Below are 136899 nucleotides of genomic sequence, written 5' to 3' on the forward strand. Positions count from 1 at the left end.
TGTTTCTCCGTATTTATAACAGCCTTCTTAAGCTAGCACCCTCTCCATCTCTAGTAAGAGTTTGATCCATCTCTATAATCCTCCGATAATAGTCCATTCCTCATCTTCTTTGTAGCACGGTGCCCTTTACATGCATTGGTATTTCTCGATATTTCTCTTCCTCTCTTATACATTAGGTTTGATGCATAGACTTATAAATAAGGTCGATGCACTAGTCCTTATGTATATGGTTAAATGTAGAAGGGCTTGTGTATATTGCTTATACATAAGTCCTTCTGTATATATGATTAAATGCAAAAGGTCTTATGTATATGGTTAAATGCAGAAGGGCTTGTGTGTATTCATTATGTATATGGTTAAATGCACTACTTATGTATATGGTTAAATGCAGAAGGTCTTATGTATATTTCTTATAAGTCCCACATGTGTCTCATCCATTAGACCTTATGCATAGGTCTAATGCATTTATCCTTATGAATAGCCTTTAATATGAATTAGTTCATATATAGGTTTGAAGCATATCATCAACTCAAAACATTGAGAGTGGTGGATCGATAGTAGTTAAAAATTCAGTGATAGAAGACCATAAAGCATGGTAAATACACAAGATTTTGTTTTTAGCAAAAAATCATACTTTCAACAAATTCACCAAGTGTTAATCAACTTACATTTAATTGTAAAACAAATTATAGTCCCAAGCTTCTTTCTTTTAATGTGAGGAAGCGTATAGCAATTACATGCCTTCACTTTCAACTATAGGAGTGAGTAGATTCAAACCTTGCACCTCCCATTTGGGAGGCAAGGACACTACCGCTAGCATAAACCCCAAGAGGTAAGTATCCTCTAGAAGTATAGCATGATTATGATACACACACGCACGCACGCGCGCACACACACACACACACACACACACACCCATATACACATATATAGATATATATTTGTGAGTGTATTTATATATATGTATATATATATACATATATACATATAAATACACACACACACACACACACACACACACACACACACATATATATATATATGTATGTATGTATATAAATATATACATATATACATATGAATACATATGTATATATATGTATGTATGTATACATACATACATACATACATACATACATAAACACACACACAAACATGTACATGTTAATACACTTATATATTCTTGGCTTGTAGCTTAACAACAGCTTCATGTCACACACAAAACAAACATAAGCATACGAAATCATATTAAAATAACTTAAGATTCCACTTTAAAGATTTAAAAACAAAAAACATTACTTACAGAGTATACAGTCATGACTACTGCTCTAAAGGTGATTACCCCCTTGTGTTTATTGTAGGTCTCTTTGTTACTTGTACATATTAGGTTTGTCTCACGAGTTTCTTTTACATATTGATACCTTTAATGGAAGGCATGCACACATTATGGTCTAAAGTCCTCTTTTTGTTGAATTGGGCCTCCCATGGGATCCAAAAACTTGTGTTTACATAGTGAATGAAATATTTTTTCTTACCTAAATATTGGTGGTGTTAATCTATTACTACATCATGATATGTGATGTAGCAAAGAGACTTCATGTGGCTTAATACTCTAAAAAACTTTCTTTTAGATAAGTGAATGAAATAGTTTTTCTTACCAAAATGTTGGTGTATTAATCTATTACTACATCAAGATATGTGATGTAGCAAAGAGGCTTCATGTGGCTTAGTACTCTAATATTGCACTCATCCTCAGCCACCCCCTTTGTGATGGGATCAACATTATAGTAAAGGTAGGTAGGCTCAAGAGTCTAAAATATGAGGCATTTATTATGGATGTAATGGATGGATTAGGTGCACGAGAGGGTGTTAGGGTGTTATCATGTGATATCTCATGGTTGCCAATTATACGATAGAACATGTTATGGTTACGAACAGATTGGGGGAGTAGATTCATTGTAATAACCACCATTATGATGGATTAGATGCATGAGAGGGTATCATCATGTGTTATATCTCCTAGGTTTAGATCTTGCAATAGATTGAGGTTTTCAGAAAGATTAGGGAACTAGAGTCAATGTAGCCATCACCACAATGATTCCCACATGCATGTCCCCGCTTGCATGATGACAACCATCACCATGGTCATAGGAAGGAAGATCTTGGAGAGATCTTTGACATAGAAGTTTGAGATGAACAGTGTAAGCTACTGCTACTAAGAGTAGTAACCAAGGATCGATGTGCAAGGATTAATGCAATGATCCTCTTGAGAAAAAATGCATGTTATCCACCAATGAAAAGGATGGGCTTAGTGATGACAAAGCAATGAAAAATAGTTCATAAGTTATTTATATGAATCCTTAAGCTAGGTAACAGGCATAATTTATAAACATTATCAAGCATTGCCAATGGCATTTTGTATTATTTACGATTGTATATATTGTCTTTAAGAGGTCCTAAATTAAATATTATCATTATTGCCACATAGACAAGTTTAATCTTCATTTTCTTCTTATTTAAGAAATTGCTTGATTAATTTTTGCTCTTCAATTTTGTGTTTACGGTCATTGCCAAGTAGACAAGTTTAATCTTGATTTTGTGTTTACGGTCATTGCCAAGTAGACAAGTTTAATCTTGATTTTCTTCTTATTAAATAAATTACTTAATTAATTTTTGCTCTTTAATTTTGTGTTTACAAAGAAGAGTTATTACAAAAATGATTCAAGTGCCTTATCTCAAAGTAGAGATTTAAAGTCATCAAAGGTGAGAAGAGTCGAATGGGTAAAAGATAGATTGGGTAAGCTATTTTGTGAGCTTCAGGGGACCTGTAATCCTTAACGCAATTCAACAAACTTGGTCTCTCTAGGACTAATCTAAACATTTCAAAATTTAATTTAAGACCAAAAATTACAAACTTGCCATGTTATTTCATCATTAAACCAATGCAAATGAAGATTTCCTAGTGAAGTACGAGGTAAAAATAAGGCACTAGTAAAATAGTATAAGTATAGATGGGTTGGCAAATGTTTTTTATATATGAACCTAAAATTTTAGAAACTTGGGCAAATCTTTGTAATTTTCTATCTTATATGGTAGTATGTAGTGTACTTCTAGCCAATTTGTCTCTAGAACCTACTAAATACTAGAAAACTTTAGGCAAATTTTCCTTAAAAAGTTTCTGGTGAAATAACCTGACAATATCAAAAACCCCTCTAAAATAGCCCCTAATTTTTTCCTTGGTGAATCATGTACATTTATTTTCATAACATATTAAAAGTCATTCATTTATATATGCTTATATGCAATCAAGTGTTCATCGAAGGGTGAACTCAATGACCTTCTCAAAAAACCAAGGAAAGAAGTAATTGACAACATTTTATCTGGTCTAGGGGTGTGCAATGCTATGATGTGTTCACTTGAATGCATTGGGGGGCACACTCCATAACATTTCCTAGTTTTGTTAAAATCATAAGCATGTTACGGGTCACAAGAGAACTAGGCAGAGGTTACAAAATAAGAAAGTGGAAAAGCTTGGTCAAGGTACAAGGACAAAGAAGAAGGGCAAGGTTGCAACATCCAAGAAATAATAAAAGGCCTTAAATGTAACATTTATGAAGAGAGAAAGAGCATAAGGAGAAATACCTCCTCAAAGAGAAGAAAATGGTGGAGTGGAATAGAAAAGGATTTTACTTGTTGAAGGGGAAAAGAATGACATCTCTACTATCAAAGAGTTTCTCTAAACATCATATACACATGCTTCACATGAAATATATATTATGCTTGCCTCTTTTGCAAATTTATGATATTTAAGCCAACCCTAGCTTGGTTGTTCTTGATAGTAGGGAGCATGGCTATCTTGATTAGAACTCATTGAAATTTGTAAAGGGAATAAAATTTAAAAAGTATTGTTTAAAAGAAATTTTATAGAAGTGTGATGTTTTGCCACCATAAGGTTGGGATATTTAGATAAGGCTTTGCCACAATAGGCTAGGCTGCACTAAAGTATTAGTGTTACAATATAGATTTTTTTAACCTTTCAAGAAAGCGTTAAACATGAGTTAGGGTGAGAATGTGGTGTTAGAGATTATTCTTCCTAGACCTGAGAAAATTTTGATGATGCTTTAATTCAAGTGCAGCTTGCTAGGTTTACAATTTACATTTATCGACCTTCAATCAGTGCCCTAGTGCTGGGTGAATTTAGCCTATTTGAAGCACTTCCATAATCTCTATAGCCACCTCTGGTTGTATTAAAAGCACTTTGTCTCTCTAACTTAGTAGCTTATCAAAAACATTCATAGGTAAATGTATTATGGGAAGTTTTATCTACATTCATGCATTAATTGCTACATTGAGAAAGGTAAAGAGCATGAAGACTTCCTTACCTCTCTCGGCTCTATTATCTCATGTTCAAGTTCTTCTATCAACTCCTCTAAGGGGGGAGTCATTTCTCATTTTATTTTCCTTTGTTGGTTCTCTCCTTAAGTTGGAAGAGGTGACATTTTATGTAGTCCTGGTAGAGTCTTGGTAGTACATGCTTACAGAGTAGTGTAGGGGGTTAAGAAGAGAAGGGGGTTGGCCTAGAGAGTAGTGTAGGGGGGTTAAGAAGAGAACAGGATTGTCAAACAGAGTAGTGTAGGATTAGGTGAAGGGATAAAGGGTATAGGGTCTACGGACCTAAAACTTTTTTGTGTGCTTTGGACTAACATTTTAAGAAGGAGGATTGACTCTTAATACTAGGGGATCTAACGATTTGGTGTTTGATAGGAGAGAGATTCCTGAGGTGAGCTCATAGTTTCCAACACCAAAGGTTCTTTCTTTTCTCCATGGGCTATTTGTATTGGAAAGTACACAAGGATGGCTATGAGTGGTAGACTATGTTCATCTAGCCACAATTGAGTTCCTTATAAGCTTCATTGTTCTTCTAAAGATGGAATTGGGTAGCAGGTGAGGATAAAAGGCTAGGGATAAAGATATTCAAAGAGGTAGAAAGTGGAAGTTCTATACCATTGGGTCAATGGTACGATGTCTAGATAGCTATGGATGGATAGTTTGGGATTGCATGAGGTCGACAATATATAAGGTATTGGGTGGGCTGATTCTAGTTATCACTGAGTTGGTTGGCATGTTTTATCATAAATTCAAGAAATATATAATTTATTTCATGTTTTACACCTTCACTTTGTATGATTGTGGCCACACCATTATAATTGTGTTTCTTGTAGGATGGTTTTAAGACTAGCTAGCATCAAGACTTGAATATGATTCCAAATTGATCATTAGGATTATGGCCTTAACTTTGAATGATGGACCGCTAGCTATATCATATATCATTAGGATTATGGCCTTAACTTTGAATGATGGACTACTAGTAGCTATATCATATATCCTAGTCTAACCAACATAGTAAAAAGTTACAAATTGGAGTGGTAAGTTGATTTGCCATCAAGCTAGATAGCACGTTCACTCATGATATATAGTTGAATGGAAAAACATCCATGATTTCCAAATCTGATTACTAGGATTATGATTTCCAAAATGACCTTAAAACTTTGACTTGGATATCCAATTAGTTTATTGTCTATACAATCCTAGTCTATTGGACACAAGGCTAGTATTAATTATGTTCTGAATTGGATGGATTGAAGATTTGTGAATATCATGGCATGAAAATGATGCCAAATATAGATTATGCCCTTTACTTTAAATGAACCATTGAGTGACCCCATCAATATAAGCCTCCATGATGACACTCCAAACTTCTAACAGAGAGTAGTAGTAGTAGTTAATCAAAATCAAAATAGGAATCAAGCATCTAGGTTTATAGAAGAAAGGATGGCATGTGTTAGAAGAGGAGTAAGTGCATGTAGGGATTAATGTGAGTGTATAAATTAGGCTTGGAATGTGAAACTATAGAGTTCTATAGAGAGAGTAGTAATAGTTGATCCAGATCAAATAGTTTCACCCATTTGGAAGGAAATAGATGTTCTCACTGCTCAATTTGCAGGGAGTGCAGTTCATAGATCACATGTGACATGTGTAGGGATTCCTGTTTCTTTCTGTTTCTCATTAATATTCTACAAAAGAGATGACATACGACATCCAACAACATATTCATTATTTTTTGGTGTGTGTAGTGTTCACTCATTAGGAGTTGTCAATTATATGTTGCTTGACCAGACTTGAGAAGACAATCCACGGTATGCACAACTATATGTGTATGACACAAAACATGAGTTACATAATCATTTAGATGGTATGCTTGGGTTTGATCCTGAAGTGTTTCGGAAAGGTTGCAAGAATTGATGCATGAATGTAACCCATATGCTAATGTGTTTCGGTCTTTGGGGGGATTTCTATAAAGTAATCCACATGTAGAGTTAAGGAAGGTAATCTATGAGACAGTCACGGTATGCACAACTATATGTGTATGACACAAAACATGAGTTACATAATCATTTAGATGGTATGCTTGGGTTTGATCCTGAAGTGTTTCGGAAAGGTTGCAAGAATTGATGCATGAATGTAACCCATATGCTAATGTGTTTCAGTCTTTGGGGGGATTTCTATAAAGTAATCCACATGTAGAGTTAAGGAAGGTAATCTATGAGACATGTTGCCTAGGGTTGATCCCAAAGTGTTGGGAAGGTTGCAAGAACTGATGCTGAATGTAATCCATATGCCAATATGTTTCAATTTGTGAGGGAATTTCTGTAAAGTAATCCACATGTAGAGTTTAGGATGGTAATCTGTGACACATTGGATCATAGAGCTTCAGGAAGTTCATTATACTTTCATGTGGAAGAAAAAGCACAAGAGCCATTCTTGGTGGTGACATTCTGACATATAGGCATCATAAAGAACCGAAAAGAAGAGGATTTAAAGAAAAAGAGAAGAGGTTCATGTTTGATTTACCTGATTCATATCCCATGTATTTTGATGGAGACTATATAGGAGGGCAACATGATAGAGTAGAGGGGGGATTATAATCCTTGATCAAGGTGGAAGAAAAGTAGTGGAAGAAACACTTCATCATATAGGGATATGATCTAATAATGAGGCAAAATATGCAACTCTCAAGCCTCGCGTTCAGATTTTTGGAGTTGAGATACTACTCCCCAAAGCACACCCTCATGTATGTATTCTTTCAAGAACAATCTCTTGAGAGTGGGGTAGTGAGTGCGCTCTTCAACCCTTAAGGTTCGATACCAATCTCCGGCCTTCCCACTCAAGGTTAAGCCTAAGGCTTTACACTTATACAGCTCATTGTGCTCTTCCAAGGAATCACACACGTGTTCAAAGACTTCAATGTGCTTCCTAACATCCTCGTTACCAACTGAAGTTTTGAGTGAGCTTAGCCACTTGTACTGCCTTGCTTCTAGGTTCTCTCTCAGGCGTACCCCGCATGTTTTCCGCAATAGATCGTCCGATCGTCTGAGCAAACGCTGCGAGATCACCTAGGTGAGCAGGCATAGCTGGTGGAGGCACTTCTAGGATAGCTTGGCTGATAGGAGTTGGCGTTGGTCTGGGTATGTTGGCAAATGATGTAGGATATGATATGTGGCTAGGCCTAGCTCCTCTTGGATAAGGGTTGTGATAAGGCGGTCGTGGAGCATACGCCATTGGCATACTAAGAGGCGTAGGAGCTACATAAGCATGAGTAGCGATAGGTACATAGGGTCGATAGGCACTGGCATGCACTGTTGTAGGTACTGTTCCACTAAGTAGTGTTGAGATATCGAGCTCATCTAGTGAGGCGGTGGACACTTATGACCCGCTTGGGGGATAGGCCCCACACTTACACCACTGGCATGGTTGGTGAGATCTTGGGTGATATGCGGCCAGTGGGATGACAAGCTGTGTGACAACCATTCTAGAGACTGGCATAGTTATAACGCCAGCTCATTTAGTCGGGTTCACACTATAGAGAACCCGTGTATGTATTGGTTGAGTACCTTTCATATTATGAGTACTCTTATCTTGTATATGGTGTGTTGAGTGTTGAGTGAAGAAGAAGAAGATTTTCAGCCTCTCACCTTGTGTGTTCTCTATTAGGGTTTTGTGAGTGTGTGTGTGTGCTTGCAAGAGCTCAAGCTCTCTTCCTCCCTGCATCTTTTCATGGTATCAGAGCCTGGTTCGTGCTAAGGGCTGACCTGCAAGCAAGAGAACCACAGGAAGCGGTACGAGGGTAAGAGCTTCAACTACTCTTCCCTATTTGTGTTGGTGACTACACCCTTGTCGGGAGCTCTACGTGAGGCACCGGCAACGATCTCTGATTGAGGAGCTTTCTTCGCGGGAGTAAAGCTATTGGGCAACTATACAATCCTACAAACTAAAATTTTCGGACCGAAAACGCGTTTCGGGCGCGTCTGGACCTCCGTTTTTCAGAAAGCAGGCGATTTCGAGCACTGCGGGTAAGTCATCGATTCTGTGCAGAACTCTGTTTTAAGAACTGCATGAAGACAGATTGACTGTGCAGACACTGTGGGTGCTGCAAAGAGGTCTACAGTTGCCATTGGGTGTATGTATGCACATTGAAGTCACTGGTTGTGACATTTGAGAGTACTACAATACCGCTGTGCAGAAAATACAGCAGTTTGTGCAGAAAAACCAGAGTGCAGTTTCTGGTAAAATTGTGTGTTTGGCAAGATGTCAAATGATGAAATAACTCAGATTGTGGCTGAGAAGCTTGATAAGAATAACTTCCATGCTTGGAGGTTCAGGTTGACGAATTTCCTGATGGGAAAAGGCTATTGGGACTACATAGAAGGTGAGCATGAAGAGGCACCGGAGATACCGGATATAAATCCGACTGCTGCTGCAGATGTGAAAGAGTTTAAAGACTGGAACCAAGGAGCCAGGAAGGTTATGTATTGGCTCTCCATTAGTATACAGGACACCATGATTGGGCACATTCAGGATGCCAAGTCCCCCAAGGAGGCGTGGGACACCTTGGTAAAGCTTTATGAAACAAATACCAAGGCACGCAAGATACAGTTGAAGAATGAACTTCATACTGTGGAGAAAAAGAGCATGTCTGTGTGAATGACTATGCGTTGAAGATAAAGGGTATTGTGGAATCCCTTACATCTATTGGTGTGTTAGTAGATGATGATAATAAGGTGGAGGTCTGTCTACGTGGTCTCGGGCCACAATACAAGGCATTCAAGACGTCTATTCAAACTCGGGAAAACATTCCCAACTTTACAGATTTGGTGTCTATGCTGATTATCGAAGAGAAGAGCTTGGGTGAAGACCAACAGTCTTCACAAAGCAAAAACAGTTCAGAGCAACAGGCCTTCTACACGAGTTCAGGAAGAGGACGAGGTAGAGGAGGCCGTGGACGCGGTCAAGGAGGTGGCCGAACAGGTAATCAGAATTATGGCCAGCAGCAGCAGCAACAACAACAGTCCCAGAATCAACAACAACAACAACAACAACACACAGGTTCAAGAGGCAAATTCAGAGGCAGGGGGAGTCAAAGAGGCCGTGGAAATTGGCAAAGGCAATATAATGATGCACGTGAATGCTATTATTGTGGTAAGCCTGGACATGTGCAAGCGGAATGTTATAAGAAGCAGGCTGACATGCAAAATGGGAAAGTGCAGCAAAACAACTATGCATCCTCAAGCAGAAATAATGAGGATAATGAAAGGTTGTTTGTTATGCAGCATGTCGTGAATGCCATGTCTGAAAATGTTGATGCAGCACAAAAAGATAATGTATGGTATGTGGATTCAGGTGCTTCGAACCACATGACGAGTCATGGGGAGTGGTTCAAAGAGATGAAAAACCCGGAAAGACCAGGTTTTGTGGAAACAGGGGATGACACTGCTCATCCAATTGCCCATGTTGGAGATGTGCCATTGTCTATGTAGGATGGCAAAGTGAAGTACCTTGCAGATGTACTTCATGTACCGAATATAACAAAGAATCTGGTTTCAATTGGCCAGATGATTGAGCAGGGTTTGCAGGTTCGGTTTAACCCTGATGGATGTTATGTTGAAGATTTTAAAGACAAGTGCAGGCTGGTTGCAAAAGGCAATAGAGTGGGCAGAATGTTTACATTAAATGTAGACATGCCTGAAATGAGTGCTGCGATGTTTGCAAATGGTTTAGGAATTGTTGCAGACACAGACATTTGGCATAAAAGGATTGGACATGTAAATGTGCAGAGATTGAAGTCAATGCAGTCAAAAGGAATTGTGACAGGGCTGCCAAAATTTAAAGTGGAAGGTATGCAGAAAATATGTGAAGCATGCCAATTTGGGAAGCAAACAAAGCATGTGTTTCCACGTAACAGATATGTGAGCAGAAATGCACTAGATATTGTGCATTCAGATGTATGGGGTTCTACGAAGACCATATCTATGGGAGGCTGCAGGTATTATGTGACTTTCATTGATGACCACACAAGGAAAGTGTGGGTATATTTCATGAAGGAGAAGAGTGAGGTGTTCACTCACTTTCAGAATTTCAGAGTTTTGGTTGAAAAGCAAACAGGGAAATATGTAAAGTGCCTAAGGTCAGATGGAGGGGGAGAGTACTTCTCCAATGAGTTCTCTGAATTTTTGAAGAAGAATGGTATTCGGAGATAGTTTACATGCAGATACACTACGCAGCAAAATGGAGTTGCTGAGCGGAAAAACAGGCACATTGCGGAGATTGCGCGAGCACTGATGGAAGAGAAGAATATACCACATAGTTATTGGGCTGAGGCTGTTTCTACAGCAGTATACATCATGAACAGGACTCCAACTGCAGCCATACATGATGTAACTCCAGAGGAGAGGTTTACTGGCAGAAAACCAGATTTGTCTCATCTGAAAGTCTTTGGATGCATTGCATATGTGCATGTGCCAGATGAGCTGAGAACTAAGCTGGATCCAAAAGCTGAAAAATGTGTGTTTATTGGATACTCCCTTGAGCAAAAGGGATACAGGTGTTATAACCATGCTACACGTGAGTTGAGGGTAAGCAGGGATGTTGTCTTTGATGAGATGAGCAGCTAGTATGCTGCTGAAAAAGAAGCTGTTGGGGCTGATGTGAGTGGAAGTGTAATTGCACAGAATGCAGGACAGCAATCACAGTCTTTGAGTGGACCAGGAGAGTCCTCATCTAGTGGGTCTGTTGATAGACCATGCAGTGGCAGGCTGCCTCATAATACCAGTCCTGCAAATGTGATTAGTATATCACGTAAAGGAAAAGAGAAAGTGGTTGAGCCCCTTGGTATGCCTGACATTTCTGCAGGGCATTCTCATGTTGATGGAGAGTCTAGTGGAGAACCCGTGTATGTATTGGTTGAGTACCTTTCATATTATGAGTACTCTTATCTTGTATATGGTGTGTTGAGTGTTGAGTGAAGAAGAAGAAGATTTTCAGCCTCTCACCTTGTGTGTTCTCCATTAGGGTTTTGTGAGTGTGTGTGTGTGCTTGCAAGAGCTCAAGCTCTCTTCCTCCCTGCATCTTTTCAGGTAGCGGTGTCGTACTAACTACAGTGGTAACAGGTGCGCTTTCTGTCATGCTCATCATTAGGGTAGGCATTGTGGATTCCTTAATGGAAAGTTGAGCCAAGGTTGGAAAGCTAAAGTTACTGCTCGTGGGCTCAACCTGTATTGAGACTCCAGACAAAACAACATACGAAGGGTCTATGGGACTCACCGAGGGAGTCTCCAATTGTGATAGGGTTGGTTGTTTGGCCTTGCCCGTATCCAAAAATCTCATAGGGCCACTGGAAACTAAGTTCACTCCCCTATTTTGCCTCTCAAATTGGATAATTCTATGAATAACCTCACATATCATTTGTTGTTTCTCCTCTAGATTAGTGGAGCTAGATGTAGATCGTAGGACTTCTAACCAACCTACATGGTATGTGTAACCCGTGTATAGGTCAGTTAGAGTCTCTGTGTGTAGATCATATTCCCAATTTTCATTGAGAAATATCCCATCCAGACTTGGTGTGCCAAACGGTTCTCTTGAAGTGGACACAATGTCACTTCTTATGGATTGGCTTCTAGGCACCTCTACTTTAGGAAGAGCATCGGAATGTGGTAGCTCAGTAGGGCCCTCATTAAACGAAGTGGGTAGAATATCCACATGGACACTCTTTGGGAGGGTAGGGTCCACATGAGATGTGAATGGCGAATCCACTACCCCCCCTTCTTCATTTACTTCGCTTGTCGCATGTTGCGAGCGTGTAGCTCTACTAAAGGTCTCTATTAGACGACTAAACATGCTAGATCCGGGTTGTGAGGCCCAAACTGGCATGTTTTGTCTTGTCTCCTCAGGGTTCTTGGTAGGGTGCCCTTCCATGGCTTCTGAGTCAGAGGACGAGTCACTATCCTATTCGTGGATCTTGGGTTGCACTCCCTTGGGTTCCAGCCGAAGGCCAAGATGCTAATGTGGAGGGATGGTGTGAGCCTGCGTAGACTGAAATGCTTTCTAGTGGCTCAGACTCTAGCACCCGACCAGAGCGTAGATGCATGTGACGTGGTTACCCCACGTGCGTTGTTGGTAACTACCCTTGAAGCCCACACAAGTGGTTTCTTGGGTATTTCGCACCCCGTTTTTACTTGTTTTTAGATTGTTTTTAACTCATTTTTGATCCCTTACTTACGGTCGAACTTGGACTAGGGCGTGTGATAGCTCGAAACGAGCATATCTTTCGAAGGGTCCTAGCGTGCTTTACAGCACCGTGTTTGCCTATCCGGAGCTCTCGTGGTCCTCTCAAAACAGTCCGTTTCCCTATGGTGGGGGAAGGGTGAAGGCCTATTTGCTTGTGGAGGAAAGGGTGAAGGCTTTATCCCACATGCTCACTTCACTCCTTGGGGAGTGGGCTACATATAGGGCACAACTTCCCATAAGCTCTCACTTGAAAGAAAGCTATGGAGGCTCACTCTCCTATATATATGTATCAAAAGACCGAGACTGAGATCGGGGTCGGGATCAATTGGGGGTTTTTCTTTTCAAAAATTTATTTCTCCAAATAAAAAATCTTTCCTCTCCACACGTTTGGTCTTTTCTTTAAAAATAAAATTTAATTTTTTTAATTTTTTTTCTCGAAATTAATTTTTTCTTTTTTTTTTGAGATAAGTTTTCTAGGGTTTCTTTTTAGGGTTCAGCCTTGGCCGCGGTGCAGTTCGCACACAGCACAGGTTTGGGGATTCAGAAATCCCCCCTCACACGCAAAAAACCAAATAACAGAACGCACGCCCACACACGGAGCGAAAAAATAACAAAAGAAACAGAAATGCAGAAGACAAATTGCATAAACAGATTGCAAAACACGGAAATACCTCAACAACAAACACACAGTCGCTTTCCTACAGTGTTAATTAAGCTTCACGCAACAGCCCGAGCTGCAAACTGGAGCTTGGTGCAGGGCAACTCCCCGCCGGCAGCGGCGCCAAAAATGTACGCTTTTGTCGCACAGGTCGTAGCTGGGGTCTCGAACACCGTATGCGAGCCACGAATGACTGCAAGCATACAACCAGGAAAGCAAGCTCAAACAGAATGCAAAAGGTGTGTCACTCACCGCTCAACTGCCGCCTTGAAGGATTCCCGCGTCGCAGTGAAGAAGGAGCCGCCATCGCCGCTCTACCGCCTCTCCGCCGCCGTGCCGCTACACAGTGCTCGATCGCTCTCTCTCTCTCTCTCTCTCTCTCTCTCTCACACGCAGGAGAAGGAAACCAAGGAGATAAGGCAAGAGCACTCTTGTATTCACAACACATGAGAATGAGGGTTTTAGGGTTACATTTGTGTAAGATCCCTGTTCCCACCGAGCAACAGATTCGGGTACTAGCAGCGGAAGTAGCACTTCTCGCGCGGGACAGGGGTCCCACATTCGGCGCCTCGTCCATGGATATCCGGACAAGAGACTAACACGTCGGTTATTCCAAAACCGGACTCGAAAAAACTTCCCTTACCTGGAAAGCACGGGCGATTCCACCAGGATAACTTTTTACTCTAACGTAGTCAAGACCATTACTGATCAAGCTGATCCGATTGCACCTATAAAGATACTCGGTCAGATCAAGGAAGAAACTTACACTTGGATCATTGAGATCAACGATTTTTTCCCCATCAAGAGGCACAGCCGTTGATTCTTATCCATAGAACAATTACTATCCGGGATTTACTTTATCTATCGTAATAACAGAAATTGAGTCTCGATTTACGGATCTATCAGTCCAGCCTAACCCCATCCAGTCCCATGGGTTAGCCAACCGCCCAACCATTGTAGTGATGGGATCCAATTAAGAATTTGGTTAGGTTTTGTTCCTCCGGGTACCAAGGAAAAGAGTTCCAAGGCCCCCTCGCCGAAAGTTCATGCAAAATAAAACATTCACATCCACATCTTTACATCTACATCTACATGCACACATCCACATCTCCATGCATACATCCACATCCACATTCACACTCACATCCATACATCTACATCTACATGCATACATCTACATCTACATGCATACATCCACATCTCCATGCATACATCCACATCCACACTCACATTCACATCCATACATCTACGTCTACATGCATACATCCACCTCCACATTCACATCCACATCTATACATCTACATCTACATGCATACATCCACATCTCCATTCACATCCACATCTATACATCTACATCTACATGCATACATCCACATCTATACATCTACATCTACATCTACATGCATACATCCACATCTCCATTCACATCCACATCTATACATCTACATCTACATGCATACATCCACATCTCCAATCACATCCACATCTATACATCTACATCTACACGCATACATCCACATCTCCATTCACATCCACATCTATACATCTACATGCATACATCCACATCTCCGTTCACATCCACATCTATACATCTACATCTACATGCATACATCCATATCTCCATTCACATCCACATCTATACATCTACATCTACATGCATACATCCACATCTCCATTCACATCCACATCTATACATCTACATCTACATGCATACATCATCTACATGCATACATCCATATCTCCATTCATATCCACATCTATACATCTACATCTACATGCATGCATCCACATCTCCATGCATACATCCACATCCACATTCACACTCACATCCATACATCTACATCTACATGCAAACATCCACATCTCCATGCATAATAAAATTCTTTTAATTAATCTAGGATTATAGTTCCTAGAATATGGTAGGAAATCCTCTTTTCATGCTTTGAATGAAATTATTTTATGTGTATATTTTTATAAAATTTTGCCATAGCTCCGCTACTATAACTAATAAATCTCAATGATTTTAAAAGATAGGTTATCTTTAAGGGAATGATTAGAATGATCCCTAATTGGATCATTAACCCTTAATGGATTAAATCAAAAATAATCATAAACTAAAAGCATAGATTAAAAAAACTATTAATTTATTCTCAAGCATAGATTGATCTTGGATTAAGAAAAAGCTTTATGAAAAGCTTCATTTGGATTGAGAATGGGTCATGAGTATGACCATTTCTTAAGTGAGAGAGAAAAAAAGCTTTATGAAAAGCTTCATTTGGATTGAGAATGGGTCATGAGTATGACCATTTCTTAAGTGAGAGAGAGAAAAAACCATTAGAATTAAACATAAATGGAAATTTATGTAATTCTTTACTATCATTAATTAGTTAACTTCAATAGCATTTCAAAAACCATACCAATTAAGCTTCTCAAGCTTGAGAGGGGTTGAGAAGAGAGAATCATTGAGAAATTATAGAAAAGATCAAAATTCACTATACTTACCTTATAATTTGCTTGATTCTTTGTTCACAGTAGAGGCCCCCAACCAATCAATTGGTTTAGTATGTTGATGGAGCCACCAATGGGGATTGAAGAAAGAGAGAAGTGTCAAAAACTAGTGAATTATTAAAGAATTCACAGTTCTTGGCTTAGGTGGAGTAGAGTAACAATGCATAAGACACTATATTTTTTTCAACAAGGGGAGGCTTCTATTTATAGGAAAAATTGAGCTCCTAACCAAACAAACTGATTCTAGAATTTTCCAAGTTAGTTTGGTTGAATTTGGACTAGATTTGGACCTAGTTTGGTTACTTTTTTATTCGATTTGGTTCCATTTTGATTTGGTTTGGTTCAAGAGAGATGAGAGATAAAAATATCACATTATTTTTTACTTTAAAACTCATTCAAGCATGTGAAATATGCACCTCCTTTAAATAACTCCCCTTCCTTACATATGTGTCAAAATGGAATGATTATACCCAAAATATCTCATATTTTTAATATTGCTCATAGTTTTTTACTAATAAACCTTGTACATTTTCAACTCTTCATCTTATGTGAAATATGCACCTCCTTTAAAGAACTCCCCTTCCTTACATATGTGTCAAACTGGAATCATTATACCCAAAATATCTCATATTTTTAATATTGCTCATAGTTTTTTTACTAATAAACCTTGTACATTTTCAACTCTTCATCTTATGTGAGCATTTACTCATTTTTGGATACCCAAAATATCTCATATTTTTAATATTGCTCATAGTTTTTTACTAATAAACGTTGTACATTTTCAACTCTTCATCTTATGTGAGCATTTACTCATTTTTGGGTATCTTCTTTTACAAATTGGATTTATCTCCTCCCTACACATGGATTGATGCTATTGGCCCATAGGAACCTTAATTGGACCATAATCCAAAAATTTCTGAAAATCTAGATCCTTAGACTAAGGTCCTTTATACCCATTTCCAATTAATTCCAATTGCACATTGGAAAATTCTTTTTGAATTTCTGTTTCAGGGGAACTTTTTTTAATAAGATGAGTTATTTTTCTATCCAAAAATATTCATAATCTGAATATTCTCTCTCTAAAATAATTTTCTCTCTCTAGGCTAAAACAGTTAGAAACAAGGTCTTTATATTTCTGAAGAGGAATTGATTACAGGGGAAGATACTAGACATCAAAAAGGGGTTGGAGGAGGAATCTTACATTCTACCCCACTTAAAAATTGTGAGATATCCTCATCTCGTAAACTGGGATAATTTCGCAAGATGCACGAATATGAGACTTAGAGAAAAATTTTAATCAAGATTAACCACCAAGAAAATTCTTAAAGAGAGCAAGATTCAAAATAAGAACAAGATTTCAACTTTATTCATTCTCGGAACTTATACAGTAAAGATAGAAGAACTCTTTACACTTCCATAAGCCCGTCCATCATATGGTCACAAAAGCAGCACTCACAAGCTGCATAAGTATAGGGTAACTCATCTATGGGAATGATTCTGCTGGTTATTGCCGCACCTATCTCAGTGGTATGAGGTGATCTAACAAAAGGACCTCTGAGAGGCAAGCCAAAAACGGGGTAAAGGCATATCTTCTCATGAGGAAGAAAACACGCCAGTAAGAAGACCCGCTCAGAAAACCCAAGATGCCTTGATCTCATGACGCAGTAGTATCGGGGACCCAAACCTAAGGCTTCAATAACCATGGCCAAGCGGACATTGTTACGAAAGTGCTGCTGACCCCAGGGTGTTACCCTAGTTATGTTTTGATAGGTCCGCCATTTGGTCTGAGCTACAGAAGTTCCTAGGTGAGGAAAAAGTGAGCGCTCATACTGTTCTATAAAGTCTTTCTTCACAGACTCTCTTGCGTCTTGAAGGTGAGAAATCATCATGGATAAAACTAATTCCTGTTGTTGCCAAGCCATGAAGGAGATTAAGAAGAAGGGAGATCGATGGAAGTAAGATTACTGTGAGCGATAAGTAAAAGTTACGACTTATATAAAGGAAGGAGCTAGCGTAACTTAGAAGCCAACGGTAACTTGCCACTGAAGTTTTACCGTCTTTCCATGATTTGGGTTTGGCACATAATTCTATGAAATACATTAAGAACTTTGAGATGAGGGGATAAAAGAAGTTCGTAGGCTAAGTCACCTACTTTCATTGAATTCAGATATAAGGCTCACAATATCTGGGGGATAACTTCTTATACTCCCCAAGAGATAAAGAACTTCTTTTGGGCCGTACTCGAATGAAAACCAAAACCTTGGTATCCAAAACACCGATTCTCACTTCTGAACTCATTGTTCTAAATCCTTAAAACAGGTGGGACTCCTGAGAAGTATTCTAGGGAAAGGGTCTTCCTTTTTTAAACAGAATCTTTCTTTTATTTTAGAGAGGGAATAATTATAAGATCAAAAAGGGAGATTCTTACTCCTGTATACCTCGAAGGCTGGGGAGGAATCTTACATTCTACCCCACTTAAAAAAAATGCGAGATGTCCTCATCTCGCCAAGTAGAGGACAACTCTTTTTCTTAAGATCCAATTTATTCTAGGGTTCCTTATATTCTGGTCAACCCAACAGAATACGAGGATAATTATCCCTTAAATAGAACTCATCATTAAATAACAATTCATTCAAATCATATCATTCATATCTTTAACACGATAATGGTCCATTAGACCGAAAAATTCCCTTCTGAACATTCCTCTACGGGAATTTCAGTTAAGCTAGTTCTCAATTTGACATCCCTTAACTTAATCTACCGGTCAAGTATTAACAGTAGCAATCTGACAGCACAACCCACTAATCTCATAGTGATTTGCTGAATTCATTATCATCATTCTAGTTATGAATATCATCACAGGGACTCGTCCCATTCCTCATCATTGTGGTTTCATTATATTTCAACTAAATTTCAAAAATCATCATTTTTCAATCAGAATTTTCAATCAAAATCCAAATCAATTCATCAATTCTCAAACAGAATTAAAAATCATATCAACCACATTCGAAATCATCATCTGGATAGCATTAACGCTTATAATTTCAAGTCTTAGATTTACTCGTATATACTATCAGTAAAAAAGAGCTGCAGTTATACTCTCGGTATATACGGTAGTCACGGCCCTTGGAATTATAAGGTAAATACCATCATGTCTAGGCCTCAAGCAAGTCAGGGATTCTATATAATTGCGGTATTTCCATCTGAAGACCCAATCACCAAATTACGAATTTCAGTTTGAATATCAAATTGTATGAATTATATCACACAATTACAACCTTTTTGTGTTTCTTGATAAATTTTTGACATATTTGGTTTCTCAGTTGATCTTTATTAGCCAAATGCTCTGATACCAACTGTAAGATCCCTGTTCCCACCGAGCAACAGATTCGGGTACTAGCAGCGGAAGTAGCACTTCTCGCGCGGGACAGGGGTCCCACATTCAGGGCCTCGTCCACGGATATCCGAACAAGAGACTAACCCGTCGGTTTTTCCAAAACCGGACTCGAAAAAACTTCCCTTACCCGGAAAGCACGGGCGATTCCACCAGGATAACTTTTTACTCTAACGTAGTCAAGAACATTACTGATCAAGCTGATCCGATTGCACCTATAAAGATACTCCGTCAAATCAAGGAAGAAACTTGCACTTGGATCATTGAGATCAACGCTTTTTTCCCCATCAAGAGGCATAGCCGTTGATTCTTATCCATAGAACAATTACTATCCGAGATTTACTTTATCTATCGTAATAACAGAAATTGAGTCTTAATTTACGGATCCATCAGTCCAGCCTAACCCCATCCAGTCCCATGGGTTAGCCAACCGCTGTAGTGATGGGATCCAATTAAGAATTTGGTTAGGTTTTGTCCCGGGTACCAAGGAAAAGAGTTCCAAGGTCCCCTAGCCGGAAGTTCATGCAAAATAAAACTAGTCACACCACTCACACACCCAATATGAAATTGCCTTTTTCATAGATTCAACCAGTTTTAAAACAATCCTTTAATGAAACCATAGTATCACTGATCACAATCTTTCAATTTATCCGGTTGATTCAATTTCTCATCATTCCTTCATCAGAGTATCTATGGCATCATTGGCAACTAGAACGCTCACCACCTGTCCACTCTCAGGGGCCGTTTCAATAGTTCCTAGCCCATAATACTCGGCAATATAATCACTTATCAAGATGGACTCTCATTGAAGATCAGCAAGATCAACCAACAGATCCATATAAAGAGCCATGGACTCATCCATTGAAGACCAGCAAGGTCAATCAACCAGATCCATGCCCGGTTTCAGAAAACAACTCTTACTCCTTGTTCCAATATCTTCCTCGACGCACGCGTGGGTATCCTAGGCGACCCAGAGCCCGAGCACCGTATGGTCAGCACCCTCTAGGATCCTTCGCAGGTGACCTAGCGCTTCACTCATAGGCCGCTTCCTTGGCCCCTCATCCACCGTACCGGAAGCTCACCATTTTAATCGCACCGAGGCTGGTCAAGACCTCGGCCGCCGACCTTTGTAATGTGGGTTTTAAGCCAGGTGGGTGCAAGGTTGCAAAGATGTCCTACAAGAGAATCACAAGCACATGGGAGTCAATCTTATGTCCTAAAGTTGAAGGTACTATGTTTCATGATTTGAAGTGTCCGATGGGGAGCACTATCTGTGGTCCTCGAAACATACTAATTTGTCCTGCTGAATCTACATATGTTGGGGTCAGCTTGTCTCACGATGAAGATCTTTTAGGACATAGAATGTGTAACCACTCATGATGGAAAGATAAAGAAGAGGAAAGAGTTAATACACAAGGAAATGTTATGCAAGATATTGAATCAAATGTTCAGATGATCAGCTCGAAAAGTTTATCAAACATAATTTTGTGTACTGGTGGCAAGTTGATCAATGCAAAGAATGCTTATCCAATTTTCCTAAAGATGTAATATTTATTGTAGACTTTGCTGAGAATTACTCTTTCAAGGAGTAAATTGATATACAGTCAATGCACTGGTATTCAAGCTAAGTGTCCATATTTGTGCATATTACATACTTTTGCATTGCAGGTGACATCCACAAAAAGATACACTTTTATATCTCTGATGAGATAAGAAGCATGATACCCATTTTGTGCATCATTGTTTGATTCTACATTATAATAGGGTATTACCTTTTGGTATTCCCTGACAACATCATTGGGTTTGGTCTGATGGTGCTTCATCTCAATTCAAAGAAAAGAGGTCTTTCTACTTTGTTTCCAAGTACACTGTCATCACAATGTTGCAAATGACATGGAATTTCTTTGGCTCTAGTCATGGAAAGGAGAACATGACGGTGCAGGGGCTGTAGTGAAGAGAGCACTAACTCATGAACAACTCAAGCCTAATGGTGCTAATATCCAATGTGTAGCTGATGTCATAAATTTTTTTGCAAGAATTTCCACCAACTAAAGCCGAGTCCACATATGCATCACAAGCTCGGTACGTTAGTAGAGTCTTTTGGGAGATAAAGTTGGGTGATATAGAAAGAGATGAGGCATGGGGTGTTAAGGCTATAACAAACATAAGATTCCTACATTCAGTCTTTGCATACTCTCAGCACGATCCAATAGCATTGAGAGTGCATCAGTTATTATGTTATTGTAGGAATTATAAGGAATACTTATGGTTTATGGAGATCAAGTAGATGAAGGAGACTGTGATGTGCTTGAAGCTGTAAATTATAGAATAAAAGCCTTCATCAAAGCCATGTACAACCTCCTACATGCCAGGGTCTGCAGTTTTCATTAAATGGCCCCACCACCTATGGTAGTTGCATGAACAACAGGCTCAAGAGACCATGCCAGGGTCTGCAGTTTTCATTAAATGGCCCCACCACCTATGGTAGTTGCATGAACAACAGGCTCAAGAGACCATGCCCAAATTATTGAAACATTAATTAGGTCATACGTTCTTAACTTCATCTTCACAAAATGACTGCATCTGGTGAAAATTGTTCAAATTGATCTATTTGGATGATCGCAGTTAGATGATATTTTTTGACTCCTGTTCTCTATTGTTTGGCCCCCTTTTGTGGACTTAATCTTTGGCACACTAGATCAAGCCCTGCCCTTATTAATAACCTTGGAGCCTTGGGCTTGATCTCATGTAAGGGCTCAAGCAAAGAAGAAATATTTGCACTTGAGAAAGGATAGAATTCCCTTATTTACATTATCAAAAGCTATATATATACAAGAGGGATTCACCCCGTATATATGGAACCGCAGCTATGGTGGTAGGCTTCAATACAATAGTGGCCCATAGCATTAACATAATGTGAATGCAACTGAGACTAGAGGTGGGGATTTTAGGTGTATGGAAAAGAGTTAGCAATCCTCCTTGCCTAGATCTACTTTTGTCCTCAAAACCTGAGAAATATGAGTGCGTCAATCTAAGGTTCCTCACTTCATCTTCACAAAATGACTGCATCTTGTGAAAGTTCTTTGAATCGATGTGTTTAGATGATCACAGTGACTCCTATTCTCTATTGTTAGTGATGGCCCCCTTTTGTGGACTTAATCTTTGGCACACAAGATCAAGCCCTGCCCTTATTAATAGCCTTGGAGCCTTGGGCCTTGAGGGAGCATTCTTGGGTGGCTGAATCAATTCTTAGCCCATTTCTCCCTCGTCACTTTGGGACCCATACCAGCTATGCAAGTTAGGTATATTGGCTTTTGGGATCCATACCTATTTTGGTTAGTTTACTATGGCTTTTGGAGAGGCATGGGGTATAGTTATTAGTATTGTTGTTGGAACTTTTGGTACCCACACCTCTCAAAGTTTGTTCTTGGGCAATGGTGGTGAAGTGGAGGTAGCATGGATTAGTGATCCTTTGGCCATTTTTTGGTTCTTCCTCATTTTAGGCTTGGACTTCTCTGCCTTAGTTTTGGCTTTTGGTTTGTTGGTGTGTGGTAGAGTTTAGAAGGTTTGGGTTGTTTTGGTAAGCCTTGGAGTTTCTAGATGATCAAACTTACCAGCTCAATCATACCTACTTGTAATGAGAGTAAATTTTGGATCTCTGAAGAGATTTGTCCTGATTCTCCTTCACCAAGAAGGACACTCATACTTCTTTGCTTAAACTTGATAATTGTGGGAGCGTGCTCGTCTCAAAATTGGAGTCTATTTAGGGAAAAACCATAAATCTTCTTGCCATGATCAACTCGGGAGCAAGTTATACCATACTCTTGCATGAGACCCGAGTGAAACTAAATAGACCAAAGCTAGAATGGATAATAGCCCAAAACAAGTGTGTGCATGCAAAAACAATAGGGGCCTTGGGAGTTTAAAAGTTAATGTTTCCACCATAAATAACCCTTGGTCGTGTAAGGTTTTTATAATGCCTATAGGTGCCTTGGAAGAGGAGATGCTGCTTGGGCCGAGTTGGATTTCAGCTATGGAATGTGAAATGGATTAGGAGAAAAGGACAACATGCTTGTCATCCGGAGGATCCATATATATATTGCCATTGTGGAGTTTCCTAGACTCAAAGCAGCAATCTGCATTCTGAACAACCAAAGCCACCAAGGATGTTACTATGTCTCCCCACACCAAAAACACCACAATTGTCCTAAAGAAAGAAAGCGAGTGGGTTAGGCAAGGATAAGACACCCACCTTACATCAAACATTTAAAAGCTAGAAGCCTCATGTTCATAAATGTACTAGGAAGCCACAAGAACCTAAACAAAAGCCATAAGAACCTTCTCAACCTCTAATGTCACATAAGATGCTAATAAACCTAGGGTAAAATAGGTGAACTACACAATTCCCTACCCTAAGGGCATCATAGCAGACACACAAGAACACATGTCTAATCAAGACATGTTTACATAAGGACATGCTACTATAGATTCTATGGACTGGCTAAATAATGGATGGAGTAAGAGTTGATGTGTTCCACGGAAGAACTACAAGGGTTATATCAACAGACCTGATTCAACACTGATAATGGAGTAAGAGTTGTTGTGTTCCACAGAAGAACTACAAGGGTTATATCAACAGACTTGATTCAACACTGATAATGGAGTAAGAGTTGCTATGTTCCACGGAAGAACTACAAGGGTTATATCAACAGACCTCTTTCAGCACTGATTTAGTCAGAATTGATTTAGCATTGATTCAATCAAAAATTAATTCAGCACTGATTTAACATTGATTCAAAATTGATTCAGAACTGATTCAGAACTGATTCAGAATTGATTCAAAACTGATTCTGAATTGATTCTGAACTGATTCTGAAAAATCTCACTCCCATGAGAGTCCTCCCATTTGAGAAGACAATCGTCCTCGATTGTAACTATCAGTACACATGAATGATCAAACACATTAATCATTCCCACATGAGTGATCAAACACATTAATCATTCCCACATTGAGTGTGTGTGGCTCAGATGTCTTATAGCTAATTTGGGTGTTGGTCAATCATCTAGCACTACGATTTTCACTGACAGCCAGAGCACATTAACAGTTTGCGAAGGAACCTAGTGTTTCATTCTCGCACTAAGCACATTGAGGTACATTACCACTATGTTAGGGAAAGACTCTTTGCAGTAGAGATCAACTTAGTCTATGTGCCTACACATGACAACATAGCAAATTTATTCACAAAGGCTCTTCCTTATGAAAAGTTCAAAGCTTTTCCTAAAGCTTTGGGTGTACTACCTTTTTAGGATTGATTGGCCATACCTTGTGCATGTTCATCATCACTCTAGGGGGGATTTGTAGCATTATATGGTAGTGACATGTGTGAACACACTTAGGACCATCGGGGCACTTTTTCCCTCGCTAGGAGGTTTTTCCCCCGTGCGTATATACACCGTCTTATCTACTCATTTTCGGGTGTGTACTTATCTTTTGTATCTCTGGCACACATTTGTTTATTCTAATCTAGTGAGTTTGTGTGCTCTCAAGCTTCTCTATCTTGTGTGTGTGCATTGTTGCTATGGTAATTAGTTTATTATTGGGTGATCCAATAAGTGAAAAGAATATCTTGGGTGACCCAAGTGTGATTAATTTGGTTGTGGGTGAATCCAACCAACTGTGACATGTGTGACGCATGTAAGAAATATGTGAGTTTAATTGTGAGTGAATCCAATCAACTCTTTTGAATTAATTCTTGAGGATGACCCTAGTTGGTTGTGAGTGAATCCAACCAGTTATGAGTGAATCCAACCAGTTATTATGACAGGTGTGAAATGTGTGGTATACTTTGTGAATGCGTGTGACGTGTATGAAAACATTGTGAGAGAATCCAATGTACGAGTTTGATTATGAGTGAATCCGATCAACTCATGACACATGTGATGCGTGTAAAGGTTATGTGAGTTTGATTGTGAGTGAATCCGATCAACTCTAAGGCACGTGTGATGCGTGTGAGGACGTGGGAATGAATCCACTTAAATACATAATGACATTGTGAATACAATCAGAATTGATTCAGAATTGATTCATAACGGATTCAAAATTGATTCATATAACGAATTTAGAATTGATTCATAACTGATTTAGTCAGAATTGATTCAGAGTTGAACTGATTCAATCAGAATTGATTCAAAACTGATTCAGTCAGAATTGATTCAGAACTGAATTGATTCAGCATTGATTCAAAATTGATTCAGCACTGATTCAGCACACTGATTCAAAATTGATTCAGCACTGATTCAGCACACTGATTCGGAATTGATTCAGCACTGATTCGGAATTGATTCAGCACTGAATTGATTCAGTCAGAATTGATTCAGTCAGAACTGTCAGAATTGATTCAGCACTGCACTGATTCAGTCAGAATTGATTCAGCACTGATTAAGCACTCAGCGCACTGATTCAGCACTGATTCAGCACTGATTCAACACTGATTCAGCACTGATTCAGCACTGATTCAACACTGATTCAACACTAATTCAGAATTGATTCAACACTGATTCAGCACTAATTCAACACTGATTCAGCACTGATTCAGCACTGATTCAACACTGATTCAGCACTGATTCAGAATTGATTCAGCACTGATTCAGCACTGATTCAGCACTGATTATAATTGATTCAACACTGATTCAGTACTGATTCAACACTGATTCAGCACTGATTCAACACTGATTCAACACTGATTCAACACTGATTCAACACTGATTCAGCACTGAACTGATTCAGTCAGAATTGATTCAACACTGATTCAGCACTGATTTAGTCAAAATTGATTCAACACTGATTCAACACTGATTCAGTCAGAATTGATTCAACTCTGATTCAGTCAAAATTGATTCAGCAGTCAGAATTGATTCAGTTAGAATTGATTCAGCAGTCAGAATTGATTCAACACTGATTCAGTACTGATTCAGCACTGATTCAGGCACTGATTCAGTCAGAATTGATTCAGCACTGATTCAGTCAGAATTGATTCAACACTGATTCAGTCAGAATTGATTCAACACTGATTCAGTCAGAATTGATTCAGCACTGATTCAGTCAGAATTGATTCAGCACTAATTCAGTCAGAACTGATTCAGTCAGAATTGATTCCAATCAGAATTGATTCCAGTCAGAATTGATTCAGCACTGATTCAGTCAGAATTGATTCCAGTCAGAATTGATTCAGTCAGAATTGATTCCAGTCACAATTGATTCAGCACTGATTCAGTCAGAATTGATTCCAGTCAGAATTGATTCAATTCGGATTCAGTCAGAACTGATTCAGCACTGATTCAGCATTGATTCAGTCAGAATTGATTCAACACTGATTCAGCACTGATTCAGTCAGAATTGATTCAGCACTGATTCAGTCAGAACTGATTCAGCACTGATTCAATCAGAATTGATTCAGCACTGATTCAGTCAGAATTGATTTAGCACTGATTCAGTCTGAATTTTTTCAGAATTGATTCAGTCAGAATTGATTCAGCACTGATTCAGTCAGAATTGATTCAGCACTGATTCAGTAAGAATTGATTCAGCACTGATTCAGCAAAATTGATTCAGTCAGAACTAATTCAGCACTGATTCAGTCAGAATTGATTCAGCACTGATTCAGCACTGATTCAATCAGAATTGATTTAGTCAGAATTGATTCAGCACTGATTCAGTCAGAATTGATTCAGCACTGATTCAGCACTGATTCAGTCAGAATTGATTTAGTCAGAATTGATTCAGCACTGATTCAGCACAGATTCAATAAGAATTGATTCAGCACTGATTCAGTTAGAATCAATTCTGATTCGGTCAGAATTGATTCAGCACTGATTCAGTCAGAATTGATTCAGCACTGATTCAGTCAGAATTGATTCAGCACTTATTCAGCACTGATTCAATCAGAATTGATTCAGCACTGATTTAGTCAGAATTGATTCAATCAGAATTGATTCAGCACTGATTCAGCACTGATTCAGTCAGAATTGATTCAGTCAAAATTGATTTAGCACTGATTCAGCACTGATTCAGTCAGAACTGATTCAGCACTGATTCAGTCAGAATTGATTCAGCACTGATTCAGCCAGAATTGATTCAACACTGACTCAGTCAGAATCAGCACTGATTCAGAATTGATTCAGCACTGATTCAGTCAAAATTGATTCAGCACTGATTCAATTCTGATTCAGTCAGAATTGATTCAGCACTGATTCAGTCAGAATTGATTCAGCACTGAGTCAGCACTGATTCAGTGTGCACTGATTCAGTCAGAATTGATTCAGCACTGAGTCAGTACTGATTTAGTCAGAATTGATTCAGCACTGAGTCAGCACTGATTTAGCAGTGATTCAGTACTGATCCAGTCAGAATGGATTTAGCACTGATTCAGTGCTGATTCAGCACTGATTCAGTCAGAATTGATTCAGCACTGATTCAGTCAAAATTGATTCAGCACTCAGTCAGAATTGATTCATCACCGATTCAGTACTAATTCAGTCAGAATTGATTCAGCACTCAGTCAGAATTGATTCAGCACTGATTCAGTACTGATTTAGTCAGAATTGATTCAGCACTGATTCAGTCAGAATTGATTCAGCACTGATTCAGTCAGAATTGATTCAACACTGATTCAGTCAGAATTGATTCAGTACTGATTCAGTCAGAATTGATTCAACACTGATTCAGTCAAAATTGATTCAGCACTGATTCAGTCAGAATTGATTCAGCACTGATTCAGTCAGAATTAATTCAACACTGATTCAGTCAGAATTGATTCAGCACTGATTCAGTCAGAATTGCTTCAGCACTGATTCAACACTGATTCAGTCAGAATTGATTCAACACTGATTCAGTCAGAACTGATTCAGCACTGATTCGGTCAGAATTGATTCAGCACTGATTCGGTCAGAATTGATTCAGCACTGATTCAGCCAGAATTGATTCAGCACTGATTCAGTCAGAATTGATTCAACACTGATTCAGTCAGAATTGATTCAACTCTAATTCAGTCAGAATTGATTCAACATTGATTCAGTCAGAATTGATTCAACACTGATTCAACACTGATTTAACACTGATTCAACACTGAATTGATTCAACACTGATTCAAGAAGGCTGATTCAACACAGTCAGAATTGATTCAACACCGATTCAGTCAGAATTGATTCAACACTGATTCAGTCAGAATTGATTCAACACTGATTTAGTCAGAATTGATTCAACATTGATTCAGTCAGAATTGATTCAACACTGATTCAGTCAGAATTAATTCAACACTGATTCAATCAAAATTGATTCAACACTGATTCAACACTGATTCAGTCAGAATTGATTCAATACTGATTCAGTCAGAATTGATTCAACACTGATTCAGTCAGAATTGATTCAACACTGATTCAGTCAGAATTGATTCAACACTAATTCAACACACATTCAACAACTGATTCAACAACTGATTCAATTCTGATTCAACATTGATTCAACACTGATTCAACACAACTGATTCAGTCAAAATTGATTCAACACTGATTCATCAACTGATTCAGTCAAAAATTATTCAACACTGATTCAACAACTGATTCAACACTGATTCAACAACTGATTCAATTCTGATTCAGTCAGAATTGATTCAACACTGATTCAATTCTGATTCAGTCAGAATTGAATCAACACTGATTCAATTCTCATTCAACACTGATTCAACACTGATTCAACACTGATTCAGTCATAATTGATTCAACACTGATTCAACACTGATTCAGTCAGATTGATTCAACACTGATTCAATTTTGATTCAGTCAGAATTGATTCAACACTGATTCAGTTCTGATTCAGTCAGAATTGATTCAACACTGATTCAATTCTGATTCAGTTAGAATTGATTCAACACTGATTCAGTCAGAATTGATTCAACACTAATTCAATACTGATTCAACACTGATTCAACACTGATTCAGTCAGAATTGATTCAATACTGAATTGATTCAACACTGATTCAGTCAGAATTGATTCAACACTGATTCAACACTGATTCAGTCAGAATTGATTCAACACTGATTCAGTCAGAATTGATTCAACATTGATTCAGTCAGAATTGATTCAACACTGATTCAACACTGATTCTGTCAGAATTGATTCAACACTGATTCAATCAGAATTGATTCAACACTGATTCAGTCAGAATTGAATCAATTCTGATTCAGTCAGAATTGATTCATCAACACTGATTCAACACTGATTCAGTCAGATATGATTCAGCACTGTCAGAATTGATTCAACACTGATTCAACACTGATTCAGCACTGATTCAGTCAGAATTGATTCAACACTGATTCAGTCAGAATCGATTCAGCACTGATTCAGAATTTATTCAACATTGATTCAGTCAGAATTGATTCAACACAGTCAGAATTGATTCAACACTGATTCAGTCAGAATTGATTCAGCACTGATTCAGTCAGAATTGATTCAGCACTGATTCAATCAGAATTGATTCAACACTGATTCAGTCAGAATGATTCAGCACTGAGAATTGATTCAGCATTGATTCAGTCAGAATTGATTCAGCACTGATTCAGTCAGAATTGATTCAACACTGATTTAGTCAGAATTGATTCAGAACTGATTCAGTCAGAATTGATTCAGCACTGATTCAGTCAGAATTGATTCAACACTGATTCAGAATTGATTCAGCACTGAGAATTGATTCAGCACTGATTCAACACTGATTCAACAATTCTGATTCAGTCAGAATTGATTCAGCACTGAGAATTGATTCAACACTGATTCAACAACTGATTCAGTCAAAATTGATTCAACACTCATTCAACAACTGATTCAATTCTGATTCAACACTGATTCAACACTAATTCAACCCTGATTCACTGATTCAACACTGATTCAGTTAGAATTGATTCAACACTGATTCAATCAAAATTGATTCAACACTGATTCAATTCTGATTCAGTCAGAATTGTTTCAACACTGATTCAGTCAGAATTGATTCAACAATCAATTCAGTCAGAATTGATTCAACACTGATTCAGTCAGAATTGATTCAACATTGATTCAGTCAGAATTGATTCAGCACTGATTCAGTCAGAATCAATTCTGATTCAGTCAAAATTGATTCAACACTGATTCAGTCAGAATTGATTCAACACTGATTCAGTCAGAATTGATTCAACACTGATTCAGAATTGATTCAACACTGATTTGTCAGAATTGATTCAGCACTGATTCAGAATTGATTCAACACTGATTCAATTCTGATTCAGTCAGGATTGATTCAACACTAATTCAGAATTGATTCAGCACTGATTCAGTCAGCATTGATTCAGCACTGATTCAGTCAGATTCAGTCAGAATTGATTCAACACTGATTCAGAATTTATTTAGCACTGATTCAGTCAGAATTGATTCAGCACTGATTCAGTCAGAATTGATTCAGCACTGATTCAGCACTCAGAATTGATTCAGCACTGATTCACTCAGAATTGATTCAGTCAGAATTGATTCAGCACACTGATTTAGTCAGAATTGATTCAGCACTAATTCAGCACTGATTCAGTCATAATTGATTCAGTACTGATATTGATTCAGCACTGATTTAGTCAGAAAGCACTGATATTGATTCAGCACTGATTCAGTCAGAATTGATTCAGCACTGATTCAGTCAGAATTGATTTAGCACTGAGTCAGAATTGATTCAACACTCAGAATTGATTCAACACTGATTTAGTCAGAATTGATTTAGCACTTATTCAGTAAGAAGTCAGAATTGATTTAGCACTAATTCAGTGAAAATTGTGAATGAGTCAAATTTGATTCAACACTAATTCAGTCAAATTTGATTCAACACATTTTCAATCAAAATTGATTCAGCACTAAGTCAAAATTGATTCAGCACTAATTCAGTCAAAAGTCAAAATTAATTCAGCTGATCCAATCAAAATTGATTGAACATTGATGCAACATAAATTCAGTCAAAATTGATTTAGTATTGAATTAATTGATACTGCAACACTAGTTTTGCACCGATTCAGTTAGAATTCATTCAACACTAATTTGGTCACCACCACTGATTTAGAACTAATTGATACTCCAGCACTAGTTTTGCACTGATTCAGTTAGAATTCATTCAACACTAATTTAGTCACCGCCACTGATTCAATTAGAATTCATTCAACACTAATTTAGTCACCACCATTGATTCAGTTAGAATTCATTCAACACTAATTTAGTCACCACCACTGATTCAATTAGAACTAATTGAGCAATCAGTGTGCTGAATAAATTGTGACTGAATTTGAGCTGAATTAATTTTGACTAAATCAAAGATGAATCAATTTGAATTCAGAAATGATTTGATCAGAATTACTTAGGTTTAGCCAATGGAAGATCAAACCCCAGTGTAAATGTAATAAAGAACCTATAGAAGCAACTCTGGAGGACTAACATGCTAATTGACTTATAACACTACTAATAACTCTCTAGAAACCACTCCACTCATAATCCGGTACATGCCTAGATAATCTCTTTCTAACACTCCACATCAAAAGAGTCCACCACGCAGAACTATGACTCTGTAGTTTGCACAATCATGGTTCTCCATCACCCATGATTGTAGAATCACAGCCAACAAAAACACACCCACTCAAAATTGACCCTGCTACATTGCCATTCGAGGTGCCAATGGCCCTTTTTGAGGCTACTCTATCCCTATTCTCACCGTGATTTTGTATTATGCAAAATCACGCCCGTGATTTGCATGTCACCAATCACAGTCCATGTTGTGATTGCCACATCATCGTTCACACCTACATATTCACATCATCATGTCTCGCGAGACTGTCAAATCATGGTGAAACAAAACCATCAAAATCATGGGTAATTTCACACTGTATTTTGTACCGTGATTTTGTAGTCTGTAAAATCATGAGAGGACATGCCACATCATCACCAATCACGGAGGCATAGCTCCTCTACAAAACATCAATTAACAACTCCAAGGGTTGAAAAGATGTCCAAAGAACATTTCCCAAGATAAATCATCACAACAATTTTACCATGATTATATAGTTTGTGAAATCACGACTGTGTTGCCACATCACTAATCTCACGGTGCCATGTTACCACTCATGGCTGTAAAACCACGTCATGATTGCCACATCACTAATCACAATGACATGCCATATCTATAAAATGATATTGTTAACAATCTTGACTGGACAATCATAGGAAATGATCCGTCATCATGCACAGTTTAAGTTCCTAATCCTTGATTCTTCCCTGATGTTCTACTACACATAAAGGTGAAATCCATAAGGTGTTCAAAGTCTACAAAATCATGGCCACCATCTCCATGACTTTCATTCCAAAGAGTTTCCAAACATTCTCTAGTTCCCTGAGCCACCCTTGTACTAACACTAAAGCATAGCCTAACACAAAACTCTAACAACAAAGAACTTTAATAAGGGAAGGTGCTCTTGCCAGTCAGTCGATTGATAAGCTTTCTATTTTCAGTATCATGGCAGGTAAAGATGTGAAATTGGGACCCCTTGTATGTAGCCTCGGGGTCACCATATCCTTGGGGGGGAGATGACAAAACCCCAAAGAAGAAGACCAAGGGAAAAACAACTAAGCTTGTCCACCAAAAGGCTAGTTACCTTGGTCCGCTCATGGACCAATGCCATGACACAATGCTCAACCATACCGAGATAGTGGAGAACAATAAGGTGTACTTTCAATGCCACTCTCCTAGGTGTATGCAATTGGTTAATGATGCTGAAGTTAAGGAGAAGCTTGTCCAAATGGGGCTCGGGAGTTTGGCAGAGGTAGTCTAATGTAACATGAACACAAAGCTTTACACACCGAGTCCTTGGCCTCTTACCCAACAAAGATCCAAGAGAGGAACAATCTCACCAAAATGGATGGGTTGAAGAAAACAATAATGATTTTATAGAGAAGCTCATTTAAGAATCCTTGCACCTATCTTTTGGAACCAAGCCCACACCCTTTTCAAAAAAGCTAGATCTCTCAGAAATTTACCTAGCCAAACAAAGTTCATAGCAATGACATCAAATTCTTTGCTCTCTAGGATCCAGAGCTAGAGAAGGCATGCATGGTAGCATTTACGATTATTCAGGTAACGCCCTTAAATAGATAATACAATAGAGTCGACATGCATAAGGTGTACAGGCTGCACAAAGGACAGAGGGATGATTAGATAGGTTTACATGAAGAAGTATCCATTTTAACAAAAGAGACAGATGACCTAGACACTCAGAACACACAACTCATTGAACCCTACCAACAAAGAGAACTAGATGTGGCCAGAGCTTTATATAGTATGCAGGTGAAGAAAAGCTTTATTTGGTCTTGAGTAGGCTCCCAAAGGGTGGTATAAGAAGATAAACACATACTTGGTGTTTGCAAATAGCTTTTTGCAATAGTCGAACTAAGAGTACCCTCTATGTAAAGAGGAGTAAAGATTGCTATTTGGTCATTGTTTTATACGTTGATGACATGATATTCATAGGTCCTAATGAGGAGAATATTTTAACCTTCAAGATTGAATTACATGTGTCATTTGAGATGACAAACTTGGGCTCATTACATTATTATTTGGGTATACAACTTATGTACAATTATGATGATATTGTGGTGTTTAAGTCAAAGTACATACAAAGGTTGGGTCTTTAAGACTTTAAGCCTGTTGCTACACCAATACATACAGGTTCTAGGCTTACTCTCCAGGATATAGGTTGAACCATTTGATGCATCACTTTATTAGTAGGCTATTGGATGCCTCATCTATCTATATAATACAAGGTCAAACATTCAGTTTAGGATCTCCCAGTTAAGCATGTTTAAGCATTGTCCCTTTGTAAGCGTTGGTAGGCTTCTAAACAAGTATTCAGATACAAGGCACTCAATCCCTTGACTTATTGTATGCTTAGGAGGGTGATGTTGTTCACCTATATGCTGTCAGTGATTTCGATCAAGCTAGATGTTATGACACGAGAGTATCCACTAGTGGCTTTTGCTTTCACCAATAGTGGCTTTTGCTTTCACCTTGGTGACCCATGTATAATATCATGGCTCAGTAAGAAATTGTGTTGGAAAACAGTTCCCTATCTCCATCTTCATTGAACCCAATGTGTTAGCCAATTAGCCATTGTGAGGAACACGATGTTTCATGCTCGCACAAAGCAAATTGAGGTGCATTATCATTATGTCAGGTAGAGGGTCATTGTTGCAAGAGAGATTAGCCTAGCTTATATCTCTACACACAACAATTTGGCACATATGTTCACGAGGAAGGCTCTCTCACGACGCGAGAGAAGCTTTAAGCTTTTTACAAAGCTTTGAGCTTATTGCTATTTGGGGATTATCATCCACATGATTCCTATACATGTTAACATCATCACTGTATGGGAGATTTGTAGCCATTTATATGGTAGTGATGTGTGGATGTAGGAAGGCTAATAATGGGCTAAGGCACTTTTTCTCTCTTTAGGAGTTTTTTTCCCAAGCATATTTACACACTCTTAGGAGTGTGTGTAAGTGACCTTATCATGTCACTTCACTTGTACTTTACTCATTCTCATTAATATACTTTGAGTGTTATGCTTCCATCTATCTCTCCTTACTTGATGCATCTATATCTGTGTTGCTACATTGATCTCCACTCCAACAATTCATAAATGAGTTGTCTTTTTTATTATGTATTATCATGTTAATTATTATGTTAACATAAGAATGTAACAATTTTCTTATGGTGTTTGTAGATCATATGGAGGCAATCCATGTAATAAAAATGATCGTATTGATCACGACGATGAGCTAAACAAATCATCAAGGAAAGTTCTTCAAATCTTGGGAGATAAAGTCACCATGATTTATTTGGTGGTCCCAATGATTTGGAATGCATCAACTTGCTCCCTCAACATTGAAGGAGTGTCGCGAGTTATGTCCGAAGAAGTTTGCTTATGAAATTGGCAAGGAGACTACTCCTCTCAATTTTATAGACTGTCAACACGTTGGACTTGCTAAAGTATTACTTCCATGCTTCATCAAAGTGGATAAGTCAATGCCACTTCCAATGTATTTGGTACAGCAATAGGTGTTTTGTCACAATGTGCTCAAAAGAATGGTTAATTGGAAACAAGAAGCCAATTAATGCTAGCACAAGAAAAGGCCAAGCACAAGTACTTTAGCATCAACTTGCCTCCCTCAACATTGAAGGAGTGTCGCGAGTTATGTCCGAAGAAGTTCGCTTATGAAATCGGCAAGGAGACTACTCCTCTCAATTTTATGGACTGTCAACACATTGGACTTGCTAAAGTATTACTTCCATGCTTCATCAAAGTGGATAAGTAAATGCCACTTCCAATGTATTTGGTACAGCAATAAGTGTTTTGTCACAATGTGCTCAAAAGAAAGGTTAATTGGAAACAAGAAGCCAATTAATGCTAGCACAAGAAAAGGCCAAGCACAAGTACTTTAGCAGGATGTATGCGAAGATCATTCCTTTACAAGGAACGATACAAGATCATTAACCTCTTCCATCAATGCATTCTGATCGCAACTTGTACTCATCTTCATTGTCACTTTTGCTACTTTTTTCAAGAATGCATCATGGGTATGGTTGATTGGCTTTTTTACATTGTCTACATTTGCATCGTAATTAGTAAGAAAGAAGGTGTGGACCATTTGCTTTCCTTCTCAATCATGCTTTTATATGAAATTAGGACTCACCCCCCTAATAGAGGGTACGCTAAGAGGGAATGATGGGCTAGCAATGGAAGGAAGACCTCGATGGGTATGGAATGATGATGTAACAAGGGAAGGGAAGGGAAGGGATGCCTACAACTTGAAAAAAGTGTGTGTGTGTGTGTGTGTGTGTGTGTGTGAGAGAGAGAGAGAGAGAGAGAGAGAGAATATGAGCCTAGCAGTGGAAGGAAGACCTCGATGCATATAAAATGATGCTCTAACAAGGGAACGGAAGGAGACCTTGATGCGTAAAGAATGATGATCTAACAAGGGAAGTTAAGGGTGGCCTCGATGCCTACAGCTTGAAGAGAGAGAGAGAGAGAGAAAGAGAGAGTGATAGTGATAGTAATAGAGAGTGTGTGTGTGTGTGTGTGTGTGTACCACAGCCAAGGTCCCCCTATCAAACGATGTACCTAAAGGGATTTTACTGGCAAGGTTTCAAAGGAATCTTCTTTTTTTGTTTTTATTTTCCTTTATCATTTTTTTAAATAAAAATAATTAAATGGTAGTAAATGTGAGTTCATATATACAACGTGCCAGTACATGACTCGATGTTGGACTATGCCTTTGACCAAAAAAAACTCATGAGACCCTTAACAAGCAAGACTATGCTAATGGTTGGAAAGACCATTAGTTACAGTAAATGTTTTTGTTTTTGTTTGTTTTTTTAATAAAATAAATAATTAATTAAAGTGCAAAGTGAAGAAAGAAAATGACTATGCCCTCTACCCAACAAGGTAGATGGTGACTCTGACCCTTATATTTACATTTTATTGTGTGTACTCAACATTCAAATTTGGAGGAAATGATTGGCAAATACTTGCCAATGTAGTTGTCACCCGGCTCCAGAGAATATTTTATGTACTTAGCATTCAAGTTTACAGGAAATGATTAGCAGATACTTGCCAATGTAGTTGTCGTAGCTCTAGAGAATATTGTGTTATTTTGAATGCCTCTTAGGGGGGCCAGAATTATGTATCCACCATACTCTCAAAATCACACAACATATGCCTATGTAAAAATCTGAGAAAGCTACTTGATTGGAGTTAGGCCCATCATTAAGATCATAAAGTAACTCCTAACCTCCCCATCTTGTACCTTTGTGAGGCACATCTATAAGAGTGATTAATAACTATATAAATCTAATGGTAGCCACAAAAACTGGATCTCAAATCTATCTCCATGAATAATAGCAAACCTTCAAATGTTGGCGCATTTCTTGGATCATAGTGAAGGTAGAGGGTTTAAATTTTGGATAATTATAGATGAAATATGGATTCATGTCCCTCTTATCTGTAAATTCTTTCCTTTTCCATCTTCTAGGATATGGCATATAACATGGATCAACCCTTAAAGTGTAGGGCGAGTGGAAGTAAGCATATTGTTCTACTTACAAGTGCTGCTGCCTCCATTCAGATTGTTCACCCTCCCATCCTTGGTTCCTTTCACTATATCTGGGCAGTAAAGCATATCCACCTCTTCCTTCTATTGGATGTGTTATGGGATATAGTCACCCATAAATCTATAGTCTTCCACATATGCTTTTCTATGTATTCTTTCATATTGCCCACAGATGGATAAGCTAAGTATGGCCTCTTTCAATCATTTTAGCTGTGTACTCCAAGAGAGGGACCATAAGGACAAGTAGGGTCAAATGTGGTTACCTACATTAATGCTTAGAAAAATAAGTAAGGTTGTAACCATGGGTTCCCTTCTCTGATCACCTCTAAGTAATCCTTATCTAGAAGCAACTCAAAAATATCCTCTTACAAATAATTGTTCACAATACTATTAGTTGCCATGGGAATTTCCCTAAACACTTTGTGTCTTCTTTGTTCACCTGGTTGTCTCCCTACCATATATGCTTCTTCATCCCACCATTGGTCATTCTCAAAGCAAGTCATAATCTTGGTGTTGCTCTCCTCTTGGAACACAAGGCACAATTTATAAACCACTTGTATACTATGAAAGAGCAAGAGCTTCTAAGTGATTTGAATAAAAAAAGCAAGGATAGGTTAAGTATTGCAACCTCTGTTCATTTTCCTATAAGCTGCTTGCAAGATCCCAGAGGCTCTGATATTTATTTTGTAATTTATGGATTTCTTATATGTCCACTTTTCGATAATTGACCAGACTCCTACGACTGCATCTAAAAGCATATTCTTTAAATAGTTGTGTATGTTAAAGAGTAGTTTGACAAACCCCAAAGGATGGTGAAAGGGGGTATTCTTGCCTAGCAAGTGCTGGTAGACATTCCTCACTTCATATGCACCATATACTACTAACCACCAAACATTGTCTTCAATCCATGTTGAGTGGCTTCGATAATTGTATAAGAAGGAGCTAATAACACTAATGGTGATCACTCTCATTCCATACCTATGTTAGCATAATGTTCCAGGTCTAAGCTCTAAAATTGAGGATAAATGGATGCATAGGCAAGAGCAAATAATCTCTGACATCATGCAACCTGTAATCACCAAAGAATAATCCAAAACTAGAGTGTGCACAGCATAATGTGACAGATATGACATTAAGGTCTGTAAATTTTTGCATGTCAAGCCCTAAAAATTTAACTACACGGTGATTACTAACACATTGAAGCAACTTAGTACCATTTTAACTGATGTGTAAATGTTTCTGGGTGCCACTGGTGTTGACTAAAGAAAGTAACTATTTGATATCCCAGATATAACATTTTCAAAGTGTATTCGAAATTCAGTACCTCCTTAGTAGCCACTTCCTTCCTAATTTCTCGATGCTTCCTTTCTTGATTAAAGATATCCTGAGTGCCTTGCATATGTTGCTCCATGTTGGTGAAGAGAGTTTGTATTTCAGTTCCAACCTTTTCGGTTTGAATCTCAAAAATCTGAATTAGGGACACAATAGCTGCTATAGATTCTGCATCAATAGTGAGTGCTTCTTGGGATTCTTCTAGGCTAGCCTTCAATCTCTAGAACAACTGCTCCAGTTGGGATACTACCCATTAAGCATTATGTAACCATGTTTTTCTTTCATCTATTGTATTTCTTCTTGAGGTTTATCAGTTGCTTTTTAGTCAGTAGGCTTTTCTTGTGTCAGCTTAGTTGACTCTCAGGTGTGCTTCGGCCAAGAGAAGTTGAGAAGATAAATACGTTATAAGGACAGGTTAATTTATTCGGTTTCTTCTTCTTATCCTCATTCACATCTGGGGTTTTAAGCTTATCCTCATTCACATCTGGGGTTTTAAGCTTATCCTCGAACTAATCATAAATACCTTTTGCCAAAACTATTTCTTCCTCCTCCTTCAGTATGGGGAAGTTGAGGTGAACAAAATCAAATTCCCTTGAACCCTGTGCTTCTAGATTTTCTAAGTGGGTGCATAGTAGAAGGATGTGTGTGTGTGTGTGTATACATACATACATGTGTGTGTGTGTGTGTGTGTGTGTGTGTGTGTGTGTGTGGTCATCCAAGTTATGCTATTGGCTATATAATCTCTTGGACAAGGAGAATCAAATGATAGATTTTTTGGCAACCCTAAGGGTATTATATCTTCATCTTTTATGAATTTCTGAGAGTGTACATGTGTGTGTGTGTGTGTGTGTGGTCATCCAAGTTGTGCTATTGGCTATATAATCTCTCGGACAAGGAGAATCAAATGATAGATTTTTTGGCAACCCTAAGGGTATTATATCTTCATCTTTTATGAATTTCTGAGAGTGTATTAAGACTCTCACCCATGCTCTAAAGTTAAGCACTATAGGATGAATTGGATGCCTTTAGCATTTTCTATCTCTAGTTCATTTGTGAAAAATGGGCATTATTAATGTAGGTGCATTTTTTCTAGACATTATTTGGACCATCCATTCCATATCTTTATGTATAAGGGTAGGCTAAAAATCAATTCCTTTTTCAGTGAGGAATAGAAAAAGATTTGACGTGAAAAAGGATTAGGTTTATGTAGGGTTTCTAGGTGCAACTGCCAGTGTAACCAATTGACTTGCATGATTTGCAATAGTATCTAGCAACGTACCTTAGCCTTGTACTCCTAAGGGTGACTCTCCTTCGTGAAGTTTTGCTAGTCTTAGTTGAGAGGACTCCAACTCCTTGCTCTTTTCTTCTATTTTTGCTTTGAATATAAGGCATTTTTTCTGTGCTCTCTCTAGCTGTGAACAACTCCTTGCTCTTTTCTTCTACTTTTGCTTTGAATATAAGGCATTTTTTCTGTGCTCTCTCTAGTTGTGAAGAGAGTTCCATTTGCTTCTCAATACTTCTCAGTACTATAGGAAATAGGGTTGTGGGAATGTGCACACACACACACACACACACACACACAATGGAGAAGCTCAAGGGAGCACATAGTGAAATGGTAAATCGATAATGAATGTGTGCTGTGAATGTGTGCTGTACAAAGATGATAAGTATACCCTAAGATGGGTGTATACTAGCATGTGGGAAAAACCTCGTAAAGGAGAAAGTGCCCCTATTGGTCCTAGTGTGTTCACACACATCACTACCAAATATGCTACAAATCCCCTCTAGATTGATGATGTGAACATGGGGTGATCTGGCACTAGCAGTACAGAGATGTGCCAAGCTTGTTGGACTGTGATAGGGAGCCCAGACTAGTCCCCAAAGGGAAGTAATTTTAAAGCTTCACGAAAAGGTTCAAACTTATCTTAAGAGCCTTCGTGAACAAATCTATCAAGTTGTTCTATGTTGGCACATAAGCCAAGCTAATTTTCCTTGCAAAGTATATCCTCTCCTTAACATAATGATAGTGCACCTCAATGTGCTGGATTCCTGCCGTAGCACTCTGACTGTCAGTGAATATGGTAGTGGTTGAGGACTCGCCAATACCCAAATCAGGTGCTTGAGCTAAACATACTCAACTGGTATAGTTATAAACGTTGCCTTGTACTCAGCTTTACAGCTAGAAGTGGCCATAGTGGGTTGCTTCTTGTTACTGAGCCATGATATACATAAATCACCAAGGCGAAAGTAAAAACCACTCGTGGACACTCGTGTGTCATAACATCCAACCCAGTTTAAGTCTGTGCATGCATGAAACTGTGATTTATCCCCTTGGGATAAAATAACCCAAAGTGCTTAGTGCCTTTTTTTTAAAGTAACGGAACACCCATTTGATAGACTGTTAATGCTTTGTGTCTGGCCTATGCACAAATTTTCTCAATATTAAGACCACATATTGAATCTCAAGCTTGGTGTTACACAAAAAGATAAGGCATCTAATAGCTTCTTGATACAAGCTAACATTAAAAGAGTCATCTACATCTTCAAGACTTATACTGAATGTCAAGCTTGGTGTTACACAAAAGATAAGGCATCTAGCAGCTTCTTGATACAAGCCAGCATTAAAAGAGTCATCTACATCTTCAAGACTTATACTGAATGTCAAGCTTGGTGTTACATAAAAAGATAAGGTATCTAACAGCTTCTTAATACAAGCTAGCATTAAAAGAGTCATCTACATCTTCAAGACTTATACTGAATGTCAAGCATGGTGTTACACAAAAAGATAAGGCATCTAACAGCTTCCTGATACAAGCCAGCATTAAAAGAGTCATCTACATCTTCAAGACTTAGTTATAAACCCAGCTCCATAGGTGTAGCCATAAGTTTACAGTCTTCAAGATTGAACCTCTTCAACAATGCATCTATGTATTTTCTCTGCAGCATAGCAATGTCATCATTACGCTGTTAAAACTCAATGCCCAAATAATAGTGCAACGATCCAAGATATAACAGTTCAAAAGACTTCTCTAAATCAGCTATAAAACTTTTCGACTTAAGGTAGTGGTGCAGTTGCATTTTCTTTTTCAGATTTATGCTTGATTTCAAAATCAAACTCTTGCAACATCTGCATCCATCTCCTTTTTGATACATGTTGAGACCACTCTTCTATATAAATAACCATTTCAAACTTTTGTGATCTATTACCAAAGTAAATCTTTGTTCGAGAAGATAATGCCTCCATACTTTTAATGCATGAGTGACTGCTAAAATTGCTAAGTCATGAACTGCATAATTTTGCTAATGGAGCCTGAGCTTTCGTGACTCATAGGCTATTGGCCTTCCTTATTACATAATGATTCTGCCTACTATAAAGCCACGTGCATCAATGATCACCTTAAAAGGTTTTGTCAAACTCTAGTAATTTTAGTATGGAGTTGGTTACCAAGGAAAGTTTGAGTTCATCAAATGCATTTTGGCACATCAGTGTCTAGTTGAAGGGTGCATCCGTCAAAGAGGTGAAGTAGTCTTTGCATATCTTTGGATAAATATGTGATACTATCCTGTTAACCCAAGAAAACCTCGAACTTCTTTTATAGTCTTTGGTTCTAGCCAATCTATAACAACTCGTACTTTAGCAAGGTCAGCTAAGATAACATCATTCGACATAATAAACCCCCCCAAGTATTCTATGCGATTCAATGAAAAAGGTGCATTTAATCTTCTTAGCTCCTTAAAATGTCTAGAGCTACATTCTTAGAGTAAACCAAGATATCATCAAAGAATACGAGAATAAAATCATCCAAATGCTCTCTAAAGATCTTTTGCATTAGCCAATTGAAAGTTATAGGCGTGTTGGTCAACCTAAAAGGCATAAATGTGAACTCATGGTGTCCATATCTGGTATTAAATGACATCTTTCACATCAACCTTACTCCTTGATTCTGATTTGGTAATATCCAGAGCTTAAATCGATTTTGGTGAACATCTGACCTCCATGCAATCGATTCAAAAGTTCATTAATCTAGGTATCCAAGGGGGTACTTACTCTTATAATAGTGAATTGATTTAATCCTCTATAGTAAATACACAACCTTAGAGTTTCATCCTTCTTCCTTTGAACAAGATTTGGCACACCCCATGGAGATACATTAGGCTTGCTGAAATTATGTTCCATGGAGGAGGCTTGATGAAATTTTATTCAAAGAGTTACCTTCACTTCTCCTTAAGCTCAATTACTTCAGGTGTAGCCATTTTATAGGCCCTTCTTGCAACAATTGACTTAACTCCAGGTACAAGATCTATCTCATGATCCACTTCTCGAGTTGGGGGAATTTCAGTCAACTTCTTAGGAAATACATCCACATATTTACTCCGCCATTTAGGTTCAAACAAACTTGAGTCTTTCCCAATAGAGTTGAGCTTAATAAGATAGATTGCTTCTTTCTTCCAAAACCCTTTCATCATTCAGGATGGCTTTACTAGCTATAACTTTGGAGATCTGGTACCTTAGACCTTATTTAAATGAAGATTCAAAAAAGAGATGGTTCCTTTGTGGTAGTGAATATCCGCATGATTATGAGTACCCAATCCATTCAGAGAATCCCATCATAAACTCCTAAAGATAAGACTTTGAATTTGCATTCAATGGAGTTTTCATCTAGAGTAAATTCGAGATTGTTCATCTCATGGCATTATATATGAGTAAAAGTTTCCCACTAGCCAATTCAACTTGCATTGGTTTACCCTATCTCTAGTCTATCTCTAACTTTCGCAAGCAGGCAGGTGAAATGAAAGAATGAATGCTTCGAGAATTAACCAAAAGTTTAAACTTCTTATCTTGATAAATTATAGGTGCTTGAATGATGGAAAACTGCTATTTGGCGAGGTCTTTTGCCATACGCGCTGCTTCTGCTATAGAGTTTAGCTTAGCATTCTTAACCAGCTTATCTACAGGAGAGTCAAGTTTCCTGACAAATTTGTCAAGCAATATGGTATCATATGGATGGAGCAACTCGCTTTAGATTTTTTATGATGTGCATCAATATATTTTCCATCTTGGAATAGTTCTAAAAGTTCATTCATCTTATCCTCTTCAGATCCTGGCAAGCAATATCTTCAAAACCTATACATCTTCAAATCATCCCATTTTAGCTGATCTTGATTTAGATGGTTTGCCTCAACATGATTCTTCTAACTTGAATGAGCTAGACCAACGATCTTAAGACCTACCAAAGCCATCTTATTTGGTTCGTCTTATATTGGAAGATAACGCTAATAGCTTGATTTTTATGATCAATAATCTGCTAGCTAAGATATCATCTACGATTATTAAAATTAGGAGAGATAAGGATATGGGTCCCAAGGATAAAGAAACTAATAGACCTAAAAATTTGTTTGTAAGGTATTTAGGCACAAACGCATATATCTGGAGCCTATTAATTATCCCAAATCTGTAGCAAATCATGGCTACACAAATATTTTCTCTAAGCATGCGTGCGTGATGGTAGCAAGTATAATTAGTACTAAAGCACACCGGTGTTGTCTTTGTTCATGGCATGTCAAAGAGAAGAGCTCTTCAAAATGATGCATCAAAATAATCATCGTACATATTGATTTTGAGAAGGTAAAAGATATTCAAATGCAAATGCTATCATGTCATCTTCTTGGGATAATCCTAGTATATTGGCCATTCTCTTTTACTTAATTTAACAAGACAATTTGAAAGTAAGGTAGAAGATAGATTGAAGATGATTTTTGGTAACCAAAAAATCATTGTATATATATGTATTAATATTATTTATATACAATGCGGAGTTGGCTATAAACTTAATCTGCTCGTATAAAATCTGCATCTACAAGACTCTCTAACATCTTACTCCAAGCAAACAATCTCTACTTAATCTGCATCTGCATCTACAAGACTCTCTAACATCTTACTCCAAGCAAACAATCTCTACTCTTCTAGACTTCCATCATTTCAACATTTTAAGAGAGAGAGAGAGAGAGAGAGAGAGAGAGAGAGAGAGAGAGAGAGAGAGTGGTTCAACAATAGGAAATCGTTTTAATTGCTTCCTTCAATAGAACAAAAGAAAATGTTAAGCTTAATTGTACTCTTCAACTTGTAAATTGTTCTTTAATAATAATGTCAACACTAACTATACATTCTAAACAATGATGTCAAGGCTATGTAAACAATAATGAGAACCATTCAAGAGGTACACAACTTTACTAGATCATAGTTTTGCCAAAATATGTCTCATTAACAATCATAAAATTTTATGGAGATAATGTTGCTTTTAAGCAAAATGCTCTAGTTGCATAAAAACAAACCAACCAATAGCCACCACAAACAAGGATAACTCCAAAATAGTTTTTGTAACATCAACATATCATTCCTCATGGGGTCTTTTTCCACATGATCATTCTTAGTTATGTTTTTTCTTGTCGGATATTCTTACATACACAAATGGGACAACCTTTCAATTCTCAAAGCATTTTCTATTTCATGGGACATTAGATGCCCTATTGAAAACCAAAAAGTACATCAATGGTATTGCTAAAGACAAGAAAATGCTAGTAACACATGTCCTTTGTTGTTGAGAGGGTTAAACACTTCATGACAAAAAGTTCAAGGTTGATAACTTGAGAGCTATTGATAAGACGCCATTAATGTTGAAAATTGGTTTGGAAGCATCTAATCCCCAATTGTAGATAATCAAATGTTTTGAATGTTTTATCATTACTCATGCCTACAATATATCCTTGTACATTGGAGATGTGATGCATATCACTTATATCCATGATAGTTTATGATATACATTGATACATCAAAGATAATTCTTTGTGAACAATCTCCATAGCATAAAAAATGTGAACCTCTCTACCATTTAATAACATCTCCATTAACAAAAATAAGGCGATAATTTTGCACTTAATTTTTATGATTACAATGAATCAAGATAATTCCCTTCCACATTCCCAACTTATGCTTTCTTTTTATAAAGGCCCCATCTGATATTGATGACCTTTCTTTCCAATGTATTGAAGGGTCATGTAATATAAGCCTCAAAGATGTGAGATCAAATGCTACCTCAAGAATATGCTTTTGAAAGTAGGAAATACAAAGGTTTCCCAAGGCTCAAGGCCTCCTTAAAAAGCTTGAGGAAGCAACATGGTACCTCCACATTTGGCGTCTTCAACATGGTTCAATCACGAGATAGCTTCGGAGGGTGGAAAAGACTAAAGAAGCCAAACAACAAGTGAAAGTTGGAAGGATGCCTTGATGTAACGAGGAGCCGTTGGCATGTGGCCCTCAAATTCGAAGCCTTAGGAGCCCTTCTTGGGGCATTTTACCCTTCACTTAAGGGGATGAAAAATTATACCCTTCAAAAGAAAAGCTTAATTTTGGGAAAAATATACCCTTTTCTTGGGAGCGTGCATTGGTGCGTGCAGTGAGTGCAGCTGTCCGTCGTGTAGCCCCTAGGTATTGAGCTCGGGTCCTTATTGTGGAACCCGACGGTTCTACTAGTTGAGCTACACACGCGCCGACTAAAAATATACCCTTTTTAGACGAAGGCAAAGAAAAGTGGATAAAATTGTACTAATTTCAAATGGAGGCATGATTGGGCCTCGATCAAGCAACCATGTCCTAGGTTTTGTTTAATATATAAAACTAATTTTCTCAACAAAAGGAAAGAGGGCATTGGTCCATAACCCGGCAACTTTACAAAAGTACTAGAGTAGTGTCCCTCAGCACTGTTCGCATTGCGGCACTACCGCTCTATCAGCTCTGCTTTCTCTAACAACCTTAATCTTCCTGCAATGGCGAAGATTCCTTTGATCGCCCTCACCTGCTGATCCCTCTTAAGGATGGGCTGCGAATCTCATTTCCTCAGCAGAAGCGTTTTCTCTTCTCTGCTCTCCCTGCGAAGCAGAGGCGCGAACAGCAGGTTGTTGCCACCGCATATGGAGCACCTCTGCACTCTGCAGCAGCAGCAGCAGCTTCTCTGCCTGTATCGAAGAGTCGGCCACAGAGAGCTTACTGCTTTTTCCATGTCGCGCACTGCATCTTCTCCGCTGCTGCTTTTGGAGACGAAAAAGAACGCCGGCAGGTGCTACTTCCGTCCCAAAATGGACGCACAGCAGAAACCTAGGACAAACCCTTGGCCTGTATTCGATCAAAAACCCTTGGAAAACTCCAAAGCTAAACCTAACCCTAGCTCTAACTATGCGTTTGATCAGAGAAATATGGAAAACCATAGTCTTGATCAGGAAATGGTGGCAAACACTAATCTTGATCAGAAAGTGATGCCAAACCTTAAGCCTTTGATGCCCAATGGCATTTCTCTTCTGTATTCAAGCACAGCAGGGGAGAATCCTTCTTCTGCAGAGCAAAGAAATGAAGCATGGAGTAGCGTCCTCGTTGGCTCAGGGAAAAAAACGAAGCAGCCTCTACTGACTGTGGCTGTAGATATTGATGAAGGTTAGCAAAACATTTTGTGATAGGCAATGCTCAGTTTTGCATATATACATCATACATACACTTGCTCGCTCTCTCACACACACACTTGCTCAGTTTTGTGATAGGCAATGCTCAGTTTTGCATATGTACATACACACACACACACACATACATACGCTTGCTTGCTCTCTCTCTCTCTCTCTCTCTCTCTCACACACACACACACACACACACACACATGTATGTATGTATATGCATGTACACATAGGAGAAAGAAAGATGTCATTAACGTCTATGAGGAAGAAAGAAAGAAATATTGTATTAATGTCGCTCTCAGGCCAAAGAGAACTGGCCTATGAGAGAGAGAGAGAGAGAGAGATTTGAATCCTTGAAAGCATTTCAGCACCATGCCAGGTTCCAAAATTGGAGACATAAACTGCTGGCCATCTTTCCTAGATAGATGTATATAAACGCATACATATGCAAATGCATACATATGTATGTACACACACACACACACACACACACACACACACACACACGCGCGCGCGCGCGCGCATGCATGCATACATTGCTTTTTAGGTTGTCATAACTTGTCTCTTTTGTCTTGTATTTCAGTACTTGGCAGCTTCCTCATGGCTTTGAACACGTTCATAGCAGAGCAATATTTTCATGAGCATAACATCTCCGAGTTTCATGTCTATGATTTTATGAAGGTACATAAAGGGTCTAATATAAAGTCTTTGTTTGAGGTTCATCATCTACAGCCAGCCAGTAGGAATTAGAGCTTTGAATTTTGGCCAAAGAAGTGGCTAGTTTATGTGTCAAGTCATGGATTGTTAGAGAAGACAATGGAAAGAACAAGGTTTATGTTTGTGAGGGTATGGAACACTTTGTTTTTGCGGGCATTAAAGAGTGCTCTTACTTGTTGCAGGTTTGGCGATGCACTCGGACGGAAGGTGTGTTTTGGCTCTGCCATATGGATATGGGTTCTTGAGTGTTACCTGTAAAGGTGTTCTTGTATGAAGCAGGCTTTGATTTTTTCTTTTGGATAATGTAAGCTAGTTTTGCTACTGAGCTCAGTACAGTTGTAGTCATATAACTTAGCCTTTACATCTTAGGATCCTATCAATGGCACAATGGATGATACCGTGAAGCTCTATAGTTTTAAATGATGGGATACCGATGGCTTTTGTGTCTTTTTTTGACTTGAGTAAATCAAGAACCTTAGAGAGGGTCCCCTTCTTCTCTTTCTTTCTATGTGCATGGATGATGGATAACAAACATTGGTTTGCTCAATGGGGTGCTTGACACCTCCTAATTGATGCCTCAAAAGAGCCCCTTGTCAATGAAAAGTTTCTTGAGCAACAGCTGGTGTGGAAAGTAAGGGTGGCTCCAAATATTGTCAGTGTACACAGATTATTTCTACCCGTTGGTTTATTTTCTATGCAGATTAGGATATGAAACAAGGCCTTGACTTCGTGAGTGCCACTTGCATACGAGGCACGCTACATTCCTCTTGTGACACACTTGACTCAACAAGGGTCACTGGCTAGCTCACCATTGAACCATGGCCTTGAGCCTGAGGCTCGATTTGACTATCAACCAACTGCTTACACCACTAAGTTGGAACCCTGTTATTTGTCATGGTAGCGTTGAACCTCAGTATGGTAGGACTGTCAATTGATTGCTTACAACACTAAGTTGGTGTTGGAGAATGCACAAGCGGAAGCATAAACAAGACAAGAGAGAGAGTAGAGAGAGCTTGTGGACAAGATCACCTTTTATATTAGTTTGAAGCTTTATAATGGCAATTGGCCGGCAAGAGAATGTTGAACTTGTGCAAGGGATTGGATAAGATAGTGAAAATGGGGGAACTCCTTATATAGTGCATGAGGGAACTAGCTGACTGCCTCTAGGGACAAGCCGAAGTCGTCCACGACCCATAAATGAAGGAGAAAATACATAAAATGCTCAATAATAGGCATAGCCCAAATACAGTGAAGTCTGAGATGCATAAATTCTAACACCCCCTCTGCAACTCATAGCGTTTAAGAGTCGGAAGAAGATAAGCCGATGAAGATGCAACCATGGACCCTCGAGCACTGCGAATACTGGAATCACCTCAGAGAGAGCATCCTCTAGCCTGTTTTCTCGAAACAAAAATGCCACCACGAACAACAAGGAACTTTGCTTGGCCACAAATTCCCACACAAGAGTGTAGTGAACTCCAAAAATAGATGATGAGCTGTTGGACACACCACGCCCAGAATCCCCAACAGTGGACGGAAAACACATCACGACCCAAAAGCCTTGAACAATGAACTCGGAACAGATCCAATTTATAATCTCTGCTACACAAAATATAACCATGTCCTGCCAGATGTCTAATGCTTAGAACTCCGAATCACGGTCCCCATGCACCAGTAAGTGGAGCTGTAATCAACCCCCTCTCCCGCCACAAGCCGCCTCACCGTTGGAAGCACATGGGGGGGAACTGCATGTGTACTAGAGAAGTACACCATTTGGGTTCTCCTAAGCTGGAAGCGCCTTGGGAGCCCTAGAAGTGGTACTAGAATCTGTATCACTATCCTGTGTCATGTCTTTGCCTTTTCTCTGAGATGAAGCCTTGCCCTTGGTCTTGTCCTTCTTCTTGGACAAACAATCCTTGGACAGATGTCCTCTTTTCTCACAAGAGAAGCAGCGACTCCGACCTTTCTTCTGAACTGAGAAAAGTGCTTGGCTAGAACTGTTGATTGACACCTTTAACTTACCCTGTGAAATGAGAATGGAATCCTCCTCCAAAAGTAGGGAGCTAAGATCATCAAAATCCAACTGAGTGGATGTGACTTGGCACCGCAACGATCGAGAAATCACATCATAGTCAGGGGGAAGCTTGGTGAGGATAAGTGCAACCAGCTGAGCAAAGGACAAAGCAGCACCCTTAGCCAGTAAAACTGGTCATGGATAACCTTGGCCTTCATGAGGAACGGCTGCATGGAACTGCCTTCAGGGAATAACAAACCATAGAGCTACCCTTGCAAGGTAACTGCCCTCATCGACGAATCTCGAGCAAAGAGATTCTCCAATTTAGACCATACCCGATGAGCACTAGTGAGAGTTTGCACGGCCGGTGAGACCTCCTCTGTGATGGTCCGCACAAGCACTGAATGCACCTTCAAATCCCGATTCCCCCAGTCTTGTAATTCTGCAACAAATTCATCCTCCTGATCTTGAGTCCACCTCCTAGAGTTTTGAGGACACTCGGGCTTCCTTTTGGTGCCCTGAACAATATCCCACAAACCCTTGTGGATGAACGAGATCCACATCTGAAGCTTCCAATGGGCATAGTTGGGTCCTTTCAACTTGTTGTCCTTGTTCGTACAGGGGGGGAGCCATATCCACAGCAACAAGAAACAAACGTGAGAGAGAAGGAGGCTGGACAGCAGCAAAACAGTCCAAGAAGCCACCAAGAACCTCATACCGGAAGGGCAGGGACTCGTGGAAGAAGAAGGGGATGTACAACCACTTGTCTGGCCACTCCACATGCAAGAAACTCACCAACAACTGATGCCAGAGTAGAAAACACAGCCAAAACTCCAACGCTTGCCTCTGTAGAAGAAAACGCAGCCAAGAACCTGGCCGGCTTGCCTTTGTAGGAGAAAACGCAGCCAAGAAACTGGCCGGCAGCAAGAGAAGGGCTGGCTGGACGAGAAAACGCAGCAGATTAGGGCAAACGTGTTAGAAGTCATCTCCTGTCTATTTTTATACACCAGGGCCTTTGTTGTGGGTGTGCCCGCCCTTATTAGGTGTTTTCTCATTTTTCCCCACTCTCCCTATTTTTCTGTGGCATGGGAGGCAGTCTCGTAGTGGCAGGAGGACCTTGAACCTGGCCGACTACATTTGTGGAGACTTTGGAAGTGGCCGACTGCATTGCATGAGTCGTGGACTTCCCTTATGCTGGCCGACCCCCTTTGCTGCTGGCCGACTGTGGATTTTTCAGTCGTGGGGGTATTTTTGTGTCCTGTCGGCTGCCCTACAGCAGGCCGACTGCTGATGGGGGGCCATATAAAATGGCCCCCAGCCCCCTTGTCATTTTTGTATCATTCTCGAGATCTTCTTGTGTATATAGAGCAGAGTTACACTCCTCTATCTCTCTCTCTCTCTCTCTCTCTTATGCTGTGATTTTCTGCATTGTGTTTTGCTCGTGTTCCCAGATCTGGTCAACATCTCCGCTGCGTATTCTGACATGGTATCAGAGCCAAGGCTCTAGATAGTTCTTGGGATTTGTGTGAGCAAGAGGGGGACTGTTGTGTTGCTGATTGGTGGACTGTTCGGGACTGTTTGGGAAGAGGAGAAGCAAGAGGACGGCGGGGTGATTTGCTGGACAGCCACTTTGCAGGTGTTAGTTCTTCTTTGTTCCCATCCACCCACCCTTTTCAGAGTACATCCCCGCAATGGCAGATCTGTGTGAGATGGCCGAGAGGCATGTGAAGATCCCGACACTCCCCACGTTCCCGGTGGACCGTCAGTTGGACGGGAACAACTACGGCATATGGAAGGTTATGATGGAATCTGTTCTGGAGTCTTACGACCTTGCTGATTTTGTCGTTGTTGGGGTTCCACGGCCGGAAGTAGAGGAAGGGGAGTTACCATCGATCCGAAAGGACCGAGAGGCTCAGACACAGATGTGGGATCGTGTCAACGCCAGGGTCCATTTGTTTATCTTTCTCAAGTGCACACCACAGGTAATCAATCATGTAAAGCATATGACGTTGGCCAGAGGTATATGGCAGCATTTGGCTTCTCTTTACAACAGGGTATCACCCATGAAGAGGATTTCCTTGGAAGTACAGATGCAGGTTATGAGCCCTGCAAAGTCGTCGAGACGATGCGGGAGCATATTAACAAGCTGCAGGCTCTTGTGACATGTGAGAGCTTAAGACCGTAGTAATCACAACCTTAGTCTAACTAAACTGCACTTAATGATGTTCAAGAGAAAGACAGATATGTGTCAATGCAGTGCAGCTATATTATATGAATGAATGCGGTTACAATGAGATCCAGATGGATCTGTACTGCTGAATATATGCTGAAAATGCGGGATGAACTGCTGTCCACTCTTTCCCTTCTCCTGGGAGGGAAACGCTGAAGGGAGGCTTTGGAACAGATGCTGAATGCTAACCTGATGATGAAACGCAGATCTGTTGGGCTGAACTGGCTGCGTTTGCTGATTATGATGCTGCGGTGGCTGTAAATGCTGATGCGTTGGCTGGACTGCTGCTCCCAAAGCCTCCTGGAGAAGATGCGTTGGAGAACACACTGCTGAATGCTTCTATGATGCGCTGGGAATGCTGAATGCTGAGATGACAGGCTGAAAACGCATGATGATGAGGATGCGCTTCACTGATGAACCTGTATCACTGAATGAAGAGGCGCCTGAATATATAGGCCAACATGCTGCTGGTCGGCCAGCACTAATGCAGTCGGCCAGTACATGTCTCCCAATAATGCTAGTCGGCTGCCCCAAAATGCCTATTAAAATGCATAAAATACCTGAATAATGCCTGATAAATGCTGGTAAAATATCTGATGAATCTGATGATGCTAATGATGCCATAATGATGCCATGTCACTGTACACCCCTGTCCTGCCTCTGGAAACCTTTCACCTACCATCTCCGTCGTACCTGAAGCTCTGAACCTCCTGAGGCGATGTTGGAGCAAACTTCCGTCTTTTGTGGAAGAGAAACCCCTTGCTGCTGCCAGTCGAAGTCCAAAACTTATGTCCTCCTTTGATGATGGATGTCATTCTTCCCTGAGAGTTCATGGGCAACATGTATGCAAGACTGACTGCTAAAATGACTGCTAAGATGTCTGCTATGCAAGCCATGTGCAACCCTATATGCTGTGCAAGAATGCAGATGGATGGGTTACTGATGCAAACCTAAGGGAAAATCCCTAAGGGTGGCCTGCAAGATTTTGAGAACTGGGTTTAACTGTGTGGAAGCGATAAAAATGATGACTGACTAAATGACTGCTGGAATGAACATGCTCTAAGGCTGGTTACCCTGTAACGCTCTGATACCAATGTGACATGTGAGAGCTTAAGACCGTAGTAATCACAACCTTAGTCTAACTAAACTGCACTTAATGATGTTCAAGAGAAAGACAGATATGTGTCAATGCAGTGCAGCTATATTATATGAATGAATGCGGTTACAATGAGATCCAGATGGATCTGTACTGCTGAATATGCTGAATATATGCTGAAAATGCGGGATGAACTGCTGTCCACTCTTTCCCTTGTCTCCTGGGAGGGAAACGCTGAAGGGAGGCTTTGGAACAGATGCTGAATGCTAACCTGATGATGAAACGCAGATCTGTTGGGCTGAACTGGCTGCGTTTGCTGATTATGATACTGCGGTGGCTGTAAATGCTGATGCGTTGGCTGGACTGCTGCTCCCAAAGCCTCTTGGAGAAGATGCGTTGGAGAACACACTGCTGAATGCTTCTATGATGCGCTGGGAATGCTGAATGCTGAGATGACAGGCTGAAAACGCATGATGATGAGGATGCGCTTCACTGATGAACCTGTATCACTGAATGAAGAGGCGCCTGAATATATAGGCCAACATGCTGCTGGTCGGCCAGCACTAATGCAGTCGGCCAGTACATGTCTCCCAATAATGCTAGTCGGCTGCCCCAAAATGCCTATTAAAATGCATAAAATACCTGAATAATGCCTGATAAATGCTGGTAAAATATCTGATGAATCTGATGATGCTAATGATGCCATGTCAGTGTACACCTAACTGGTGTGCACGTGACAGCTCTTTAGCAGGAAGTTCTTCAGGCTGGGAAGGAGATATCGTTAGAGGACATGGCCATAACGTTGCTGTCACACTTGCCCTCTCAGTACTCAGCATTTTACTTGTCTTTGATTACCACTGGCAAGCTCAGCACCATCACGTGGGAGGAGCTTGTGCCCATGGCCTTGGACCAGGAGGAACGATTCACGAACCCTCCTCAGGATGGAGGTTTGGAGGCCTTAACTGGCCAACGGTTGAAAGGCTGTAACACGGGCAAAGGGAAGGCTTCGTCGGAGAAGTCTTTTGAGAAGAAGTCCGTTACTGACCGCGAGAAACTAAAGGCAGAGAGGACCTGTAATGATTGTGGCGAGAAAGGCGACTATTGGGGGTAGTGTCCCAAGCGGAAGACCGAGAAGGGTGAAGATTCCTCAGCAGCAATCATGAAGACTCTGGCTTTTGTGCACCTGGAGGTGGTGGACACCGATGTTTCATTTTCTTCAGGCAGGGAGGAGATTGGAGGACTCTCCGCAACGGATACTCGGGAGTGGATTCTAGACAGTGGTGCTTCCAGGCACATGACTCCTTCCCGTTCCGGTTTACAGGATCTCTGTAGGCTTTCTGGTCACATTCTTACTGGGGATACATCCACTATCCCAGTTCACAGTGAGGGCAGGATGGAGATAGTTCCCGATGGCAAAGGGGGGAAGCATTCCTCCCAGGTGTTGTACGTTCCATCACTTGGTTTTCATCTGTTGTCAGTGCATCAGGTTTGCAAGACTGGCGTACGGGTGGAGTTTGATGAGCATTTTGTTGCTCTCCGGGACAAAGCAACAGGCCAGGTGGTTTGGGAAGGCGGAGTGGAGAATGGAGTTTACAAGCTTTCAGCACTCTCTCTCCCAGAGGGTGACCAGTCACCACAAGGCCACTGGCTAATAAATCAAGTCTCATGAGTCACCACTCACTCATCATCATCCAAGCTTGAAGATGAGGATGATGAGTAGTCTCTATTTGTGAGGAGATTCCCATCAAAATCATATAGCAGCTCCCTCGCTCCACCACATCACTTGGTACATCAGTACTCGGTATCTCCTCAACAATGGTAGAGAATCATGGTCTCTCCTCTGGAAGAGTCTGCATCTAGTGCTCTAGGGCACCTCTACCAATTGCTCTGGCAGCTCTCCCTCTTGAATGTGTACCACGAGTATACACCCTCGTGCCAAGGACAACTCTATTGAGCTGAAGAAGTGAGGAAAGTGGTCGTGAGCATAGTGGTTGAGTACTTTAGGTACGATGCGGTGTGATACGTGTACGGACTAAAATAATTAAAAAATGGGTCAAATAAGTGTTGTACATTGAACCTCATATTTGGTACGAAGACCTTATCTGCACAAGGTACGGTATGTATGGAGTGGTACGGAAAGTACTGAAGGTACACATCAGATGAGTTCGGGTATGGAATGCAACTATGGTCATGAGAGCTTGAGACTGAGCTCAAGTGACTCGTCTATCAATGCCCTCAAGCTCTCTGTGAAGCTGTATGTATATCTCCTCCTGCTCATCACGTACTATGTCGCTCTCCTTGGTATGCTGTTGTTTGCGAGCTCAAGCTCCTCACTACATACCATGTATTCACTATTAGTTATTAGTGACTAGTCACTTTAAACTTTTTAAAGTACGGGTACGGAAAGCATGGTACCGGTACGGACCACGGTACGTATTGAAAGTACTGAATGGATGAGTATGAGTACGGAATGCAACTATGCAAGGGTCATACTTCAGCATTCAGCAATTGGACAACAATTTGCAGCTGTGGGATAGGAGTTTGCAACACATGGAGCAGCCAGTTTAGTCATAAGCATGCATAGAAGTTAACTCCCAACATTCAAGTGTCTAGATCTACTTGAGGTCTGAACAATCATTGTATATATACATCATGTTTCGGTAATATGCAGGAGGAGTAGGTTAGGTAAAGTATATCTTTCTTCTACTTCTCCTTGTCATCATTGCGCATGTGATTAGTGTTAATCTCTATAGCTTCGTGTTATTCATCATTGATTTTGCTTTTGCATAGTATTCATGTTACATGAACCTCTTGACAATTTTGATGAAAAACAATTAAAATGGGAGGCAAAAAATGGAGATTTTCAAAAGCGTTCTTATATTCGGCCCCTTAACCCTAGTGTGCATCATTTGTGAAGGAAAGTTCCTCTTTTTGATCCAAAATCACGGACTTGGTATACTGGTGGAAGATTTTGAATGCTCTCATGTCAAGGTCTTTGTGAGCACCTGCTCATATGCAGTCTAACGACTTGTTTGTTTTGCAGCCGATCTCCGAGTCCATGCTTTTTTCAAGTCCAAGCATTTTGATAAAGGCATTCTTCCTATTCCTGGAGCTTATCAATCATTGCTACAAATAGCATCATATTGTCAGCTATATGTTGTTACGTAAGTCTTATACTTTGGTGCCAAGCTTCTAAGGGCTGTTATTTTGTGAGGTTCTTCTGAGTGCTTTTTCTCACCAAAACATTATCTTGCAGTTCCCGGCAGAATATCATAAAAGAAGAAACACTTGCCTGGATTGAGAGACATTACTCTGGAATATTTAGGGAGGTGCATTTTGGCAACCATTTTGCTCTTGAGGGTGAAGCTCGAACAAAATCTGAGATCTGCAGGTAATTTGATTTATCATATCTAGATCTTGTTTTCTGTCTGTTGTACTTAATTCTTCTCCTTTTCAAATGTTTCCGTGACATCTTTTGGTTTTCATGAGGGCATGTTTTTATCAGAAAAGCTTGAGGTTTTGGGGGCCTAAGCTTACCTTTAGTTGATGGCTATGGACAATTGATGTGTCAGGGGGTTGAGCTGCCCACACAACATCTTCAAGTTTTGAGGATTCACACGTCCACTCACTCACATAAGCCCCATCACAACTGGTTCTTGGACCTCCTTTTGCAGGGTCAAATGGTTATAACATGGCTCGGTGGAGTGATCATACTTGTGAAAGAAGTGAAACCTAAGAATCACATATTGGGTTCTCTAAGGCAAAGGGAGGGGAAGCTGAGGTGGCCTCCTAAGACCTACAATGTTTTCAATGACGCTTTTGAATTCTATTTGCAAAAGGCTACTTTGTTGGAGCGCTGCCTAGCTTTTCAATGGGACATATGCTTATCGCAAGTGAGGTTTACCTAGTGCTGGTCACAGTTTGGTATGTCTCTTAAATCACTTGATGTGGACCTTTTCCCATGTGTGCACAGAGAGCAGCCAGCATTAGGGTAGCTTGTAGGGATAATAGAGAGTCTTAAACATGGAGTAGCCAACATGGTGGAGGCTAGTTTGTAGCAATAGAGCCTGCTCAAAATGAAGAGAGAGGGCTCCAATTTATAGATTTGGGCTCTCGTGAGCTAGAATGGCAAGTAAAAGCTATAATGACAAATGTAAAGCTGAGGTGACAAGTGTGAGGCCACTTGTCTCACTTTGATCCACTGTCGTGCCACATGTTCCAATTTAAGAGATCGTTTCAACCCATAAACTTCATCTCTAAAAATATCTCAACTTGTAGATACTCAGTCAAAGGTGCTTCAACAAGTCCTCCCATTTGCTTCGTTTTTGCGGACGTAATGATGCGAACAGAATTTCCATTAGGGATTGTCCAAAAATAGTAGCCCTCCTAGATTTTAGGAGTGTGATCCTTTTTATTCCACCTTATTAGAAATGTATGTGAATACCATGTAGAATTTCTGTTAGGGGTTGTCCAAAAATAGTAACCCTCCTAGATTTTAGGAGTGTGATCTTTTCTATTCCACCTTATTAGAAATGTATGTAAGCACCTTAATCATGGAGTAGCCAACATGGTGGAGGCTAGTTTGTAGCAATAGAGCGTGCTCAAATGAAGAGGGAGAGCTCCAATTTTTAGATTTGGGTCTCTCATGAGCTAGAATGGCAAGTAAAAGCTTTAGTGATAAGTGTAGAGCTGAGGTGACTAGTGTGAGACCTCTTGTCTCACTCTGGTCCACTGTCATGCCACGTCCCAATTTAAGAGATGGTTCTGACCCATAAACTTAATCTCTAAAGAATATCTCAACTTTTAGAGATTCTGTCGAAGGTGCTTCAGCAAGTCCCTACATTTGCTTCGCTTTTACGGACGTAACGACGCAAACAGAGTTTCCTTTAGGGTTTGTTCAAAAATAGTAACCCTCCTAGACTTAAAGGGTGTGGTCTTTTGTATTTCACCTTATTAGAAATGTATGTTTGCACCATGTAGAATCATGTTTCAATACTAGATCTCTTTCAAATCCTTCCAGTTGACACTTTAGCTCCAATGCCCATTTCTGTGTCCAAGAAACCATCTCAAGTGCCTAGACCAAGCTTCAGGTGCTAGATCTTTTGTATTGGATAATCCCTCATTTCCAAAGCTTGTACTTTCCAAAAATACAGACATCTTGGAGTCTACCAAATTCCTTTCATGCTGGGAAATGTCGAAGCTGGTGACATGCACTGACGAGATCAAGAGCTCGCTTCATATCTTCATGTGGAGGGAGTTGCGTAGGAGGTGGTCTCCTAAGATATACATGTCAAATGCTTTTGAAATCATATCAACTTTTGCAAAAATCTTCTTTGCTGGAGCGTCTGCGGGATCATGCCAAGTCCACTCTCTCGGGTCCCATTGTAGCCATGTGAGAGGTCGGCACTCCCAAATCCATAGTCGCCATAATCTCTCCCTGGCCACCTTGGTCGGTGTTGGATCTATGGGCCATTCCCGTGCGCCCGAAAACCAATCACCCTCACCCTCTACAAGGTGCAGCCTCTAAGATCCTCCAAGGGGTGCTCTAATCTCTCTAGTTTGCCATGGGATCCAATAGAGAAAGGGAGCAAACCACTGTCCTCATCAGCTCCATGGACCGCCACAAGAATATCGTGTCTGGTAAACATGCCTAGCTACAACCGGCTGCCGGGGGGGGGGATGGAATAGGAGTTAGCCACTCCCGAGGAATAGCTGAGTCTATGTTGATGTTGAGCATGTCTCTACCCCGCATCCCTATCAGGCCTCTCTCCTGCTCCTCCTGAGGTAACTGCCTGTGTGCAATCCAATCTCCGAGAGACTTGGCTAGTCCCATGCTCAAGGCGCCCCAGGATATATGTGATCGGGCCTCTAGCATGTGGCCACTGGATAAATAGATCAGGGGGTTCCAACTCTGAGGCAACTGGAACACACTGTCTGAGGGTTGGCCTGAGATGATCCCAAGCACGAAGTAGATTGGCTACAAATCTGTCCTCAAAGGCTGGGCTAAAACCACGGGCTTGTATCTCTGGGAAGATCCATCTAGTACTCTACGGCCACGGGCCCCCAAGGCTCGGAGTGCGGGCTGAAATCCGAGCCAAGAGGAAGTCCTTCTAGGGCTCACCATCGGGTAGGAGTTCTCTAACAATCAACTTGCCCCCCAGCAAGGCACGGCTCTGTATAGCGGGATTGATGAGGCCAAGCCCCCCTTTGCTACGTAACTCAATGATCACTCTCCATGCCACCTTGGACCTGGGTGGTCGCCTATCACTTCTGGCCCACAAGAAGTTCCAGATCAAACGTTGTACCTGGCCAATACATGCCTGAGAAAAGGCCCAACACGAAGTGATGTACCACATGGTGGTTCGCCACCACCACTCTACCTGCTAAGGATAGCCTCGCCGAGCTCTAGCATAGAAGCTTCTTTCGAATACTCAGAAGAAGTGGAGTGAGCTGTTGCTTGGGGGAGAGGTAACGAACTGGAGTGCCCCTCGGGATCCACTGGAAGACCTCAACTGGTCGCCAAGTCGGGGCGGGTGCTAACCCCACCCAAAAACGACACGACTTGTGCCAGTTGATCTACGCTCCTGATGCACAACAGAAAATCTCGATCGCCTCCACGAATCTTTGGAGATTCCCAACATCTCCTGCAAGGTAGGCTGCTCTGTCGTCTGCAAACTCTGAATCCAGCAACAACTCTTGCGTGCGGAGGGGAAGGCGCAATCCCTGAAGTCCGGTCTCCTGGGCGGGGAGAACTACTCATGGCCTCGGCAGCAAATAGAAAGAGGTATGGTGCTAGAGGACATCCCTGTCGAACCGAGCGGGAAGGGAGAATCAGTCGCCTCAGACTCCCTGAATGAGAACCTTTTTTTTTTTTTCTTTTTTTTCCGGAAAAAAGATCCTTCTATTAGTTAATGAGAAAACGCCATATGGCTACAAAGCTCACCTCGCAAGGAGGGATAAAACACAATGAACACCTGAGCTCCCCCCCGTGGCTGGCCGCTCTCTGGGGGGGGGCTACCTAGTAATACATGAAGGAGGTGAGAAAAGCCAAACTGGCGGCCGATAGTGCCAAATGACATCCTCGTCCCTCGCGGTGAGGAAAGGGCCAGGCTGCCAAGTGCGGAGGAAAGCCTTGCGGCGCCCTCTCATGCGATCCGAGTCTCCCTGGAGTTTCCCCCAGTGTCCTCTCAAGGTGTGGATGATGTCCACCCAGAGGGCCTGTATGACCTCCGCCGGTGGAGTCGTCTGGTGGTCAATGGCCTCCCTGCATCGGGCTCTCCATATGTGCCAGGCCGTCATGCTGCTGATCAACTCCCATCTCTGCCCGACCCCCTCCTGAGAGGCTGCCGAGGAGAAGTCTGGCGTCGGAACCACCGCCATCGCCCTGTCAGAGACCTGGATGGTCACACTACCAGGAGCGTCCTCATATCCAAGTGCAGGGCCGCTATCCGTGGCCCAAGCTACCGCACCCCATGTCACCAACATCTCCCCTGGAGAACCTGCAAAAACCATCCTGAGAGCGCGCTGCCAGACCTGCTGTGCCTGTGGGCAATCCCATAAGCAGTGCCGCTGTGACTCCTGTGCATGATCGCACCGAGGGCAGGACGCTGGGTGTCTACCAAAAGCAAGCCAAGCCCCCACAGCCAATCCTCTATGCGCTGTGAGCCAGAGAAAAAGTGTCACCTTCCGGGGACGGAAGCTGGCCCAAAGGCGCTGCCAGAAGTCCCTAAGAAAGGCAGGGGAGAGCCCCTGTCGCCGCCAATGCTCGGCCGCTGCCGGGGTGCTCTCTATCCTGTGTCTCTGAATCCGCCGCCCCAGCCTCGCTGTGTACTGAAAAAAGGGAATGGCAGGGCTGGTAGGGGCCGAGTAGGGATCTCGCCAAAACCACTCCCCTGGGTCCCACTGAAGGCGAACAAGAGGCTTGCTGTCCCAAGCCCAGAGTCTCCAAGAACAATCCTCCCCTATCGAGGCCGGTGAGGGGTCTACATACCACTGTCTCTGATGAAAGCCGACCACCCGAACCCTCTGAAGGATACAACCCTGGAACCCATCCAAATCTAGTCGTGACCTCTGAAGCTGGCCACCCTCTCCCACCTCGAAAGTGAGTGGGGCGACTCTCTCCGCTGTGCCGCAGACCGCTAGGAGGATCTCATGCCGAGTAAAGACACCCATCCACTGTGGAGGTGAAGGGTCCTGTACTGGGGTCCTCCACTCCCGGGGGATGGCCGCCTCAATATCCTGTCTCATCAACTCTCTGCCCCTCATCCCACTGAGTCTCCTCTCCTGAGCCTCTGGAGGCAGCTGCTGAAAACATATCCAGTCGTCTAGGGACTGGGCTGGGCCGGAGCTCAACGGGCCCCACGACACGTGAGACCGCGAGCCAACCATATGGCCACTGGGGAGACGAATCAAGGGGTTCCAGATCAATGGCTGCCTCAGGCGCTCCTCATCGGTGCCCGGGGGAGTCTGGAAGAGTGCCGGCCTCAGATGCGCCCAGGCCCTCAGAAGGCTGGCTGCAAAACGCTCCTCGAAGCCAAGGCCCACTCCTCTGGAGCGCTGCTCCGTAAAGATCCACCTGATGCTGGGGTTCCAGGGGCCGCTAAGAGACGGAGTGCGGCTGAGCATCCTGGAAACAAGAAGCTCCTTCCACGGCTCAACACCTGGCAGGAGACCACGAACTACCAGCTTGCCAAGCAAAGCTCGGCTTTGGCAAATAGGATCTACAATGCCCAGGCCGCCTCTCTCCCTCGGCTGAGTGATCACAGCCCATGCCACCTTTGCCCTAGCGGGTCGCCCATCGCCTCCGGACCAAAGAAAGTTCCTGATGAGCCTCTGCACCTGGCCAATGCACGCCCGAGAGAAGGCCCAGCAGGAAGTGATGTACCACATGGTAGCGAGCAGAACCTGGTTGGCCACCACTACGCGGCCAGCCAGAGATAAACGAGCAGTACTCCAATACAGAAGCTTCTTCCGAATGCTCAGAAGAAGGGGGGCTATCTGTTGCTCCGGAGAAATATCAATGCCCACATAGCAGCCCAAATAACGCACTGTAGTGCCGGGGGGCAGCCACTGAAAACCATCAACTGGCCTCCAAGTCGGGGGGGGCATAGAACTGACCCACAGCCCACACGACTTGTGCTAGTTGATCAAAGCGCCCGAGGCTCTGCAAAACCTGTCCATGGCTGAGGCGAAGCGGCGGAGGTTCTCCTCACCTCCCTGAAGATAGACAGCAGTGTCATCCGCAAACTCCGAGTCTAGGAGCTCCTCCGAGGTGCGGATGGGAAGCTGGAGGCCCCTCAAACCTGTATCCTGTGCCGTCAAGAAGGTGCTCATGGCCTCCGCCACAAAAAGAAAAAGAAAGGGCGCCAAGGGGCACCCCTGCCGCACCGAGCGCGAAAGCTGGAACCTCTCTCCGCACACACCCTGTATCAGCACCTGGCTATGAGCCGAAGTGTAGAGTGCAGATACCCCACGGATCCACTGAGGGGGGAAGCCCATCCTCTCCATAGTGCCTTCCAAGAAGGCCCAGTCCACCCGATCATATGCCTTCTCGAAGTCGAGAAGGAGCACCGCCAAATCCTCCTGCCGAAATCTAGCCAAGGCCGTAGCCTCCCAGAAAGAGAAAATGTTATCCAGAATGCTCCGATCCTGGATGAAGCCTGTCTGTGTGGAGTGGATGATGTCCGGAAGGTGAGGCTGAAGCCGCCTGCTGATCGCCTTAGCTAGGACCTTGTAGGCCGTGCCTAGCAAGGTGATCGGTCTCCACTGTCTAATCTCCAGTCTGTCTCCGCCCTCTTTGGGGATCAAGTGAATCAACCCCTCTGCAATGCTATCCGGCATGACTCCCGTCTCCATAATCTCCTGGAATGCCAATCTGAAGCCCCTATGAAGGAGGCCCCAGTACCTCTGGAAGAAAGCCACTGAAAGACCGTCCTCTCCTGGGCATTTGCCCCGCGGTAATGCCTGAAGAGCCTCCTCCAGCTCCGTATCCGAGAAGGGGGAGAGAAGGGAGTGCTGTAGATGGGCCGGCACAACCGGTCTCGTGAAGCTCCAGACTGCCTCCCTAGCCTCTCTCACCCTGTCGTCTGCCGGCTCAGCAGAGAGAAGAACCCTGTAAAAATCTGTGGCTATCGCCCGCACCCTGGGGGGATCCACCACAACCTGGCCATCAGCCTGACGAAGCCGCCTGAGACCCTCTCGTCTGAAGCGAGGCCCAGTCGCCTCAAAGAAATCCCGAGTCACTCTATCTCCAGCCTGAGTCCAAAAAGAAGACCGAGCATGGAATCGGAACTCCACCCGCCTCTCCTCGATGGATCTGATCTCAGTGCGAGCTGTCTCCATCTGCTCAGAGATCCAAGGACTCAGAGGATCTCTCTCCTGGAGTCTCTGGAGGGACGCTAAACTCCTCCGTAGGCTCCTCTCCTGCTCCCTGAAGGCCTCCAGACGGTCCAAGGCAGCCAGTCTGAGCATCCGACTAATCTCCTGCAAGCCACTGGCAAGATCACTGGCTGCCGAGCCTCTCCTGAACTGTAGCTCCTGCCAGACCTGCTCAACTTTGAGTGCGATCTCAGGCTCCTCTATGAGACAATCAGGAATCCGGACGCTCTGGCCCCGCTCTCATCTCGAAGGGTCCTCAATCTGGAGAAGCACTGGGAAGTGGTCTGAAAAGGAGGAGCCAGCAAGTATGCCCACAGTGCCGCCTCTATCACAGGCCCACTCATCAATGTAGAATCTGTCGATGCGGGAAAGGTTAACGCCTGTGGCTCGTCTATCCGAGCGCGAGAAAGATAGACTCCCCTGCAACCTGCCAAACTCCGGGAGAGTCCACGGATCCTGGCCTCTCACCTGTAGCACTAGCTCCTCCCAGGCAGCTAGCTCTGGCCCATGAATGGTCTCCTGGCTGCCCCCCATCCTATCCTCTGCGTCCTCCAGCATGTTGCAATCCCCTCCTAGGCACCAGTGGTCTGCCAAGGGGAGGGACTGCGTGATGGTGCTCCAGAACTCGGCTCTCCCGGACGCCCCGTTAGGGGCGTAGAAGTTGAGGAAGCCAATGCGGTCTTCCCCAACCCGAAGGATGACCCACTGCGCTCGACCCTGAACCAGAGTGCCAGAGTCCACAACCTCAGAAAGAAGCTGCTCGCTGACTGAGATGCATACTCCGCCCTGGTTCCCCTGGGGGCCATATGCCGGGGACCAAAAAGTGTGACTCCTGCCTGGCAAGATCTTCCCGCAGATGCGGGTACGCCCGGCAGAAAGGTGGTGCTCCTGGATGAAAAGAATATCTATGGGTCCTCCAACGAGAGCCCTCTGGATCTCCTGACGAAGTCTGCCCCGACCAATGTGGCAGCGATGTCCACCGAGACCCTGGATGTTCCATGAGAGGATCCTCATGGATGAGCTGAGGCAAGTGAAGAAGCCGCCACTGGCTCACCCCTCTCAGCCGGCCCGGATGATCTGCCCTCCACTCTAGGAGTCTTGGGCGCCGGCTTGGAGGGAGAATAATCACTGTCTGTCCGGGTGCGGAGTCTCTCCAGAAAGAGGGTGACCTGTGTCTGAGTCCAGCCCCACTCCGCCTTCGCCCTATCCAGAGCATAGGCGTGAGACCAATCCTCTGCATATAAGTACCTAAAGGAAGGCTGCACCCTCGGGGCGGCATGGAGGAGAATCAGTAGCACCGCCTCAATTGATGTGTGGACCGGATCCACCCGCCAATCTCCTATACCAAACAGGCTCATGCGGGCTGAGTGAAGTCGGGTCTGCAGTAGATCCGTGAGCCCCAGGTCGCTGAAGTGGTGAGAAAACTCCAGTATCTGGTCACGCAGAACTTCCTCTACAGAGCTGCAATCCCAGGCTGTGTCTGGGGCAACGCTGAGAGGAAAGGAGAAGGCCACCATGCTGCTCACCACTGAAGGAGAACGCGAGGGATGGCACACCACGCAAACTCGCAGGGGCGCGACCAGAGTCTCGAATGGGCCAGCATCCAGCTGGAGGCACCTGAAAAAACTGTAATCCACTGGTAGCCCCATCACTCGCGGGGGCCCCCCAGGGGAGGCTGGGGCGAACTCTGTGGCGGGTGAAGCGAGGATCGCCATCTCCACCGGCCCGGAGTGGCGGTGAAACAGCCGCTGGACTGAACTCTGGCCTACCCAGCTGCGCTGCCCCGGGGTAGTGGGTGGTCTGGCGAAGTATCCTGGAGAGGCTGAAGGAGGGATGGGGGCGCGCGGCGAGGAGGGGGGAGAGCGAGGGGAGGATGGAAAGGCATCTGCCAGAGGATAGGAGTCAGGGGGGGCCGCCGGGGGGGGGAGGGGGGGAGGAGGGAAGAGTGCTCTCCGGGTGGGGGGGAGGGGAGCCGGGGGTCGCAGAGTGCGGCCGGGGATCCTCAGGGAACTGCTCCAAGGAGGGGGCGGGGCCCCCCGCGGGGGGAGGCGGGAGTGGGGTCTCCACGTGGGAGACTCCTCCATCGGCCTCAGCAACGGGCACTGAGACTGAATCCTCGTCCATCGGGGTGGGACCTACCGGCCGCCTATCCCTGACTGGAGCATAGATGCGGGTAGGTGCCTGTGGGCCAGCCGGAGTCGCCCGTCCACCATCCTGTCCGCCAGCCTGCGCTGCCTGCTGGCGTCTGCGACGGTCCCTGCGAGCCGGGCGTTTCCGCCGGCGAACCTCCTGCCAGCCTCCAGCCTCCTGAGTCTGTGCGGCGTCCTCCGCCGGAGCCTGCTCGTCCGATGGTGGCGCCTGCTGTGACGAGCCAGAGATGTCCGGTCTCGGAGGTGGATGGCCACCTCTCGGGTCTCCCGCAGGGGGTCCAGAGGCAGCAAAGCGTGAAGGATTAGCCCCCTTGCGGGGACAGGAGCGTGCGAGATGGCCCATCTCCCGACATATGAAGCACTGACCGGGGAGGCCCGAATACTCCACGCGCTGAATCAGATGTCCTCCAGAAAGACAAGGGAGGAGGATCGTCTTCGGGAGGGACTCCGGTGACGAAACAACAACACGAATGGCCGGGAGTCCTGCTGCCCGAGCAACCACTGAAGCCGCGGTCTGTGGCACCTCCACCACCTGCCCGAAAGCCTTGCCTATGGCCGGCAGGAGGGGCAAGTACTCCCTTCGGAGACCTGGAAAGCAGACGGTGATGGGGAATCCAGTCGCGCCTGCCAGTGGATCAGACGATGGGTCGAAACCGTGTGTCCATCGCGCCAAGAACACCCGAGAGGAGCGTAGGGCAATGGGGCTCCGAGCCAGCACCCTCTGAGCTGCTGGTGGGGACTCGAACTCCACCTGGTAGTAGCCGCGGCCTAAAAAATCCACGCTGACGATTCTGGCAGTCTCGCCGATGAGGCTACCCTGAAGTAGGTCGCGTAACTCTCTCCGCATTGGGCGGCTACCCACCACCTTGCAAACCAAGGAGGAGGCCTCCAAAGAAGAAACGGAGGACGCGAGAAGCTGCTGCTCTGCATCTGAGAAGTCTAGTCGAAGACCTGTATCGGTCGGGGCTGACGGAGAGGCTGCCATGGAGGAGTCCTAGGGGAAAAAGACCAGGTACTGGCTGAATCGACGAGACGAACCCAAGAAAGACCACGCCACTCCGCTGAAGACGCCGAAAAAAACAAAAAAGGGGGGGGGGATGGGGGGGGCTGAGGCAGGGAGAAAGGGAGAGGCAGGGACGGGGGGCGGAGAAGCCGACGACGCAAGGAGGGGGGGGAAAGGAGGTGGAAAAAGGCGGGCGGGGGGGGAGGGAGAGAGGCGGAGGAAGAAAGATGGCGAGGGGGGGGCTGCGCAGAGAAGGCGAGAAAAGGGGGGGGAAGTGGAGGGCGGCGCGGAAGAGGAAGGCCGGGGGCGGAAGGGTCTGGCTCAGGCGGGGGGCAGAGGGGGGCAGGCGGGATGAAGGCGGAGGGGAGGAAGGGCTGCGGGGACAGGCGGGTGAAGGAGGAGGGGGAGGAGGCGGCGGCGACTGCGAAGGGGGAGGCGCAGGGGGCAGTGGGCTCGCCAACGGGGAAGCTGTCGCTTACTCCCTGAATGAGAACCTGGCTATGGGATGCTGAATAAAGTCGTGAGATTCCACGAATCCATTCCATGGGGAATCCCATCTGGCTCATAGTGCCCTCCAAAAAGCTCCAATACACCCTGTCATAAGCTTTCTCAAAGTCTAGGAGTAGCACAATGAGGTCATGTTGCTGCATCCTGGCCGAAGCTGTCACCTCCCAAAAGGTAAAGATGTTGTCCAAAATGCTCTGATGGTGAACAAAACCAGTTTGAGTGTTGTGGATCAAGTCTGGGAGAGAAGGCTAAGGTCACCTGCTGATGGCCTTGGCCAAAATCTTATAGGCTGTCCCTAGAAGAGTGATGGGTTTCCATTACCGGATCTCCAATCTGTCACCACCCTTCTTGGGAATCAAATGAATCAAGCCCTCTGTGAGCCTCTCTGGCATGGCACCTGTGAGCATGATCTCATTGAAGGCAGTGCGAAGGCCACCTTCCATAAGGTCCCAATGGCGAATAAAGAAAGAGACAGGAAGTCCATGTGTCCCCAAGCATTTGCCCCTAGGTAATGCCTTCACTGCCTCCGCTAGCTCCTCTGAAGTGAAAGGGGTCAATAAGAAAGACCAGAGGGAGGGAGGAACCACCTCTCTCGTGTGCCTCGAGAGACTCTCGCACGCGGCCATCTCTGGGGGGATAAAGGGGCACCAACGAGAAGAGAACGGAAGAAATCCGTAGCGATGGCTCTCACATGAGAGGGTCAGAAACAATAGCTCCATCCTAGCCGCGCAACCTGGGAATACCGCCTCCTTGTACTAGGTACATAATGAAGCACGTGTTGCTTATCTATGCAAGCAATTAGAGTCAAAGTATATGAATGAGGGAGACTCCATGAACAATATCCTTACAAAAAAAAAGTATTTTAAGTAGTTGGCCAATGTTGATGAAGTATATCTTGACAGTTCATTGGTGCCTTCTGTCTTGAATGTGTTGTCGCCGGTCGGAATCTTATCAAAGTTTTGCTTCTACCTTCAGACTCATGATGGAAGGCAATCCAAATGTGACGTTTGAGGAGTTGGTTTCTGTGCTCTTGCAAGAAGAGCAATCCAGGCAAAACAGATACGTCATGTGTATAGGAGATCAAGCGTTTGCTGCTAGTCAACAAAGAGGCAAAGGTAAAGCTTGTGTGTAGAGTAGTTATAATCCAAAATCAGAGTCATTGGGAAAGCATAGAGATAAGGAAGGCGATAAGCCAAAGGAAAAGGGCAATGCAACTATTGCAGGAAACCTGGTCACTACATTAATGAGTGTAGGAAGCAGCTAGAGAAGGAGAAAAAGAAAAACTGAGGTACGGCTATAGTAGCTGATGTGTCAGCATCTAATGCAAAAAATAAAGAATCTACAAACTACGCACATGATGATTAATCTTTCATTGTGTAATGCACTTTTGACCCTTCGCATAAGGATGTATTCATGGCTATTATAGATGTACATATTTGGTATTTTGACAATGGTGCTAATAAGCACATTACTTCTCATCACAGTTTTTATTCTCATCACTTGAATCTGCTCCATAGGAAAACACTATTACATGTGTAAATAACTCCTCATATCATGTAAAAGGAGTTGGTAAAATTGTTCTCACCACTGTTGCAAATGGTGAAATAGTCACGCTCTCAGATGTATTATATGTACCAAGGATCAAGAAGAACTTGTTATCTTTCTCTGCCATTACTAAGGATGGCTTAGTGGTTTAGTTTGAGGATGACAGATGTATTGTTCATGATTGCAGTGACGGCAAGACAATTGTTGCTTCTCGTACTTTATCTCATGGCCTTTATAGGCTAGATGCATATAAAAGACAAAGGCATGCTACATGTACAGTTTCGGCCACAAAAGCAATGGGTGATGTTAAGCTATGGCATGCATGCTTTGGTCACTTGTATTTTGGTAGTTTATTGCGTTTGCATAAACAGGACATGGTGTCTGGGCTACCACATCTTGAAGTCCCTATCCAACATGTTTGTGTGCTACGGTCTCCTCAAACCTATCTGTCCCTTCCGTCGGAAGACCCCGAAAGAAACTATAATCCACAGGCTTCCCCAAGATCCTAGGGGGCCCACCTGGAGACTCAGGTGGGAGAGCCCTCATCGGTGAGGCCGCAGTGGTCATCTCCACTGGCTGAGAGAAGTGATGAATCAGGCGACGAACGGAGCTCGCCGTTTGTCTCCTCTCTGGATCAGGGGCTACAGGGGGTCGACCGGAATGCTCTAGAGGCCCCGTAGGGGGGGGGGTGGTGGCACCGAAGAAGAGGAAGGGGCAGATGGAGCGTGCGGGTAGAGTCGGAGGCGGGGGTGGGGGAGGAAGAAGAGGAAAAGGAGGTGAGGGGGAGCGGGAAGGCAAAGAGGCTGGAAAGGGACACTGCTGAGAGGCATCCATCGGAGAGGAAGGCTGTTGGGGAAGGCTCGACAGAGCGAGGGCGGGGTCAACCGGCCCCACTGGGCACTGAGGACCGGAAGAGGAGTGGCGACGAGGAATCGGCCACCAAATGGGGGGGGCAAAGGGGCCCTCTCCGTGATTGGAGGGGGTCCACCGTCTTGCAGGCGGATGGTGTGATAAGTGCTCGTAACGATTCTCTGACATAACCGAATCCTCATGTGTGGTGCCAGCCCGGCACGCATAGCAGTGACGCTCAGCTGTGAAGCTTGGCCGACGACCCGGGTACCTTTCGCCACTCTCCGGCTAATGGGTCATCCATGGTCGGTACCTGGTGCTCCTCGGCCTGGGAACTTGCTCCTCCCTCACCCCTTGGTGCGGATCTGAGCTAGAAGTAGGAGGGGGAACCACCAGGGGCGGTCTCCTAGACTGACGCCGAGGGCAAGCTCTGGCTAGATGACCCATCTGCTTGTAAATGAAACATTGGCCTAGAAGGCCGGAATACTCCACTCTCTGCATAATGGGGTCACCTCGAGGACTGTGAATAGATATCATGTGAGGCACTGAATCCGATGAGGCAACACTGATGCGGAGAGATGGAATCCCGGCTGCTCGTGCGAGGGCCGAGGCAGCGATTGGGGGGGGGGTTCCATTTCTCTCGATGGCACCACCAATCACCAGGAGAAGAGGAAGGTATTCTCTTGTCCTCGAATAACCTGAAGACAACATACAACTTTATAACAAATTCCATCCCTAACATGTCAATGCGGTACACCCCATCAAACAGGTGGAAAGTCCATTACTTGATGAGTAACTTGAGTAACTTATGATGTCACTCTTTTTCTTACTCCCCCAAATTGGGAATGAACATGTCCTCTTGTAGAGGTCCTACTTCCAAAACCAAACAAGAAAGTATAACATCCTATGTGGAGTTATATCTACCACAAGGTGATCTTGAATCTTGGTTACACAACCTAGTCTTAGGCACTTAGTCCTAGGCGTTGAAGTTCCAAACTTCTCATCTCTCTCATGTACAATTTCGATGCTGCCTCATGCATCACTATGCATCATTATCGCTTGGCCATCACGAGAGAGTATGTGAGGAATCACCCTACGGGTAACATGTAATACTTAGACAACTAAGAAAGTTCTTTATCTTGTTGTCACTCACAGATTAGCACTGCCCCTCATAGTTACCATATGCTAACTATGCCCAAGCATAGATTATTCTAGATCAGAAACCCGCAAAGCCCCGGGAAATCTTACATGAGAATACACTCTGGCGTCCCATACCCACTAGAGTATCAAGAATCTTAAAGATAAATATAACTTGGACATGTTGTTTGACCTAGCATGGCAGGCTTCATGATTAGACATGAGTTCTTATCCCGGAGGAACCTTGAATGGACATGCTTCCATCCCTAAGCGGGGAAGTATGATTGGACATGCTTCCATCCTTAAGTGGGGAAGTATGATTGGCCATGGACATACTTCCATCCCTAAGTAGGGAAGTGTGATTAGACATGCTTCATAAGCATGATGGACTATGCACTCTCACCTTTATGGGGGAGAGTATAGATGCACACAAAGTGTATTGAACAGATGGTATTCACCTTAGGCACATGCACATTAAGTTGCTTGATAAACTTGCATCAAATATTGTTTTGGAAATGCGTGAACATGTAGGCATTCATTCTTAAGCATCAAATGTCTACATGTTACTGGTTGTTGATCTAGCTACTTGTATTTTGCTATTCTTATCATCTAACAACTTTCAATTTCAACAAATTTCAAAGATATATTAACTTTTAGGATCGAAATCTGATTTAAGGGTTTTCCCTTCATCTTTTGGAAAAACGGAGGTCAAAATTAGAATCAAAACGGTCAAAAACCCCCAACGCAACGCAACAAAATAGTTTTTTTTTTAACTGATGACATGGTGACGAATCTGCTCGCCCATGCGAGCTCAGCAACTTTTCCTTCGGGCGGCTGAACATGCAAACCCATTTTAGAAGTTTAGTTACCAGCATCTCTTTCTATTTCTTGAAGGGGAAAAGTTACTTGTGAAGAGCCACAACTTTCTATTTTTAAGTGAGAGAGAGGGTCACCATCTCTTTCTATTTAAAAAAAGAGGATTAGACCATCTCTTTCTATTTTGAGGAGGGAGCTATTAAGAAAGTTTCTCATGCACACTCATTAATTAGAGTTGTGACCATCTCTTTCTATTTTTAAGAGGTAGATGCACTTTTTCTATTTTCAAGAGGGAGATGCACTTTTAGACCATCTCTTTCTATTTTTGAAAAGGGGAGAAAGAACTTCACTATAAAAGAAGGCTAGCTATCCTCATTATGCATAAGTGAGAGAAGAGGTAAGAAGAAAGAACTTCATTTATGTACATGTAAGAAGAAAGAACTTCATAATCATTTTGCGAAAGGGAGAAACAACAATAAGAGCTTGAGAGCAAGAAGACAAGGAGACTAAAGCTACTCTATCAAGTGTGCAGATTCTTTTGTAGAGAGAAGACCATCACTTCGTGGCAGAGGTGCTGCCCAAGTGTATGCGAAAAAGTGTTTCAAAGCCCTTGAAGAAAAGGTAGCTGATTTCTTCTTCAAAGGACTACACTCTTGGTACATCCAAAACACGAGAAGACAACCGGTTGTGTGACGCATTGGTAGGGCATTGGGGTGACACACAGACGGGTGAGTTTCTCCAACTCGTGTGTGTATGGTAAGCCATCACGTACAAATTAGGAGATTCCAAAGCGTTTGTTTTCAGTCTTGTTTAATGGTGATACCATGCTGAATTCAATCAACCAATACACTTTGTAAAAATTCTAGAAGAATAATCTGTATTTGTGAGGTCCCTATTCCCACCGCGCAACGAATTCAGGGGTTCTAGCAACGGAAGTAGCACTTCTTGCTCGGGGCAGGGTCTCACACTCGGAGCCTCGCCCACGGATATCCGGACAAGAGACTAATCCATCGGTTCTTCCAAAACCGATCCCGGAAAAACTTCCCTTGCCCGTAACGTAGTCAAAAGCCTTAACTAACTGAACTGATCTGACCGAACCCGTAAGTCCCAAGTCAGATCAGGAAAAAGATTGCACTTGGATCATAGAGACCAACGTTTTTTTCCTCATTGAGAGGCACAGCCGTTGATTCTTTTCCATAGAACAATTTTTGTCCCGGATTTACTTCATCTATCGTACCATAACAAAATTGAGTCTCAATTTAAGGATCCATCAGTCCAACCTAACCCCATCGAGTCCCATGGGTTAGCCAACCGCCCAACCACTGTAGTGATGGGATCCAATTAAGAATTTGGTTAGGTTTTGTCCCGGGTACCAGGGAAAAGAGTTCCCAGGCCCCCTAGCCGGATATTCATTCAAACTTAAAACTAGTCACACCACTTATACACCCAATATGAAATTCCCTTTTTCTCAGCATCAGTTATCTTTAAAACAATCATTTAATGAAACCATTGTGTCATTGATCACAATCCTCAAAATCTCCGATTGAATCCTTATTTCCAATCATTCCTTCGTCGGTGTACCTATGGCATCATTGGCAACCAAAACGCTCACCACCTGTTCACTCAAGGACCTTTTCGATAGTTCCTAGCTCATAGTAACCGGCAATATATTCACATATCAAAATGGAATCTCCGTTGAAGATCAGCAAGATCAACCAACGGATCCATATAAAAGAGCCATGGACTCATCCGTTGAGGACCAGCTAGGTCAACCAACCAGATCCATGCCCGAATTCAGAAAACAACTCTTACTCCTTGTTCCAATATCTTCCCCGACGTACATGTATTATCTTCGGCAACCCAGAGCCCGAGCACCGTATGGTCAGCACCCTCTAGGATCCTTCGCAGGTTACCTAGCGCTTCACTCATAGGCTGCTTCCTTGGTCCCTCATCCACTGTACCGGAAGCTCACCATTTAAATCAAACCGAGACTGGTCAAGACCTCGGCCGACCTTGCTACGCGAGACATCCTCCGTTGACTCTCTGTCAGCAGTTGCAACTTTAACAGATAGGTCTTCCAGGACCTCATTCACAAGACGGTCAAAATGCTTCCCCAACATTCTTGACATAAAACAGTCATTTAAAAACAGATTTCACATACAAATACAGTTCCAACAATATTTCCATCTTTTCTCATCACTCCACATCCTTTCACATTAGTCCCCATCTTTTCTCATCTTCCCACAAATTTTTTTTCTTCATCAATCCCTATCACATCACATCAATTCACATCCAATCGCATCATCCACACATCAATCCACATCATCCATACATCCATCCACATCATCCACACCAATCCACATCATCATCCATATATCAATCCACATTATCCACACATCCATCCACATCTTCCATACGTCCATCCACATCAATCCACATTACCCACACATCAATCCACATCATCCATTCACGTCAATCCACATTACCCACATATCAATCCACATCATCCATACATCCATCCACATCAATCCACATTATCCACTTATCCATCCACATCAATCCACATTACCCACACATCCATCCACTTCTTCCATACATCCATCCACATCAATCCATACGTCGATCCACATCATCCATACATCCATCCACATCAATCCACATTACCCACACATCAATCCACATCATCATCTAATCACATCTTTTTCTATCTCATCACTTATTTCCTCATTTATCCTCATCAGATCACATCTACTTGCATCTACCCATGCATCTCATCACTTCACATACATTAACATCTATCTAGTTTACATCGCATCTTATCACATCCATTTCACATCACATCTCATTCATTCACATCTCGATTCACATGCTAACACATTCATTCACGTCTCTTATCATTCATTCACATCCTGATTCACATGTTATCACATTCATTCACATCCTATATCATTCATTTACATCCTGATTCACATGACATCATATCTCATCTATTCATTCACATTTATCTGATTCGCATCACATATCATCATATCTATTTACCTTTTATTCTCATCACTTCTATTCTCATCACATCCATCCATCCATTCTTTCCCATCTATCTGATTCGCATTACATCTCATCACATCTATTCACCTCACATTCTCATCACTCCTATTCTCACATCTATTCACCTCACATTCTCATCACTGCTATTCTCATCGCATCCATCCATCCATTCATTCCCATCTATTTAATGAGCATCACATATCATCACATCTAGCTATCTTTCATTCTCATCACTTCTATTCTCATCACATCCATCCATTCATTTCCATCCATCCATTCATTTCCATCTATATAATTCGCATCACATATCATCACATCTATTTACCTCTCATTCTCATCACTTCTATTCTCATCACATCCATCCATCCATTCATTTTCATCTATCTGATTCGCATCTCATCTCATCACATCTATTTATCTCTCATTCTCATCACTTCTATTCTCATCACATCCATCCATCCATTCATTCCCATCTATTTGATTCGCATCCTATCTCATCACATCTATTACCTCTCATTCTCATCACTTCTATTCTCATCACATCTATCCATCCATTCATTCCTATCTATCTGATTCGCATCACATATCATCACATCTATTTATCTTTCATTCTTATCAATTCTATTCTCATCATATCCATCCTCTATTCATTCTCGTCTATCTGATTCATATCACATCTTATCACATCTATTTATAGAATGTAAGAGAATTCTTATTTTTGATATAAAGATTCTTTACGCATCTATTTATACATAAGAACAACTTCAGTGGGAAATAACACTTTCATAAAAATCCGTTTATGCATCTACTTATGCATAAATTCAATTTTAAGAAGAATAACACTTTCGAAATAAAAATAACTCTTTTATGCATCTTTTTATGCATAAATTCAATTTTAATGAGAATAACTCTTTTGAAATAAAAATAAATTTCTTTATGCATCTTTCTATGCATAAAATCAAAATTTGATGAAAGTAACGCTTTTATAATTTAAAAAATTCTTTTATGCATAAATTCAATTTTAAGGAGAATAACACTTTCGAAATAAAAATAAATCTTTTATGCATCTTTCTATGCATAAATTTAATTTTTAATGAGAATAACTCTTTTGAAATAAAAATAAATTTTTTTATGCATCTTTCTATGCATAAAATCAAAATTTGATGAAAGTAAAGTTTTTATAATAAAAAAATTCTTTTATGCATAAATTCAATTTTAATGAAAGTAACACTTTATAATAAGAAAATTCTTTTATGCATCTATTTATGCATAAAAATTAATTTTGATGAAAGTAACACTTTTATAATCAAAATATTTTCAATATGCATCCTTCTATGCATAGAAATTAATTCTAATGAAAATAACACTTTTATTATAAAAATATTTCTAATATGCATTTTTCTATGCATAGAATAAAAATAACACTTTTAGAATACACAAGCGGTGGGGATTACTCTTTTTGAATAATAAAAGATAAAACTTATTTCACAAAATTTAAGAAAATTTTGCCATAACCTCCTTTGTATGGCTGATCATTTTTTATTTTTTTTTTAATTCTCAGGTTACTTAGAAATTATCCCAAATGGTTTAAAGCATTCTAAACTAATCAAATTTCACTTTTTAAAGAGAAACAATATGAAAAGTTTAATTCTAACAATTTGATTACACATCTAGGATAAAGAAAGGTTGAATTCAAGAATAAAGAGAGAGAGAAAGTCTTTCCAACAAGGCATAGCACTATTTTTCATTTTAAAGAAAAAAAAATTAGAAAATCATTAGAATAAAGAAAAAGTAGGATTTTTAGCTTACATGAATTTTTGTGAGCTTTCCTTTGGCTTGATGGTTTGAGGGATCTACTCTTGTTTGCAACAAGAGTGGCTATCAATTCTTTTGAAGAGAAAATGGTAAAAAACTAATGAATTATCAATAAATTCACTGTTTTTGGCTCTGGGGAGGAGTAGAGTAACAGTGCATAAAACACTATTAACCATTTACAAAGGGGGAGGCTTCATTTATAGGAAAAAGTAAGCCTCTAACCAAGCAAACTGATTCTAGAATTTTCAAAATCAGTTTAGTCAATTTTTTAATCATTTTTAGGTCAGTTTAGCTTACTTTTTGGATCTAGTTGAAGCAGGAGAGAGAAGAGATGAAAATATCTCATTATTTGTGAATTTAAAACTCAACCACACATGTGAAATAGGCGCCTCCTTCATGAGAGAAATTCCCCCACACTGAGGTGTCAAAAATATATCATTTCTTCTAAATATCTCTTCTTTTTTAACTAATAACCTTGTCCTTAGTCAACTCTTCATCTTATGTGAGTATTTACTCATTTTTAGGAGGATTTTCTTTTATTCTTCAATTTATCTCCTCTCTACATTTGGATTAATCTAATTGGTCCATAGGAACCTTAATTCAAAAATTTCAGAAAATCTGGACCCTTAGGCTAAGGTCCTTTTTACCTGTTTTAATTTATTCCAATTGCACATTGCAAATTTCTTTTTGAATATCTGTTTCAGGGGAAACCATTTTAGACACTAGGAGGATTTTTATATCCAAAAATATCTCAATTTTGAATTACGTCCCTCTAGATATTTTCTCTCTCTAGGCCAAAATAGGGTAAAACAGGATCTTTCTTTTATTTTAGAGAGGGGAATAATTATAAGATTAGAAGGGGAGGTTTTTACACCTGCACACCTCAAAAGCCGGAGGGAGGAATCTTACAGTATTCCTGTGAAGGGACTTGGCAGTTCCGAGTCTATGCTGTGTTGGCTTTCTTTCTTGCATTCTTCTATCTCTCTCTCTCTCAAGTGATTGCTGAAAATCCTGAGTGGTTTGCTCCAAAATTCAGTAGTGATTAAAGTTGGCTAAGTGTGATTAGCAGTGAATAGTTTGTTACGCAATTGCAGCGAGTTTCACCATGCAGCAAGAATATGATTCCATTTTGAAGAATGGCATTGGGGATTTAGTTGATTTGCCTTTCGACAAGAAATCTATTGGTACGACATGGGTTTGTAAGATCAAGAGAAAGTCTAATGGTAGCATTGATTGCTACAAAGCCAGACTTGTAGCAAAGGGCTATGCACAACAAAAAGACATAGATTATGATAAAACCTTTGCATCCATGTCATGTATGACTACCGTCAGATGCATCATTGCTATGGCAGTACATCATGGTTGGAATATGCATTTGGACATTAAGATTGCCTTCTTGAATGGTTTTTGCACGAGGAGGTTTATGTTTCTTGGCCTTGTGGTTTTGTTCAAGGGTTAGGAACACAAAGTGTGCAGGTTATGAAAAGCGTTGTATGGCCTTAAGCAGGCTCCCAAAGCATGCTATGAGAAGATACATGCATACTTGGTCTCTCATGGGTGTTCTAACAGTCCAATAGAGAGCACCCTCTACATCAGGAAGGGAAAAGAGGATTTGTTGGTCATCGTTTTATACATTGATGACATGCTACTCAGTGGCCCTGATGTTGAGAAGATTTCAGCCTTTAAGGTTGAATTGCAAGCTTCTTTTGAGATGTCGGGTTTGGGCCCATTGCATTTTATTTGGGCATTCAGTTCTTACAGCGTGATGATGAGATAGTCATGATGCAATCAAAGTACATACATAGATTGCTTAAAAGGTTTAAGAGGATTGTAAGCCTGTCTCTACATCAGTTGAGACAAGTGCTAGGCTCAGCATTCATGATTTTTGAGAGCCTTTTGATCAGACACTGTATCAGCAAGCTGTTAGATGCTTGATCTACCTATGCAACATGCAGCCAGACATTCAGTATGATGTGTCGTAGTTGAGTAGATTTATGCATTGCCCGGTACCAAGCAGGCATTTGTAGGCTGTCAAGCAATTTTGCCGCTACTTACAGGGCTTCAGTTCCTTGGGTTGTTCTATCGGGGGAGGAGAGGGTCACATATGCATGTATTCGGGGGCATGATGTTATGAGACCACAAAGTCCTAACGGATTTTGTTTCTTTCTTGGTGATTTATGCATATTATGGCATAGCAAGAAACAACGGACAATGGCCACATCTAGCTGTGAAGCTGAGTACTAGGCAGTATTTACAACTACCATTGAGTGTGTATGGCTCAGATGCCTTTTGGTAGATCTTAGTGTTGGACAGTAGTTCTCCACTCCTATCTATAGTGACTCTCAAAGTGCATTAGCAATTGCGAGGAACCCAATGTTTCATGCTCGCACGAAGCACATTGAGGTGCATTATCATGTTGTTAGGGAGATGCTTGGTTTATGTCTACACACATGACAATGTGGCAGATTTATTCACAACGGCTCTTCCTCGTGAAAAGCTTGAAGCTTTCCACAAAGCTTTAAGCTTATTTCCTTTTGAGGATTGATGAGCCATATCGTTGTACATGTTCACATCATCACTCCAAGGGGGGTTTGTAGACATCTATGTCATGGTGGGTAGTGGGCTATGAACACTCTAAGACTAGCCAGGGCACTTTTTACCTCACTAGGAGTTTTTTTTCTCGAGCATGGGAACACCCTCTATCTCTTATTACTGGGTGTACTTATTATCCTTTGTACTTTCTTTGTGTAAAACATTTATCATTATTGAGTGGTACGTTTCTCTTCTCCCAAGAGCTTCACGACTATATCTGTTGCACCCTACACGTCCCTTATGTGCAGGCTGCTAACCCTAAACCTAACAGAATCCATCCTTTTTTTCTATTTTCAAAAGAAGAATTGCTAGTACAAGCTTGTGGGTGATCCATGACCACGGAGTTGCCCAATATAATATGCAAATGAAAATATATGTATACAAAAAAATCCAACTCAATAATTGTGACTGGTGTAGAATCTTCCAAATCTCTTCTTCAAGAGAATGTATGTAGCTTTCTCCTTGCCCTTGGTGCTGAACAAGGGTAAAAGCTTGTGTCCTAGCTTTCCATATGAGTGGACAGCCTAAAGTATCTTGAACCATAAACCACCCTATGAATGGATCTTTAGGAGAGGGTAGAGAATTCTGGGCAGCCTTACAACACCTTGACCAGCTAAAGATACCTCAAGAGAGAGCCTCCTTGACGTCATTGTCCAAGGTTCCCATGGAGGATTCAACACTTCGATGGGGACCACAAGACATCTTCTCTTGCCTCAGAAAAGTCCAGCTCTTTAGCAACCTCCAAACAGCTGGGCAGTAGGAGGTAGGCCTGAAGATGCCAAGGCATAAAGCATTTAGGGTTGTAGGGTAGCAGGTTCAATTTCAAGGCGTCAGGTACAAAAATGTTACAATTGGGTAAGTTCTGGTACATCCGATACATCAGGGTTTATAGTAGGTATAAGGGAAAAACAACTATCGTTTGCAATAGATTTGTGCTAAACAACTTCAGAACTACACTGAATATCACCAGACTGAAGGGAGATTAGAGTTAGGGTTTCATGTGGGAGACATACACAGAGAAGAAGGGAGAGTGAGAGAGAGAGACATATGTGGGGATAAGTCAACTCATCGTATGTGAGTGTGTGACTCCCCTATCACACATGTATATTTGCTCTAGTACACATAGTGCACTTAGTACATTAAAAGTACTAAGTGTACTATGTACTATAAAACACATGGGCTAGTACACACTATAAGGGTGGGCATAATGCCTTTACTCCAACAACCTCCCACTTAAAGGCAAAGTGCCCTTAAATGAAGGAAAAGAAAAATCAGCATGTACATGATAATATACAAGGCCATATCAAGGCTGAAACTGGCCTCATCCAATGCCCATCAAGTGTCTGCAATGAGCAAACCGCTCTGGAGGCAAACTCTTTGTTAACAGATCAGCCGGGCTGTCATCTGTATGAATCTTAACAAGTTGAATTTGCTTCTTCTCTATCACCTCTCTGATGAAGTGATACTTCACATCCACATGCTTCGTCTTTGCATGAAAGACAGGGTTCTTTGCCAACTGGATGGCACTCTGACTGTCACAATGCAACAATGGAATATCCCCTGTATAACCCAAATCAACCACTAACCGAGATAGCCATAATGCCTCCTTGCAAGCCTCTGTGGCTGCAATATACTCGGCCTCTGTAGTAGATAAGGAAGTGCACTTCTGCATCCTGGATATCCATGACACAGCACCTCCTGTGAATGTAAACACATAACCGGTAGTAGACTTCCGGTTATCTGGATGACCGGCATAATCCGAATCCGTGTAACCATGCACTAATGCATCCTGTTTGCCAAAGCATATGCACATATCCTGTGTGCCCTTTAGGTATCTCATGACACCTTTCACTGCTTCCCAATGCTTCTTGCCAGGTTTGGCCATGTATCTAGAAACCACTCCCACTGCAAATGCAATGTCCGGCCTGGTAGCAACCATGGCATACATAAGACTGCCACAAGCTGAAGCATACGGAATCTTGGCCATATCAGCCCTGTCACTATCCGACTGTGGGCTGTCCATAGCATTGAGTTTCACATATGGAGGCAAAGGAGTACTAGTCTTCTTCCCCCCGTCCATATTGAACCTCTGCAAAAATTTGCCAATGTATTCCTTCTGAGACAAATACAACGCATGCTGATTTCTGTCCCGAAGTATCCGCATACCCAAAATGTGATTTGCATCACCCAAATCCTTCATATCAAAGGTCTGATGCAGCCTCTTCTTCAAGGCATCCATCTCTTTACGAGATTTCCCGGCAATCAACATATCATCAACATACAAGATGAGGATCAATAGACTGCCATCCAAAGCTTTCTTGGTGTATAAGCAGTGATCTATGTCACTTCTCCTGAAATCCTGGGATTTCATGAATGTATCAAATTTATGATACCATTCCCTTGGTGCCTTTTTGAGCCCATAAAGACTCTTTTTCAGCTTGCATACAAGCTTCTCCTTTCCATTTACTGCATAACCCTCTGGCTGTTGCATATATATCTCCTCATGGAGATCACCGTGAAGAAAAGCAGTCTTCACATCCATCTGCATCAAATCGAGATCATCATGAGCAACCAAAGCTAATACAGCTCTAAGTGTGGTCATTTTGACCACTAGAGAGAAGATCTCATCAAAGTCCACACCATATTCTTGCTTGAAGCCCTTAGCCACTAACCTGGCTTTGTATCTTGGCTTTGCATCAGGAAACTTTGAGCCTGTAAACCCACTTGCATGGCAAAACCTTCTTGCCTTTAGGCAAATGCACCAACTTCCGTGTTCCATTTTTGTGCAGAGAATCCATCTCTGACTTCATAGCACGCTCCCAAAGAGCCTTGTCTGCCCTCTGTAAAGCCTCCTTATAACAAGAGGGCTCCCCACAGTCAGTGAGCATCAAGTAGTCAACCCTTGGAACAAACCTGTCAGGGATTCTGGAGGGTCTTGTGGACCTCCGTACCCAATGACCATCATTTGCAGGTTGCTGTCCAGCCTGCATATCACCTATTGGTGGCTCCTGTTCCATGCCATAAGGTTGAAAAATTATGCCCGGTATCTCCTCTAACTGTGGTATATCCATAGGGATATCTTCTGCCATCTCTGGCTGTCAATTTGGACCATTTTCAGCACCATTTAAGGGCTGGTTTTGCTGCTGTAATGGCTGATTTACAGCCCTTGGTTGTTGTCCATGATGTCCATCATCATCAAAGATGATTCTGCCAGGCTCCTGTTGCCTTGCAGGCTCCTTATACATGCATGTTTCATCAAAAATGACATCATTGCTGCGTATAATCTTTCTATTCACTGGATCCCAAAGTCTGTACCCCATTTCACCTCTGTCACCATATCCTAGGAATATGCATTTGTGAGACTTAGGATCAAGTTTGGTGCGTATTTCCCTGCGTATGTGCACGTACGTAACACAACCAAACACTCTCAAGTGCTTGTAGGACGGAGGCTTCGCTGTCTATACTTCCTCTGGCACTTTCCCACCAAGCCTCGTGTTAGGTGACCTGTTTATAAGATGAACGACTGTCATAACAGCTTCAGCCCAAAAACCATGAGGTAACGCAGCATGTGACAACATAGAACGGACCTTCTCCTGAATGGTCCTGTTCATCCTCTCTGCTGTCCCGTTTTGTGGAGAATCATAAGGAGTAGAGAGCTCCCTCTTGATGCCTTTAGCATCACAAAAGTCCTGAAACTGTTTGGACATATACTCTCCACCGTTGTCGGAACTCAAAGCCTTCAGTGTTTTGCCAGTTTGATTCTCAACATAAGCAACAAACTTCTCAAACACTGAGAACGTATCACTCTTCAAACGAAGAGGATAAACCCACACCTTGCGTGTGGCATCATCAATAAAAGACACAAAATATTTTGCCCCTCCCAAAGAAAGCTGAGGCATCTCACATACATCTGTATGCACAAGCTCTAACTGAGCATCTTTCTGTCCAAGAGCTTTCTTGTGAGGGCACTGGAGTTGCCTGCCATATATACAATGCTCACAAAACTGAAAACTTGAGAACTTTAGAGAAGGCAAGTAACCAAAACGAGACAATTGCTCCATTCCTTTGACACTCATGTGTCCCAACCGGCTATGCCACAGAAATTTCCGGCAGCTCGGTTGCATTTACATTAGCATGGTGACAAACACCAGCATGCATGAAGTAAAGAGTGTCCACCTTAGCCTCTGGCAACAACCAGTGAGCCCTTACTAATCTTCCACTTTCCACGACCAAATGTGGTAACATAATCAGCATCATCAAGCTGTCCAGTAGAAAGCAGGTTCTTCTTGATCTCAGGCACATGCCTGACATCATGGAGCATAAGCTGTGAGCCATCTGAAAACACAAGCCTCACATCACCTTTGCCAAGAATCTTACATGCATGGTTGTCACCCAAATAAACTACTCCTTCATTGCCAGCCGTATACCTGACAAACAAGTCTCTGCAACCTGTGACATGAAAGGAGGCACCTGAATCAATGATCCATGAGTGCATACCATGACCATCTCCTGCAAGAAGTGAATGGGCATCAAGTGAAGACGTGAATAGGACTTCATCCTCACTGTCACCTGCATGTGACACATTGACTTCTTCAATCTTGACTCCACTTTTGCCCTTTGGCTTTGCATCTTTGGCTTCATCTTTGTCTTTGTCTTTTCCTTTGCCCTTTTCCTTTTGATCATTCTTCCATTTGTAGCATTGCTTTTTAATATGTCCCTTCTTGCCACAATAATGACATTCCAAGTCCTTTTTGGAGCGGGACTTGCTCCTTCCCCGTTCTTGGCTTTTACCCCTTTGCTGGGATCTCCCACGTGCATTCATTGCATTGGACTTTCCAACAGAGTTGTTTTTCCTGTTCTTCTCCTCTTGAAGAAGAGCACCCTCCACATCTGCATATGACAGCATAGCATTTGAATTGCTAGTGGCTGTCCTGAATGTGTCCCAACTCTCTGGCAAAGTGCATAAAAGAAAGGTGGCTTTGAACTCATCGTCCATTGCCAACTTTTGATTGATGACCTGGCTGACAACACCATTAAACTCATTTAGATGGGCTGTCATAGACGCCCCTTCCTTCATTTGAAGACCTATGAGTTTCTTCAACCAATACACTTTGCTTGAGGCACTTTGCTGCGCATACAAGTCCTGCAATCTTTGCCACATTCCCCAAGCTGTCTTCTCTTCACGTATGCTGAAAAGTATAGTGTCTGACACAGACAAGATGATAGTGGATCTTGCTAGCTCATCCATATCTTCCCATTCTTCAGCAGTAAGAGAAGCGGGCATTACACCTCTTTCTTTGATAGGCTTGTGTTGCTTCTTCTAGAGCAACACATTATAGCACTGGGTTTGCCAAATGTCATAGTTATGTGAGCCTTCAAGCTTCTTGATGTGAAGCAATGAAGAGCTCTCACCTGTGGTTGCCATAGCAATATGCAACCTTTGTCAATGCCTGACTCCCTGCAAGATGTGCAAACACTGCACCAAAAACACACAAAGTGCTCACAGTTGTTCTCCCAAAGTTTATCTCCCACTGCGGAAGCACGAATGCAACTCTACTCCCACTGTATGTGATAAAATCACCAAAATCTGGTTGCTGCAGATTTAGGACAGCACCTTAGATGTGCTCTGTTCTCCTTCCAAAGTACTGTACAACAGTACCAAGTGGTCACCAATGATGTACCAAACCTGTACCGGCAAGTACAGCAACTGAAAATGAGCGTTTTCCTCACTCAAATCAGTGTACAGCCATGCCAAAACTTGTACAAAGTTGTACCAAATCTGTACCAACAAGTACAGTAGCAATAAATGCTCTCCTGGCTATCCAAATGAGTGAAAATCAGACCTTGACAGTCCCTACCACTGCATACAACAGTCCCGGACTGAAATTGAGCAAAAGCCCCTTGACTGCAAGTGGATTTTTGAGGGTTCAAAGCATAAAAGTCTTCCCTGCTGCTTTGCCAAGCTCAACAAGCATAAAATCTTGAAAAGCCCCTTGATTCAAGATCAATTTCTGATCATACATGGTACATTAACGCACATGAAGGGATCCAGAGTCTTCACAATGCTTCCCCTTGGCCACATATACATCCAATACATAAAAGCCCCTTGATTTACAGACACATTGAGTGCTTGACAGGCATCAACACATTACCCAAAGCATCAAATGCCAATGCCTGCATGCAAATCAACCCAATTGGCACAAAAGCCCTTTGATTTGCACTCCAATTTCCTGTAATTTTGCCCAAATGTGAGATTGCTCACATCATACAGCATGTATGAATGCCCAATGGCACAATTACATCAAAAGCCCCAAATTTTGACATCCAATTTCCTGCAAATTGATCGGAATGTGACCAATGTCACCTAATTGTTGCCAATTTTGCTCAAAAATTGAGCAGTTTGGACCTGTACCTGCTCAATTGATGATTGTACCTGCTCAATTGCAAATCCCAAAAAAAATGAAGCAAGTACCTCTGAAATCAGCTGATTTCTGTTGCAGAAAGGGGGGGGGGGCGTCGAATTTGCTGCTGCTGCAGAAAAACTGTGCAGATGGAGGGCTCTTCAGGCGCGCTACAGAAGTCTGACTCGACTTAGGTCAGCAACAAAGGGTTCAGGAACAAAGCGGGGATGACACGCATAGCTCTACAGGTTGAAGACGGTGATTACAAACGGTTAGAGTCAGATTGCAGGAAGGTGCGCATGCCTACGGGCGAGAGCTTATCTCTCAAGCGCAGGTTGAGGCAGAGATGGAGGCGTTGTGTGAGTTTTTGCCGATGACGACGAGATGCGTAGATGTAGGCGAAGTCATTGTACTTCGCGTGCCAGGAGCCCGCGTAAGGCGAGTTGCGCTATCAAGGTCGGTGACGATGGAACGAAGCCTCTCCCGCACGGCACCCGACTTCTCCAGCTGTGCGCGAAAACTCCTCAAGGCGGTCCTCAAGCTCCTCACGCTATCCCAGCTCGCTCACAGACTCTTCTCACGGTTGTTGACGCTGCGACTACTGCTCACGGCTGATGGTCGACGGAAGCGGTTGGCTGCACACTTGCGCCGCCATTACATAGTCACTGCCCAACGCACACACAGACTGCGCCCAGCACACGCCTGCCCTACACGTTGACTCCTTGCGCTTCTTCTCTAGGCTCTGCCAAAAAACTACAACTCCTTCCTTACACACACGTGACCTTCTCTGGACTGCAACGACCTGCTGTCTCAACGACCTGCTGTCTCAACGACCTGCTCTGATACCAGTTGAAGGGAGATTAGAGTTAGGGTTTCATGTGGGAGACATACACAGAGAAGAAGGGAGAGTGAGAGAGAGAGACATATGTGGGGATAAGTCAACTCATCGTATGTGAGTGTGTGACTCCCCTATCACACATGTATATTTGCTCTAGTACACATAGTGCACTTAGTACATTAAAAGTACTAAGTGTACTATGTACTATAAAACACATAGGCTAGTACACACTATAAGGGTGGGCATAATGCCTTTACCCCAACACAGACCCACCATGTTCCGTACATTTCCGCATTGCTATTCGGACATGTTTCTATGATCCGACAGCCACTTGTCTTTGTGCTTAATCTGCCCAACCATTTTCTTTTTAACTGTGCAAAAGTTGTTATGGCACATGGTGGGCCATCCCACATTAATGGGGGGCTCTTGGTAAATACCCAAAGTGAAGAATTCACCTCTTCATAAAAACACGGGTTGCCCAGGTTGTGAAATGTCCACACGTAATTAATGATGATTAATGCTAAACAACAAAGATTAATGCTGATCACATGGGCAATGATGGCATAGAAGTAGAGAAAAGGAGAAGAGAAGACTCTTTACCTAATCTACTCCTATTGTATATTACTAAATGAATGAGTAATTACAACAATTGGCATAGATCCAAATCATGAGCCCTAAATGATATGCATGAACTAATGCTATGCATAAACTTATTGCCCTCCTCTGTCGTCAATGGAAAATGTTGATATGGACGTGTACTCTATTGATCCAAATGTGGCTGCATGCCCTTGGTTTTTTTTTAATATGGAAACAAGATCCTTCTATTAGTTAACAAAAAACAGCCTCAAAGGCTAGATACAAACTCACCTCCATGCACGGAGGGAGGATCAAAGAACAAAAAAGGGGGGAGGATGCTCTTCTCCTCCGTCTGGCCACTCTCTGAGGAGAAGGCTATCTCATACAAGGGGTGGGGGAGGGAATAACCACACAAGTGATCTCCCCGTTCCCATTGCCGTCCCATGTCACTCTATAGTCACAGGGAATGGCCATTCTCAATCTTTTCCGTCCCCGTTCCGCGTCCCCATTTCACGTCCCATGTGACTATGGTTTCTACCCCCAATCCCTATCAGGCCTCTCTCCTGAGCCATTAGAGGAAGCTGTCTGAATGCAAGCAAATCTCCAAGGGACCTAGTAGGCCCGTGCTCAAAGCTCCCAAGGATACGTGAGGCCGAGCCCCTAGCATGTGACCACTAGGTAAATGGATCAAGGGGTTCCAAATCAAGGGCTATCGAAGACACTCCTCGGAGGCAGACTGTTGAAGCGTCGGCTTGAGGTGGTCCCAAGCTCGTAATAGGTTGGCTGCAAATCTGTCCTCAAAAGCTGGGCTGAAGCCACGGGTCCACATCTCCATGAAGTGTATGAGTAGATATCCTAGCCAGGAGGAAATCCTTCCATGGCTCGCGGCCTAGAAGAAGTCCTCTAACAATCAGCTTGCCCAACATGGCACAATTCTGAATGACAGAGTCGATGATGCCCAGGCCCCCTCTGTGGCGTGGCTATATGATTGCTCTCTAGGCCACCTTGGCCTAGGCAAGCCTCACGTCGCTGCCAACCCACAGAAAGTTGCGGATCAAATGTTGAACTTGATTGATGCAGGCCCAAGAGAAGGCCTAGCAAGAAGTAATATACCACATGGTGGGAAGAAGAACCTAGTTCGCCACCACCACTTGGCTGGCTAAGAAAAGCCTCGCTAAACTCCAGTATAGAAGCTTCTTCCAAATGCTCAGAAGAGGGACTAATTGCTGCTCTGGGGAGATATCGATACCCACTTGGCATCCAAGATAACGGACTAGAGTGCCCATCGGGATCAACTGGAAAGCCTCAACTCGACGCCAAGTCAAGGTAGGCGGAGAGCCAACCCAAAATCCACACGACTTGTGCCAGTTGATCTGCGCTCCAATGTGCGACAGAAGATCTCTATCGCCTCTACAAATCTCAGAAGATTCCCATCACCTAATAAGTATGCTGTTGTGTCATCTTCGAACTCTGAGTCTAGCAACTCCTCCTGTGCACGGATGTGCAGACGCAATCCCTGGAGCCCAGTCGCCTAAGCCGAGAGAAAATTGCTTATGGCCCCGTTGACAAATAGAAAGAGATAGGGTGCAAGAGGGAAGCCCTGGCGGCCCAAATGAGAAAGGGGAAATCTGTCACCTCTGACTCCATGAATGAGAATCTAACTATGAGAGACTGAGTAAAGTCCAGAAACACCACGGATCTACTCCTTCGGAAAATCCATCTGGCACATCGTGTCATCCAGAATGCCCTAATCAACTCTATCATAGGCTTTCTCGAAATCGAAAAGGAGCACAATGAGATCTTGCTGCCGCATCCTGGCCAAAGCTATCGCCTCCCAGAAAGTGAAGATGTTGTCCAAAATGCTCCAATCCTGAACAAAACCTGTTTGAGTATCATGAACCAAGTCAGTGAGGAAGGGCTGAAATCTCCGGCTGATGGCCTTGGCCGAAATCTTGTAGGCGGTCCTGAGGAGTGTGATGGGTCTCCACTGCTGAATCTCCAATATGTCACCATTGTCATTAGGAATCAAGTGTATCAGACCCTCTGAAGCCTCTCTGGCATGGCACCCGTGGATATAGTCTCGTTGAAGGCTGCTCTAAGACCACCTTCCATGAGATCCCAATGACCAAGAAAAAAGGAGATGGAAACCCGTCCGCTCCTGGGCATTTTCCCCTAGGAAGAGCCGATAAGGCCTCCGCCAGCTCCTTGGCTGTGAAGGGAGTCAATAGGAAAGTTCGGAGAGCAAGGGAAACCGCCTCTCTCGTGTGCCGCCTAACCCGCTCTCGCGCATCCACCACTTGTGAGGATAAGGGTCACCCGTGAGAAGGGATATGAAAAAATCAGTGGCTATGGCTCTCACATGGGGGGGGTGGGGGGTCAGAAGTGATAGATCCATCCTAGCCTCGCAACCTGCGGATACCATCCCTCCGCCTATGGGGGCATGTAATCTCAAAGAAATCCCTAGTGACTCTTTCTCCGGCCTGGGTCTAGAACATGGTCACCATGAAAAACTCGTTTCGCATTTTGGCGTTGAAACGTTTCATGCGCATCATTGAAACCATTTCGTTTCATGCGGAACAAAAAATTGTGATTTTTTCTATGCTTTAACCTCTCTCTATATTTTTAAGTCTTTCACTTCCCTTCTTTTCTGTTTGTCTCTTTTGTTCTCTTCTCTTTTTTATGTTTTAACCATCCTCCTTTCTTCAATGGTGACATTATGGCAATATCTTCTCAATTTTTATGCATATGATCGTTTCGATCTATTGTTTCATTGTGCACCTATTCACAATTGAAACGTTTCATTCCAAAATTGATCGTTTCGACAGTGAAATGTTTCAGCAATGAAACATTTCATGGTGACCATGGTCCAGAAGGAAGCTCTGGCATGGTATCTATACTCCACCCTCCGCTTCTCTATGGATCTAAGCTTTGTACAAGAGGCAGCAAGTGACCCTCAATCCATAGGCTATCTGGGGAGCTTTCTTGAAGTCGTTGAAGAGAAGCAAGGCCTCGGCGAATGCTCCTCTTTTGCTCACAAAATCTAGCCAATCTGCTCTATGTTGCCTCTTGCAATGAACTCCTAATCTCACCAAGGCTTGCATCCACGGTGTTTGGGGCAAATCCTGAGAGAAAATCCAGCCCCTCCCATATCTGCTCTAGCTTGCTGCATATCTCACAGAGTCCTATATGAGGTTGTCAAGGATTTGAGTGCTCAAGTGTATGTCCTGCCTCCAAGGATGTGGCATGTGAGGGAATTGACCGTCGTAAACACAACCTTAGGCTAACTAAATTGCACTTAATGATGCTCAAGAAATAGATAGATAGTGTCAATGCAATGCAATGCAGCTATATTAGATGAATGGGTTACAATGAGATCTAAATAGATCTATGATGCTGTTCTAGATGGAGATCCTTCTCGGGATGCGAAGAATGGGCTGAATGTTGATGCTGAGGACTATTCCTTGCTCCAATGCTGAGGTCCACCCTTCGATGCTGGCTTCCCTCTATGTAGGAGGTAGGACTGATGAACTATATGCTGAATATGCTGCCTATGATGCTAAATATGCTGATATGCTTGATGAACTGCTGTCCCACTGACTTTCCCTTGTCTCTTGGGAAGGAAACGCTGAAGGGATGGCTTGGAACTGATGTGATGCTGAACTGATGCTGAAACGCAGATGCTCTACTTGTTGCCTGGGAAGGAAACGCTGAGGAGATGGATGCTCAATGCGTTTGCTGAACTGATGGACTGAACTGGATGATGATGTGCTGAACTGAACTGGATGATCTATGCGCTGAACTGAGATGAGAGGCTGTATGCTGAAAACGCTGATATCTGATGGACTGAATGGATGCGCCTCTATTTATATGTGTGACTAATGCTGGTTGGCCAGCCTTGCTGCAGTCGGCCAGCTCCTGGATGCTCACGACTGGCCATAAATGCCATAAATGCTTGTCGGCTGGTCATAAAATGATGTCGGCTGGTGCAAACGTGCTGTCGGTTGATGCTAACAGCCCCGACCTGATGCACATGAATGCCTTATATGCTCATGATGACTAAAGTGCTGATGTATGTGGTGAAACGCCCCCATGCTTATGCTGATATATGCCTGACTAATACTTAGATGTCTTGATTAATGCTTGATGATGCCATGCCACTTGTACACCTGATGGGTGTGCACGTGACATTCCCCTCTGCTAAACTGTTGCTAGGTGGTATACGTGGCAACCTTTCGACTCCTCTGGTGATCCTTCTCCACTGAACCACTGTCCCCTTTTGACTTCTTCTGTCGGGATTGATGTGGACTGTAGGAGTGGAATCCTTTGAGCCAAAGACTTGTCTACTGTGGGAACTGAATGGCAAAATGCTGCTAAAACTGCTTGGAAATACCTGAGTTACCCCTGACTTGTCTGTGGAATCCTTTCACCTACCATCTCCGTGGTTCCTGAAACTCTGAACCTCCTGAGGCGATGTTGGAGCCAACTTCCGTCTTCTTCTGTGGAAGAGAACCCCCTACTGCTGCCAGTTGAAGCCCAAAACTTATGTACTCCTTTGATGATGGATGTCATTCTTCCCCAGAGAATTCATGGGCAAACATGTATGCCTTGCAGATGCAAGACTGACTGCTAAGATGACTGCTATGCAACGGTTACTAATGCATACCTAAGGGAAAATCCCTAAGGGTGGCCTGCAAGATTTTGAGAACTGGGTTTATCTGTGAGGAAGCGATTAACATAATGTCTGACTGAATAACTGATGGAATGAAAATGATCTAAGGCTGGTTACCCTGTAACGCTCTGATACCAATGTGGCATGTGAGGGAATTGACCGGGTCCACCCTTCGATGCCAGCTTCCCTCTATGTAGGAGGTAGGACTCATGGACTATATGCTGAATATGCTGCCTATGATGCTGAATATGCTGATATGCTGGATGAACTACTGTCCCACTGACTTTCCCTTGTCTCTTGGGAAGGAAACGCTGAAGGGATGGCTTGGAACTGATGTGATGCTGAACTGATGCTGAAACGCAGATGCTCTCCTTGTTGCCAGGAAGGAAACACTGAGGAGATGGATGCTCAATGCGTTTGCTGAACTGATGGACTGAACTGGATGATGATGCGCTGAACTGAACTGGATGATCTATGCGCTGAACTGAGATGAGAGGCTGTATGCCGAAAACACTGATATCTGATGGACTGAATGGATGCGCCTCTATTTATATGTGTGACTGATGCTGGTCGGCCAGCCTTGCTGCAGCCGGCCAGCTCCTGGATGCTCACGACTGGCCATAAATGCCATAAATGCTTGTCGGCTGGTCATAAAATGCTTGTCGGCTGGTGCAAATGTGCTGTCGGCTGATGCTAACAGCCCCGACCTAATGCACATGAATGCCTTATATGCTCATGATGACTAAAGTGCTGATGTTGGTGCTGAAACACCCCCATGCTTATGCTAATATATGCCTGACTAATACTTAGATGTCCTGATTAATGCTTGATGATGCCATGCCACTTGTACACCTGATGGGTGTGCACGTGACAAAGGATCCTAGGGACAAAATAACTAAGAGCCAGGATCAGCACCTCTCAAGCAGGGTACTTTGAGCCAGAAACTATAGCCATGCCTCCACCGAGTCTATCCTCTGCTGACTACCCACACACCCAAAGTCGGCCTGTGGAAGGGATTGGTGAACTGTACTCCAGAAGGTGATTGTGCCTGCTCCGGCATTCGGAGCATATACATTTAGAAAGCCCACACAATCTTCGCCAATCCTGATGGTCACCCATTGAGCCCAACCAATGTCAATGATGCCTCAGCCAATTACTGCTGGGCAAGAGCTTCTCGCTGACAGAAATACAAACTCCCCCCTGTGTCCCAGAGGAGCCAAAAGAGGGAGACCAGAAAGTGTGACTCCTACTTGGTAGAATCTTCTTGCAAACAGTGGATGCGATGGTGCTCCCGGAGCAAGAGAATATCAATGGCCCCCAACTGCTGCTCTGTTGAGGTAAGCCTGTGATTTTGGCTCTAGCACCATTGCGCTTAGAGAGTTGAGTATCTTGCTTTGTAGGTTGCCGACAAGAGGGCTCATGGGAAGAAGCGGTGTTGGCATCGACAATATTGATTGTATCTTGTATTCACTGCATTTTTGGTTTTGGGAAGCTTGGTGTTCCGGTTCGGGATTTGCCTTGGACACCCCAGCAAGCTTGAACAAATACTTCCTTTTGGTAAAGAATTAGCTTAAGGGGGCTTGGCCAATCTTCGTCCCCCAATGTTTTGTTGACGGTCTTGGTATATTTGTGTAGGTAAGCACTGTTAGAAGTCATCTCCTGTCTATTTGTATACACCAAGGCCTCTGATGTGGGTGTGCCCGCCCGTATATCATTTTTTTCCACACTCCCCGTATTTTTTCCCATTTTTTCCTAGTGGTTGGAGGGCTGCCAGGTGATGCCAGGAGCATCCTATTGCTGGCCGACTTGATCTACTTCAGTCGTGGGCTGTAGGAGTGCTGGCCGACTTGCTCTGCTCAGGCGTGGGCATCTGTAGCTGGTCGACTGCTATTTTCAGCAGTCGTGGGCATTTTTCACAGTCGTGGGCACCTTCTGGAGCTGGCCGACTGCTCACATAGAGATGTATATATTGCCCCTCAGCCCCCACCACTTTCTCATTCAGTTTTTCGGGATCTTGTGTATAGAGAAGAGTTTACACACCTATCTCTCTGTGTTTCTTATGCTGATTATTTTCTGCAGTCTACTTGCTCTTGTCTACCCAAGTTTGGTTGTCATTTCCGCTGCATATTCTGACGTGGTATCAGAGCCCTAGGCTCTAGGAGATCTTGGGCGTTTTTCTGAGCAAGAGGGGGAGCAACAGGTTGCTGATCGGTGGACTATTTCGGGCTGAACGGGAAGTGAAGGTGCAAGAGGAAGGCGGGCAAAGGGGCTGGACAGCCACTTGCATATTTTCTGATTTTCAGATTTTTTCCCACCGACCCACCCTTTCAGGTTACTCTCCGAGATGGCAGATTTACTCGAGATGGCTGAGAAGCACGTGAAGATTCCGACTCTCCCCACGTTCCCAGTGGATCAGCAGTTGGACGGGTCCAATCATGGCATCTGGAAGGTCATGATGGAGTCAGTTTTGGAGTCATATGATCTTGCTGATTTTATTATCATAGGGGTGCCACGGCCGGAAGCTAAGGAAGGGGAGTTATTATCGACAAGGAAGGACCGCGAGGCACAGGCACACATGTGGGACCGTGTCAACGCCAGGGTCCGGTCGTTTATATTCCTCAATTGCACACCACAGGTGATTAACCATGTGAAGCACATGACGCTGGCGAGAGGCATATGGGAGCACTTGGCTTCTTTGTACAACAGGGTGTCACCCATGAAGCGGATATCCTTGGAAGTGCAGATGCGGGTTATGAACCCTGCAAAGTCTTCGACGATGCGGGAACACATTAACAAGCTGCAGGCCCTTCAGCAGGAAGTCCTTCAAGCTGGGAAAGAGATATCATCCGAAGATATGGCCATCACGTTACTTTCCCACTTGCCTGGTCAGTATTCTGCTTTCTATTCCTCGTTGATCACTAGTGGCAGGCTCAGCACCATTACTTGGGAGGAGCTTGTGCCAATGGTCTTGGACCAGGAGGAACGTTTCACGAACCCTCCTCACGGCGGAGGTTCGGAGGCCTTAACTGGCCAACGGTCGAAAGGCCGTAATACCAACAAGGGCAAAGGGAAGGCTTCACCGGAGAAGTCTTCCGAGAAGAAGCCTGATCCAGAACGAGAGAAGCTGAAGGCTGAAAGATCGTGTAATGATTGTGGCGAGAAAGGCCACTACTGGAGGAAGTGCCCTAAGCGGACAGGGAAGAGTGCTGAGTCCTCAGCCTCAGCTGCGAAGACTCCGGCATTTGTGCACTTGGAGATGGTGGACTCCGATGCTTCATCATCTTCGAGCGAGGAGGCAGTTGGCTTCACTGCAAAGGATACCCGGGAATGGATTCTCGACAGTGGTGCTTCCAGGCACATGACTCCATCCCGTGACTTCTTCCTGGATCTGAAACGGCTGTCAGGTCGTATCTTTATTGGCGATAACTCCACTATTCCGATACATAGTGAGGGCCGGATGGAGATTATTCCCGACGGCAAGGGGGGCAAGCATGCTTCCCGTGTTCTTTATGTCCCTGCTCTGGGCTTTCATCTTTTGTCAGTGCATGAGGTATGCAAGATTGGCTTTCGGGTGGAATTTGAGGAGCATTCAGTTGCTCTGAGGGACCGTGAGACAGGCAAAGTTGTTTGGGAAGGCGGTGTGGAGAATGGCATCTACAAGCTCTCTGCACTCTCCTCACTGACAGGCTCTCAGGTCGGAGATTTGTGGCACTTTCGTTTTGGCCACTTAAATGTGGATGCTTTGCGGCGCGCCTTCCGGGACCAGATGGTGGTTGGCTTGCCAGATGTTGGTAGTAGGCAAGGACGCTGCAGTTCTTGCATACGTGTAAGCAGCACAGGGAATCCTTTCCGAAGCAGGCTTCCAGGCGGGCTTCGAAACCATTGGAGTTGATTCACACTGACTTGTGTGGACCACAACAGATACCATCCTTGGGAGGATCTCTCTACTTCATGCTGCTTGTTGATGATTGTACCAGATTCACGTGGGTCTACTTTCTTTCACAAAAGGACCAGGCTTTTGCTCGGTTCAAGGATTGGCACGTGATGGTGGAAAAAGAGTCTGGATTTCAGGTCAAGACTCTCAGGGCTGACAAAGGAGGTGAATTCTCCTCGACTGTATTTTTTCGGTTTTGTGCAGATCATGGCATCAAGAGAGAATTGGCCAATACCGGATCGCCTTCGGAGAATGGAGTTGTTGAACGTAAGAACAGGACTGTGGTGGAGATGGCGAGGACCATGCTGGAGCATCGTGATCTTCCTCGTCCACTTTGGGGTGAGGCTGCGGCAACAGCTGTCCATACCATTAACCGCTCTCCGACGACTTCTGTATCCCATATGACTCCATTTGAGGCATATTTTGGCAGGAAACCCAATGTCTCGCACTTCCATGTTTTTGGGAGTGACGCGTATGTACATATTCCGAAGAAGCAGAGGGGGAAGCTTGACTCCAAGTCCTGCAAGCTGGTATTTGTGGGGTATAACTCTATTTCCAAGGGATACAGGTTGTATAATCCAGAGAGGAACGAGATTGTTGTCAGCCGGGATGTGGTCTTTGACGAGCATGTTCCAGCATCCACTGTCGAGGAGCCGCCACTTCTTGGAGATCCAGAGGAGTCTGATGATGATTCCCAGTCTACCACTCCAGTTGATCCACCTCAGTCATCACAAGAGGTTGAGCCCGCAGCTGGAGTTGAGCCCCCGCGATCACAGGAGGCTCCACGATCTGTTCGAGTACCTAGGTGGTTGTTGGACACCCTTCGGGAGTCGGGTGTCACGGAGCTACCCTCCGAGTGGACCACAGAGGACGGCCCTCGAAGATCACATCGAGTCCGAGATAAAAGCAACACGGTGGAGCTTCTTCAGGTGAACTATGCTCTTATGTCTCGTATCATGCGGGATAAAGAGCCCACTTCCGTAAAGGAAGCCCTTTCACAGGATACTTGGAGGGAAGCCATGCAGGTGGAACTTGATGCCATCGAGAAGAACAACACTTGGGAGTTGGTTCCGCGGCCGTCGAAGCGGTTAGTCATTGGTGTCAAATGGGTCTTTAAGACCAAGTACGCGGCTGATGGGTCGATGGACAAACACAAAGCCAGGCTCGTGGCTAAGGGTTATGCTCAGCGGCCAGGCATCGACTACGAGGATACCTTTGCACCGACAGCGCGGATGACCACAATTCGGACCGTTCTTGCCCTTGCTTCTTCTCAGAGGTGGCCCGTGTACCAAATGGATGTAAAATCGGCGTTCCTTAATGGTGACCTGCAGGAGGAGGTGTACGTTGAGCAGCCTCCAGGCTTTATTGTTCCAGGATCGAAAGGGATGGTTTACAGGTTACGTAAGGCCTTGTATGGTCTTAAGCAGGCTCCCAGGGCTTGGAATCAGAAGATTGATTCCTTCTTTATTCGGACTGGATTTCAGAGATCGGTTGCAGATCCGAACCTGTATCTCTTTCAGGAACGCGGCATGGTCACACTCATCATCCTTTATGTGGATGATCTCATTCTCACCGGCGGTCATGTGGAGCACATTGGAGTGACGAAGGCTGCCTTGTCAAAGGAGTTTGAGATGACCGACTTAGGCTTACTCCACTTCTTTTTGGGATTGGAGATCTGGCAGACCCAGAGGGGGTTTTTCATCTCTCAGCAGCGGTATGTTCATGAGTTGCTTGAGGCCTTTGGGATGGAGAACTGCAAGCCTATTACTTCGCCGATGGACCCGAACACAAAGTTAACCGTTACAGATCCTTGTGAGCCAGTTGATGCCTCGCAGTACCGGAAGTTGGTTGGTTCATTGATCTGGTTGCTGAACACCAGATTGGACTTGAGCTTCTCCGTGGGGCTGTTGAGCTCTTTTATGCAGACGCCATTGAAGACTCATTGGGACGCAGGATTGCGGATCTTGCGGTTCTGCAGAGTACGAAGGATCTGGGACTCTTTTACACAGGAGGGAATGGAGTCAAGCTCCAAGGTTGGAGTGACTCAGATTGGGGAGGAGATCCAGACACGAGGAGGTCTACTTCAGGATACACTTTTACCCTCGGCTCAGGAGCAGTTTCTTGGAGCAGCAAGAAGCAGCCAACTATTGCCCTTTCTTCGACAGAGGCAGAGTATCGGGCTGCTTGTGGTGCTGTTTGTGAGGTTGTATGGCTGCGGAGGCTGCTAGGCGAGATGGGGTTTCCACAGAGGGAGCCCACAGTCATCCAGTGTGATAACCAGAGTTGTATAGCTATTGCTCGGAACCCAGTTTTCCATGCCCGGACCAAGCATATAGAGATATAGTATCACTTTGTACGTGAGAAGATCTTGGCGGGTGACATCTTGCTACTTTATTGTTCGACGGAGGACAATGCGGCGGACCTCTTCACGAAGTCTCTACCTCAGGCTACGCTCAGGCGGCACTCCAGCTCCCTGGGATTGGTTACACAGCCAGGAGCTGAGAGGGGGTGTTAGAAGTCATCTCCTGTCTATTTGTATACACCAGGGCCTCTGATGTGGGTGTGCCCGCCCGTATATCATTTTTTTCCACACTCCCCGTATTTTTTCCCTATTTTTTCCTATTTTTTCCTAGTGGTTGGAGGGCTGCCAGGTGATACCAAGAGCATCCTATTGCTGGCCGACTTGATCTACTTCAGTCGTGGGCTGTAGGAGTGCTGGCCGACTTGCTCTGCTCAGGCGTGGGCATCTGTAGCTGGCCGACTGCTATTTTCAGCAGTCGTGGGCATTTTTCACAGTCGTGGGCACCTTCTGGAGCTGGCCGACTGCTCACATAGAGATGTATATATTGCCCCTCAGCCCCCACCACTTTCTCATTCAGTTTTTCGGGATCTTGTGTATAGAGAAGAGTTTACACACCTATCTCTCTGTGTTTCTTGTGCTGATTATTTTCTGCAGTCTACTTGCTCTTGTCTAACCAAGTTTGGTTGTCATTTCCGCTGCATATTTTGACAAGCACTCCAAGATCCACGCTCTCTGGTTACAGATCTGAACTTCGTAGTGAGATCACAATCCACACAAACAACAAACAGACTTTTCTCGAGTGTGGAGGACGGCTTTGGAGCAACTTTCTCCTTTACAAGGTTACCCTTTTTCTATGGTTACAACGGTTGCAGAGTCTTAAGTAGCCTCCATGGGTAGAGTTGTGACATGGTGAGGGGGAGTCTGAATGGCAATGCCTTTGGGATTGCCTGACAATACAATGGGTCTTGCATAAGGTACTGCGTCTTTTCATACAGGACCACTAAAGCATCTATTTCATGAATTGGGAAGCCCATGAACTTTGCCTTGCTCTTTACTACGAGGGGAATGGCACCGTCATGGCGCTTCATGTTGACCTTCGTATCAGGTCATAGAGGCAGAAGGTAGGCAAGTTCTTTGTCACGTGCATCAAACCTCAGATGCATGTGCCACGACTGCTAATATTATCCATAAGCTACACCATGTGATAAGGGTACAAGGTCCCTGAGTGATGGTGAGCTTATAAATTGCATACAGATAAGAGTAGCATGCACTCTCAGGAATTGAGAGTAGCGCTTTGGAACCAACGAACCTAGGGGGTGCTACAGGCCCTTACTGTGGATTTACCCTCCATGCTTTCACAGGTCCCTCCCAAAGTGATCAGCCATGTAGGTGGCCCCCCTCTTGTCAATATTTTGGCTCAGGAGGATGTTATCAGTTTGATCTCTTGCTTTGCTTCTTTACTAATCATAGGGTCTTGTTTCCAGGAAAAAAGAAAGAGTTTTACAGGCCAGAGAGGCCAAGGCTGCCAAGATTGTTTGTCATCAGAAAGGAGGACTAAGCACCATGCCACCTCTTGGGTATTCTCTTGGTTCTTTTCTACAACCTGGACTCACTAAGATGCAGGGATGCCATGCATGATGTACCTACTGCAAAAGTACATGCTTTTAATCCATCTTGGCCCCCACATAAGAGGTCTATAAAGTACACCCATCCATCTCGAAAGTGCATTGGCTGTGGTTTAGATCCTTGTGAAAGGTTCACCCTAAAGTGCAAACTGTTTCCACCCTTGTTCAGATACAGCTGCACCTCATTTGGCATCCTTTTGTTCTTGTTTGTAACAAATGTCATGCCACTTTTGACCAATTCTGGTTGGCCTCCAAACATCCATTTTAAAATCCCATACTTGGTGCAAAACCATGTCTCTACAAGATTAGAAGTGCCTCGATTGGAGAAGGAAGAGATGATTGTAGTTGCTCTTCCTCAAAATCCTTGATTGGAAACTACTATTTCCATGTACAGGCATGATAGAATTGCTAGCATCTATCAACCACATGTTGGGCTGAGAATGCTTGTCCTCCCTGTTGGCACAGCATACTCGCACAGGACTAGGCAAGATTAGAGAGCGTTATTCTCTAATGTGAGCCAGGACTGCTATAGACCATACCTTGCGAATCAGCAGGCTCTAAACTGAGCCAGGACTGCCAAACTATATCTCGTGGCTCACACTAGAGCAGCATCTCGCTCTGAGGGATTGCAGTGACTTTCAGCCTTATGCGTTTCTTGAGAAATCAAATACTCCACAAAGTGTACACTTTGTGTTATGTGCATACTCAACATTGAACTCATGAGAATGCTGTATATCACCATTTAGCTTGGCTAGGGTTCGTTGGCCTCGGTTGCTGGCTGCTTAATTTGCTCATCTTGGCCCCTTGTCGGCTACCTATCTGGCTGCTGGCACCTAGGTCTAGTAGCCGGTCCTTCAGCTGGAGGTTCCATAAGGTGACCACCTTTGCCATTTAACCTTCCGTAGTCTTCACCTATTCTTGTGGCCTCTGTGGAGAGCTCAATTTGGCCTCCTCACATGCCTAGATCTTTTGGTTTGGAACAAGAAGGCTTCACTTGTTGCATGGGTGCGCGCACGTGTGCCCACGCTCACACAGCAAAGAATTGTGTTTTAATGGCATTTGCACTGGATGGTTTGTCTGTCTATTGATGTATGCATGATCTGTAGTCTTTTATGTTAATGTTTTTGTTTTACAGGCAGGTACAGAAAACAAGTCAATTCATGTGCTATGATTTTTCATGACAGGGGTCTTGGGGCACAAGTTTTGATAGACGATAACCCAGCGTATGCCATGGATTGTGCAAAAAATGGCATAGAGGTCCTTTTATTTGATTTTAATAATAGCTACCCATGGAGCAAAACCCAGGAGGGTCCTGAGCATCCATTGATTACGAGAGTTGACAACTGGGAGAAGGTCGAACAGATACTGCGCTTTAGGTCAAGGGATGTGCAGAGCTAGTGCACTCTTAGAAGAGAAAAAAAATTTCACTCATGCACCCTCGCGCAGCTCATAGCATCAACAAAGTAAATGCATAGGATTGATACATTAATGTTAAACTAGTCAAACGATAATGGAAAGTGTTCTCTCGTGGTCATGAAAGACCATCAAGATACGTCTAGTACCTTACATGGGCAAAAGCCTTTCTTTGTCCAAAAGAATTTTTGAACATAACATGGCCAATGCCCTGAATCATTCAATAGTGTTATTGAACATTATTTATTAATAAATTTTGGTGGGAAGTACCTTAATTGAGCAAGGGATGTCTCCATGTGTAATAAATGGTACGTTTTCATTCACTCAAGAGGAAGCAGCCATCTCTATCCATTATCACATTTGATGATCAAGTGACACAAAAACATTGGAGTTAATTACAGATATCCCCATCTGTGATAGGTGAAGGAACATGTTTTCACATAATGGACTTCATCTTCCTTACAGAAGAATATTGAAATTTTGTTATGCTCACGGATTACTTTGCACTCTTTAACAGGTGCTGTCATTGTTTATTCCTAGTTACTCTCCCTTTGTTTCATACATGCTTATCTTTTCATAGGGGCTTTAGAGACGACCCTTCTACCCATCAAATATTGGGATCTTGACTGCCGTTAGAGAGCTTGGGCAATCTCTATCCAAGTCTCTATCCATCTGTCAGATGGGGGATCTGTAGAGATGCTAAGCTTGTAACTTTCTTATTATCACTTAGTAGACTCCCGTTTTGTGAAGGTGATTTCTCCTTCTTGTGGTGATTTCTCCTTCTTGTCTTGTTATTCGAACAATATTTCCAAGAACTTTGCATATATTTAAGATGCTTATGCCCAACACTACCAAGTCACAAATATGTGTTTAATCAGCTGTGAGTGCTACATTTTTCTTGTGGTTTTGCACAAGCACTTACTGAAAAGGTTAATAAGAAAGTGTGTTAAGGTGCAATTTTCACAAATGCCATATCATTGAAGGCTCGCATCGGGAATCAGGGTGCTGGTCTAAAAAATCTTGTTCAAGTATTTCTTTGCGAAAGAATGAAGTCCCCTTCAATATTATTATTTGAGACATGAAAAGATGTAGGTACATACTATCTTGTTTGCATCATGTTGAAGCTTGTCCAGAGTGTTGTATTGCAACCCTGCACAAGTTCAAGGCAGAAAAATGTATGCACTACAAATTATGGCTAGTTTAGGAGGTGGAATTGATCCCGGTGATTCTTGTGAGCTTGACCTTTTGTTAAATAGACACTGTTGCTCCTTCCTATATATGTCAAGTGACACTGAAGGGGAAAGAAGAAGATTGGCCAAGAGAAGCATGAGAATTTTCATCCCGCATTGCGTTATTATCTTATATGCAAAAAGACACACACATTTTTCTTCTGTCAAACATTGTCTGGTATATTCCCATTTTGTCAAAGGGTGGATTAATACTTCCCCAGTTTTATAGATTTTCTTATCTTTGAACGAGTAACAAGTTGACACCTACATGTAAATGTGTTCCTGCTGCAAAGTACAGGTGAATAGAGCATCGCAAATTCAGAGGTTTTTTCAAACATAGGCTAACCTTTATGACATTTTCAGCTGTCCAATATTTCAATATACTTTTTCAACAAACTAAAAGAAAAACAAAACACTTGCACATAATACAAAGACTCCCGTAAATTAAATATTCAATTGACCAAGTAATTTGACAAATGAAAACTGCTCTAAAGCAAGAGCAGAGGTAAGAGAGCAATTAAGGAACAACTACTCTAGTATGCCTTTGCATTGAACTTGAAAATAGGGGGATGCCTAGGACACCAAAATGTTTTCTTGTGGTAAGCCATGAGCCCACCCACTCCACATTTGTGCAAAAACTAGAGCCAGCCAAGAGCTCAAAAGGCCATTAAAAAAGTGGTATTTTCAAAGAAATTAATATAAGTAGGCTCCTTTATCAACAGTTTTCAAAGTATCTATTTTTACTTGTGCAACCCTAAAAATGGCTAAAATGGGCCTTCACCAGCATAGTAAGAATAGTTCAATTGCCTCTTGGGCTTTAGCTTGTGTCATGAATTACAGTACCCTCTCGGGTTCGAACCAACACTTGTGGCATGTATTACAGTACCCTCTCGGGTTCGAACCAACACTTGTGGCATGTATTACAGTACCATCTGTAGCATCCAAAAAAGAACAGTTCAATTACAAGACAAATTGCATTAGCTAGAATACTTCAATTACAAGACAAATTCTACTAGCTAGAATGTAGATATAAATGTTAAGGTCATCAATAAAAAACCACACCACATCCTAATATCAAACCTTGAAGGCTTTACTCTTATGGGAGGTGGTGGTGACAAGTATGATATCATGATGCAGGCAGGGTTGCTTTTAGAAAAATTGGCCCTAAAACACTTGAAATTTTCTAAATGGTAATCAAAAAATACACTAAAAAAGACTGAAAACGGTTGGTATATTCAGGAGTCCCCAACGTGTTAAGGCCTAGGTGTGAATAAGCCTGAAAGTCTAAGGCTGGTTTACACCAATGCATGATATATGAGCAGTAAACTTTCCTTCTTCTTTGTAGTTAGCATATGCAATTAATATGGTCACCTATTTGATTATCTTCTTCTCCCTTCTCTCATTGTTGTGAGAAATGTAGCAAAGAACGTGAAGAAACATGTGGCAAGGTTTGCAAAACAGGCACAGCACAGGCATGTGCAGGGGTTGTCACTGGCTCTCACACCTCGGCCATGGTGCATGCAGGCAATGATGGAGTTACAGACACACTGTTGTCCAACTCCTTCATCTTGTTATCAAACTCATGAGCTTCAGCAAGCAGGTTGAGCTGCACCCAATCAATATATATTGGCTTGTCCATAGCCCCCAAAGCCTTCAACTAATGTACCTCTTGATCATGATACTACACAAGCTAATTATTAGGGCTTTTCTTTTTGTTCATTCCATTTTTATATGTGCATCCATGGGGGAAGATAGAGAGTATGAAATGTGGATGTGTTTCATGTGAGTCTTTTGTTTGATATATGCATGACAACTGTGTATTTTCTATATACATATCTTTTACTTTCAAACCTTGTTTAAGTTGCCATGTAAATGCATGTGACTACTAGGCCTACCAAGGATGGATTTCACAAGTGTTAAAGATGGTAATTGAATGTACTAACCTAATGACAAAAATGTGGCTCATCAAATGGATGTGGTCTCAACAAATATAGTTAAGCATTCATAATGAAAATTTTAAGCATATGAAGAGTTGTGAGCATAGAAAAGCAAGCTCAACATGTTCATGTATTGAATATGTGCACATAGGTGAGCTTGTACATGAAGCGCATATAGTCAAGCTCTTTATGCGAAGGCAAACTAGTGTCAAAAAGAGGTTAGAGTATAAGCAAAAGGAGCTGATGACAATAGAGGTAAAAGTGTAGGCAAAAGGTAGACTACTGTCAAAAAGAGGTTAGATTATAAGCAAAAGGAGCTGATGACAATAAACTTATGCTTTAATATTTTGGATGACCAAGAGAAAAAATCATATTTCAACCAATAAGAACCCATCACATCCAATCCCTAGGAGGACCCTTGTAAAGATACAATAGGTGTGGAAACTACACCAACTTGCACCTTTTCATATACATGTCCCACAAACATGCCAAATAAGAGATTCCTTGTTAAAAAAACATATACATGTCCCACAAACATGCCAAATAAGAGATTCCTCAAGGTTGCTTCCATTGCACAACTTTCATATAACCTCACTACTCCTCAATTCACAACATTTTGTTAATGGAAGGTTCTCTTTGATTAATTAAGAACGTTCAAAAAGTATTTAACTTTGTACATCTTTATGTCTTCATAAAGTGGCTATATGTAGGATAAGGTGGACTCAAAAGGAGTGTGAAGGACATTGCTAGTGATAGTACAACTAGGGTGCCCTCGAATTTAAGCACTACAAGCAATTCTTCCATAATAGGCGCTTCAATGGCTTACATTTTCAATATGGGAGCACTAAACCCATACCAACTATTCCTACATATAGCCAAATTGTGCAAGTACATAAGGATTGCTATTCCACATCTCCACACTGTTGTTGTTGCTCTTAATTGACACTTTTGAACACTTTTAAGGGTAGAAGTGAACCCTTGTGGGGATTGGGGAGGTGGGTTCTATGTGCTCAAATATGGTATATCATGCCAACTTCAAGGAGCCTTTTATTGGGGATGGACAAAGAGAAAGAGACCTTTCGACAGATGCGGTGGAGGGTGTCGTAGAGCACATTCACCACCAACTTCTTCACAAAGCGGGAATCGGGTGACGCACGAACGTCGGCTTTGCCGAAGAGGTAGGCAACGCCGGCTTGTCTCGACTCTCGGAGGACGGCGATCTCGGTTTCACACACGGCGCAAGGGTGGGCGGCGGGCGCGGTGGTTGCGACGAGAGGAGGCCCATTTTCTCTAGTGGGAAACTCCATGGAGTGCACTCTTATGTGAGTGTGGTGGCCCCGGGGGCCCTCTCCCGAGGAATATTCTTTGAGATCCGCTTGTGTGGAATACACCGTGAGGTTCATGTGTGTGGAATATTCCCTCAGGGAGGCCATCTTCTGGAGCATTCCTTCTGCATCAATCTCGCTCTTCCCATTCACAACAATTTCAAGCTCAGTTTCCTCACCAAGCTCTGTGTTCACATGGCCATCTCCGGCCCTTGCCTCTCTGACACTACCAGAATCTGCTTCCCTCCTGATGAACTCCTCCAAGCTTTCCATTAAAGCTTCCTCAAACTTCTCACACCCAGCCTGGTCTCTCCCCACTCCCTCCATATAACCATACCTAGCCACACACCTGTACATCATCTGCCCCTTCTCCCCAACTCTCCTCACGAGGAACCTCTCCTCTTCTGGCACTCTAGTGACAGGCAAGCTCTTCACTGTCACAAACACCACCACAGCATGCATGGCAGGCAAGTTCTCCATAAAATGAGAGTAGATGGGGGGCACCCCTTGCACAAGCTGGGTGTAAAGGAGCCCAATTCCAGGGACTCTAGCTAGCTGCAGCTCTCTGCCTTTTCTCATCACTTCTTCTGGTGAGATTTTGTGGAGGGCCTCGAATTCATACTTTTTCACACTCACATAGTGCCATACATACATGATGAGGAGGAGGATTGCTGCAAATGCCACTGGTATGTACCCCCCTTGGTCGAACTTGTAGAGATTTGATGAGAAGTAGAGGAGCTCTATGGCCATGAAGAGTGTGCAGAATGCCACCACCTTGTATATTGCTGTCTGCCATATCATTAGCATGATCAGGGTCACCAATGTTGTTGTCACCAGCATCACTGCCACCACAGCTATCCCTGCAAACCCAAAAAGCTCATTAAACCCTCTAGATTAAGCTTAACTAGCTTGCATTAGCCAAAATCTTCTTCCTAGCTACTGCTTAATTGAGGACCCAAGTAGCTTAACTAGACCGCATTACCAATATAAACTCCCAATTGTTTCTTGATTTAATCCCCCATGAAGAATTACCATAATATTGCATTACTAGGCTCCCATAGAAAGCTTAATTACAGTAAGCGCGCCCAATGAGTAAGCTTAACTGGATAAGCCTCCCAGGCTTTCAGTTAAAGACCCAGTGAGGATTTAGCATAGGATTGCATCACCTAATCTCTCTAATGTAGCTTAATTGAGGGCCCAATGAAGAAATAGCATAACTTTGCCTTGAAAGAGCTCCTAAATAGAGGTTAATTGAGGACCCAATTGAAAAATGAGGTTGAGGTTGCCTTAATTAAGCTTTCAAATGTAGCTTAATTGGGGACGCAAGTAGCAGTTAGTCTCTAATTTGTGAATTGATTGCACACCAATTACACTCTAGTATCCTCAAACTTAGGTTACCCAAAGGCTTACTAGATCTAGCTGATGTACTAGGCAGCTCTATTAAATTAAGCACATAGATGCCAAACATCTACATCTAGGTTAGCAGAGGTATCAAATAACTTATCAGGTTAAGCACATCTTTGTAAAGTTACCATAAGGCTAATCACACCTTTTAAATTAAAAGGATTTTAAGGGAGTAATTATGTTACCATAAGCATTGCCAATCAATGTGGTGGTTTTGAAGCCCCCTGTGATGATGACACATAGGACCATAAGGATCCAGTTCACCTCCGGGATGTACACTTGTCCTGCAATTTTCGACGATGTGTGCACGATCTTGACCCTTGGGAAGCATCCAAGGGCCTGGGATTGCTCGACAATCGAGAAAGTGGCCGAGATCATGGCCTGGCTTGCTACAATGGCAGCCAATACTGCCACCACAAACATGGGCCAAAACACAGGTGAGGGTATGGACTTGTAGAATGACTGGGATACATCTTGTGGGAATTTCATGAGGTATGCCCCTTGTCCTATGTATGCAGACAATAGACATGGATACACCACTGTGGTGAAGGCTATCTGTATGGAGGCCACTGAGAAATGCCCCAAGTCAGCAAACATCGCCTCCGTGCCTGCAACGGTGGAGTCAACACAAGGTTAGAAGAGCAACATAGATTTATAATTCCATGTATGCTATGGCATAGCATGATAGAGTTGATGCAGACCTGTTATGCAAAGCACTATCCCACCAAGGGATATCCACCCTTGCTTCTTGTTTCTCTTGAAGTATTTATAGATGTAGTAAGGTGAGAATGCACGGAAAACCGAAGGCTCATGCTTGATGATGTTGAAGATGCCAATGCCTCCTATGAACAAGAACCATATGAGAACACATGGGGCAAAGAGGAACCCGACTTTGTCGGTCCCGAAGCGTTGCAAGCAGAAGAGCACCACAAGGATGGCTATGGAGATGAGGACCACGACATCTGAAACACGCCAAAACTAGTTAGGATCTTGATTAACATTCCAGAAAACCTAAAAATCTTGCATTGCTGGCATATGTTATGATGATCAAGACATAATGAAGAGCACTTACTCGTATCCAAGCTAGGGAATTTCCCTTGGATTCCATCCACAGCAGAGAGGACTGCCAAGGTAGCAAAACATGCAGTATGAGATAGATTTTTTTTGAATTGGGTCTACTTCTACTTTTGCAGTAATTCTTAAATTAGTACTCCACTCGTAGTAAGGGGACCTTGAAAAATATCTTAGATATTACCAATTCAAATTGTAAACCCAATTTATGCAGAATGGATTTTATGTTTCATTAGCACATAAATTGGGTTTATATTAAATTATGTGTAGTAGCGCGCGCATGCACGCACACACACGCACATTTTTTTATTATTAATGATATATTACCAGTGGGAAACCTCAGTGTGAGGTGAAAACCCACGAAGAAATATGCATTGTACAATGGCGAGTCCCAAAAGGACCCGTACTACAGTTCCTCAGAAAAACACACACACACACACATGCATACATACATATGCATATACATATACATGTACATATGCATATATGTATGCACATACACATAAGCATGCACACACGATAGGTTAGTTTGCTTGTAATGAAATTTCTTCACGTCATGTTTTCATACATACATACACACACACATACATATGTAATGAAATTTCTTCACATCATATTTTCATACATACATACATACATACATACATATATATGTATGTGTAACAGCAGGCTTAGCTTAGACATTGTTTTTTGGGGACTTACCAGAGATTGCAGGAGTGAGAACACCATCTCCAATGACTGCACACGTGCCAAGCAGTGTCATGATTAGCAAAATTTTCTTGGCAGCTTTGCTTCCTTCCAGGAGCTCCTGTATTTTGGAGGCCCTTTCCAGCCTTGTGGCATTGCTTTGGAACTTATAACCAGGCAACGCCTCATCTTCAAGCTGCTGATTAGGGAGCTGGCTAACCCTTGCATGCCTGCAAATGAGAGAGTATAGTGCAAACGTACCACCTGCAAAAGTATAATAATCACATTTAAGCATCTTAATTAAGTTTCTTAATTAAGCATCATCATATCTAGCTTTGTTCTCAGGGTTTTCATCAATTTGGAGGCTCTTCATTGATCATTTTCATATCATTAATCACAATTTCAGCATCGGATTAATAGCCTTTCAATGAACATGAATATAATGAGGTTTTTAGCTAGCTTTATATAATTAAGGGCTGAGGCTCCAAATTAATGATAATTCTCATATCATTAATCAAGATTTGAGCTGAATTAATGGTGGTCTTCAAGAAATAAGTTTGCAAATCCAGTGATTACAATAAGCTGGTTTCCTAGTTATTGGAGGGGGTTTAAACAACATTAACAGAAGGGTCAGGGGTGGATGATGATGATTAGTTACCATTGCCATTGTCATTAGCTTGGAGGACAATGAAGACATATTTGAGGAGAGGTATGAGGGTGAGGGTGTAGATGATGAGGGAGAGGGCGCCAAGGACATCGTCGGGAGACGGGTCGCCGCTTGTGAAAGTGCTGCTGTAGACATAGAGGGGTGAAGTGCCCACATCCCCATAGATCACACCAATGCTCTGGAAAGCTAGCCTCAATATCACTGATGTGGTATACACCTACACATGCCATGATAATTATGCATCATCATATTTAGCCACCCAATTGGATATAATGAAGATTAATGTGTGTGTGTGTGTGTGTGTGTGTGTGTGTGTGTGTGAGAGAGAGAGAGAGAGAGAGAGAGAGAGAGAGAGAGAGAGAGAGAGAGAGAGAGAGAGATCTCACACACAGACACACAGCTGTGTGTGTGTGTGTGTGTGAGAAAGAGAGAGAGAGAGAGAGAGAGAGAGAGAGAGATCTCACACACACACACACACACACACAGAGTTTTGGTACAATTAAGACAATTTCACTCTAAATCTCAGATTAACATATCAATCAAAGAAACCTCACTAACAATTCCTTAATGACTAGCTCACAGAACTGCCGCTAATCATAGCAGCCAGCTAACTCATTACACTAATTCTAAACAATAAACTAACGAGCAACGAAACAATGAGGTCTGTAAGGGCGATTATGATAATTACAGCGGCGGATCCATGCTTAGAGGTGGTGCTACGAAGGCGATTTGATTCGGCGTCAAGCGAATCCATGCGGTCGAGGTAGCGCTTCTTCTTCAAGATGGGATCATTATGAGTATGGGCGTCCATGGTGGTGCTAATTAATCACTGCTAATCACGTATTAATCTCTGAGTATTAGAGGCAAGTAGCTTGCCATGCGCGCGCGCGCACAAGCATTTATAAGTTCGAAGGTCGGTGCACTGTTTCATTTTTAAAAAACACGTTTTTTTTAGATTAATTTTTGTTAGCATAGGATCTATTGTTTCATGGAAATAATTAGCATTAGCATATAGTTACAAGGCCCATTTATGTGGAAAGCACTCTATGGCCCCTTCCTATTTCAAAAGCTGCCTTCCAATTTCAAAAGCTTCCTTCCTTTGTGTCCCTTCCCTACTCTAAAGTTCCCTTTCTTTTCCTTAATGCTTGTTTGCTTTATATATATATATATATATATATATATATATATATAAGCAAACGAGAGAGAGAGAGAGAGAGAGAGAGAGGGGGGTATTAATGTCCGTAGAATACAACACACGGGCATATACGACCAACGGTGGGACTTGAACTCAGGTGGAGAGAGAGAGAATGTCAACAGTGCTTATGCGTACTATGCGCTCTCTCTCTCTCTCTCTCTCTCTCTCTCTCTCTCTCTATGTGTGTGTGTGTGTGTGTGTGTGTGTGTGTGTATGTGTGTGTGTGTGTGTGTGTAAGCAAACAAGAGAGTGTGTGTGTGTGTGTGTGTGCATGTCAACAGTGCCTACGCATTTTTCTCCCCTTTCTTTCCACTGTTGAAAATAACCCCAAAGCTTATTATCAAACGAATCTTGACAATTTATGGTTGATAACCTTGTTTATACCCCACTCCCCCAAGATTTTTAAGCCATTAACTTAACTTTCTCTCTCGGGTCGATGGGCATGATAACCTCTCACTCTCCTATCATGCACAACACCTCCTACATCAAAATTCAAGGCACTCACATCAAAATTCAAGGCACTAAATTCAACTCACTTGCCTGTACTCTTCTCTCTTTTTGACAATAGTCCACCTTCACACGATGACTTTGACTACGCATGCTTCATGTACAAGCTCATCCACATGCATATTCAATCCCACGTACATGTAGACTTTGCTTTTCTATGCTCACAACCTTCACTATGAACGACTAATTCCAATCCATGTACCATACATATTGATCACATACATCTATTTGAGCCACATTTTTGGCATGGGGTAGCTACATACCTTTACCTTTTTGACCACGTGAACACCTTGAGTCACATGCATTCACAAGGCATTCCAACTTAGTTTTGAAAAGTGATATGTAGGCAAATAGAATTGTAAACAATGTTATACATATACCAACAATAAAAAGACTTAATTGAAATGTCCACTTCTTATATTTTCTTCCACACATGCAATGACGTTGCATAAAGTCTTTATGATGAAGCTCGGTATGCCACTTTTGCAACTTCCACACTTGTCTCGCTCAATTGCCATTTTTTTAATTTAGCACCTGTAAAAGAGTCTTTCTTTTTTTTAAAAAATTTGAATGATCATGACAAACACTCCATGACAAACACTCCATGACAAAATTGAATGATTATAACAACACTCCATATAAAATTATGGAATAATTTGTAATGGAAGAAAATGTCCTAGCCTCTTCATATTTATGAAATCAAATTCTAGTGAAGCCCTTAGCATAGCATGTGTTGATTCTTTGCCTTTCGTTTATAAAATTAATATTAAAGCGCTAACATTTTATAAAGATTTATAGTTTTAAATATCTACACATGTTGGAAATTACTCATTGTTAATGTTTTCTGTACACCTAAAGTTTCTCATGTGTGAACATAACCTAAAGTTTCTCATGTGTGCATATCACAGGTCAGTACTTGCTTTAATAAGGTTTAACATAGAAAATTATTTCTATGCATTAGACACTAGATTTGAAAATTGATGAGTTTTCATCATTTTATATTTCAGATATGAAAAATGATTCACCACTTATCATAAGTGCTTCACTATTTATCAAAACGTGCTATTCTAAGAGCATGGCATGAAGTGCCCATTGGCCCAATGTTCTTGGAAATCTTGAAAAGAAAGACAATATTATTTTTGCTTCCATACTTTAGCTTTGATGTTTACCTTGTAGGTTTACTCTTTTCACTATTTTCCACCTTTAGAAATTCTCAAACTCTCCACACAGATCGTGATGTTATACTATCCCTTACGGTGGAATTATGCTACCCCTTTCACATTTGCAAATTCTCAAACTCTCCACACACTTCTTGCAAAAAACATACATCATATAAGAGTAAAAGAAGACATTTAGAATAATTTTGAAAGTGTCACAAATTTAAATGGTTCAAAAATGTGGTTATCAATTCTTCAAATGCTATTGTAAGCATTACATTGCACTACAAAATTATAAAATTTTATCTCTTGTGTATGTGTGTGCACGCACGCACGCATGTGGGTGGCTAATCAATCCCCAAATGGCAATAAGCCCAAATCTTGTGAAAAGCTTCAAACTTCTACATTCTCACAAGGAAGTTTAACCAAGATTTGAGCAAAACCAAAACGTAAACACTATACATCTATCAAGAAAAAGACTTACATGAAATGTCCATGTCTTATTTTCTCTCCACATACACACATACAAAAATGACATTACATAACCTTTTTATGAAACTTTAGTTATGCCATCTTCCAAAACAAATTTGATGATGCAAAAGCGTCAATTTGTTCAATTTGAAATTAAACATCTTTGGAATCAAATCTCCCATACGTGAGAAACCCTTACATTCACACTTATTAAAATAATGTCTTTAAGTTCCACGCTTGCCTCACTCAATTGCCTTTTTTTCCATTTACCCCATAAATGATTGACTTTTTTAAACAAAGTGTTTAATGATCATGGCGAAAGCTCTATAAAGGTGTGAAATATTTGGTAAAGAAAAAAATGTAAGTTTGATATTTTTTAGTATTGATATTTTATTAACTATTTACATAACCTAAAGTTTTGTGTGTGTGAACATGATTGTAGGCTGATCATGAATTTAATTTAATAAGATGTAACATAGAAAATCACCTTATGTATAAGTAACATAGCACGATAGTTAATGGAGGGGGGTTTTTTTAATTGAGGGACTTACATGATGGTGTGTATAAGGGGGTTAGCCAAATAGTTGTTTAATGTAATTCATGTATGTAAATTCACATCTAGGAGGGTCTAAAATTCAAAATAAAAAAATGTATACATACAAGAGGGGTAAAAAAATATATCTTAAAAAATGCAAAATAGGGATATTTTAATATACACATGGTTATATGGCTTTTCTTATATTGCAAATGTGGAGAAGTACTTCGGCGCTTATCACAAGTGCTTCACAACAAATTGCAAGTGTGTTATTTTTAGAGCATGACACTACTAATCACAAGTACGTTATTGTTAGAGCATGAAATGAAGTGCACCTAATGTTCTTGGAAATCTTGACAATATAAGACAATATTATTTTTTTGTCCATACACTAGCCTTGATGTGTTTCCCTTGTAGTTCTACTCTTTTACTTGGAAATGTTCTTGGAAATCTTGAAAAGACAAGAGAATATTATTTTTGTGTCCCTACACTGGACATCTTACAAAAATGGACATGTTATATAAGGAAAAGTAAGTATCCTCCTTAATTGTACAAAAATACAAGAAGCGGCCTACAATATATTGGGAAAATTTTCAATTTTGAAATGGTTCAAAACTTTGATTCTCAATTCTTCAAGCATCCCATTCTGTTACATTGCACAAAGAAATGAATAGAATCAAATTATATCTACATATTGATTTTTCATGTGTATGTGTATGTGTATGTGCATGTGCATGTGCATTCACACACATGCACAAGCATGTGTGCATGTGTGTGTGTGTGTGTGTGCGTGCGTGTATGTGTTCATGTACACACACGCACGCACACACTGTGTGTGTGTGCGCGCGCGCGCATGCATGTGCACGTAGTAAAACATTTGCCTTGCAAAGCATCATCTTTATACAACAAGACTCAAGCCACCATAAGTATGAACATCAAATCAAGGGTAAAATATCAACAAACACTAAAACCATGATGGGTAGAGCATCACTTGACGTGATGCTCTAGCCCATCACTTGACGTGATGCTCTAGCCCATCACTTCAAGTGATTGTCTTGCCTTTGAAACTTTCCTTCTAGGTGTTTCTTGGAGTGTCACCTACTACCATTTGTCACTAAGCATCACATCTATACTAACACTCACTAATATGACTATACATAGCAAAATATTCCTTCCAAGATTATGCCACTTCAAAGTTTACTTAGCAATACTAATGTGATTATTGGAAAAACATATACGAATGGTTCACTAAGAGACACTTTTAATAAATTTTTATGGTATTAGTTGTATAAGGAGCTCCTCTATTTCGTATGCTCTCTCTCTCTCTCTCTCTCTCTCTCTCTCTCTCTATATATATATATATATATATATATATATATATATATATATATATATATATATATATATATATATATATATATATATATATATATATATATATTGAAACTATAGGCATTGAGGTCACCCTTCCCTTCCCTTGTTAGATCATCATTCTATACGCATCGAGGTCTCCCTCCCTTCCCTTGTTAGATCATCATTTTGTATGCATTGAGGTCTTCCTTCCATTGCTAGCTCATACTCTCTCTCTCTCTCTCTCTACACACACACACACACACACACACACACACACACACAATTTTCAAGTTGTAGGCATCAAGGTCTCCCTTCCCTTTCCTTGTTAGATCGTCATTCCATACCCATCAAGGTCTTCTTTACATTGCTAGCCCATCGTTCCCTCTTAGCATAGCCTCTAGTAGGGGGGCTAGTCCTAGTTTCATATAAAATCATGATTGAGAAGAAAATCAAATAGTTCACACCCTCTGCCCTTCTAATTATGATGCAAATGTAAACAATGTAAAAAATCCAATCAACCATACCCATGAAGCATTCTTGAAAAAAGTACCAAGTGACGATGAAGATGAGTATGAGTTGCAGTCATAATGCAATGATGGAAGAGGTTGATGATGTTGTACCATTCCTTGTAGAGGAATGATCTTTGCATATGTCCTGCTAAAGCACGAACTTATGCTTAGCCTTTTCTTGTGCTAGAATTGATTGTCTTATCGTTCCAATCAACCTTTCTTTTGAGCACATCGTGATAAAACACCTATTGTTATACCAAATACATTGAAAGTTACTTATTATTTGGCATCGACTTCTCCACTTTGATGAAGCATTGAAGCAACACTTTAGCAAGTCCAACATGTTGACAGTCCATAAATTTGAGAGGAGTAGTCTCCTTGCTAGTTTCATAAACAAACTTCTTTGGACATAACCCGCAACACTCCTTCAATGTCGAGGGAGGCAAGTCGATGCATTCCGAATCATTGATTGAGATCACCAAATAAATCGTGGTGGTGACTTCCCAAGATTTGAAGAACTTTTCTCGACAATTCGCTTAGCTCATCGTCATGATCAATACGATCATTTTTACTACATGGATTGGCCTCCATATGATCTACAGATGCCATAAGCAAATTGTTACGTTAGTTAATAGAATAAGACACAATAATAAAGACAAATCATTTATGAATTGTTGGAGTGGAGATCGATGTAGCAACACAGACATAGATGCATCATGCAAGGAGAGATAGATGGAGCACACAACGCTCAAAGAAGATTGATGAGAATGAGTAAAGTACAAGTGACGTGACATGTAAGGTCACTTACACACACACTCCTAAGAGTGCATAAATATGCTTGGAGGAAAAACCTCCTAAAGAGAGAAAAAGTGCCATGGCCCATTATTAGCCTACATCCACACATCACTACCATGGCCCCTTGTAGTGATGATGTGAACATGTACAAGGATCATGTGGTTGATTAATCCCCAAATAGTAATAAGCCCAAAGCTTTGTAAAAAGCTTCAAACTTCTCTCGTGGGAGAGCCTTCGTAAACATATCTGCCATATTGTCGTGTGTAGAGATATCAGCTAGGCTAATCTCTCCTACAACAATTACCCTCTCCCTGATATAATGATAATGCCCCTCAATCTACTTTGTGCGAGCATGAAACATTGGGTTCCCTGCAATGGCTAATTGGCTAACACATTTGGTTCAATGAACATGAAGGTAGGGGACTGCTTTCCAACACACTTTCTTACTGAGCCATGATATTATACATGAATCACCAAGGTGAAAGCAAAAGCCACTAGTGGACACTCATGTGTCATAACATTCAACCCGATCAAAATCACTAATAGCATATAGGTGAACAACATCACCCCCCTTAGCATACAATAAGTCAAGCGACTGAGTGCCTTTGTGAGTATCTGAATACTTGTTTGGAAGCCTGCCCCAATGCTTACTTCCACGACTGTGCTTAAGCCTGTTTAACTGGGAGATCCTAAATTGAATGTTTGGCCTCATATTACATAGATAGATGAGGCATCCAATAGCATGATGATAAAGTAATGCATCAAATGCTCCTCTTTACATAGAGGGTACTCTCAGTTGGACTGTTTGGCCTTGTATTACATAGATATGAGGCATCTAATAGCATACTGATAAAGTTATGCATCAAATACTCCTCTTTACATAGAGGGCACTCTTAGTTATGCCATTCTATGGGAGCTTTCTCAAGCCTATATAAAGCTTTTCTTCACCTGCATTCTATATAAGGCTCTAGCCACATCCAGTTCTCTTTATTGGTAGGGTTCAGTGAGTTGCATGTTCTAAGTGGTTAGGTCATCTCTCTCTTTTGTTATGATGATTACTTCTACCTGTAAACCTGCTTGCGATGGTATGGGCATCCAACACGTTGCTTCCCACCATGTCACTTCTTCGAGCGAAGTTTTACCATAATATCTAAAAGCCAAGAATTATCTTATTGTTGTTAACTATTTGCTACTGCGACGGTCCCGACCGGGATTGCTGGTGGTGAAACTAATGTGGAGTTGGAAAGTCCATCGAGGAAAGGCTTGATGCAATATCGATTAGTTATTCGGAGAACTGAGATCCATTGGGACACACATAGAGGAAGCTGTATGATCTAAAAGATCACTACAATTTGAGGAGCTTCTCCCAGTCCCAACCTGGAGTGAGACTCCATTAAGGTGTGAGATCGCCTGTTGTGTTGAGATAGCTTTGAAGCAAGTTGTACATTTTCAGATTATAAGCCCTACAGAGATTCTTTGATATCTTTGACTTGGATTTCGTAATTTTCACAACTTATTTCATAGATTTCCTTCACTTGTGCCACCTAGACTTCTAAAGATGCCATCTTTGCACCTTCCTGCAACTTCTTTTCCTTCTCTTCCAGTGTTTTTTGAAGGGTGCAATCTTCTCATTAGTGAGCTTGTCCTTTTCTTCTAGTAGTTTAGTGTGTGCCTTGGCTTGCAAATCTTCTACTTCGAGCCTGTGTTGTTCAGTGAGGCCTTCCACCTAGATTTGCAACTGTGTATGGTGGTCTCTTTCATGCATCACCTCCTACTTATGATACTCCAACTACTCGAGGAGTTCTTGTACTTATATTTTGAGAGCTTGGTTGGTGTCTTCCAACTCCTTATGCTTAATTTCAGCATCCCTAGGAGCCTGATCCAGTTGTGCCTTTGCTTGATCATTCACCTTTTCTAAGCTACGAGCATATTTCTTAAGAATTTTATTGGTGGCATAGGCTTGCATGTGGAAATTCCTCTCCATCATTTGAGTGGATAAATGTTGGGTTCATAGACATAGACCTCCATCTCATAATCTTGCCTTTCTCCCTGTTTTGCAAGTACTCTTCCACCCTATCGTACGTTGATTGAAGACTGAAGGAGACCATTTTTGAGCTCATGCACAAAAATCCTAGATGTTTTCCCCATTTCTTGTAGTAGCTGGAGGAGAAGTTTAAATGAATCTTCTTCCTTTTTCTCTCCCTTCCCGCTTTGGCCACTTTGTTGCTAGCTCCACCTCATCACCAGAGCTCACTTGAATGCCCTCAGTCCACTCGTGATTCCTAGAGAAAGAAGGTCCGGTTGCTACTCTGGTTCGAACTTGGGCAATCAATTCTTCTGATTCAAAAGGGTCATCTGAAACACAAGGAGGTGCCACTTAGCCATGTTCTTGGGGCAGAAGTAGGCTTTCCTTTTGGCTTTAGATGGTGCTCACCAAGTTCCATCATTGGCATGCTTGGGAGAGTGGTGGCATGTTCATGGACTTCCATGGTTGCAGGTTCTTAGGGAGATAGAGAAGGTGGTGATGGGATTCATGGGACCTTGTCTGCTGTACTTTCTTACCCTTCCATATGAGTTGGTGTTGGGGAGATAGAGAAGGCAGTGATGGGCTTGCTAGGACCTCATCTTTTGTACTTTCTTACCCTTTCGTATGAGTTGGCGTTGGGGAGATAGACAAGGCAATGATGGGCTTCCTTGGACCTCTCCTTTTGTACTTTCTTTCCCTTGTGTGTATTAGTTAGTGTTGAGGATATTAGAGAAACAAAGATAGGTCACCGAGGGTGGTCTTTACTCTTTTCTTATTTGCCTATTCTGTTGGTGGGGAGCTCAATCCGAGTTTTTCCCATCAAATCCTTTGTTTTTGCTAATACCATTGACTTCTCTTCTAGACCTTTCTACAATGTTGCTTTATCCAGGGGAAGCTCTTTGGGCTCTTGGAGTGGCTCTCTAGCAAGGGAATTCTGATTACATGGCTAAGCACCTATGTGAGGATCTATGGGTTGATCACCTTGTTACCATGCTTATTGAGGTAATGTGTGAAGTCCCTATGTCACATAGTGGCCCAATCATCCCTCTCTCATTTGTGCAGCATGTACATCTTATGCATGTCCACCCTATTGTATTATCTATTCGAGGGCTTTACTTGAATAATCATAAATGCTAACCTGCATGCCTTCTCTAACTTTGGATCCTAAAGAGCAGAGAATTCGGTGTTGTTATTAACTTTGTCTTGTTGGGCAATTTTCTTAGAGATCCAGTTTTTTTTGGAAGGGAATGGACTCGGTTCCAAAAGATAGGTGTAGGGCTTCTTGAATGAGCTTCTCTATAATCAATATTGTTTTCTTTGACCCGTCCATTCTGGTGAGACTGTTCCTCTCTTGGATCCTTGTTGGTAAGAGGCCAAGAACTCGGTGCAGAAATTTGTGTTCATTTTGCATTAGACTGCCTCTGCCAAAATCATGAGCCCCATTTGGACAAGCTTCTCCTTAACTTCAACATCATTCACCAATTGCATACACCCAGGAGAGTGGTACTGAAATTACACCTTATTGTTCTCCACTGTCTCGATATGGTTGAGTATTATGTCATGGCATTGGTCCATGAGCGGCGGACCAAGGTAACTAGCCTTTTGGTGGACAAGCTTGGTGTTGAACGGATTTTTTTCTGAGAAAAATATCCTTCTATTAGTTTTACTGAAAAACAACCACAAAGGGCTAAATTTAGTTGAATGGATTATGCTTGCCTTTGTAAACTATATTCAAATTTGTAGAGTTTTTTAAGTGAAACTGGAACCAAGTTAAAGGGAATTTGTATCTTTCATATCAAGTTTAAATTGGAGTACTCTTATGACTTTCAATCATGTGTCACATTTGAAAGCTTATGTGGGGCTAGAAGTATTTATTTGTGAGGAATTGTCTCCCTTGGATGAAGAAGGATTGGTTGAATACCTTCTGAAGAATATTTTGGGCAAAAGAGATAGGGTTCTTCGTAATCAAATTTTTGTGGAATACCTTGTGATCCAAGTTTTCAAATTCATGGTCAATCTCAAAATAATAAAGTTAGAACTAACTTAAAGTTTTTTTGTAATTAATCAACTACTTCCAAGAGATAAATCATTCCATCAACACGTGAAGTTGGCTAACAAATTGGGAACATTTGGTGATCCATGGCGTGCATGAAAATGCCTCAATGTGGTGGAAAGATAATGGTAGTGAGATATTCAAGTTATAACATATTGCTACACATGTTTTATATGTAGCTTCATCCTTTGGTAGTTTGCGAAAAAAATTGGTCTGCCTATGACTTCATCCACACAAAATGATTCAATAGATTAAAACCATCAAGAGCTATGGATTTGGTCTACATCTTTTGTAATATGAGAATGTTGTACATGCCTCCTCATACAATTGTTACTCGTGCTACTACTGCTACTGCCAATATGTCTCCTCTCGGTGACTCATGAGAAAATCTAGGAGATGAGAGAGGAAGAGAACATGAGGATGAATGGGAAGTAACATCAAACAACTCAGATATGGAAGAAGTGGTTAACATGGTGCCAATTTTAGTTAAAAGAGTAAAAGAGGTGTCATGCTACATCATTTCCTGACCAAGATGATGCTTTGGTACTAATTTTAGTTGAAGAGTAAAAGATGTGTCATGCTATATCATTTTGTTACCACAATGACTCTTTATATAATTGGTGTAACAACCAAAATGTAATAAAGTAATGACCAAAATATATTAAAGAATAAAATCATGTACATTTGTGTCATATAGATATCACCAAAATATCCATAAAATAATGATTTACATTCGATTCTACCATTTTTGGGCCTTTTGAGCTCATTTTTGATGTCAAAAGTGCCAAATTCTACACCCAAAAAAGTGTTAAATCTAATGATGGAAATTTGGAACTCCTTGAGACCTCCTTTTAAAAGTGTGCGTCTTCTTTCTTTTACATGTTTATAGACATGGAGATAATACATTGAGACAATACAATGGATCTACAAAATAGATCATTGATGAGCGTCATGGAGATATCGTTTGAAGTGCATGTTGGCTTGAAAGCAAAGAAGCATATGATGTTGTCGATGCTAGAGTTTCTCTATACATTAGTATCGTAGAGTAGTCTACCCCATCATTGGTAGTGTAGATTAGGCTACCCCATATTTCTCCATGTGTAACTCATGCTTTCTAATGCTTTATTTAAGGAATTTGTTGTAAATCTTGGATGTAAAAAGTACATAAAAATGTTAAAAAAAGATCGCATATCCAAGTCACCAAAAAAAAAATCCCCCAATGGTCTAGAGTTCAAAACACTAATGTTTAAAAAATCTAACACACAGAAGCTTGCAAAAAAATATTATCCTGGCAATGCCCAACAATAGTCATATCTACTTTATACAACAATTATTTATGGAAGAAGTGATGCAATGTCCAGTGGATTGGAATAACAAGCCAAATAATAGTAGCATTAGGGAAGGTTGACCTTCGGACAAGGCTACAGAATAGAGGACAAATGCTATAGTGAAGTGAACATGACTAATTGTGCTAACTCCTGTAGCACATCAGAATCTAGTTTCTTCTGCATCTCAAGGGATTAATCTGATGTCAATGCCGAAGGAGCAACGCAAACCTTAGTAGGACAGGAGGCCATAATTGTATGTTAGAGATTCAAGTTCGAGAGCTTCGTGAAAGAAATACTCAATTACAAACTCTCATAGACAAACACAAAGCCAAATTAGAAGATTTTCTAGATACTCCATTTGGTATTAATGATATGTAGCGAAAGTTGAGAATATTATTGGAAGTTCTCAACAATAATGAAATTATTGAAGTCTCGTATCATCATTTTGTGAATATTCTCATCACATATAATGTCGATGTTCTAACAATATTTCTCTGGTCGATGTTCAGGAAAGGGGATGCTGCCAACCCTTGGACCATGAACATTAGCCGAAGGAAGATGGTCAGAAAACATAGGTGTGTTCACAATCAGTTCTACCATTTTTGGGCTGGCAAAACCCCCCTTTCCTGAACATTAACCAGAGAAAGATTGTCAAAACATGGTCTAGGGGCTGGAAGCACCTCCCTTCCGTGAATGTTACCCGAAGAAAGATGGTCACAATATAGACATGTTTACAGCCAATTCTACCATTTTTAGGCCTTCTGAGGTCATTTTTGGTGTCAAAAGTGCCAAATTATACAACCAAAAAAAGTTTTGAATCTAATGTAGGTATTTAAGCCCCTTAGAGACCCCTTTTCTCTTAATATTGGTTGGCATTGAGGTATTGAGTATATGGAAGCATGGATGTTCCAAATTCCCCCAATGCTCAAAAAAGCTATCTAATGTAGGTATTTAAGCCCCTTAGAGACCCCTTTTCTCTTAATATTGGTTGGCATTGAGGTATTGAGTATATGGAAGCATGGATGTTCCAAATTCCCCCAATGCTCAAAAAAGCTCATAATAAAAGGCTCGTAGAAAGGAATTAGATGTTGATCAAACTATGAGTTAGCACCCATATATATTGAAGTGAAATATGTTAGACATGTGGATTGGATCTTTATCCTCATTGTATGATCGTTATATATTGTATCTCCTCAAATACTATAAGTTATATTGGATAGGCAAATATATTGTATTCCCTTAAATAATGTAGGTTATGTGTGTAAACATCTTGAGTGATAGGAAAATATATTGTTGATATGGTGTTGATCTTGATGCTATAAACTTGGTGTGATGGTCTTGAAAATTGGGAAAAAAAACTCAAAAATTGGAAGAAAGCTTGCATGTAGAAGCTCACAAAAAAATCACACTCGCATTGCCGCATATTATTCGATGAATATTTGATAGATGACCTTATTTTGCAAATCTGATAATTTCAATGGAGCAGTTTCCTTTGCTCTACGAGATACCCTAAACAAAACCTCCCGACAAATTTGTTAGGGATAACTTCATGCACTCAATTATGCTTAGTGGCAGGCCTTGCATATGGTCTCTATTATCCATTCTATAGAAATCTGTAGGATCTTGAAGGAAAAATCTTTTATTCTCTTCCCTTAGAATTCTTTGACTTTCACTATGATTAAGCTCTTTAGGGTTTATGGGAGCTGGTTGGGGTGGTAGAGGGTTGTGAATCATGTCTTCAGGGATTATTTGAGGTGATTGGTCTAGTAGAGGGTTGTGAAGCATGTCTTCAAGGATTATTTGAGGTGATTGATCTAGTAGAGGGTCTTCATTGAGGTATGTAATCGGATTACCTTTCTCCATAGTGACTACACAATGTACAAGTGAAAATGAAGTAAAATATTATGTTAATACTCACATTCAACAAAAAATGACAAAGACCAAATGTTTATAAACACGTTATTAAGTTTTTGATGTCACTTTAACAAAGTCTATAACTTAACATCAAACATTTAATGAAATCACTTAAGATTAATCCATCACTTAACGTAAATAATCAACCAATAAAAAATCACTTATGCCGTAAATCAACTAATTAAAATCACTTATGCGAATTTAAATGGTTGATATATAATTGAAAGTGCTTGCACATAATTTGTAAAGTGAGATATACATTTTACATAGCCATTAATACCACAAAAAGTTTTCTATATCACAATCCAAATGATTGTACAATGCCTACACCAAATTTTCTTGCCCCACTCAACATATTTATAAATTCATATGCATGAGACCTGTGCTTAGGAGATTTTCACATTCCTTTATAACATTATTTTTTTGACATTATATACAACTAGGTATTGTTTGTTGTTGAGCTTATAGTTATAAGAGAGATGGAGCCACCCAAAGATATAAATTTTGATCATCCTATCGGTCCTCCCCTGGTTTGATTTGCTAAGCTTGGGAAAGTGTGAGGATGTCTTTGCCCTAGTTCTTCGACCCCACTCACCAAGTCCCATATACACTACATCTGACTTCATTGAGAAATAGATAAACATATTTCTCAAGTGTAGATCATTGTGAAGAAGGTCTCTACTATGCATGCAGTCCACTAGTGTTTGAGGAGTAAGATCAATGATTATGCTAAAAACATGTCGTTCACAGCAGTTCCTACTTCGACAAGGATATCAATCATACTTTTTGAAACATAATTTTTTTCATCCTGACCATAAAAGCCATGTCCACCTCTATAGATTGCCACCATTCCAAAAAAATTAAGATAATAATTAGCTCGTTCTCATCTCCATATAAGCATAGAGGACTCACAATTCCATGTCACAACTCCATGATGAATGATATGGACTCAACTTGCCTCCATGGTTACTTTTGTTTCTAATGTGAGTGGGGCTTAACGGGCTTTGAAGGCTTTTGCTACATAGACCTCACCTTTGAAATTTGGATTGTGGACCTTGACCTTGCAAGCATAGGCAATTTAAGGAATCCTCCCCTTATCTTTCCTCTACCAAAAATTAAAATTGATCTCTTCATTAATTCTTAGAAGTGGAGATCCTACCATCCAGAGCTGTGAGTTGGCAAGTGATTGTGGGCAAAGGAACCCTCCCCTAATCTTTTCTCTACCAAAAATTAAAATTGATCTCTTTGTTAATTCTTCAAATTGGAGATCCTGCCATTTAGAGTTGTGAGTTGGGGAGTGATTGTGGCACTTTTGTGCCCAACATACAAAGGATCTCTGTATAGATAACTCTTGATGTTAGTAGAGCTAGCTTTCGTTGGGCAAACCTTGGCCACTTTTCTTTAAGGGTAGCAAAGCAATGGGTTACCAAATTCATCGTCAAGGAGGAGATATCTTTTTTGCTACAGTCGAAAAAACATATACTTCTAATTTGGAGTACTTTATCAATTTGGATATAGCACTCTCCACTAGATGGTAATGGTCGTGAAAAAAAACATAGTGAGTTTTTAAAAATTTTATTAATAATCTAATATAAATAATTAATTTATAGAAGAAAAATATTAAATAATGAATTAATTAATTAATTAATTATATTTATGTTGAACTATTTCTCTTTTCTTCTACTTAAGACATAATCCATAGTTGTGAAAAAATATAGTGAGTTATTTTAAAAATAGTATATGTAAACTTATATTCATCTATAAAGTGTTTCAATATTTACAACTATGTCACAACCCTTCATCACCAGCATATGCATGACTACATATTCTATGATTGCAACAAAGAGAGCTAATGCAACTATGACTGAGGAGTTAAGAAGAACTAGAGTATTCACAATAGTGTACATACATCACTATAGTGCACACATTCTACTTTATCAATAGAATGCCACTTTTATATGCCATTCCATAGATGCATACTTGAATTTACTTCTTGAAGGTATTTTAAAGGTTTAAAGAGATAAAGCCAACTGGTTGATAAGAAAATAGAAATAAACTAAGATTTTCAGCTTTGATGGTAGTAATGCAATGGATTTTGACTCATACTTGAGAGAATATGGAATCCAGAAGTAGGTTACATGTAGATATACCCCACAACAAAATGGGGTTGCTACGATGAGGAACATAGTCATAGCAAAAGTGGTAAGGGACATGTTGAATGAGAAGAGATCATCTGGCTTTTACTAGGTAGAGGAACTTGCATTCTTACTATATGTGATGAACAAGATCCCTCCCACAACACTGCAAAACATGACCCTTGAGAAGTCTTTCACTAGGATGAAGGATCCCATCTCCTATTTCAAAGTTTTTGGATGCATTTTCTATGTGCATTCTCCAAATTAACTGAGGACCAAACTTATGCCAAAAGATAAGAAGCGTATCTTCTTGGGATAGTCTTAGTTAAGCAAGGTCTACGACCTACCCAACAATGAGTCCCCATGTTGGATGTGATGGGGATTCCCAATCACATGCCAAAGTTGGGGCTTAGCCATGGTCCTCATAGTTCGACAACTTCAAATGCATATAGATAGAGTATGTTGGAGTCATAGACCCACCAAGTCATGTATCTCCATGGTTTGAAACTGGGAAAAAGTAACACAAGCTTTTCACATGTTGGTAATGATCAATAAAACTATTAACAAGCAGCAATAAGGACTCATAGGTAGTTGGAAGCCATGAAAACCCCAAAACTCATCAATTTCACCCGATTGTGATGAGTTGCTCTTTACACTCTAGTCTTCCCTAGTAGAACAACTAGATGTCTAGAAATTGTTGGGTATTTCGGACTTGTCTGTGTGTCCCCACCTCGTGTTTGTATGTGTCCAACCATGTGTGTGTACCCGTGTTTGTATGTCCAACCATGTGTGTGTACCCGTGTTTGTATGTCCAAACACGAGGTGGGGACACACAGACAAGTCCGAAATTGTTGGGTATTTCGGACTTGTCTGTGTGTCCCCACCTCGTGTTTGTATGTGTCCAACCATGTGTGTGTACCCGTGTTTGTATGTCCAATAGCCTTAGGGGTTAATGGAGCAGGGCAAAGTGTAAAATCCTAGGAGTTACTGAGAATCTCCACAAAATGCAAGTGAGAGAAGAAGATGCCAAGTTTTAAATATAGTCCATAATGTTTCAAGTATTGAATATATCCCATAATGTTGACTTTGGTCACATGGGATGCTTGAGAGAATGTAGGGATGTTATTACATCATTGATTATGTCACAAGCAATGTACTTCAAGCCTATATATTGAGGCTCTAGTATTATCAGTGAAATTATCCATCATTTTCTTGACATTTCTCTTGTCATTATGCTTATGATCTAGCTCATGTGATTAAGTATTAATATCGTTCATTATCTTAATCCTCATGCTAATCCAATGGCCCTAATTACCTTTGATCCACCAAGATGTGTGCCCGTCCAGCCTCGATGCTACAGCATTCGAATTGAGAGTCGTGGCTTGCAACAGCGCATTCTTTCTAATCGTTTGGTACACTAAGATTTCACCAGCCCACCTGCGTTTCTACAACAGTTTTTGATTAAAAACGTTGGCTTAAAATGCTCCTTACGATCTCTTCATATGGGATGTTCACATGCACATAAGACATGATCCTCTTGGCACCAAAATTAGGCTTCATATATGAAATGGGTTCTTCCATCTTATGTTTTATCAACATCATAATCCTTGCCTCTATCATCATGGGCTTCATCATTGCTGCCTTTGTCATAATTTACATCATCAATGGCATCATCATCAATGGAATTAGGCATCATCGACAAACTGCTTCATCAAGATTTCTTCTCAAGTGTGCATCGTACACTTGATTATTAAGTGATGCAGCGGCCATGGAAACGCCACTACAAAAAGGCAGTCTACCATCATGATTAAGGAGGGGATTCTCCCTCTCAGAATCCTTTTCTAGTTTTTATATGTGGGTGTGGGTCATGGGTCCTCTACCTGTCGGGTTGTCCCCTGTAATAAATACCACTCCGCTAAAAATCCCTTACCAAAGCAAGGGGGGATATTGTCGTTGAAACCAATGTAGGACATGGACAATTAACTCCCAATGTTACCTTGGCCTCTGAGTTGGAGTTGGGGGACAAGTTACATGAACCTCTCAGGCCAGGCATGATAAGCATGTGAGCCATAATAGTGTTGAGCCTTTGAGCTTGTTGAGGCCTTGAGCTCAATAGCCTCTAAGCCAAGTTACATGAGCCTCTCAGGCCAGGCATGATAAGCATGTGAGCCATAATAGTGTTGAGCCTTTGAGCTTGTTGAGGCCAAGCTCAATAGCCTCTAAGCCAAGTTACATGAGCCTCTGAGCCTACAACTAGAACATGCCAAGTTTGCACCAAATTTGGAGCACATGTATGAATCCCTAGTGAAAGTTCCTCATTACACTTCCACGTTCTCTCTGAATGGGGGTTTGTTGGGTATTTCGGAGTCTCGTGTGTGCATGTCTACCTTGTGTTTGTGCGTGTCTTGTCATTTGTGTGTGTACCCATGTTTGTATGTTCGATAGCCTTGGAGGTTAATGGGGGGAAAGCTATTAGCAAAGGACAAAGTGTAAAGGCCTGGAAGTTAGTGAGAATATCCACAAAATTCAAGTGGGAGAAGAAGTATTGGAATACAACCCATAATGTTGAGTTTGGTTACATGGGATGATTGAGAGAATCTAGGGGTGTTGTGACATCATCGGTTATGTCACAAGTTGTTAAGGCTCACCCTAACCCCCCTTGAAATACATCCAACAAGAGATTACCTGGTGAACCACAACTGTCGTGAGGATCTTTCCAATGGCCGAGCTCCTAACCTTTGAGGTCTCCAAGCTCTACAACTCCTTGATGATGAGAAGCAATTCCACCGTGTCTCCCATGAGCATTGTCACACCGCCGCGTTGCACTACGTGTACTCGTCCCTCCTCTCACCTCACATCACTCACACACACTCACTAGCATGCATTAAAGAGAGAGATTAGCAAGAGCAAGACTCTATTGCACAATGGGAGAGTCTCCTTGTATTATGAGAGAAATTCACTTATATACATGGCCAAAAGTATTCACACTCACTTAAACTGTGCTGGCCGAGCACTTTAGGCTCAAAGGAGGCCTAATGCTATTACAATGACTACTCTTATAATATATCCATGAAGTAAACCACTTGGGACTTCATCCTAACTTACTATCACATGCTCTTGAAGTGGGAATCACCATAAGTATTCTGTCACACCATTACGGGCACCCATCCACCAAGTTGTAGATTTGGACACCATTGCTTCATATCTTGAATGTATGACCTTTTGGTGTATCTACCTTGATGTAAGATAATGGCGGTAGCTCTTGTTAACCCTAGGAATGGGTTAACATTCCCCCCTTCCTGATGGCAATCGTGTCCTTGTAATCGTGTGGAAGGCCTTTGTGTGGGGAGAATTGATAAGCTTTGTTGATGGATTTTGATATTGAGTGACGTTCAATGGTTGTTATTCCTCCAGAAGGAATGAGAAGAGCTACTTAGTTAATAGTTTTTTTGGGAATTCCTAACGGGGTGCGGGGGTGGGGTTTTTTGCGAATGATTGCATTTTTATATTTTAGTTAGCATGTTTTTTTTTGCTCACTTTTTTTTTGGCAATCATAAGCAAGGTTACATGGGATTTGTGTTAGTGGGAAGCTAAGATATGTTAATAATGGGAGAGAAGGGAAGGAAGGATCTGAAGGAATGTAGACATAATCATCAGAATGAGATTGTGTTTCTCAGTTCCTCATTTGATTCATTGAAGCGACATTCATCATTTGAAGACATTGGCCTTTGATGATGTCCCTTTGTGAGGCAGGATTCTTGTTAAATGTTGTTGAGTAGTACATGTTCCTGCATGCTTCTTCCCATGTGCTTTTTATGCTTTTATGTATATTTAAGTGCTCTAATGAACCAAATATATATGAAGTACAAGAAATAGACTCTTATTAAGCTGCTGCTTTTTGTTGAAGTAGCCACTTATTGGCGAAACTTGAAAAAATTACGTCAACTTGCGAGGCTAAGATATCTTCACTAAGGATTAGAGATCATTGTGTTGTGAAGATTTTTGTTTGGAGAGGTTTGAAATTTGAAAGAAAGTTCCAGGTGATGGGTTGTACCATTGACCAAGCTTTCGCCCACCATGGCCTCCCCATCTAGAGATGTATCTGGAAAGTTGTTGATGGTGAGACTTTGGTGCAAATGTCCTCCAGTGCATGAGTATGGATATGTAGTCATGGAGCAACTACTACATTAACTTAGCCAAAATAATAGTAAGCTATAAGCTTACCAAAAATATAATTACTATTGAAGATCGTTGGGAGTTTCTTAAGCCGTGAAGTGTTAAGTCGTGAAAGGACTTAAGCCATAAAAGGGTTAGCACGTGAAAGGGCTTAAGCCGTGAAAGGCTTAACACGTGAAGGAGCTTAAGCCGTGAAAGGCTTAATTCATGAGAGGGCTTGACTTGCGAGATGTTTAACTCCTGAGAAGGCTTAACCAGTAAGATTGCAGGATTTTACCCTAATGGTTTTTTATTTTAAATGATTATATGGCTCAGCTAGGGTATGACTTGCAAGCAACAGGTTCTTGTGCACTTATACTTCACATCCAAAGGGGTGAAAAGAGCATTGTGAGTTTATCTTTGATGCGCTCATAAGTCTCCGCTCTACAGACTTAGGTATTGTTTCTTGAATCTGTGGCTCAATTGTTGTTAAGGCGATAGGTAAGGCTTTTGGGTGGTTGCCCCAATGGGGTTGATTGAACATACAAGCTCTTGTGTAGGTGCTATATGCACGAGAGGGGTTGAGTGACTTGCTTGGTGTTGCTTGGTGTTCCATTATTGTCAAACTTTAGGTGAAGCTATTGGGATTAAAGTCAGGGGTGAGGTTTTCTTCACTTGGTTTGATTTTGGCAACCATATGATGGGATTACCATCATAATATCCTTGTTGTTGAAGCATGTGCACAGGCACCCATCTTTGATGAACATTATAATTTGGTGGCTGATGCTGTTGGTGTTGAGGTTTCTTTCTTTGTGCAAGGTTAGGGGAATTTTTTATGCGCTTGGAAATCCAAGCTTTGGTATTTCCTTAGTAGTACCCTTGTGCTTGCAGTAATCTTTTGGGTGCCCACACTTGTTAATATGTTGGAGTTCGTTAAGAAACTCGCATAGTCTTTTGTTGACGGTGTGGTGGGGTGCTTTTCTTTTTTCGTGGCCTTTGAGTGTTGCATTGAGGAAGAGACTTTGATGATCGTGGCACCCAAATCGGATTAGCGCCTTCGTAGTAGCCTTGGGCTACAAGTAGCTGCTTCTCCACCCACATTTTGATACCATTAAGATACCTGGATTTTGGTTCTCTTGGTGGATTTTTCTTTTTAATTGAAGTGGAAGGTTTTGGATCCTCTGTCACATTGGTTTGTGCTAAGGTTACGGGTTTGAGACTCATCAGTGTTGTTGTTGATGAAACGTGAGTCCTTTGTGGAGTGGCATTCGATGATGAGACTTTTGAGCATATTGCCATCTCCTTTGGTGAGGCTTGTCTCGCTAAAGAGGCGCTGGCTCTGGGGCTTTTCCTTTGAGTTCCTTGTTAGAGATAGATGGTTGCACATGGGAAACTTTTTCAACAATAATTGCTAACTGCAAGGTTTCGGCATTAAACTTTGTTGGTGAGGATGGAGTTGAAGGAGTAGATGCTTTATCAGAGTCGGTCGTTGAGGCAGATGGTAGGTCATTGTAGAGGGGGATGTAACTTTTTGCGTTCATCATCATAGAAATCCATTAGGATTGAATCCTCTTCCTGGCAATATAGTATTATTAACTTTGTGTCGTTGACCATCATGATGACCTTATCGTCGCTAGCAAAGCAAAATGATGCTTGGGAAACAATAATCCATTTATGCCCTAATAGCAATAGTCCATTTATGCCCTAATATATGCAGTACAGAAAAACAGATGCCTTGTATGCACAATGGGAATTGGGATGGTCGTTAGTGATTGTACTGAACACAAGGCATTTCGCTCATCACGTGAAGAGACATTAAAGATGTTTGGTTTTGAAGGATCTCATCCTCTCTTAGAGATTTTGGTTGTAAGCTTTTAAGCAAGGCTGCATAAAATTCAGGGAATGACAACTCCAAGATAAATTTTTCATTAGCCATTGCTTTCACTCGGTTTAGATGAGAAACATCTCGTATCATGATCATCTTTCATTATCTTGTCATCTAACCGTATTGCTTCTTTACAACATTGATCAAATGTTATCGGGTTGGATACGATGATCTAGTTATGTAAGCTGTTATTCTTTAAGCCCATCATGAACTATCTCTTCAACTGAGCATCATTTAGTTTCTCCCATGGCTCACATCATGAGTCCAAGAGTTTTATCTAAAGGATAAAATCCTAAATGGTTTCATTCTATTTCCTCTCAATTGAAAAGAGTTCTGTTGCTGCACTCCACTAATCACCTTGTCTTGAAAAGGCGTGGATAAAGGCTTTTTTCAAGGTCTAGAAGTTTGCCTTGATCACGGACATCAATGTGATGAACATCGACTAGCCTTTCCCACTAAGCATAGGTTCAACACATTTACCTTGGTGGAGCAGTTTGGATTTCCAAAGGCTTCACATCTCTGTTCAAACATTTGAATGAATTGAACCAGGATCAATTGTTCCATCATATTTGCCCATGATTTTGAAAATTTGTACAGTCGTGTTTTCGTACGAGTCATGTAGTCCTTGGGTGACCCCTCTTCCTAGATTAGTCAATATATCCAAGGTGTGGACATTTAGAGGTTGAAAGGGTTGGCACCTATAGTATTTGTGGGAATGTTAGGTAAAGGACCAAAGCCCGATGGGATTGAAGTGATAGGGGGTGTAAAACCCGATGACACGCTTGTTGTTGGCATGGCAAATGGTATTGGAAGTTGCAGCAGTTGGGGCATAGATCTCAATGGCTCGAAGATGTCAGCCACCATTGGGTTCAATCCATGTGTGAGCCCTAGCAATCCCTCTATCGTTACCATATCTTGAGGTTACTAGTTGCTCCTTTAATGAGCAAGCACACATTTTTTTTTTGCTTTTTATATTTTCTCATAGCCCGTTATTACAGCCTCAGGAGGCTTGGCGTACTCTTCATTGGGTCAAAGGAGTGCTCATTTGCCCTAATTAGTTTAGGTGTTACACACATGTGAACGACCTCGAGATATTTTTTCGGAAAAGATGCATACTAGTAGCTTCCCAGATGGAAGAGGAGATCCTAAAACCTATTTTCCATCGTTATCTCAAGACGGAAAAAAAAATTCCATGAAATTTTTTCCTGTTTTGCAGCCCATTTTTTAAGGTGTTCCAAAAGGAATTTGGAAAACTATGTATGAGAGAGTTGTAGTATTTTTGAAATACTACAACTTTGTCTCTCTGAGTCTTTCGTGATTTTGTTGTTTAGACCCTCAAAAAAGTAGCCCGAATACGGTTCGCAGTCATTTTCATGCTGTTTTGGGCAATTTTTAGTGCTTTGACCGTTTTTTGCCTCGATTTCCAGTCGAATTTTGGGACTACTGGGGTTAGAGGCCAAAACGATCGATTTTTACCTCGGTCAGTCAAGACCAATTTCGAAGAGCTAGATGTCGACTTTCCGATAAGCACTAGAGCACCTTCATCGGATTCACGGTTCAGGACATACAAGCCTCCAAACAGGGCTGTTTTCCTAAGTTCTTTTTTCTTTTTTCTTTTTGCCGACAGACCCCTTTTCACGACATGAACTAGTAGAGTTCACGGCGTGAAACGGACTTCACGGATTTTATTAAATTTGATTATTGTTATTATTTTTTGGCGCAAGGACTATTTCACGCCATGAGATGCTCTTGAGTTTCACGCCGTGAACTCTTAAGGTGTGAAATGGACTTCACGGAATTTATTAAATTTGATTATTATTTTTTCTCACGTGAGGCCCTAAGACATGAGATCCTTAAGACATGAGACGCTTAAGACGTGACCCTTTTTTTTACGTGAGGCCTTACGACATGAGACCCCTAAGGCGTGAGCCGTCTTTTATTTTTTTCACGCGAGAGGCCTTAAGGCGTAAACCATAAGACACGTGGCTCACCTGATTTTTTTAATTTATTTTTTAGTCTAGAGGAAAATTCAAATTTCCTTATTTGGGGGGGATATTTTTTGAATTTTAAATTAGGGATATATTGCCCATTTCCCAAAAAGGTAAGTGCGAATCAAAAAAGTCAACCCTTTTAAGACACCCCCTTACACCCTTCATAAATAACTCCCAAAATAGGCAATTTAATAACTCATTGGCATCTCCTCGTTTAATACTCATCAGCCTTAATGAGTTATATAAAAAAGTGATTAGAAATTAATCAAATATTAATTTTTTTGCTAATCTTTCCCTCTTTTAGACTAATCAAGGACTCTAATTAACCACTAATCACTAATTAATTCACACCATTGAGCACATCATTGGATAGAGGAGAATTTCTAAGCTATGTACATCAACTAATGTGTAAATTAATGTATAATTAGAGATTAATTATACTCTTAATTCTAGTCTCTTCTCTTTAAGCAAAATTAAGCAAGCAAAATTACGCGAAAGAGAGAGAAATTCATCCAATTGAAGACGAAATTGATTCAATTAGGTGTTTTGATGCATCTAGATGCTCTCAAAACACTCAAAAACACTAATTTTGACCTCTTACATGATCGATTTGGACCCCAAAAAATATATTTTCTAAATTTTTTTACCTCTTGAATTGGATTAATCACCCTTAATGACAAAAACCAATCAATTAAGGAAGATTAATCGATTTCAAGGATTTTTAGATGGTTTTGAGAAAATTTTTTCAATGATTAAGCTACTCTTAATGCTTGCTAACACTCTAATGCATACAATTCAAACAAGACACACAAATCAAACAAAAATTAATGACTTTAGCTCTATGTTTAACTCTAAAGAGAGCTAAAAATTACTAAAAATTGCATTGTTTGATGCAATGGATGCAAACTAAACCCAATACACTCTATGTGCAAGCCCTAAGAACATTAAAAACCACATTAACAACAAAAACAACAAATTAAGCTAAAAATTAAGCAAAAAACATTCTTTACAAAACCAAAAAAGAGAGCTATTTCTTACAAAATCACACACAAATCCACATCTTTTCATGGGAAACCATTAATCAAGACAATGGGCAATGGGTAATGCGTAGATTAGAGAAAAACGATGGAAAAAGATAAGGAATGGCTCCTCGACAGCACTGCCAAAAATGTTAAGGCTCACCCTAACCCCCCTTGAAATACATCCAACAAGAGATTACCTGGTGAACCGCAACTGTCGTGATGAGGATCTTTCCAATGGCCGAGCTCCTAACCCTTGAGGTCTCCAAACTCTACAACTCCTTGAGAAAAAATTCCACTGCATCTTCCGCGAGCGTTGTCACACCGTCGTGTTATACTACGTGTACTTGTCCCTCCTCTCACCTCACATCACTCACACACACTCACTAACATGCATTAGAGAGAGAGATTAGCAAGATCAAGACTATATTGCACAATGGGAGAGTCTCCAAGCTCTACAACTCCTAACCCTTGAGGTCTCCAAGCTCTACAACTCCTTGAGAAGAAATTCCACCGCGTCTCCCGTGAGCGTTGTCACACCGTCGTGTTGCACTAAGTGTACTTGTCCCTCCTCTCACCTCACATCACTCACACACACTCACTAGCATGCATTAGAGAGAGAGATTAGCAAGATCAAGACTCTATTGCACAATGGGAGAGTCTCCTTGTATTATGAGAGAAATTCACTTATATACATGGCCATAAGTGTTCACACTCAAACTGTAGTCGGCCGGGCACTTTAGGCTCATAGGAGGCCTAATGCTATTACAATGACTACTCTCATAATATATCCATGAAGTACATCACTTGGGACTTCATCCTAACTTACAATTACATGTTCTTGAAGCGGGAATCACCATAAGTATTCTGTCACACCATTACGGACGCCCATCCAAGTTGTAGATTTGGACACCATTGCTTCATATCTTGAATGTATGACCTTTTGGTGTATCTACCTTGATGTAAGATAATGGCGGTAGCTCTTGTTAACCCTAGGAATGGGTTAGCACAAGCAGTGTTATTCAAGCTCTCATATCAATGAATTTTTCCATCATTTCTCTTGTCATTATGCTTATGACTAGCTTATGTGATTAAATATTAATATCATTTTTGATCTTAATCCTCATGCTAATCCAATGGCCATGATTACCTTCGATCCACCATAGCTTAAAAGCTAACAAAAAATACTAAGCACCAAGGACATGTCTAAATTTTAGTCAAAACTATGGTCAAAGTGTCCCCAAAACAAGATTTTTAGTAGGCAAGCAAGGTTATGGGCATCTGACGAGATTTGAAAGAGTGAGATACCATGTAGAAAGGTTGACATATGATAGGCATGTGGTTAAGCATCATGCATACATAGTAGGCCATCAAAAATTTCTAGAGCTATATAATTTTTGTATGAACTAATGGCATTCTAAAATGGTATGAATGAAGCTATGGATGAAGATAAGGATGCTTTAGACAAGACACAAACATACACCCTAATAGATTTGTCACATAACAAACATCCGTTTGGTTGCAAATGGCTCTACAAGGTCAAGCGTCATGTAAATAAAACCATTAGTAAACACAAAGCCAATCTAGTAGAGCAAAAGGATATGCTCATGATTATGTGATTGATTGTGATGAAATTTTTAACCCAATGGCTTAGATGGGGATTGTAAAAACTCTTGTTGCTTGGCCATACATCCTACTTGAAAAGTACATTAGATATTTTTCATGAGGACTTGTGAAAAGAGGTGTGTAATTCATGTTGCATACGTTAGCACGACACGTTATTTTGTTTGGTTGTCGTGGTTGAGGTCAATGAGTTAATGGCATTATACAACTTTAATTTGTCCTCACATGTTCTTGTACCATGACCACTAGTTCTTTGTCACATTTATTATGATATAAGAATAATTCCATTATCTTTATATTTTTCATTTCTTTTTCTTGAAGTTGGAGTCATCACCTTCATCATCTAGTCATTTCTCTTTTGAAGAATTGATTAAAGCCTTCTTCATAATGTTACATAGTTCGCCAACTATTCCTTAAGACCTAGTGTGAAGTCTCACTTGAGAACTTATCTTCTTAGTAATTTTTGTACATATCATGAGGATGCAAACACCCTCTTTATTGTTTCTCAAAAAGTGAACTTCAACATGATGTGAAAAGACATCAGTGGCCACAAGGAGCTTGGACACACCATATCATTCTAGTCGCTTTATTACAAGTAAACCAAATCCATCACAAGGCACAAAAGAAATAACCACCAAATGGGCTTCATCTACTTCTCAACCTTCATAAATCGTTAGCCTTCAATGAGAGCTTACCTTCTTAGTCTCTTCATATGATCCCTAATTCTTTCCTTGAGACTTGATGAGAAGTATAACTTGAAAGTTTCATCCTTAGGTCTTTCTTCATATCTGTGTTTTCCCACAATATTTTTATTAAAACTTGTGTAATCTCAAAATTGATCCTTCTTTTTTCATATGATTTCCTTAGGTTGTAAAACCAATTGTTCTTAAAATCCCATGGGTTAAAATCTTCCTTCACAAGCCTTATCTTCTTTTGGTGGAAGTTGCAGAGCAAGTCCACCGAGGCACGTCGTGAAGGCTCATTGTAAATTATTTCTTCACTCATTATCATTAATCATGTTTTTGGTTGCAACATCACATTCTTACAT

The 136899-nt window shown here is 41.8% G+C and overlaps 2 protein-coding genes across 3 annotated transcripts; one reads left to right on the forward strand and one right to left on the reverse strand.

Annotated features, from left to right (window-relative positions):
- The first annotated feature begins 46470 nt into the window (after nucleotides 1–46470).
- On the forward strand, nucleotides 46471–101211 carry LOC147604561 (uncharacterized). Of its 2 annotated transcripts, none has more exons than XM_086794657.1 (6): nucleotides 46471–47215; nucleotides 47813–47910; nucleotides 48129–48153; nucleotides 56330–56450; nucleotides 56543–56677; nucleotides 100652–101211. In XM_086794657.1, exons 1-6 carry the CDS (start codon nucleotides 46603–46605, stop codon nucleotides 100863–100865), a joined length of 1206 nt encoding a protein of 401 aa, XP_086650783.1. In that variant the 5' UTR covers nucleotides 46471–46602; the 3' UTR covers nucleotides 100866–101211. The 2 variants fall into 2 exon arrangements, with proteins under 2 accessions (XP_086650783.1, XP_086650784.1); XM_086794658.1 differs by having other exon boundaries at nucleotides 100603–100720.
- A 3449-nt stretch (nucleotides 101212–104660) lies between these two features.
- Nucleotides 104661–110091, reverse strand: LOC147604562 (potassium transporter 5-like). The gene is made up of 7 exons (XM_086794794.1): nucleotides 109889–110091; nucleotides 109192–109417; nucleotides 108549–108797; nucleotides 107848–107898; nucleotides 107477–107737; nucleotides 106961–107383; nucleotides 104661–106231 (listed from the first exon to the last, which is right to left on the reverse strand). Exons 1-7 carry the CDS (start codon nucleotides 110009–110011, stop codon nucleotides 105057–105059), a joined length of 2508 nt encoding a protein of 835 aa, XP_086650920.1. The 5' UTR covers nucleotides 110012–110091; the 3' UTR covers nucleotides 104661–105056.
- Nucleotides 110092–136899: the final 26808 nt, after the last annotated feature.

Source organism: Cibotium barometz, chromosome 61 (genome assembly GCF_041138505.1).
Source record: "Cibotium barometz isolate CiBa-2024 chromosome 61, ASM4113850v1, whole genome shotgun sequence".
NCBI classification, from domain to species: domain Eukaryota; kingdom Viridiplantae; phylum Streptophyta; class Polypodiopsida; order Cyatheales; family Cibotiaceae; genus Cibotium; species Cibotium barometz.

What these genes read in the sequence shown, in the direction of transcription:
- LOC147604561 (XM_086794657.1), top strand. Translation starts at nt 46,603, where the DNA reads ATGGGCTGCGAATCTCATTTCCTCAGCAGAAGCGTTTTCTCTTCTCTG. An exon ending in ATGTCTATGATTTTATGAAG is followed by an intron (nt 47,911 to 48,128) that starts GTACATAAAGGG and finishes TACTTGTTGCAG; the next exon opens with GTTTGGCGATGCACTCGGAC. An exon ending in GCGATGCACTCGGACGGAAG is followed by an intron (nt 48,154 to 56,329) that starts GTGTGTTTTGGC and finishes TTTGTTTTGCAG; the next exon opens with CCGATCTCCGAGTCCATGCT.
- LOC147604562 (XM_086794794.1), bottom strand. Translation starts at nt 110,011, where the DNA reads ATGGACGCCCATACTCATAATGATCCCATCTTGAAGAAGAAGCGCTAC. An exon ending in CTAAGCATGGATCCGCCGCT is followed by an intron (nt 109,418 to 109,888) that starts GTAATTATCATA and finishes TGGCATGTGTAG; the next exon opens with GTGTATACCACATCAGTGAT. An exon ending in ATTCCCTAGCTTGGATACGA is followed by an intron (nt 107,738 to 107,847) that starts GTAAGTGCTCTT and finishes GGCGTGTTTCAG; the next exon opens with ATGTCGTGGTCCTCATCTCC.